General features: G+C 40.4%; 2 protein-coding genes across 6 annotated transcripts; one reads left to right on the top strand and one right to left on the bottom strand.

Moving 5' to 3' along the window:
• Positions 1 to 63,087: 63,087 nt before the first annotated feature.
• On the bottom strand, positions 63,088 to 133,218 carry SLC38A6 (solute carrier family 38 member 6). 3 transcript variants are annotated; one of them, XM_061429059.1, is made up of 16 exons: positions 133,013 to 133,117; positions 131,518 to 131,648; positions 129,729 to 129,802; positions 113,060 to 113,112; positions 108,626 to 108,665; positions 95,341 to 95,419; positions 84,189 to 84,271; positions 83,662 to 83,720; positions 74,041 to 74,106; positions 73,748 to 73,801; positions 71,548 to 71,627; positions 70,977 to 71,077; positions 64,848 to 64,972; positions 63,571 to 63,715; positions 63,371 to 63,465; positions 63,088 to 63,184 (listed from the first exon to the last, which is right to left on the bottom strand). In XM_061429059.1, exons 1-16 carry the CDS (start codon positions 133,115 to 133,117, stop codon positions 63,104 to 63,106), a joined length of 1,371 nt encoding a protein of 456 aa, XP_061285043.1. In that variant the 3' UTR covers positions 63,088 to 63,103. The 3 variants fall into 3 exon arrangements, with proteins under 3 accessions (XP_061285043.1, XP_061285044.1, XP_061285045.1); XM_061429060.1 differs by lacking the exon at positions 131,518 to 131,648 and having other exon boundaries at positions 133,013 to 133,146; XM_061429061.1 differs by lacking the exons at positions 83,662 to 83,720; positions 84,189 to 84,271; positions 95,341 to 95,419; positions 108,626 to 108,665 and having other exon boundaries at positions 133,013 to 133,218.
• A 63-nt stretch (positions 133,219 to 133,281) lies between these two features.
• On the top strand, positions 133,282 to 143,939 carry TRMT5 (tRNA methyltransferase 5). Of its 3 annotated transcripts, none has more exons than XM_061429056.1 (5): positions 133,282 to 133,363; positions 134,592 to 135,247; positions 137,756 to 137,880; positions 142,052 to 142,706; positions 143,074 to 143,939. In XM_061429056.1, exons 1-5 carry the CDS (start codon positions 133,359 to 133,361, stop codon positions 143,124 to 143,126), a joined length of 1,494 nt encoding a protein of 497 aa, XP_061285040.1. In that variant the 5' UTR covers positions 133,282 to 133,358; the 3' UTR covers positions 143,127 to 143,939. The 3 variants fall into 3 exon arrangements, with proteins under 3 accessions (XP_061285040.1, XP_061285042.1, XP_061285041.1); XM_061429058.1 differs by lacking the exon at positions 133,282 to 133,363 and adding an exon at positions 133,370 to 133,621; XM_061429057.1 differs by lacking the exon at positions 133,282 to 133,363 and adding an exon at positions 133,654 to 134,148.
• Positions 143,940 to 144,179: the final 240 nt, after the last annotated feature.

Below are 144,179 nucleotides of genomic sequence, written 5' to 3'. Positions count from 1 at the left end.
GAAAAATAATCAAATATGTATATATGTGCCTATATATATATATATATAAAAAAACCAAACCACTTTGATGTATACCTGAAACACTGTAAAGCAAGTGCACTCCACTTTAATTTTTTAAAAAATAGGCTACAGAAGAGCCATATATCACTTATGGGAAAATATCACTAGAATATAAGAGAGTCAGATCATCTGTGCTCAGATCCTAGCTCTGACACTTCCTGGTTATGTGACTGCTATGAACTGAATACTTGTGTCCAAATATTCTGTCTCAAATCCAGATGTTGGAGCCCTAATCTCCAGGGCAATGCTGTTTGGAGGTGGGGCCTTTGGCAAGTAATTAGGATTAGATGAGGTCATGAGGGTGGGGACCTCCTAGGGAGATTAATGCCCTTACAAAGAGAGAAAGAGACATGAGATCTCTCTCTCTCCCTCTCTCTGCCACGTGAGGATAGGGTAAAAAGGCAGCCATCTGCACACCAGGAAGTAGGCTCTCACCAGATACTGGGTCTACCTGCACCTTAATCTTGGACTTTGCAGCCTCCAGAACTGCAAAAAGTCTTTATTGTTTAAGCCATTCAGTTTACGGTATTTTGTTAGAGCAGCTCAAGCAGACGTGACCTTGGGAAAGTCACATAAACTCTGGAAGCCTCACTTTCCCCATCTGCAAAATGAGTATAATAAGAATATATACTTCATGTGGCTACCACGAGGACTGAATGAGAAAACCTGTACATGGTAGGGAGAAAAATGGTGCCCCCAAGATGTCTGGGTCTTTGGAAGTCTACGCTCAAGGTTTCACCCCAACCAGGTAAGTCCAGGAGGAGCTGAGAGGCGCCCTTCCCCCTGCCATCCCCAGGAGCAGAGGAAACCAAAGCAGCTGGTGGCTGCCTTAGAATCGTCCTGGGAGTCAGAGGGTAGGTGGTATTTCTGCTTTGTCTCAAGTTATATTTTGGAAATTTACTTGCTTTATCTGAATATCCTAGATTTAACTATTGTTTGGAATTTTGACTAATTTACCTAGTGCTTCTTAAATATATGAATTCCTAATAACCCTCATGGAAAGCAGTATAATTTCTTTATTAAGCACATGAGCAGCGGAGTCATGTAGAATTCTTGGCTCTCCCAATTACTAGTTGTGTGATAATTATTTCTCAGGAAGTTCAGTTTCTTCATCTGTGAAAGTTGGGAAAAAAGGGTTTCCTGACAAGTTGTTGAGAGGATTCAGTGAGATGATGTAAAGTACTTAGCATAGTCCCTGAGAGGCAGTGAGTGCTCCAAAGTGGTATCATACATTATAATTCCCCGCAATATGCCTTCAGGCTTCCCAGATGGTGCAGTGGTAAAGAACCTGCCTGCCAATACAGGAGATGCAAGAGATGTGGGTTCAATCTTTGGGTCGGGAAGATTTCCTAGAGGAGGGCATGGCAACCCACTCCAGTATTCTTGGCTGGAGAATTCCATGGAGAGAGGAGCCTGACAGGCTATAGTCCATGGGGTCACAAAAGAATAGGACATGACTGAACACACACACACACACACACACACACACAATATGCCATCATCCTGAGAGCAGGGACTCCTGGATCAAGCACTGTGGGCACCTTCCCCACATCCCAGAGTCTCCAGCCCACAGTTTGTTTGGCTCTGCTGATGAAAGGAATACAGGCAGGCCCCTCAAGGCTGGGGAGGCCACCAGAAACCAGAGGGAAGGCAGCTACATGCAGCAGCCTGGTGCACTTGGAGAAGCAGCCCTGGCACCCCACCCCACCCCCCACCTTGAGACCGGACATGTCCTGCTACTGCCTGCCACCTTTGGAGCTGAAAGCCAACTGGGCTGGCTTACGTCAGCTCTCCTGAGCAGAACACAGAGGCACTGCCACAGGGTGAGCACGAGAGCCATGGTGCTGGACTGTCTACACGTGCTTCCACTCGCCAGTGCACAGCAGAGAGAAAAGGATCTGATCTCACTGAAAGGCTGCTCTTGCTTTTTGCTTGTGATTTCCTGCAGACACCGGCCTCTACCTGGTAAATGCCCAAATACCCCCTGTAGGTTCAAGAAAGTTATGATTCTTTGCCAAGGAACTATGGCCTTCAAGGGCTTCCCAGGTGGCTCAGCAATAAAGAATCCATCTGCAATGCAGAAGACAAAAGATTAATCCCTGGGTCAGGAAGATCCCCTGGAGGAGGGCATGGCAACCCACTCCAGTATTCTTGCCTGGAGAATCCCATGGACAGAGGAACCTGGTGGGCTACAGTCCACAGGGTCCCAAAGAGTCAGACACGACTGAAGGGACTGAGCATGCATGCATGGTCTTCAAAGCTGGCGACACTGCGAGGTACTCCCCCACCTCCCTCCCACTCTGTCTTGACTGTGCCTCTCCATGTTCTGGATCCCAAGGATGCCACTGCCTTGATAGAACCCAAGAGCAATGCAAGAGTGCCATTTTCCCGTTCTCCTGTGACTGCTTGGAATAAAGGCATGATTTGGAAGAAGTTCAAGACCCACTCACTGCACAGCACAAACAGAGCAGGTTCAGGGTATCAGCTGCTCAAGGGCAGCACTGACAGGGAAACTGTTACGACTGCTCAACTCTCATGGAAGGAAATTCAGACACTTTGGTTCTTCATGCCAAGAAATCAAGCTAAGATTTATGGATTCTTATAGATGGAGGGGTTTTCCTGGTGGCTCAGACAGTAAAGGATCTGCCTGCAACGTGGGAGGCCAGGGTTCAATCCCTGGATCAGGAAGATCCCCCAGGAGAAGGAACTGGCACTCCAGTAAGCTTGCCTGGAGAATCCCATGGATAGGGGAGCCTAGTGGGCTACAGTCCATGGGGTCACGAAGAGTTGGACATGACTGAACAACTAACACACACAGATGGGGGAGGGAAAGAGAGAAAGAAGGACAGAAAGAAAACCCAACCTCACAGTCTTGAGCCAGGCCTGCTACAGGTGGGAAGTGGATCCTGGCAACCGACAAAGCCATAGAAAGAACACGATGGCTGGTGCCCGGGCACCACACAAAGAGCTGAAGAAATGCCAGCGAAATGGATGTGGCTGCCGATCAACAGCCATCATCCCCCAACAGCAGGTGCAGAGAGGATATGGGCCAATGGAACCTCTTTTTGTCATCACACGCAATAGGACCACAGGGTATGAAACCTGTTTGTCCTGGGAGGAGGGTGCAGAAAGAGCAGAAGGAAAAAGTGACTGGCGCCCTCGGGATCCATAAATCACTGGAACTGAGAGACCATGCCTGGGGAAGTTGGAGACTCTACTTGGCACAGTGCTGGTGGTGAGCCTGAAGGTCATAAATCACCAGGCTCTGCCAACCACAGCCTCTCCCCGTGGCCCCGTACAAAAGTGGTGGTGGTTTTGCTGGCTCTGGGGCAGGTGTCTGCCAGCCGATGGGATGCAGCCCTTGGGTGTGATGGGGGAGAGAGCTGAGTGGCTAGCTGTCCCTGGGAACTTGGCCTGATGGCCTGGAAGAGTTGGAATGTCCTTGGCCAGCTCTTTGTAAGCAGTCAGAGGCGATCAGGAGATGAGTCTCATGATCAGATGACTTGGGCTTGCCGGGGTATTTTTCCCAGGTTTCGGAATCATCTGAGGTCACTTGAGTGTCCTTGTCGTCCTTGTTGGGTCCCTCAAGTATAGCTCCCCGAGTTCTAATTGTTCAGCTGTGCTGCATTTGTTTAACTCGTGTGCTGAATTCAATGGGCTTGCCAAAGAGGTCGATGTGTCAAAACAGACTTTTAATAGTTTACCTCGCCCCATGCATCAGTTAGTGGCTGTACACAAAAAGGGACAGACTGCCAACAGCGGTCGTGCCCCTCCCTACCCTCCCAGATGGGCTACGTGTATCCCTGCTCGTACACCTGTGACGGTCCTGCCATCTGGCAAACACTTAACAATGCTTCAAGGCCCTGCTCAAATGTCCTGTCTCTGGGAAACCTTACATGACATCTCCCCCATCACACACTAGAGGATTCACAAGAGTCCTTTTTTCCTTCACTTGCTTCATAAATGATTCTTGAGCCCCTACTATGTGCCAGATGCTGTTCACACGAGAGAAAATAGGATGGATGCAGCCTCTGTTGGAGCTTATTCTGTTGTGGATTTAAGAGTTAATAACGTTTAAATAAATGAAATAGTCACACCTGGTAAGTGCTTTAAAGGAAATAAACAAGAAGCCTAAAGCAAATGACAAGGAATAAAATGGAGAAGTTGCCATAGGCTAGGCAATAAAGAAGGTCTCTGTGAGGAATGATAGTGGAAGCTGGAAGATGAAGAGGGACCAGCAGGGGACGAGGTGTGCAGAGAAGGCTGGTGAGCAAGGACAGAGGCCCTGCAACAGAAAAGAGTGAGGCGAAGAGCATACAGGACCAGGAGTCATACGATGGAGGCGGGCAATGCGTGCTCGGGGGCCTTCAATCACGTGGTATTTCACCCTTTCTTGGCAGGTGTTCTGCTCCACAGTTACCCCTGGTTTATTTCCCTGTCTTCCAAGCTGAGTGAGGGCCCTTCAATGGCAGGGCTGTGTCTTGCTCCTGATTATATCTTTGGCACTACCACATTCAAGGTATCATGGATGGATGAGATGGGCAGTTGGGCCTTGACCACCTGAGTAGGTTTCACACCTGTCTACCCTTCCCCCTCCCTCCCCTTCCAAGGGTGAGGAAGAAGCCCGCCAAGTGGCCGAAGTAACTGACCTGGCCTTCGTCCTGAGATGACCTTGGCACCTGAGACAGAGAATCCACAGCCCTGGAACTTCTGCAGGCTCTGAGAGCCTTTCCAGCTGCTGGCGGTGCCAAAGGTTCTCAGCAAGACTCCTTTTATGGACTCATCCCTGCCTTGAATGCGTGCCTGAACTTCGTGATCAGTTTCTGCCTATTGTTTCAGAATTGTTCTATATGATATCTGGTAAAAATGAAGCAAGTAATATATGCACATCAACACACAATCTGATTGTGGCAGCAGGTCTTCCCAGGTGATGCAGCGGTAAAGATGAGGATTTTTGATCACAGGGATGCTTTTCTGTTCCAGTTCAACACATGCTCCCATGCCAAGCATAGGGATGTCAAGAAGAAGAATTTAGCCCCTGCCTTCAGGAATTTACAGGCTAGTTAGGAAAAAAAAGACTCGCAAACAAGTAAATACCTGAAAATGTGTTAATTGCTATGCTTTGAGCATCGGTTCAGTTACAGATAAGGGGATCAGTGTTACCTGGGGTGGAAAGAGATGGTAGGGGGCACTGAAAAGGTTACCATTTGGGAGAAAGTACACATTGACCAGGCTGCCAAGCAAGGACACTGCAGGCAGAAGGAGCAAAATGAGCAAGGAGCAAGGAGGTCAGAAAGGGTACACTGTACTCACTGCGAGTGAATCTGGCTAGGTTTGAGAGCTGGAGGCTGGGGGAAAGAGGAGGGGGGCAGAGGAGGGTTAGAGGGAGATTTGTGTGCTGGGTTGAAGAACTTGGATTTTATCCTGTTGGCACAGAGAGCCCCTGAAGAGCTTTAAGTAGGACAGAAGGTAGAGAGGTCATACTCACACTGGGGAAAAACTGCTGGGGTGGCAGTGTGGAAATTGGATGGGAGGAGATCAAGCCAGGAGACCAGGAAATCAGTTCAGGCACAAGTGAGAGTTCTCACTGGGTTGTAGCCAAGGACCGAAAGAGAAGGAAGATTCTGGAGGAGCTGGAATTCCTAGACCTGAATGCTGCTTCAGAGATGGGGAAGGAGTTGGGATCCCAGAGTTCCCTGGGGGAGGAAGATGGCACTGAGGTGGAATGCAAGGAGAGGAATCGATTTGGCGGGAAATTCATCCTGTTTTGGACAGCTTCAGTTTGATGTACTCAGTATCAGTTAGACTTGAGCAACTGGGGTTCCTGCCTTCAACCCTACCCTTTAAGGGCCCGATTTTCACCTTCCTGGGTCACACCACTTTCATGAAGCAATGAAAAGTCTGTGTGACCACGAGGATGTGTCCACCTAGATCCAGTGACACCCACCCCACAACCCGCCACCTCTAGGCTTGTTCTAGGGAACTGGAGCCTGGAAATTCCAGGTCCAAATGGCCTCAGCCTGTGCGCTCTTCCCAGGTCTGACCTCCAAAGGGTAGCCCATGTGCACACTCCTGGCCCCAGGCAGTGGCCAAGTGGTGGTGTTTTGGTGGGATGGAGAGCCAGAGCTAGGGCTGGGGTGTCTATACAGTGTGTGTATATGGAGGACCCTCATTGTGTGGACAGAGGTGGGTTTGCCAGAGAAGGACTCTCCATTTCTCCCCCATAAATGCCAGGAACAGAGCTGGAGGTGACCTGTGAAGTTGTTTTCCTGTTTGTTTTTTTTAATGTGGATCATTTTTAAAGTCTTTATTGAATCTGTTACAATATTGTTCCTGTTTTAACTTTTGGATTTTTAGGCGTGAGGCATATAGGATCTTAGATCCCCAACCAGGGATCGAACCGGCACTCCCTGCAGTAGAAGGTGAAATCCTAAGAATTAGACCACCTGGGAAGGCCCCTGGGGTTGTTTCCTTACTGTTCTGAAATTTCTTTTCTGCACTTCCCAGGTGGCCCTACAGGTGAAGAACCTGCCTGCCAATACAGGAGATATGAGATGTGGTTTCGATTCCTGAGTTGGGAAGATCTCCTGGAGGAGGAATGGCAACCCACTCCCAGTATCCTTGCCTGGAGAGAGGAGCCTGGTGGGCTACAGCCCATAGTGTTGCAGAGAGTCAAACATGACTAAAGCAACTTAACACGCACAACCCCACCTCTGAACAAAGAACAGTGAAGAGGGGATTGCATGAGTTTGTGCAACTCCTGTGTCTCCAGAGAGACAAAGACACACCTAGATGCCCAACAGGTGGCATAAAAGACAAAGAGAGGGTCCCTGCTCCTTCCAGCCTGTGATCCTAACCCAGGCTTCTCTGCAGAGTCTTTTTTTTGTTTGTTTCTTTAACAGAAACCAGTGGGTCCCTCCCAGCCCTCTGCTCCGATAACAGTCCTGTGTCTTCTCCTGGGGAGCGGCCGTCGGGATGATCTTCTGTGTTTGGCCACTTCATCAACTCATCGTCTTTTTAATAACCACATGGGAAAGCATATTCTTTCACATTTGCCTCTTCATGTCTCCTTCCTCCAGCAATTTCTTCTCTCTCTCTTTCTGTCTCTGAAACCTTATTATTGGTGCTTTACAGAACACACTGAGCTATAGATTGCCTAAAGAGCATGCTCTGTAAACACACATGGCCCTCTCTCTGAATCGTCCAGATCTGGCCCAGCTGTACAACATCACCTGTCCAGCTTTTTACTTGTGCACAGCCCAGAAGCTTTGTGATGTGGGACCCAGCTTCAAAGCTACTCTGTTAGCAGCCAGGAGCTCCGTGGGCACAGTTCACCTTAGATCACCATGAAGAACCGGAGCAGCCCAGGTCAATGGCCCAGGCCCAGGCCCAGGCCCCTGGCAAGGCGAGCAGAGCCCTGCTGCAGCCTAAGGGAGGGGCAGGGGGTGACTTCAGGCCATAAGGAGCTGCCTGACATCTGTGTCCCTAGGGTGTTTCATAAGCCCGGCCAGCTCCTCAGCATTGTTTCAGGGGAAGATGGGCTCCTGTCGCTTTATCACCCCATCACTTTCCCTGGAAATAACTCTTGTCCTGGTGGGAACCTTGTTCCACATGAAGGTGTGGAGATGATGCACTTATCAAAAAAAGTCAACTCTGGCCTAAAAGAAAATGGTGCATGGTCTGCCTTCCACAAGAGCCCTTTGCAGTTCCTTTTAATTAGCTGACGCTGTGCTCCCCTCAGGTGCAGAGAGCCTGGATCCCTCTGTCAACAGCTCTATCTATAGCGGCCCAGGGCCGAGCCCAGCCTTCACCCCAGGCCCCTCTGCCTGCACAGCGCTCACTGACCCCGGGGCTCAGCTGTGAGAATCAATCATCTCCTTCCAGAACTCATCATTCAGCAGCTGCAGGGCCTCAGCTATTTTTATCGCCCCAGGAAGCCGGCAGCCAAGGACGTGCCTAGCTACCTTTGCGGGAGGTGCTGCTGCAGAAAGGAGCTGCGGGTTGTCAGGGCAGCTGAGCCTCTGCCTCAAGGTTAAATCCAAAGGGCCTGACCTGGAACAGAAGAGCACTTGACCCTCCTCTGCTCTGCAACAGCAAGGTGGGGACGGGTCCGGGGACGCTGCCGAAGGACTTGGGGCAGGAGGGGGACAAGGGTATGCCTGGGCTCAACAGGGGTATCAGAGATCACAGCATCTCTGGCAGCTGGCCTCCATGACCTGCATGGTCCTAGACAACAACCAACACTTCTGGGGCACTTTCTGTGTGTCAAGCCCTGTACTGAGCCTGGCAATTCAGGGTCTGCCCCCAGGGCTGTCCAGGGTCTAGAGAGGCTGAATCACTCAGAGCAGCACAAAACCCAGTCTGCCCATTACCCTCATCCCTTTGCCAGCCTGAGTTTACAACTCTCTTCCTGCTTGGCTCCCAGCAGAGGAACCTGTATGGTGGGCGTTAAGAGCAGGGTGACGCAAAGCATTTTATATTTGTAAAGGTTCATCTGATACCCTAAACAAGCCCCTTCAGCACAGTCCTCTGAGGTAAGTCAGTATTTTTAGTCTGTTTAAAAATAGTCTGGATGGCCAGTGTCTCAGCTGCCTGTGTACACGTGTGCTCTGCTAAGTGGGAAAAGTGCAACTTAGCCACTGTCCTAACCGTGAAGGGGGGAAGGGCTCAGATTCCCCGGATCTCTCTCACCTCCAGAAAGGAAAGAAAGGGGTGTGGGAAGGAAAGATGAGCTCCAAGGCTCTGTTTGTTGGCAGCCCTCTGACCTCAGGGGAAGGGAAAGCAGAGCCCTTGAAACACTCTCCGGGAAGGATGGGCAATGAGGGAGCTGATGCTCTTGATCATGTTCAAGCTCCAATGAGGGAGAAAGAAATGAGTTTGGTGGGTCTAGGCTTTGTTCCCCACTGAGCCAGGGAGACAGTGGAGTGCCCAATGCCTTCCTTCTCTGTTCAGGAATGGCTGGAAGACCTGGCCAAAGGCAGCATACCCAAGGTGGACAAGGAGCTGCCCAGGGAATGTTACCTCTCTAAGGGCAGGGGGCAGGGGCAAGGGCCTGCTTGGGTTACCCGAGGCAGTGGGTGTCCTTGCCTGGGTGAGGCAGTGGCACTAGAGGTCCTGAGAGGTTTGTGGACCCACGTCAGGGTCCTGGAGTCCAGCCAGGCCAAGAACTCCCTTCATGCCTCAGGCTCTCTGAGGCGCTGAGTGACCAGACATTTTGCTGCCCTGAAATAGTCTCTAACACAGCCAGTGCCAAATTAGCAAATCATTTAAAGAATCGTGTTACTTGACACTCTTACTTGACACTCTCCTTTATAGCTGGGGAGTATGCAAATTGACCTAACCTTTCTGGAGGACAATCTGGCAATTAGTATTAGACCTTAAGAATATTCACACCCCTTTGAGCTCATTACTTCTGCTTTATAAATTTCCCCAAAGCAAAGACTGCCCAACTATAGCAGACTAGTGAAATGAATGCAACTATTCAATGAAGTACTGTGTCATTAAGGGTTTAGTGACAGAGAAAGTGCTAAAAATGTAATGGTCAATTTTAAAAGGCAGAATAAAGATGTATATAGAGTATGATCTCAAGATTTTTGTTATTCTAACAGTTACTGGAAGAAGAAAGGTCCTTGTTTAAGAAAATTCATTCACAAATCCCTTGTATTAGGAAAGAGAACTTGAGGGTCTGGTGTTGAAAGGTGCAGACCAACAGGAGGTTTGGGGGTCTATGTTGGCTTGTGGGGGAGAAGGGGATTTGGAACCAAAGGTGGAGGAGAGAGCTGAAGATATGAGTCCCAGATCCCCAGAGTCAGACATTCCCCAAGGGGGGCGGGAGGGTGGTGTTGGGCTGCCTGCAGGGCACAAAGATGCCTGGCCCTCCATTTGTAGGTGCTACTATGGCTGCAAGCTAAACTCTAACTCTGCCCCACCTGCCATTTTCAGTAAAGTCCGTTTTAACAATAAACGCTTTGTGTGAGTGGACATTTGGGATGGAAATCCAAAGAAAGACTTAGTATTCATCTAGGTTCATGAAATGCAGAACAACGCAATTAAAATGGCTGTAGAAACAGACGCTTGGAGACTGAGGTGATCCAGAGGACATGAGACTCCTGGAATTTCCAGAACACTAGGAAAGACTTCGGGCTTCTGAAGAACATGCAGCAGGCTTGAGCCTCGTCAGAAACAAGAAGGGCTGGGAAATCCTTGTTGATGTCTGACTGCATGTAGATGTGCATGTACACGCACACACACAGGACTGAAAGAAGCAGGACCAGCATTGCAACAGTGGTTACTCTCGAGTACAGGGATTATGATGACATTTACTTTCTTTTTTATATGGTTTAGAATTTTCCAACTCTGGTATAATAAATGTATATTTTGTAACTAAAAAAATGTAGATACAAAGCACCGCCAGTGCATATGGCATGTGGAGTGTTTATATTTCTCTGTGGGTGCTCTGCCCTTGGGCTGATGAGAAGCCAGGAGGACCCAGACCCAGATCCTGCCACAGACACCAACTCCCCCTGGAACTCCGTGAAGTGCTGGGGCGGGGGGCAGAGCCCACTAAAGCCCCCATGCTGGAGCTCTGGGATGCGCCGGACGTGCTCCAGTCTCGGCCACAGCTCACATCATCAGGTCTGTGAAAGGGAACCTATTTCCCTGCAAATTGAGGCACAGTTACCACTGTTGGAAGGATATAATCAACCATGTCTCCTGGTGTCTCTGCCTTCCTTTGATCTCTGTTTATATGTATCTTCTAAAAGCTTGCGAGTAAAATATTCCACACTGATTTTTGACTTTGAATTTTTCTTCTCCTTATAATAGATGAGAAGCCTAAACTGCTGGATTAGTTCTCTTTTCTCTGTTCTTTTATTAAAGGGAAACTGCAGATAGTAAATGGAGATGAAAAGACAACAACCCATATGCTCACTGTACCTTTGGGTGGACAAGGCAACTATTTCTGTCTCAGATGATAATATGTTTACACCATCACACTTAGAACTTCTCTATCATTTCCTGTGTGGGGATGCAGAAATGCTTCATTGTCCAACCATTAATTCTCAAACCACTCTGAGGAAAAAAGAGAGGAAGCTGGAGGAAATTAATTGCAGTGTCCTTTCTCTGGATGGCACCCTCAAACTTTTTTGACTATGGCCAACTTAGACCTGGCAGAAGTCCCCACAGCCCCTCTGCCTGTTCGCCCTTTTGAAAAGAAAAAATGCAAAACTCAGTAACAATAAAAAAAAATTAGAGGAATAAACAAGAATTTTTCATTCACTTTATAAAAACATTATAAACTTGAACACACGAGTTTATACTATATTTATTATATATAATACCTATTTCTCATGCATCTTTATTTTATAATTTAATATGTAAGTATTTCACATTGCATTATATTTTATACTATGAAGCAATGTAGTTCAGAAGCTTGCTGCTGCTGCTACTGCTAAGTCGCTTCAGTTGTGTCCGACTCTGTGTGACCCCATAGACAGAAGCTCACCAGGCTCCCCCGTCCCTGGGATTCTCTAGGCAAGAACACTGGAGTGGGTTGCCATTTCCTTCTCCAATGCATGAAAGTGAAAAGTGAAAGTGAAGTCGCTCAGTCGTGTCCGACTCTTAGCGACCCCATGGACTGCAGCCTACCAGGCTCCTCCGTCCATGGGATTTTCCAGGCAAGAGTACTGGAATGGGGTGCCATTGCCTTCTCCAGTTCAGAAGCTTAGTAGTGCTTAATTGTTCTTAGTAGGCTTCAAGTAAATAATCTTTGGTAGTCTACAGTAATGCAGGTTTGTAGAACTGGGCACCATTTGCATGAAAGCAGTCACATTTCGGATTTCACGGTCTCTCCCTGGCTCTTCCCTCGAGGAGGCCTTGGACCATCTCTCCCTGAGTAACAGCAGTGTAGGCACTTTGTGCATGAACCATTTTTGTTGGAAAATGACGCCTAAGCATAGCGGTGCTCTCATTGGTAGAAAATAGACACTTATTTCTAACCACAATTTTTCTTTTCACTTCCTCTAAGGGCATGGCAACCCACTCCAGTATTCTTGCCTGGAGAATCCCATGGGTAGAGAAACCTGGTGGGCTACAGTCCACAGGATTGCAAAGAGTTGGACACGACTGAGCAACTAATACTTAAGGCAATGATCTCTTTACAGACCCCAAAGTGCTTTTTTCCCAACCAATGATCTTAGAGTAGTGGAGAGACCTGAGCACCGAGAAGACAGACTTATTTTGCCAACTTCTTCCTCCAAAGCCAAGACACAATCCCTCCCCCCAGGTTGGGGGAGTGCCTTCCAGTTAGGATCTAGAGCGCGGAGTCAGAAGAAAGGCGCAGAGAAACAGAGTTTGAAGAAAGACCAAACCATGTTCACCAGGTTGTGCTGGTGGTAAAGAACACGCCTACCAATGCAGGAGATGTAACAGACGTGGGTTCAATCTCCGGGTCTGGCAGATCCCCTGGAGGAGGGCATGGCAACTCAATCTAGTATTCTTGCCTAGGAAATCCCATGGACAGAGGAGCCTGGTGGGCTACGGTCCATAGGGTCACAAAGAGTTAGACACAACTGAAGTGACTTAGTATGAGGCACAGAGAGAAAAAGACAAGATGAATGAAGGCAATAGATGCAGGCTCAGAGGCCACCTCCCATCATAGTAGAAGCCAGCATCAGGGAACAATCAACCATTATAATCTTTCAATGAGTAAAGCTGATCCCCACGGTCCACAGACACACAGAGCATAGCAAATAGAACTGCATTTAAGCGCTTCCATCCTGAGTGCCTGGCAAACTTCTACTTCCTTTCTGTTCTTTTCCTTCTAGAATTCATTTTGGATGCAGATACATTCTCTTAGATACAACAAAATCTCTAATAAAAAGTTTGGGAGGGCTCCCAACCCTGTTAACTTTAAAAGAAACATCAGTGTAAAGGAATGTTTCTTTTAAATTTTCTCTAAAATTGGGGGTCTTTGGAAGGAAAGTTATGACCAACCTAGATAGCATATTAAAAAGCAGAGATATTACTTTGCCAATAAAGGTCCATCTAGTCAAGGCTAGATTCCAGAGACTGGATGCACTCCTCTGCAGGTGGATGCCCTGAGCTGGTAATCAAGCACAGCTCTTCTTGGGGACATGGAGAGGAGCGTGGGAAAGGTAGATGTGGAGGAGCTAGAGGAAGCATTGGGGTTGGGAGGGCCATGAGCCACCATAAGGGAGTGTGTTCAAGCAGCATGTGAATGGCAGGCACCCTCGATGGCCTTGTCCCCATGCGAAGCCCTGGGGGAGGGCACCAAGAAGCCAGCAGAGGTGGGCCCTGCCCACATTAGTGAGGCCATATGAATGAGGTCAGAGGGCACATGAAGGGCTGGATAGGGGAATCTCAGGACTCAGTCCTGCTGGAGGACATGTGACCTGGTGAGGAAACGCATGAGAATGAGGTTAACAGCGGGCACACTGGTCAGTACAGGTCATAGAGAATATGCTGCCATTCACTTAAACAACTTAGACATCCAGGGACCCTTTGCATCAAGGCTGGGCACAGATTTATTTCCTCAAGTGAAAAACATGACCTGCATGTTGACTTCAGGGGCTAGTTTTCTCTGTACTACCAAAGTATAAATATCAGAAAAAATTTAAGTGAGATCATTAAGACAAAGGAACCCGAACCTCTGGTACCACTCAACATGCAAGCATCTCAAGGCCAGGTCTCCTGGGTCTCTGTCCCAGGCCTCGGTTGGTCCCTGAAACAGCTCAGTCAGTCTACACCTGGCCCCACCTCCCCCCACCCCCACCACTCCACCTTGGCCCCTGCCCCTTGCACACCCCAGGGTTCTCTTTGCTGTATACAGTGCTGCCCATCAGCCTGCTCCCCTTCAGGGGGTCCCATCATACATCCTCCAGAGGCCTGTCCTGGCTCCTCAGGAAGCACCCTGGCAGAGACCACGGTATTTCCTAAGCTGGGCATCATTCTGGTTTTTGCTGTCTTCCATGGTAGCTAAACATCTCTCTGTGTGAAATTAAAAGATCTGATGAATTCTCCCTCACCTTTTATATTCTACAAGGAGTGGACAATGTCCCTGTGCTCTGGAGACCTCGGTGAACTTGGTCTGGTCTTGCCCACACACAAATGGAAATGCCTAGATGGAACCAAGGCCAGTGGAAAGGGTTTGGCCAAGCCCCAAAGAAAATAAGACAATTCGACCCCAAGGAGGCAGACAGTCCTGATTCCGGGCACACAAGGTAAACGCCGAATGGAAATCCAACTGCTGCAGAGAGTGATTGCTCAGATGGAGCAAATGTGCTGTGAAACCAGCCCTTGGAAAGTCATCTGGAGCTCATCTCGGTGAAATCCAAAAACAATAACTGACTCCCCAGCCGCCCCAGAGGGACCTTCAGGAGCTCCCCTCGTCAGAAGCCCGGAAAGCCTCGGCAGGGGCGAAGCCCTGGGTCTCTGACTCTGCCCTTGTTTATTTACAAACCTGCTTTTCTTTCCCACCTCAGTTCAGCCCTCAGCTTTGCCCCCTGGGGAGCCCAGGGCATCTATCATACCTCTCACTGGGCAGGCGCAGACACACGCATTAAAGAGACAGTTAACTCCCTGGCTGCCTCCCCAGCCCCGGCAAAGAGATTCTCATGCGTGCCCCCGAAGTATTTCTGCTCGTGAATGATAGAAGGTGGGCAGACCCAAGACCCTCCTGGGGCCACTGCAACAAAAGTCAGAGGGGAGGAGAACCTGAAGGGAGTTGCTCACATTTCCTAGAGAAGAGAACAACCCTTCAGGTTGGGCTTTGCCCATCAAGAGCATACCCTAAAATATCAGAGAAGTGGCTCTGGTCCCTGATCCCTATTTCATCCTTGTAAAGTGGCCTGAACTCATCTACATTCCTAGAGGCACCAGAAGTCACCCCAGGAAAGTCTGCCACCCCCTCAGCCAGGTCCCCACCAGCCACCCTGCCAGGAGGGCACAGCACAGTGACTGTGACTGCTCCTACAAATGAGGCAGAGCTCTGCGGAATTTAGGGGTTAGTTGCCTTGTGATGGACAGGGTTTTAATATTCACAAAAAGCAGAGCAAAATGGGGGACTTTCCTGAGGACCAATAGCTCCTGCCCCCAAAGCTGGCATCTACCTCTGACACCCTCCTAGAGCTCAGAGCCAGTCCCCTCTGGGTCTGTGATCTCACTTGGAAAATTCAGACAGTTGGGCTGGAGCAAAGAAGTTGGAGGGAGTCATGGGAAGGAGCGGGAGAATGTTTGTAAGCTGCTTAGCAGATGAAAGTGACAATGTGTCAAAATTTCCAAGCTGGTTTCCAAACATTCTGTTAATGGGTCTTCCAGAAGCCGTTCTCCGAACAATCTGAAAGACATTTGGTTCCCAACTTTTTCTGCCACAACATACGAGATGATGACATTCATGTGGGCAATACACTCCCTGGACCAACCCAAGGTTGTGCCCAGTTCCCAGAACCTGGCCATCCCCCACCCTCCCCATCCACCCACAAAAACAAACTGGGATAACAATAAGTGTGAGGGGCATTATTATGGGGCAATCAAGAAGCCACTGTAGCTAAAAAGAAGTTAGTGAACAAATCATTTATATGCTTGATACTGCACCAGAAGGGGCAGATGACAGTTGTCCACACGCAGTCTCACCTGGACCATGACTGGAGAAGGAGACCTGGGACCAGCACCCAGTTTCTTGAGGGTTTGTATTGGACCTTGAGCAGCAGGCCTGGCCACCCTGTTTTCAGCGCCTGGCGTGGGGGACTGGCCATCACTCCATACCAGCACATCCAGCCTTTCAGAAGCAGTTCCTGGGGCTGGTGTGGCCTGACACATGAGCAACTTAGCTTTCTACAGCCCCATGCTGTGGCCTGAGAACTTCCACGTCTGGCAGAAGTTGGGGTGACTAAAGTCTATTTACACCATCACAATGATCATGCTTATGATCTCATGGCCCAAAAGAAGGCACAAGACCTGGCTCCTGGGTCGTTTAAGAGAGTGGGTGAGGCTGAGGGAGATGGGGAAACAACACCCGTGAGAATTCCCAGCAAATGGGGTGGAAGGACTCTCTCAGCATCTAGGATCTGCTTCCTTTGTTGCACATCTTGGGCCTCTAACAAGCTGGTAACTTCTATCCCATTCTGTTCTGCTCCCAACAGAGAATGCAGCTGAAAGTACATGTTTCAGGGCTGTGAACTGAAGCACGAGCTGGTCATACAACACACTACCTGCCTTCACCATCACTCCCCACCAGACGCTGTTCTCAAACAACGGCCAGAGGTTCTGGTGAACTGTCACCTAGAAGGCAGCTGCCCACACCATCAGAAGCCACCACTGGCCTCCAGGCCAGGCCAGCACTCTCTCAAGGACAGAATTGCACATAAGTGCAAGTGAAACTGGAATGGATGTTCCTCAGAAAGTCTAAATATGGGTCCTTCCCTCTCTTTTAAACATTTCCTCAGTTGTGACTGCAGCCATGAAATTAAAAGACACTTGCTCCATGGAAGAAAAACTTTGACATACTAGACAGCATACTAAAAAGCAGAGACATCACTTTGCAGACAAAGCTACGTTTTTTTTCAGTAGTCATGTATGGATGTGAGAGTTGGACCGTAAAGAAGGCTGAGAGTACAAGAATTGATGCTTTCAAATTGTGGCGCTGGAGAAGACTCTTAAGCATCCCTTGGACAACAAGGCGGTCAAACCAGTCAATCCTAATATTGAAGTTAGCCCTGAATATTCATTGGAAGAACTAATGCTGAAGCTGAGTACTCTGACCACCTGATGAAAAAGCCAACTCACTGGAAAAGACCCTGATGCTGGGAAGGATTGAAGGCAGGAGGAGAAGGGGACAACAGAGGATGAGATGGTTGGATGGCATCACTGAATCAATGGACATGAGTTTGAGCAAGCTCAGGAGACACTCAAGGACAGGGAAAATGGGCGTGCTATAGTCCATGGGGTCACAAAGAGTGGGACCTGACTCAGCGACCGAACACAACAAGTCCTCTGAGCAGAAATCCTGGCATTTGTGCACTAAATGAAAACCTACATACCTCAGGCATTAACAAGGGCTTGTAAAGAGTCTCACTCCTTTTTGTGGTATAAGTCCCTTGTCGCTTCAGTTTGAGAGGAATTACTGAGTGGACAATAGTGATCCAAAGGCCCAGCCTGTCTGATTTGCAGCATCTGGTTCCTGGCCCTGTCATGTACTGACCTTGGGCAAGGGCATCATCACTGTCATCTTGGTGTCATTCTCATTTATCCCACATTAACCACATTCAGGTGTCCTTAACTCATAGAGCTATTCTTTGACCAGACGGAAAAGAAACAAATACAGAAACATTGAATGTCGGCTCCAGGACCCTAAGGAATTTTGTCAGTTTTGTCTCCCCAACTCTAGAAGGCAGCTTGGTATATAATATAGGCTCAATAAATAGATATGTTGATAATCATGGAAAACTGTCAGGACTGTAAGTGTTATGTGTGTGTGTGCTTAATTGCTCAGTCGTGTCTGACTCATTGCAACCCCATGGACTGTAGCCTGCGAGGCTTCTCTGTCCATGGGAATTCTCCAGGCAAGAATACTGGAGTGGGTTGCCATGCCCTTCTCCAGGGGTTCTTCCTGACCCAGGGATTGAACCCAGGTCTCCTGCATTGCAAGCGAATTCTACCCTCAGTCACCAGGGAAGCCCAGTTAAAGTGTGCTGAGATAGAGGGGCTGACATGGAAGGACTGTGATATTAATAACTTGTGGTTTGTGCACACAGGACTGCTCACAACAGATCAACACACAATTGCTCCATGGTAAGTGTCATCAGTTTGCTAGGGCTGCTGCAGCAAAGTCCTACAGACTGGGTAGCTTAGGCAGAAGTTGGTTATTTCACAGCTCTGGAGGCTGGAAGATCACAGTGTTGGCAGGGCTACTTCTGTCTGAGGACTCTGAGAGAAGATCTGTCCCAGGCTCACTCCTTGGGTTGCAGACAGCTATGTGCTGCCTGAGTCTCTGCTCACCATCCTCTCTCTATGCATGACTCTGTGTCCAAATTTCTCTGTCTTATAAGCACACCAGTCCTATTGGACTAGGGCCCACTTAAAAGACTTCACTTTGGCTTTATTACCTTTGTAAAGATCCTGTCTCCACATAAACTCATGCTCTGAGGTGCTGCAAGTTAAAACTTTAACATGAATTTGGGGGTGGGCACAATTCAATCCATAAGTATGTGTTTAATAAATATTAGCTGTTATTAATAATGACAGTAAAATCAACAATAGGAAAAAGTAGAAACCAAAACAAAATCATTAATAATAAAATCAAAACTAAGGGACTTCCCTGGTGGGCCAGGGGCTAAGACTCTACACTCCCACTGCAGGGGCCCAGGTTCAATCCCTGGTCAGAGAACTAGATCCCACATGTTGCAGCTGAGAGTTCACATACCACAACTAAAGATCTTGCATGCCGCAATTAAGACCCGGCACAGCCAAATAAATAAATAATTTTTTTTTAAGTCAAAATTGTTGACTCTTCAATTCATAATCTCGACCATGTGGAGATTCCTTAAAAAACTAAGAATAAAACCACCATCAGATCAGATCAGATCAGATCAGTCACTCAGACGTGTCCGACTCTTTGCAACCCCAAGAATCGCAGCACACCAGGCCTCCCTGTCCATCACCAACTCCCAGAGTTCACTCAGACTTACGTCCATCGAGTCAGTGATGCCATCCAGCCATCTCATCCTCTGTTGTCCCCTTCTCCTCTTGCCCCCAATCCCTCCCAGCATCAGAGTCTTTTCCAATGAGTCAACTCTTCACATGAGGTGGCAAAAGTACTGGAGTTTCAGCTTTAGCATCATTCCTTCCAAAGAAATCCCAGGGCTGATCTCCTTCAGAATGGACTGGTTGGATCTCCTTGCAGTCCAAGGGAGTCTCAAGAGTCTTCTCCAACACCACAGTTCAAAGGCATCAATTCTTTGGCACTCAGCCTTCTTCACAGACCAACTCTCACATCCATACATGACCACAGGAAAAACCATAGCCTTGACTAGATGGACCTTTGTTGGCAAAGTAATGTCTCTGCTTTTGAATATGCTATCTAGGTTGGTCATAACTTTCCTTCCAAGGAGTAAGCGTCTTTTAATTTCATGGCTGCAGTCACCATCTGCAGTGATTTTGAAGCCCAGAAAAATAAAGTCTGACACTGTTTCCACTGTTTCTCCATCTATTTCCCATGAAGTGGTGGGACCGGATGCCATGATCTTCGTTTTCTGAATGTTGAGCTTTAAGCCAACTTTTGCACTCTCCACTTTCACTTTCATCAAGAGGCTTTTGAGTTCCTCTTCACTTTCTGCCATAAGGGTGGTGTCATCTGCATATCTGAGCTTATTGATATTTCTCCCGGCAATCTTGATTCCAGCTTGTGTTTCTTCCAGTCCAGCGTTTCTCATGATGTACTCTGCATAGAAGTTAAATAAACAGGGTGACAATATACAGTCTTGACGTACTCCTTTTCCTATTTGGAACCAGTCTGTTGTTCCACGTCCAGTTCTAACTGTTGCTTCCTGACCTGCATACAAATTTCTCAAGAGGCAGATCAGGTAGTCTGGTATTCCCATCTCTTTCAGAATTTTCCACAGTTTATTGTGATCCACACAGTCAAAGGCTTTGGCATAGTCAATAAAGCAGAAATAGATGTTTTTCTGGAACTCTCTTGCTTTTCCCATGATCCAGCGGATGTTGGCAATTTGATTTCCTTTGCCTTTTCTAAAAGCAGCTTGAACATCAGGAAGTTCACGGTTCATGTATTGCTGAAGCCTGGTTTGGAGAATTTTGAGCATTACTTTACTAGCATGTGAGATGCCTGCAATTGTGCGGTAGTTTGAGCATTCTTTGACATTGCCTTTCTTTGGGATTGGAATGAAAACTGACCTTTTCCAGTCCTGTGGCCACTGCTCAGTTTTCCAAATTTGCTGGCATATTGAGTGCAGCACTTTCAAAGCATCATCTTTCAGGATTTAGAATAGCTCAATTGGAATTCTATCACCTCCACTAGCTTTGTTTGTAGTGATGCTTTCTAAGGCCCATTTGACTTCACATTCCAGGATGTCTGGCTCTAGGTCAGTGAAAACCACCATATGACCCAGCAATCCCACTATAGGCATATACCCCGAGGAAACCAAAATTGAAAAAGACGCATGTACCTCAATGTTCACTGCAGCACTATTCACAATAGCTGCAACATGGAAGCAACCTAGATGTCCATCGACAGATGAACGGATAAAGACACTGTGACCCATATATACAATGGTGTCTCACTCAGCCATAAAAAGGACCACATTTGAGTCAGTTCTAATGAGGTGGATGAACCTAGAGCCTATTGTACAGAGTGAAGTAAGTCAGAAAGTGAAAAACAAATATTGCGTATTAATGCATACATATGGAATCTAGAAAGACGGTACTGATGAACCTATTTGCAGGGCAGCAATGGAGACACAGACAGAGAGAACAGACTTATGGACATGGGTGGGCAGGGAGGAGAGGGTTGGATGTATGGAGAGAGTAACGTGGAAACGTACACACTACCATATGTAAAACAGCCAATGAGAATTCACTGTGTGACTCAGGGAACTTAAAATGGGGCTCTGTAACAACCTAAAGGGGTGGAATGGGAAGGAGGCAGGAAGGAGGTTCAAGAGGGAGGGGACATAGGCATACTGATGGCTGATTCATGTTGATATTTGGCAGACACCAACACAATATTGTAGCGCAATTATCTTTCAGTTAAAAATAAATGAATTTAATGATAAAATGAATTTAATGATAAAATTTTAATGATAAAATGATAAAATTTAATGGATTTAATGATAAAAATTTAATGGGCTCTTTATCGGTCTTGGACTTCCCATGCTAATGCTTTATCTGGTTTTCTAGCCTTCACTCCTTTCCAGGCAGTTTCCCCAACTTCCCCCAGGTTATCCCTGGCACCTCAGCTCAGGCTGTGCTCCTCCTGGAAAGCACTTTGTTCTCCTCTCTGTTTACCCGACTTAAACTCATCCTCAGACTCCCAGCTCTAGGCTCTGCTCAAAGGGGGTTTCCTAAGCTGGTTTGTCAGTCAGTGTCCCAGCGCACTGAAGGGAGCTCTGAAGAATAAAACTATTTTCAGAGGTGTGAGGAGGCTGATGGAAACCAAATAGGGACCACAGGGGCCCATGACAGCAGGAAGCCACACCATCCTGCACCTCCCAGAAGCTACGGCTTTAGAAGAATCAGCCAAACCAGAATCAAAGTCGACAAAACAGGGGTACAAGATGGGGAGGAAACAGGGAGACTAGATCCCAGACCTCACTTTCCTTCTGCCCCCGTCTCCTGTCTGTGGTCCCACCAGCCCAAGTGGAAGAGGAGGGCCAAGACCAGGTAATGCAGGCTCTGGCGGTCAGTCCCAAGCACCCAGTAGGGAAGAGAATGCCCCTGGGCATGAGTAGGGGCAGACAGAACTGTCAGCACACATGCTGGCCCTGTCCATCTTACCCTCCTCTGAACCCACATGGCAGTTTTTATCTGGACCACCTATGTGACCTATAGCCAAACAAAGCCTCCCTGGCTGGTGATCTCACTTTCTGAGTGTGTGGCTGTTGCTATGCTTAGAGGACAAGCCCCAAAACAAAGAGCATGTCAGATGCTTCCTCTGTCCCCTCCCTGCTCCCCGCTCCCTTCCTCGCCCACCCCCAACCCACCATGCTGAGTACAGAGCTGGGCTGTAGTACGTGCTTAGTAAATCAAGAGCTGAATACAAGCTGGGGTTTGGGAGACAAGCGTGGGTGGGATCCATACAAATACATATTGAAAAATCACCGGCTCTGGAAGAACAATTGTCAGGCCCATTTCCTGCTGCAGATGGAGCCAGGAGACGCTCAGGGCTTGGCAACCTGACAGCTGAGGAGCAGCCAGGGAATTTAGCAGGAGACAGAGAAAATGAGCCCTGCGGGTCTGGCCCAGCCCCATCAAAAGCAGACTCAAGGCAGACTCTCTCTTCCCAGACTTGGGGGCCAAGGTGGGGTGGGAGCCGGCTCTGTTTGCTCAGGTCTGCTGTTAGCTACAGCACGGGAGTCCGGGAGGCAGCGGCATTGGTTTGGAAGCTGATGGCTCAGCCTCAGGCCAGGCAGAGCTGGAGGGCATAGAAACTGCCACCTGAAGGGAGAGCCTGGATGTGTCAATTGTGCCCCCTGCCATGCCCCAACCCCTCACCCGGTTGAAACTGCCTGCCCTTGACATAGGCTGGTTTGGGGCCAGGAGTAGCCATGGAATGAACCAGCAGTGGGCACCTTTCTCAGTGGCAAACCCGTCCATTGTCTAGTAACTGATGTGTGTCATGGACGTTGTGGTTGTCACCTCCACACATCTTTTCCAGCCCAGAGAACATCCTGGTCATTTCATTTCCAAGGACTCAGCATGAACAATTTTAGCCAGTGAACTTCAAAGGGAAGTCTTACGGGAATCTTGTAGGAAAAGAGAAACTGACAAAGGTAATTTCCCTTATTTCTCTGAACGTGGCGTCTCGACGTTATGCCGTGACACTGTTGCCGTCTTGCTCTTACCACAAGGTTAAGCCAACACTGAGGCTGGAGGACAGACTGATGCAAAAAACTTCAATCTTTGATGAGACGATTGAGCCCCCAAAACAAACAATCTTCACACCTCACTATGCCAGTATCTCAGTTATGTAATAAACGTCCTTATCCTTTCAGTCAGCTTCAGTGCGGTTTCTATTACTCGCAGCCAAGAGCACCCTACTTGTTATAACCAGAGAGATGGTCAGCTAAGTCAGGTAGACTATCTTCCTCCAAGTCCTGAGCAGGGCAGATAGTCCACCAGTGGTTCAGGGAAAGCCTTCATTGTTACACAAACATTTACTGAGAGTTTCTCATTTGTTTTAATATCTACCCATTTCAACATATAAGTAGAATATCAAACCTATGACACAATTTTTAAAATAAATTTCTCCATGTAAAAATGTGACTTATTTCAAAGGAGAACACTAGGTAAATAATAGTATGCATGTCACAAAGCAAAATATGAGACACAGAAAGCAATTCTGCAATATGGGCAAATCAGATCAGAGGCTAATGAAGAACTGGCCAGTAAGGAGTGGGAGGAGAAGAGGTGAATCACCATAAGTGAGACATCTTCAATCAGCAACTACTGATTAAGTTCCTGAAATTGCCAAGTCTGGACCAGGCACTGGGGACCCAGCAAGGAACAAGGCTGCCATCTGCCCAGCTGCCCCGGGGGCTTCCAGAGTAGCAAGATGGATGTTGACCAGGAAACTTTGCCTCCCATTATTTAATTACATCTGGTAAATTCTATAAGGGAGAAGGGGTGTTAGGAGTGTGCATATGAGAAAGACTCAACTTCACCCAGAGGGTCTGAAAAGTCCAGAGAAAGAAAGCGAGAAAGGGAAAACTCTCCAGAGCTGCTTGCACACGGGCCCAGCTCAGCTCAATACCCTTAAAATGAACTTTTATTCTAGGAGGCTGTTGTGGCCTGAACTGTGTCCTTTCAAAAACTCATACACTGAAGTCCTAACCCCCAGTACCTCAGAATGTGACTGTATATGGAGATAGGGTCTTTAAGAGATAATTAAATTAAAATGAGGTCATTAGAATGAGCTGTAATCCAGTATGACCAGTGCTCTTACAGAGTTTCCCTGGTAAAGAATCTGCGTGCAGTGTAGGAGACTCAGGCTTGATCCCTGGGTCAGAAAGATCCCCTGGAGAAGGAAATGGCATCCCACTCCAGTATTCTCATCTGGAGAATCCCACAGATAGAGGAGCCTGGCAGGCTACAGTTCATGGGGTCGCAAAGAGTCGGACACAACTGAGTGACTATAAGAAGGAGAAATTTGGACACAGAGACACACTTGAGAGGGAAGATGGTGTAAAGATACAGGAGAAACTTGTCATCTACTAGCCAGGAGCGAGCCTGGAGCAGAACCTGCTCTCAGGGCCCTCAGAAGGAATCAGCATTCCTGCCACCTTGATTGTAGACTTCCAGACTCCTAAACTGTGAGATAATGAAGTTTTATTGTTGAAGTCACCCTGTCTTTGTTAAGGGAGCCCTTGTAAACAGATACAGAGGCCAAAGTGAGTGTTTGTCCTTTACAAGTGAAAGAGCCCCCACTGCCCTTAGGAGCAAGGAGACTCAAATTCGGGAAGGGAAGATCCTGGTTGGGCTGGGGGACTTCGCAGGACAGCCCCCCTGTGCCCAGTAGGCCCCATGGTCCACCTCCATCCCTCCCACTGCCCCACGTGGGAAGGTGCAGCAGACGCCTGTCTTCCCTCCTGGATGGGGAGTGAACTGCGAAGGAGAGCCCCACTCCTGCCAGGTTATGGGCTCCCTGATGTTCTGACCACAGATCAGTTATAACAGTCCTCAGGGACAGCGGGGTTTACTGCCAGGAAGAGAGACCCCAGGAAGCCAGGCTGTCTGTCCTCAGGACAGTTGGGGTGGAGTGAGATTCTCCAGCCATGACTCACGCAAGGTTTCATGGGGAAGGGAAGTTAAGAGAGTCATAACGACCATACTGCAAAGCAGTTAAGCCCATTTTCACAGCAGTATTACACAGAATTAAAAACTGCACTATTTGCAGCCACAGCCACCAAGAACTAAAGCACAAGCAAACTGGGCAGGGTGGACTTGGTACTCTGACAGTCTAGGCACACGTGGGCACGTGGCCGGTATCCAGGGCAGGGAGCCTCTGCACTTGACAAGAAAAGGCCCTCGCCCTTCAGTCCCACTGCTCTTCCTCAGACCCCTTGAAATCACCTGGGCGGCTGCCCCGGGTGGGGACATGGTTAGAGCTGGCCTGCTGGCCTGCGCAGTGGGAGCCAATGAGACTCACTGTTGTCCTGGTGAGAAGAAAACCCCCCAGGCTGCTGGGAAGGCAAAGACTTTGTAGTCATGCCTAGAGCTGACTCGTTTTTCCTTTCCCTGAGTTTCTGGGCCTGAGCGACACCTCCAGCAGCAGAAAGACTTGGACAGACAGCGCTGAGGAAATCCCGGAGAAGTGGAAGGCCCAGCAGGTTTCGAGAAAAACAGGCTCTTTCATAGAGGACAGGAGATTGACAGGTGCTAAGTAGGGGGGTTGGGGCTTAGCCAGGGGCAGTGCCACACAGCAGCCAAGGCTCAGGGGGTAGGGCAGGTAGTCCTTCCAGGCCAGCTGGTGAGAGCAGTGATTCCGTCTGTCTGCTAGCGTTCATTGAGTGCTGACTGTTTACACTGAGCAATAGCAACAAGAGAAGAGAACTTTAAAAACAGGAGCAGACTATATTCTCTGGCATCCCTGTCTTTGAACCTGGCCTGGATGACAGTGCATCTCATCCTCTCCTTCCCCTCTTCCAATGGAGTAAGCCAAAGGCCACCATGGTCATGGAAAAGGGATTTATGTGTGCAGCTGCTTCAGCTGTCCCCAAGTTCACTCAAGTCCTATTTGCGTTGTGCTAACCTGGTTTCCAGAGTCAACAAACCAGCATGTGCTGTGTGCACTGCCAGGGGGACATACAGAGCGGGCGAGGTTGGAGGACAGGCCTGCAACGATGTTTTCAACCTACCTGAAAGAGACATGTGCATTTGAATCACCACTAAGATCCCAGGTGTTGTGGGTGGAGGTGGTGAGGGCCCCGAACTTTAGAGAGCAAGAGGCAGCTGTTGGCTCACTTACTTCCTCAAGCCACCCTCAAGTGATCCCTGCCCTCGCCCGTCCATCATGAAGAGGAGAAAGCATCCAGAAGCCAGCACAAGGAAACAGGCCATACTCCCCCAGCCCTCTCCCACTCCTTACCGTTGTCCCAGGGTGGTCAGGAAATGCCAAAGGAGCTTTCTTTCCCACTCTAAATAATTCTTGATAATAATGACCCGAACTATTCACTGAGGGTCTGTTATCTGTCCAGCACTGCACAGCTATTCTTTTCAACCTTCACAATGATTCTGCCAAATAAATGGAACCTCCCCATTTTACAGACGTGAAAATACAGTGAAATATTTAAGTTCCTGCCCAAGGCCCACAGCTGAAACCAGGATTTAGTGCAGGAGAGTCTAACGACAAAGGTTTCCTCCCGTCCTGCCTCACAATTGTTCCGTGTTCCCATAATCAGTGATTACAACTAATTCAATTTCAAGAATAATAAATTTGGAGTGCGTCTGAAAGGGAGTTGAGCAGCCATAAATAAATACTCATGTCTATTTCTCTTGAGCAAGATCCAGTAAATTATTAGGAGCCACAGTTCTACCTGGAATGCATTTTTCATTTAGGACACAAGTCAGCCGTGGGCGGATCTTTCTCCAGGCTTCACAATGCAAGAAGAGTGAGGCCGTCAGCACTGTTTCCTTGAATCCCGCTGTGCAGTGGCAATTTATTCTAGGAACCACACTGCAGAACATGACCAAAAATAGAAAGGCAGGTTTTGCATATTTCCATTCCCTAATGCTAGCATCTTGACCCTGTCCATAGCGGTCTGGCTTGGCTACTGGATAAATCAAACTTTATTGACACTTGATGGGTTCTAAGTGGGCTAGAAATGCCAAGTAACTCAAAGGTGACTGTTACCTTCAGAAAAGCACTTACATCAAAGTTATATTTTAAGCATGTCAACCTCACTTGATGCGAAGTTTCTAAACCTCAATAGACATATTGAGGAATAATGTATTCTTCATTAGGACTAATGTATTCTTCCTAACACATTAGGATAATAGGACTAATGTATTCTTCAAGGCTTGGGCCATGATCAAGCACAGGTTTTTAAACAGTGAGCATGGCTGACTGAAGAGATTTGAAATGGCAGGGGCCAACAACAGCCACAGGTCCATTTAGGTCAATTCCTGACCCTGATGGTCTGGGCGTGTGTGCGACCTAAGTTGCTTCAGGTGTGTCCGACTCTTCGTGACCCCATGGACTATAGCCCACCAGGCTCCTCAGTCCAAGGGATTCTCCAGGCAAGACTACTGGAGTAGGTTTCCATGCCCTCCTCCAGGGGATCTTCCCAACCCAGGGATCAAACCCATGTCTCTTATGTCTCCTGCATTGCAGGTAGCACTAGAGCCCCTGGGAAGCCCTGATGGTCTGGGCAGTTGATGCCAAGGAACAGGGCTCAGTTCCCACAATAGTCAGGAGATGGAAGCAGATAAAGCTGAGCTCCTGAAGCAGATAGAAATCCAATGGTGAAACAGAAGGCAGAGGGGCAGAGAAAACCATGAGGTTCTGTCTGTCCCTACTTAGCCCCTACTGGTGGCTGACTTCCCACCCTTAGGTATTCATCCCTTCTAGTCAATGCAGCCCTTCCCAAATGACCATCACAGGTCAGCAGCAAAATAAAGCTAGTGAACTTTCCTAAACCAGTTCTATTTCTTGTAAAAGACTATCCTTTAATCTGAAATTCTACCCTTTCCACTATTTGTTGCTGTTAAAAAAAAACATGCTTTCTTTTAAGAAATACTGGTGATATTCTTGGGTGGGAATTTGTTTTCTTTTTAATGTTCCCACTTAGCAAAGTAAAAAGTTAGCTTTTTGTTGGGGGTTGCCAAAATTTTTGAAAATTTTACTGGCCAAGGAACCTCTGCATTAAAACATTATTCTCGGAAAGCTCGCCTTCAGGATGCAAACAGTGCGTGGTAAGCCCAGAAGAGGCCGTGAGAATGAGCTTGTGGGTTCCTTTTTCTTGTTCAGTGAACATCAAGCAATGCTGAATGGGGACGAGACTTCAAACTGGGAAGGGGTCAGTCAAAAGGACATATTGTTCCTTTGATAATTTTGCCAAGGCTCTTGCTAACTGCCTTTCTGCCAAAACAAAAACAAAAACAAAATATGAGAATAAATCCCCCAAGGAAAAAGGAGAACTGAGCAGATTATGATCTGGAAGGGAAGCTTTATTATGGGTGACTTACCGTCCTTCGGCAAAGACGGGTTATTGTTGGGGCATCTCTAATCAGTGTTCTCTATCTCTCAAAAGTCCTCAACGAAAGGAAATTGCCTCCAAATGAAGCAAGAACGCATCCAGTTAGTACTTGCTGTCACCCCAGACTGGAAAGCTCTTCTCCCACCTTCTCTTTCTTGAGGCCCCAATTCAACTTCTTCCTGATACCCATTCCCACTCCTCCAGGCAGGTCCCATCCTTCCTTTCTCCAGGTTCCCATGGTATTCTGTTCATACTTCTAGTATTACACTTCTCATTGGGTATTTTTAAACAGGCCATTTCCTTCCGATTATAAAAACATAGAAGTTAAAATGTTCAAACTTAAAAATAATAATAGCAAACTTAGGCAAAGCTCACTATGTACCTGGTCTTCTAAGCAGTTCACAGTTATCAGTCCCTTTAATCCTCTCAATAAGCCAATGGCTCAGTATCTCAAGTGTGGCCCTACTCTCACAGCCAGAACAAGGTCCCATCCATCTTCCTGCCTCTGGTGCCTGACATGGTACTAGCCACAGTCAATGCTTAATAAAAGAACTCTGAAATTACAAGAAAGACAATGTTTGATTTGCCTATTTCAAATGTTGCCTAATCTAGGAATACAGGGCTGGTCTAGATGATGCTTGAGAGCTTTTTCCAGCTGTTTAACTATGGGACCCTATCATTAATTTGCATACACTATGCTCATACCAAATGCATGAATATATCAATATACTCATAATTTATCAATTTATTGATCACTAACTGGCAGCTCTGGATATGTAATTCTATCACTACCTTGGATGTTACAAAGTTATGTGAGTGTGTACAAAATTAGTTGTGTGTGTGTGTGTCCCAAAAGGATTAGCAAATTAATACATTGTGCCTGTGTCAACACTTCTATTTTTAAACAAAATGATTTACTTACTTGACTAACTTTTGGCTTTACTGACAGCTATTAGTACAGCAGACTGGTATTTAATGAAGCAGAAAAATAATAAACCATGTTGATATTATTCCTCCAAATAACTGCTTTTTAAAAACATCTCTTTGCTGGGAAGGCAAAATGGAACTGGAGAAGGTCCAGAGAAATGCAATAATATGGTCAAGAAAACGGAATAGTTCCTATAGAGCCAAAAAAACAAGCAGGTCTCTTTCTCCTGGAAAGAAGAGGGATGAAAGAAAATGCAATAAAACACTATAAAAATTGTGAAAGAAACAAAGAAGAAAAAACATAGAGTGTTAGTTCCATAGCCCCAAATTACAGAAGTACGTTTTCTTCCTATCTTGGAGATCAAGGTAAACTTAGGAATGTAAAAGGAAATATGATTGTCTCTGTGTTACGAAAGAGGAAAGTACTATTTGTTGCACAGTGACAACTTGGAGCTGGTAAGTGGTTTAGAGGTGTATGGATTAAGGAATCATAACAAATTATTAACGGAGGTAGGATGTGGGGGGAGAGAGGGGTTTCCTAAACTGACAGCCCTGACGCCGCCGCCTGGAACCATGCCTGCTACCAATCATGCCTCAAACCAGACAGTGTGCTGAGCGATCATGAATATAGCACTTGTTTGAATGTATATATCTACATTTCCTATTGTATTTATGTATCAGTTAGATGATGAATTTGATTTTTCACTAGCATGGGTACCTGAGCAGTTTCACAGCATCACTTTTATATAACAATAATTATCTTCTAATAAGAGGTCTTATTTTCCCAACACATGACAGACCTTCCTGACAGAACTACCAGCAGGACACTAACACATGGGCTCTTTGGCTGGTCTGTTGAACGTTAGCCCAAGTTCTGCCCTCAGCCATAACACATCCGTCTCTCTGTTCTTCCAGTGATTTCAAATCACTGAACTGCTGTGTGTTCCAGATGCAACAGCCACGTAAATGATCCTTCTGTTCATAAACTTGCCTTGGCCTTGGGATGCTGAGTCCTGGCAGCCATGCCATGGAGGTGCCCATGGGGACATGTTCTAATACACGAGAGGGGATGGATGGAAAAGGGTCAGGACGCCTTCCAGGGTTTTGGTTCGGCATGCTGTTGCCACTCCTCTGGCTTCTCCTGACAGAGCCTTCACTTAGCAGATAATCACATTTCACCCTTGAGAACATGTGATTTCTATTAACATTGCAGCATTGCCTGGCAGGGCAGCCAGCTTTTCTGTGGCTGCTGGATGCGTGTGGTGCGTCCACAGAGCAGGGGCAGCGCCAGCCTGCTCAGTTCCAAGTAAAATCTTGGAGATCTTTGCCTTAAATAGTAATTATTCTGGCAAAGGTCCTTTATACCTTGCTCTAAATGTTATCCCTCCAATAGCAGAAAATGACTTTGTGGGAAGTCTTTTTTGTTTCAAAAAGTTTTAGTAAAGGCATAGCAGTGTCAGAAAAGGAATGTGTGTGTTTTTATAGGCCATTATGAAATGGACTTGCAGTAACTAACAATTATTTCACACACCCACTCACCTTTTCCAGAGACCTTCCAGGATTCAAGATCCCAAACCAAGCACAGCCTTGTGTGTTCCCAAACTATTTTTTCTAAGTGCTAAAGAGAAATTCCCATGAAGCCTCATTCTTCCAGGTTGGAGCACCCTATCCATGCCAAAGAAAAAAATACCCGTAAAACTGTTTCTCAGTATTAGGGTACATTATGGATATGATTAGTCCAAATCTCCCTGGTCATATAAAATATGTCACATAATTGTTTCTTTGGTCAGAGAGGAGTGTTACAAAATAAATATTTCCCCATTAGAGCACACTGGGAAATGTTTGCTGACACCTACACTCAAACCCAGCAGGTTTCCTTGGAAGAGTCTGGCAAAGAACAGCCCCCTCCTTAATGAGGTGCTGGAGTTGGTTGAAAATTAAATATTAATTTAAAAAAATTTTTGCATCTTAAAAGTCAAAACTATGGTGTGCCTCTGGGCGTCTATGCCTGTTATGTTCCTCCAGCTTTTGGTCTGTGAAATGACTTGGGTCAACCAAGGATCACCGTCTTTTATTGAATTGCATCATTCTTTCTCTTTCTAAAACAGTCTGTGGAAAACATCAAGAAGTTTGGGTGTTTTGATTTTTTTTTTTTCCTTTCCCAGAATTTTTTTCTTTTTCTATTTCCCCTACTGGAAAATTCTTTCTGAAACCATTGATGGATTGTTTCATTTGATTCCAGGACAGTCACAGTTGTGAGGGCCATGGTAGAACAAATCAATAGGTGTGATAATTACTGGTTCCTCTTGGAGAATTTTTTTTCCCCACCACACCTTCTAGAGAGTTCGTGCCCTCCCCCCACCGCCCCCCAGTCATGCCCAGTTGCTGGGGTCCAGCCCCGGCTGATCCAGGGAGTTCGAAGCGGGGACGGCGTCGGCGAGGATCAGGATACAATAGCTTCAATTAGATATTAATTAGAGATGTAAAGAGTAATAGAATGAGGATAGCTCAGTAGGAAAATTCAGTGGAGAAAAGAGGCTGAGTAGCTTGGTTTATGCGGGAGACCAATAAAACTTCAAGACAAGAAGCTTGCACCACTTATGTAGGCTGCAGGCGTCCTTCCGTTCTCCCGAAGGAGAGGAGACACTGAGGCCTCCCCGGTCGGATCTTAGAAGCCCAGGCAAAATTAGTAAGCTTGGTGGGTTCTGCGCTCCAGATGGAGACTCAGCCAGAGTGAGAGAGAGAGCGACATGGGGAGACCAGTATTTTGAGAAACTGATCCCAATTCTTTATTTTCCATGGTCTACTTTTATATGCTGAGATGTTATGCAAAAGTCATGCGGGGTCAGCAGTCCTGACTTTTATCAAAGTCAGGTGTGCTTCATACAAATGTATACAGAGGTCTTAGGGGTGTTACATCATCTTCTGGCCAGGGGGCCTGCTGACAGTTTATGACCCTCTCCTTGTGACAGCAGTCAGTCAACCAGGACATTTATTTCTCCAGGGGTGATTATTCTTAAAACAGATGCCACCCAAATAAAGTTACATTCCTATAGGGTGAGGGTATAGTGGGTTTTAGTTAAGGAAAGAATTTACTTAGCCTAAGGTCTAACATGATTTATATCAAAGGTTAATACTTATTTCTTCTATATATTCATTAATGTGTGTAAGGGCAGGGGATGTGGAGACTTAGCAACAAACATTGGCTCAACAAATGAAAAACCCTTCATCAATACAATTTCTAATCAGCCCACTATACTTATACTAATGGTTTTCTAACTTTTCTAAGGAACCTGTTTTTAGAAGGTTTAAAGCATCTCGTGCCTCTCACAGCTGGGAGGCTGTGAGCAATCACATGTGGCCGGACAAGCCTGTCAGGCAGGCTAGAGAACCTTCAGAGGAGTTTGTAGGTTAAAACACTCTTGTCACGCCCAGGAGTTTTTATTAACTGGAGCTCTAAGTTAACTCCTTCTCTGAAAGAGGTGGTGGGGGACAGCCCCCTGTAAAGTCAGAGGTGTAGGTGAGAGCACAAAGTAGTAAAGTAGGCAGGCTCTGGTTATGGGGGTAGATGCTTGAGGATTTCCAGGGGGACTCCTGAGGCTCGATCCCGCCTTTGCGTATGTCGAGCCTCCTTCCTCATGACCTTTGCCACGGGCCGAGTGCCTCACTCTGGCCCCAAACACCTAGTGCTCTGAGGAGTCTTGTCTGCCCTGGCTCTGACTGCCAGGTTGAAGCATGATGACCACAGAGCTGCCGGTGGGGCTTTCACTGCTCCTGGCCACCAGGGGGTTTAGTGTCCTCATTTTCAGCTGCTTATGGCTTTCAGGTCCAGATCCAGGAATTTTCCCTCCAGCTCTCATGTTCTTAACAGAATTCCTCTCCTCCTTTCTACACATTCACACACTCAGTCACTCAATTCACACAAAACTTTGTACAGATATGTGGTCTTAATTTGTAAGTGGAGGGATGGTTGCAAATTATACTGATCCTTCCAAGGCAAACTGCACACATTTTAATCCCCTAAGGCTCTGAAAATATTTCTCTTACCTCTAATACTGGAATTTCAAGGCACCAGAGCAGATGAGTAGGATTTAGAGGCAGGCTGGCCTTTGAGGATTCTTCCAATCACAACACTGGCCCTGGCTGTGATCTTTAGATCTTGGGGGTGGGAGTTTCAACACTACCAAGAATGCAAATCAGTCTACATATTTTAACACCCTTTCCCTCTGAAAAGAATTGTTTTTGGGGGGAAAGATGGGAGATGAAGAACTTGACAAAATAATTCTAAAGTGTATTTAAGAGAATAAATACATGAGAATAGCTAAGAAACCCTTTGAAAGGAATAAAGAGAGGGTACATGCTTGATTAGATATGAAAACATATGAGTTCCACTCCTACCTAGAATGTAGAAAGGTTGAAAAAGTACTCTCCCATCCTCCAAACAATCAGCAGAATCACCACTTTTCTTGAATCCATCGGAAAACTAAGGTCATACAGAATCAAAAAGCCCAAAGGCTATGTATGGACAGACAGCCTCTCCAAAAAGAGACGAAACTAAGCAAGGGCTTACTTGTGGTTGAGTATAGGAAGAAGAGACATTGGGTACCATACAAAACTAAGCTAAAATAAAAAGAACTCAGCTAAAAGTTGTAACAAACTGTGAAAGGACAAAAGTGGGCTAGCATGAGAGTACAGCACCCCTGGGAGCTGCAAACACAAGAGGAATTCACACCCACTTGCAGGCCCTTCTCTGCAGACGTCCACTCATTGCTCCAGAAAGGACAGAAAGCAGGCAGGAGACCAAAGAAGACTCCCTTTCCCCAGTGAGTCTGGAGAAGGGGAGCAACATTGCTGAGGGAAAGCCACAAAGTTACACCTAGACTCCTCCCCTGAAGCCACAAGGCAGTAACTGTTCATTCAGGGCACAGGTGAAGACCCACCATAGCTGGGGGAAGGATAAAAGACAAACAAAACTAAACAAAACCCAGAAAACCTCTCTATCCATGGGGAATGAGCAAGAAATAGCCCTGGATCAGGATCCTGTAAGAGGTGTCCTATCAGAGGGAGATCGGCAGGACATTCTCTTTGGCATAAGACAGAAAACAGAGTTCAGCTGTTAGAGAGAGAGATGAGTGGCAGAATTTCTGAGAAGCCCTATATTTGAAACCCACATGCACAGAACCTGCTCAAGCCTGGGATGGAACCAGCAGGAAACACATTTTGTGTTCCCCAGAGCCAAGTAACAAGCAACAGCAGCATACTCCACAGCCTAGAAGCAAGAACCTTTCTCAGACACAGATATAGAGTAAAGATTGCAATCTACAAGTAAAGAAATAACACTGAGAAAAACCCTCTGACATCTTAACCATAAGGTTAACCATCTTAACCATAAGGTAATGCTAAAGGAATTTGAATCTGGTAGTGCACTGAATGTCACTATAGCAACAACAAAACCCAAACCCAGCTCAAACCCCATTATAATTCACTCAATTTAGCAGAAGAAAACGAATGCCCATTTCCATCACAAGTACTATTTACCTCAGCCTTCTCTGTTGTATGTCAGACATACAACATCTGACATGCAATCAGAAGTTAGGAGAAAAACAAAAAAGCAAATAAAAAACAATCCACTGTTAAGAGATAAACTAATCAAAAGAACCAGACTCAGAGATGATACAGATAGAATTATCTAAATAGGGAATTTAAAATAATAATGATTAGAGTATTAATATCCTATTGGGAAAGGCGGACAACATGAACAGATCATGAATTTTATCAGAAAAATGAAAACCATAACAAAAGATTAAGTGGAAGTGTTAGAAATTATAGTAGCAAAGATGAGGAATGCCTTTGATGAGCTCATAATAGATTTGACACAGCTGAGGGGAAAAAATCAGTATACTTGAAGATATGTCAATAGAAATAACCAAACTGAAACACAGAGAGAAACAAACAATAACAACAACGAAAACAGAGAGTCCAAACATTTAATTGGAATGCTAGAAAGAGAAACGAGAATGAGACAGAAGAAATATTTGAAGAGATAGTGGTCAAATTTTTCCAAAAAACAATAAAATACATCATGCCACAGACTCAAGAGTCTCAGAGAAACACAGGCAAGATAAATCAGATCAGATCAGATCAGGTCAGTTGCTCAGTCGTGTCCGACTCTTTGCGATCCCATGAATCGCAGCACGCCAGGCCTCCCTGTCCATCACCAACTCCCAGAGTTCACTCAGACTCATGTCCATCGAGTCAGTGATGCCATCCAGCCATCTCATCCTCTGTCGTCCCCTTCTCCTCCTGCCCCCAATCCCTCCCAGCATCAGAGTCTTTTCCAATGAGTCAACTCTTCGCATGAGGTGGCCAAAGTACTGGAGTTTCAGCTTTAGCATCATTCAGAGAATAAAAAAAGCAAGCATATTAAGACACTTTCAAACTGCTGAAGTCGAATTATACTTACAAACACCTGAAAAATTCAACAAGAAAGAAACAACCTTAAAAAAAAAGACCCATTTGATTCCACTGGAAAATTATATCAAACACTTTAAAAATAAAGTTGCCAATTATACACCATATATTCTAGAAAATAGAAGAGAAAGTAACATACTTTGATTTTATGAGGCCAGGATTACCCTAATATCAAAATCAGACAAAGGTAGTTTAAAAAACTTATCATTTTTACATATGTAGATATCCCTTAAATATTAGCGATATACAAAAAGAATAATATGTGTATAAATACCAAGTAAATGATAAACAGATAATTTAAAATGTTTATGTTGATGTTGAAAAATTGACAGAAAAAAAATACATCATTAACAAATGGTGTTTATCCTGGGAAAACAAATTTGATTCAATTTTTTAAATCAATCAATGTATTCTGCCATACTAATAGCCTAAAGAAGGAAAACCATATGATCATATCAATTGATGCAGAAAAAGCATTTATCAAATGTCAACATCCACTCATGATTAAAACTCTCAGTGGAATAAGAGAAGGAAATTCCTCAAATTGATAAAGGACATCTACAAAATACCTACAGCTAACATCACGACTGATGGTGAAAGACGAATGCTTTGTCCTGGTATCCTCTTACGAGTCCGATTCAACATCTTACTGGAAGTCCTGGCCAGTGCAGTAAAGAATAAAGAGAAATAAAGAACATGGAGTTTGGAAATGAAGTGAAGAGAAAGCTGAAAACTTTGTGGGCCTGGCTTGAGGCCCAACACTGTGAGAGTGCTCAGCACCTAACTCTAAGACTTGCACCTATCTCTAAGTTGGTCATGGAACATGTTAGGTCAACATTAGGTCATGCAGCAACCTTAAGCAAATTTCCATAAACAAGGTGCACTGTAAAATACCACAAAATCTCTGACCCAGTGGCACATCCCTCTTAGGTATTAATTTGGCCCCAAGAGACCCAAGCCTTAGCTAAAAAAAAAATGGGATTCTCAAGTTTCAAAGAATTGAGCATGCCACCTTCCAGCAAAACTTATTTCATAAAAGTCTAAGAACTAGTCCTGGAAGCTGTAAATGTCTACAAAAATGGCAAATCTGGCTAAGACAATCCAGAATCACAGTGACTATTATAGTATGGTGAATGTTCCAATCAGGTGGGATCATTCATTTACGATGTACACATAGGAAGTAAGTGGTCCCAAACCAAACAAATAGAATGGGATCTGTTTTAACTGGAAATATGCAGAAGCCTCCGAGACTTCAAGATTACAAAATAGCTTCACTGAAAGATTCATTGCAAAGGTTGATGAAAAATTAGACACAAGAGGTAACTAAAATGAAAGACTATAAGACTAACATGACTCCTCCCACTCTCCTCTATCCTCCTTTACCTGAGGACTTGGTCTATGAATCCTCTATTGAACTGTCTTTCCACTCCGATGGGACTACAAGACGGTAAGTTGAAGACTACCAAGTTAGTTACCTTATAGCTGCAATAGCTGCAAATAAATAAACCAGAAACCTTAGAACCTCCAGAAACCGTAAATAAATAACACCTGAACCTTCCCTATTGCACCCAACATCAAAACACTGGCCCAGAATTCAATGTCTCATTTGCAGTCAACCAGGGCACTGGAAAAAATTATCCTTGAAGGTTTTGTCAAATCCTTCCATCCAACTTGAATGCTATCATATCTACCCTGGAAGGAGAACCCTCACATGACCACCACCACCCCTCCTCCCCAGGGTTGATGGCACTGTGAGGGACTGTCCAATTAACTGCTATCAGTTTATTCCCTTAAGCAGCCAATAAGTGTTCTAGAAATTGTAGGAAATTCCTAGAAATCTGGTATGTCCTGGTGTAATGCTGTTATTTGGAGGAGGAAATGGCAAGCCACTCCAGTATTCTTGCCTGGAGAATCTAATGGAGGAAGAGCCTGGTGGGATACAGTCCATAGGGTCACAAAGAATCAGACACAACTGAGGTGACTTAGCACAGCCCAATGCTGCCATTACCTTAACACGTTATATGTCAAGAAATAATCAAATTTCCTTGTCAACTCCATTATAATGTACTCTCATCAAAACTTTAACCATGAGAATTTATTTACAATTTTGTTACTTATAGACAAGTTACTGTTTTACTCTGATGCTTTTGCAAAAGTGAGATTCAAGAAAAGGACCCTCCCAGGTACTTGACCCCTGACTCCACTGCCAGATTACAAGGTGTTAAACCTTGGGTGCATATTTCACAACGGAAGAAGGATGCATCTGACATCTGGTTATGTGCAAACACTGACAATGCAGTTGTCAGCTTCCCTGGAAGTATCAATTCATGCGCAGCATGTGGTTTTGCTCATAGTCAATCACACTGACTCAGAAGAGAAGATGCTGACATCAAGGTAGACTGCTTCCTCCTAAGACATCAAATCTACAATGCTTCTTTCTAATCTTCCTTCCCTGTCTGTCTTTTTCCTAGTTCTTGTTCCATGAATGTCTTTATGATTCTTTTGTCTACCTTTTCCCTTGCTCTGGCCTGGAAAGGTAATGCATATCTGAGAATATGTCAAAGGAGGAAGTAATCCAACCTTAGAACAATGGTTGGAGTTGCCATAATGTTGGTGATCCTGTTGTTCTGCCTATCACAGATTTCTCCCTGATTTTCAATGCCTATTTTTTTCTGGAATAAACTCAGCCCTGTCTCTGTCACAGCAGGCTCTGTACAAAGAAAGGGACACAAGCCAAGTGTAAGTGTTACCAGAATAAAATTTCCCATGCAGTCTACAGACCTTTCAATTTTCCTGATTTCCATGGCTGTCACCTCTCCAGTCTTGAGCCACAGATTCAAATGGGAATTACCAGGAGAAATTCATGACGCAGGGGTCTCTTCTGGCAGATCCCTACACCCCTGGCTAGAAGTAATTCCAAATGAAGTTGTGATCAGAAACCTCTCCTTAACTCTCAAAGATATTTCAGAATCTGCTGCTAAAGTGATAGCTGCCCAATAAAAATCTCTAGACTCTCTGGCCAAAGTTGTTCTTGATAACAGGACAGCCCTTGATTATCTTTTAGCTAAGCAAGGAGATATCTGTGCTATGGCCAAAACCACTTGCGGCATGAGAACTGACACTACTAGGGAAGCTGAAACTCAACTGCACAGGATCAACTGAACAAGCCATTGGCTTAAGAAAGTGATTCTTTCAACAGGGTCTTTCTTTGACTTATTTGATTCTGATTGGTCTGGGTCTTGGGGACCCTAGCACCGAAGGACCCTCCAGACACTGGGAATTCCTCTGCTTGTAATAATCACGGCAGTCTCCCTGGTGCACTGTAGTCTCTCAAAAGCTTTAAATACATGTTCACAGCTGCTAACCACCAACCAAATGATCTCCTTATGTACAGAACATCAGAAAAGGAACAAAGAGAATGGCCCACTAAAAAACTGTGAACACGACATCATGACCCATAAATACCACACAGAGATTCATCAAAACTGTAGGAAACCCAGAGTGGTCGCTGGGAGGAGCACTCATGCCTTAAAATTTTCATTGTGTCTCTCAGACAGAAAGTCTAATCGATAGGTGAGAATTGTTAAAAACCAGACAGCAGTCTCCAAATGGAGTCACACTAAGCCCCAAGTCACCAAACCGAGACTCGATTAGGTTTCGGCCTCTCCCAGAAATGGACTCTTAAACCAATCAATCGTGAATCACCTGCTCAGCCCCAGTCAGGTCATCTACCTGATAGACCCCCACCATCCTCTAAAGCAACCTCCGTGATCAATGCCTGATGATCTGAGGTGGAGCTGATATAATAATAATAGAGACAAAGCCCATAATAAATGTAAAGTGCTTGAATCATCCTGAAACCATCTCCCCTGCCCCTGTCTCTGGAAAAACTGCTTTCCACGAAACCAGTCCCTGGTGCCACAAAGGTTGCGGATGGTCCCTGTAAAGGAAAGTGTCCTTGCAATAATCAGCCTGCTTTCTTGCCTGATACAACTTCCTTGTTCCTGCTTCCTCCTGCCCATAGCTCCTCAGAGTCCCTTTTTACCTGCTAGACTGGTTGTTGCCCAATTTATGAATCACTGAATAAAGCCAATAGGACCTTTAAAATTCACTCAGTTGAATTCTGGTTTCTTAACATGTATAACATAAGGACCTCACAACAGGATATTGTGTACTGATCCAACATGTGTACTCTTATTATACATTTTATAATACTTTTACATTTCATACGCACATAATACACTGCTACTAGTTTTTTTTACTCTCGACCATCATTTATCTTTTAGAACAATCAAAAATTTTAAGTGTATTTTACCTGCGTTTACTCAAATTCCAGTGCGCCTCCATCTTGCCTCGCGTTCCTCCTGAAGAAATTCAACTTTTCTTGTAGACAGCATCTGCCAGCAATAGTCTGAGTCTTCCTTTTCTGAATTCTTACCCCTTCGTTAGGGTGGAGGGTTTTTGATTTTGCTTCCCCCAGTTTTGCCAGCACTCTAAGGGAAATAGTGTTTTGCCCTTTCTCCAGCAGATAAGGGTTTTTTGCTCCAGAAAGGGGATGGGGGAGGGTCCAGCAGGACTTTGCAACCCTCCTGCAGAGGATGTTTTCCCCTCCTCCAGACCCTATTGAGGGGGTTCTCAGGACTTTGTCCAGTCTTTTCGGTGAGAGCTCCATGGAAAAAAGCCAGCGAGAAGACGCAAGCCCCCTCTATATCTGTAGTCCCTCGGGGCTCCGTGCTCCCTCTCCAGCCCATGCTCACTCTCCACCAGTTCTTTACCGACTCCAGGTGAATTCTATTGATGGCATCTGCACCTCAGGTCAGCCCAGGCTCGTGTCCCACACAGGCCCGCATCAATCCTTGATTTCAGGAGTGGTGATCCCCACTGTGACCTCAGCTTTTGTGATGGATCCCAAAAAAGTAGTAAACTGGCAGTTTGGAATTTTTAAAATAACAGTGGGGGTGACACCCCTTCTAGATTGCTACTTGGTGAGCTTCTTCATTCTCTTTTCACTTGGCTAAGGCAGTCCTGTCTCTCTGCAGGTAGCAGCCTTCCAGGGGTCAGCTCTATCTCCTGGAGAGCCAGGGATCCAGCCGAGTCCTGCCCCATGCTGGGAGGGAACAGTGGAGAGTCCAGCTTGCAGAGAAGGCAAGGGGGATGCCAAAGGCTACCTGGGGTCCTTGACTTTCCAGGCTGTGCCTCAGTGTCCACAGCCTGTCCTCCCCTCACTGAGACCATCTGGGAGGCGGGCACCTGCCCCCACTCTCACAGCATCCCCCCGTGTGATATCAGGATCTCCCTCTTCAGAGCTTTGGGGAGCAGTGAAGATTGTTTCAGCTTTTGCAGGTGAGGAGAACATGTTTGAGGGGCTTCCCTGGAGGTTCAGTGGTAAAGAAACCGCCTGCAACGCAGGAGACGCAGGTTTGATCCATGGGTTGGGAAGATCCCCTGAAGAAGGAAATGACAACCCACTCCAGTATTCTTGTCTGAAAAATCCAATGAACAGAAGAGCCTGGTGGGCTGCAGTCCATGGGGTTTCAAAGAGTTGGAGATGACTTAGTGACTGCATAACAACAATAACATGGTCAAGGTCCTCATTTACTGGAAAAAGCAAACAAGACTCTGAAGGCACTCTGCTCCTGGTCCATACTGCATACCTGTTTCATTGTGTGAGCTATTCTGGCCTCCGGCTGGTTCATTTGACTTCATTTCCTACAAAGCGCAGGGACACGGTGAAGAGATGCATGCATTGTTCCTGTTGTCCATATGGGGCGTGTATCCATGCGAAACCAAAGTTGATTTCTTTCTTTTTAATGAAGAGCTAATAGGAAACTGCTGAACATACAGCAGAGCCTCCCACTAGACTACACTCAGGGCTGCCTTTCAGAGCAGAATTCATCATTCTCTTGCCTTCAAAGATGGCAATGCTCGTGCACATTCATCAGTGACACTGCTCATGGACATACTATGGAAGAGCACTGCGGTTCTTCGTAGGGTTCTTTCACATTTTCACCCAACGCTCACCTCAAAATACCCCTAGAGTGGTAGCTTTGTCATCTGTTCTTTACAGATAGTAAAACTGAAGCTCTGAGGGAACGACTCACCTGGAGTCATTTAGCCCCAGAGCAGAGGAAACGTCTTGCAGTAGTACTCGTGTATCCCCAGGTGGGGAGAGTGGGGACTTTTAAGTGGTAGCTGCGTTCAGTGGTACACTTTCTTGCCTTTGTCACTAAATCCTCCTGTTGGCCTAAGCTTGTGTGTCACTCAGTCCCAGCAAGAAACAGATGACACACTCAAAAGGAAACTTCAGTAAAGGGGACTCGTACAATGTAATAAGCAAAGCTCAAGGAAATCAGCAAGGGATAGTGAAGCACCCTCAGGGCTGCATACAGTGCATTAGTCTGCTAAGGCCGCTATAACAAAACAACATCCAAGTCCAAGATCAAGGTGTTACAGGCTTGGTTTCTTCTGAGGCCTCTCTCCTGGGCTTGCAGGCTGTCTTCTGACTATGACCTTGCATAGTCTTTCATCTGTACGTGTACCTCCCTGGTGTATCTTTGTGTGTCCACATTTTCTCATAAGGACAGCAGTCAGGTTGTATCAGGGCCCAGTCCAATGGTCCCGTTTTAACTTAATCACCCTCTAAAGGCCCTACCTCCAAATACAGTTGCATTCTGAGGTCCTGGGGGTTAGGACTTCAACATGTGAATCTGATGGGACAAAATTCAGCCTGTGAGAGCTAGTAACAATGGAGGAGGCAGCTATTACTGCCCAGTGACTGAAGGGGCAAGAGGGGAGGTTGACAGAACCCAGACGCTGGCACAGTTGGCTGTGTGGAGAGGCCCCCTGACAGGAGTTGTGTGTTTGGTAGGGAGGTGCAGCCAACAGTCGCCTGGCAGGGAGGGAGTGGCGGAGGGGATAAATACCCTGACGTCACTGTCCTCCCCTTTCTGAGCTCTCGCTGAATCCAATGGGAAGCCAGAGGCAAGGGAACCTACTGACACAGCCCAAGGGGTCAGACTCTGAGGCTTAGAGTGGGGTGGGAAAGGGACAGGGGCAGGCACAAGACACTCAGAATGACTTGCAAACTGCCCACTACATCCTGCTCTGAAGCCATGGTGATTTATGACAGGAGTGTTCAACTGCCTGAGTTTCTACTTAACGTGGGTTATGTTCAAGAACCCTGAAAAACAACTGTAGGTCATTCTGAGGACACATTTCCTAAGAAAACAGTCTTCAGAGACATCTTCCCTGGGGTCAAAGTTAGGAGGTCAGGAGAGTCATTCACACTGCTCAAGTGTCAGCAGAGAAGGGTCAGGTATGACTGGGTTTCCATCTCCAACTCCAAGCCCCTTCCAGTCAGAGTCCAGGTGTGTTCCTGGGCACACACTGTCATGCTTCTAAGCCTTTGTGCATGCTGCCCCCTCTGCCTGGAGTGCCCTTCACACTCCTTCACTCCTTTTCACTGTTCAGTCTCTCAGTCATGTCCGACTCCTTGGGACCCCATAGGCTGCAACATGCCAGGCTTACCTGTCCTTCACTATCTTCCGGAGTTTGCCCAAACTCATGTCCACTGAGTTGATGATGCCATGCAACCATCTCATCCTCTGTCGCCCCCTTTCCTCCTGCCCTCCCTCAATCTTTCCCAGCATTAGGGTCTTTTCTAATGAGTCCTTTTCACTGACTGACCCTTACTTACCCTTCAAGAGCAGAACTAAAGGACGTTCTCTGAGCTTCCTATAAGGTAAGGAGACTCTTACTGGAACTGTAGTAGGCAGATCAGTTTTCTGTTAGAGGACAATAGCAAGTGATAGGGGTGATTATCCAAAGATCGCAACACTTTAATATGTTTTAGGTAGGAAACTATCTCATGTGAGGGTGAAGGAAGGCTGGTATCCATCCACCCCATCTGAGTATATCCCCGGGGAGCTAGGAGGTAAGGGGATTTGGAAAAGCAGAAGTGACAGCTTTTGCCCTGCAGTTACTTCCAGGCAGACAACAGGAACACACACACACACGAGGCCTTCGACCTCACGTGTACCACTGTGTACTCCTCTGCAGCATTTCCCTGAGGCGAAGACTGTGTCTCCCGTGTTACTGCACTAAGTTTTACAGGCAGTGTAGCACTGCTACACCGTACGTGACCTACTCCCGTGCTGCAAAAGCTGGACTTTGGAATCAGTCTTCCATCCGGGCTCTTATCAGCTCTGACATGGGACATGTTATTTAATCTCTCTGAAGCTACTTTATCATCTGAACAATGGAAATAATAGTGTCTTCTGCATAGGATTGATGTGAGGGTGAAATAAGCTAGTAGCACAAATTAAGGACTAATTGTCTTATTAACCAAAGTACTCAGGCCTTCAGGAGAGAGATCACTATGGGCCAGGGGAGCCGGGAAAGGTTTCACAGGACAGAAGAGACTTGAAGCCTGGGAAGGTGGGCCTAGTATTTCTATGGATGATGAACAAAAGGATAGGTAATGTAACAACCCCAAGTAGGGAATTCCCTAGCTAAGACTCCACACTCCCAATGGGGTTCTGGGGGAACTGGGTTCGATCAGGGAAATAAATCCCACACACCACAACAAAGAGTTGGCATGCTGCAACTTAAAAAAAGACCCTGCATGCCGCAACTAAGACCCAGTGGAGCTAAACAAATAAATATTTTTTAAATTATTAAAAAATATATATGGCCAAAGGAGAGGAATTCCTGTTGCCTCTGGGCTTAATTTCTACTCCTCAATCTAGCCTCCTGCCTCAGGCAAACACCCCCTCCCCAGACCCTGCTTGCAGGTCTGGCTCAGTCTCCTTCTGCTCAAAACCTCCATGATTTGCTACATGCCATGTGGCCCTCTAATTCCATCCCAAGGCTCCAGAGGTGCAGACCTGCAAACCAGCATGATTAGCCACCACTGCTAGCTCCCCATTCAGCATATAAATCTAGTGCCTGGGATTACCTCATGCCAGAAAACCGAAATCCAAGTCAGATGGTTAAGGCATTAATAGCAGTGAGTGTTGTAAAGACTCAACAATGTGAACCTTCCCAAAATGAACCATCCTGACCTCCCTCGCGCTGACAATGCGTGTGTGACATCATGTGTAAATGAGCCTTAAATTTGAACCAGGTGCCGAGAGCTGTCTGGCGTCTCCTGGCTGCTGTATTAACCACTAACATGCACTGGGGGATTCCGAGGCTGTAAAATGGAGCGAAACGGATGGCAGTGACCAGCGCCGGGCGCAGCAGCTGTGGCAGTTAACAGTCAAATCCCGCCCACCCTGTTGGGTCCAGGCCCCCCGGGGCCTGTAAGGCTGATTTCCGGAGGGCTGGGAAGCCCAGGGAATTTGGCTGGCTTCACTCAGCAACAAGAGCTCCTCCATGCAAATCAAACCACTTGGACTTACTTCCTAGACTTGATGCTGAGCTCTGTCATGATTTGCATCCATGAAGTGGGACTCTCAAGCTCGGTCTGAAGTGGTGGTTGGTCACAGTCAAAGCCAACGCACGCAGGGTCAAGTGGTCTAAGACATACTTTTGCCAAGGAAGAGAGCCAGCTTCAAATCCTTAAGTGCTATGGTTTTCACCAGGCTGGCATCTGGAGATAAAAATATACCTTTGTCCCTCTGGCAGCACAGATTCCCTCAGCTGGGTCTCTCCCCACAAGAGATCAAATGACAAACAGGCCCTAGAGACACTAAAGAAAATGTGGAGGGATGGAATGAGGGGTGTATGTTGTGGCGGAGGGGGGGGTGTGCCTTAGCACTGCTACTCACAGAGAAAATAGATGAAGGAGAGAAGGAAACGGCAACCCACTCCAGTATTCTTGCCTGGAGAACTCCATCGACAAAGGAGCCTTGCAGGTACAGTCATGGAGTCACAGAGTCAGACATGACTCAGCGACTTTCACACACACACACGAGTTAGGAAGAAATTAAGCCTGAATAAAAATGAGTTTTCCTTTTTTCTCTTTAAATGCTTACTGTTCATGGTGCCCAATCCCGGGTTATTAACAGCATGGCACATTAATAGCCTGTATTCTGATCATCACTAGCAGACCCATAGAAACTGGGGCTAGGATAGGAAGGAGGCAGTGATTCTCTCTTGGTAGGAACTGTTCTAGAAGCTCTACACATGCTGGTGAAAAGGAGTTGGAGCCAGAGAGAGTGGAAAACCCAGAGTTCATGGAGTCCATAGGACTTCAGCTCCAAAGAAACCCTCTGTGGTTCAGGGCAAGCTCTTAATCCACCAGTACTCACCAAGGATACCCACACTGTCCTGTGAAGTTCGGGGCGCTGGGGTAGTCGTGGGAGGCAGGTCCTAGATGAAAGATGTAACGGGGCACGTAGATGGAAGGATCTTTCCTAATGGCTATGACAGTGTGCTTAGACATAAATATACAATAATGTGTATATTTTGTAATTTAAAGAAATTAAATGTGGCATGATGATGTTGGGGATGGATTTTCTGAATAATGAAACAAAGAGAGTCACATAAAGTCATACTCTCAGAAGTCCTTCCAGAGGAGGTTAGGTTTTGAGGAAGAGGACGAGCTTGGGGGACAAAAAAGGATATATAATTTGTGCAAAAATGTGGAGGCGGGAACTCGTGGGGAGTCCCTTGAGATGCCAGAGGTCTTAATAGGATCTGAGGGCATAAGGAACTTGCCAAACTCCAGGACAATTCTTCAGGCTCCCTGGAGCCAAGACTTTGGAACAAATGAAGTGTAGGCTTTTACGTGACTAGCACTTAAAGGGCGAAAGTACCTCTTCTCATAACGTTTTTGGAAGATGATGATGTTGGGAGTCAATGCAGAGACACAATTAATGTTTTTCTATTACCATTTTGGATCACGTCTTGCTCTCTGATGGAAAATCCCACATCAGCCTACCTTTTTGCATTCTCTACAACCAGGCTCCTACTCTTCAGCTTTATTTCTCAAACTGCCATTACCTTTGCTCCCGGCAAAATTCTTACCTATCATTCTCAAAATATTTTTACCTTCTCATTTTCTTGTATGTTTGTTAGCATTTTCTAGTGGGAATGCCTCCATCCCATTCTCCATTCTACTTTGGTTATACTATAATTTTACTCAGCTGTTATTTCCTCCACACAATTTCCCCCACTCACCCAGGGGGCAGTGAGCCCCCATCCCTATGAAGTCCAGCAGAGCTTTTCCTGTTAATATTCCTCACCAAGCTACGTCACTCTTTTAACAAGCACTGCTGATGCTCTAGTGTGCCCATAGCAGGTACTATGGCCAATTCCTGTCCTTCAGGACATTACAATCCTAGCTAGGGGATTATAACCTTCAGAAGTGATTCATCAACTAAAGAACAAATATTATATATCAGTATATACAATGCCATATAGCTATGTGATAGGCAAAATCATTTACTCACAAATTAGGTTGGAAATGGAGTTCAAGGGATTTCTCTCACCAGAATAAAGTTCTAAATGGCTAGAGTATGGCTCTGTGATTTCCTCAAAGCAAGTATTGTTTTTTGTGTTACTATATAGAAATGACAACACTGAAATGTTGGAGTAACTGAACCTAGGAGTGATTAGACATCTTTTGGAGGAATTGATTGAAAAGAATAAAATCTGGGAAAACCATTTGTACATTGACATTAAAATGCATGAATGCAACTTATTTAGTCTGGTTAACTATTCTGGGGATGAATGAAAACAAATAATTTATCTGAATGCAAATAAACCGCAGATCTCTAAACAGAGACATGGCGAGTCTGCAAGTATTTTGCTTCCCTGGGAAATGTAAATATTATCATGGTATAATCATTACTGATTGACTTTCAATATGAAATATAAACCTATGAAGTCTTATAGCAGAAATACTGTTTTTTCCCCTAAATCCTGAAAACATGGCAAAATTTTGTAAATTTGTAAGTTGGGAATCAATTAGATATTTTTCCCTTCCAAAGTTTAGGACCAGCAATTTTGGAAGAGAAAGCCAATTAAGTCATTAATCTATTTTCATAACCAAGATCTTTTATATATATATACACACACATATATATACATATCCTTTTGAATATAAGATAATTGAAGTCAGTAAGCATTAGAGGTACCAAAATCTCTACTGAATTTTTTAATATAGACTTTGATTATCTAGACCAATAGTTTTCAAATATTGAAAAGTGAGGAAGTTTTCATGGTCCTTGATGAAAAAAAAAAGGAATATAATAGCAAGCATTTAAGAAATCTAGATCTATTGAATTTAAAGGACTGTATTTTATTATAACATGACCTTAACTGAGCAAATTCACTTTCACTTTACTTTTTTATATTAAAGGATGGTGATGAATGGTGGCAAGTTTTTTTTAATGACCTTGGCCAATTTGCAAAATAATGTTGGCAATCTTATGAATGTCCCCAAATTTGTTTTGAAGTTCTAAGAAGAAAGAAGAAATTCAGTTTTATTCTTCTTCAGTTCAAAAGAAATTCAGTTTTGAAAACAATGAATTAGAGTGTTGATGGTCTGAGCTATATCTGTATTTTTAAAAATTGTATTTATACAGAGTCATAGAACACAGAAGTGGATTTCTGTTTTTCAAAGGAGCCAAGATTTCTCTAAGTTTGACTGACAAATATTGGAACACATAACTTTTCTTTGCCTAGAATTTCCTCTGAAATATTTCACAACAATGCTTTGGCAACAGACCATGACTCAGAGGACACATAATGGGCCCAAATGCTGTCTGGTTGGTGTGCAAAACAGACTTAGGCTTATATGCAACATTTAAAATGAATAAAGCAGCCTTCAACACAGTCAGTATTGACTATATATCTACTATGAGCAAAACCTTTTTATGGGAAAAAGCCCAACAGTTGCTTATACTTAACTATTAGCATGACATTTATGCCCACAGGTTTTACAGTCAAACTTATTTATATTCTGGATGTGTGACTTTGGACAAGTCACTTAACTTCATAACTTTTCTAAACTTTAATGTTTAACCTATTAAATGGTGGGGGGGGGGGCGCAGATTTAAGTACACCTGTCTCCGATCACATGAGATTTGGCATGGTGCCTGGTCCATACATATAAGGGCTTGCTCATCATTATCATTTTATTTTATGAGACTGACAACCTTCATTTAACACACAAATCTCTCTCAGATTTGAATGGAGAACTAAGAGAACTAGAGAATTCTATCAGAGAACTAGGGAATGCTACAAAACGGTCTTCCCTCTTTCCCCATAGGAGTGCCCTTCCCAAGGGGCTCCACCACTTCCTACTCTCACCATCCAATTAGAAGTCAAGTTAAGGGGTTGGGTTTTTCAAATGAAAAACACCTCAGGTTTCTATAAGGCAGCCTCTGGGAACCCAGCCTCTGAAGCACCAGGCTTGGTTCTAGACAATCTGGGAAGATGACTCCAAGGGGAAGTGTTAGGAAGTGCAGCACTGACACCCGTGAGATCCTTCTTTGAAGGATCTGGTCTTCTGGCTGTTAGAAAGAGCCATTTCCTTACACATATGATGGATGACTAATCAAGAATGAAGATCTTCTTTGAAGGTCTGGTCTTCTGGCTGTTAGAAAGAGCCATTTCCTTACACATATGATGGATGACTAATCAAGAATGAACCCCTAAGTCAATGAAACGATACTTTACTGCCACTGAGATGTCAACCAAAAGTGTCTGCTCTTTGAGAGTCAGGCTAAGTTGGTTCAACCACCTCTTCCTATGAGGACAGTCTCACAGCCCCTCCAACTCCCCAAGGACTCCGGGAGGAAGCAGTGGTGACTTGTTTGTGTTCTTCTCATCTCTGGCTCTGAAGTGCCCCTTTCCAGAGGTTTCTGGACCACCTCGCTGGCACGTGTGCTACACTGTTCTGCCCTGTGTGGCTCCAGAGAAGGGTGTACACACACACGCTCCTGCTCACACAAGGCATTTCTGTGTATCACTGACTTTTATTGGTTTCAGGAGATGGAGGCCAGCAAATTAAAACTGAATATTAGACATTTATGCTCTTAAAATTCTTAGCTGCTTTTCCTCAGTCTCTAGACTCCCACCATGGCTCAGCACCCACTGCAGGTCTCCTTCTGCTCCACCTCAACTTCTTGGTCCACGCTCTTTTCATGTAAATTGTGTTAGCTATATCTCACTTTCACTTCCTCTTCTCCTGTCAACTCATTCTCATAGGGGCTCACTTTTTTTTTTTTTAATTAAGTGAAATTCACATAATATAAAATTAACCATTTTAAAGTACAGTATTCACAGACCTTTAGGACTCTCACACTGTGAAACTGTATAAGGTCTCTCACTTGTCATTCTCAAATGACTTATCAAGATAACAAAGACAGTAAACAAAGACACTAAAGATATTTCCCTTACTAAGAGAAATTCTGGTGTCACCTGGTCACCCCCTACTTCCCTTAAACCTTGTTCTTCCATGGATATAAGTCTTCTGACATTTAAGGAGAAGATATCAGATGCCATCAAACACTTCTTATCCTTTTGGAGAAAGGGATATAATTTGTAAAAAAAAAAAAGGAAAATGTGAAACATTTTTCACAATAGTGTATAGATTTGTTTATAAAAGGTGATTTATAGTACATAAAATGAATTTTCAGCTTTATTTAATACTCAATGGAATATCAGCAACTTACCTGTAAACCATTCAATATATATATATATATATATGTACAAAAAATGAACAAACATTAAATTTTCATGGTGAGTACATGGACATGTTCTAACTTATACATATGTTTGAAATTTTTCATAATAAAAAGTTGAATTGGATAAAACTTGATAGAGTAGAGCTTTTTTTTAAAGATACTTTATAGTATGTGGAATAAAAATTTGTTATCTACTAAGTTCTAGGACATGTTTAATCTGCCTGCAATGTGGGAGACCTGGGTTCAATCTCTGGGTTGGTAAGATCCACTGGAGAAGAGAACGGCTACCCACTCCAGTACTCAGGCCTGGAGAATTCCATGGACTGTACTGTCACTTTGACTTGGTGTCAGCTACAGTCCTTATGCTGAATATTCAAATTAACCAAACCTGTTAACAGATCTAAAGACTGGTTGATCTTTCTGAGATGATTATAGAGAATGCTGGAAAAGCAACAGAAATGGACAGCAATCCTCCCAAAAATATCACACAGGTCACCTCTCTCCTGGGAATGGTACACATGAGAAATTACTACATTGTTGGTGGGGATATCAATCAGTAAAACTTTTAAAGGAGGACAATTTAGTAATATCTATCAAAATTAGAAATGCATACACATACCCTTTGACTCAGAATTCCAGTTAAATGTTTACAAGTTTATCCTACAGACATATTCATATGTGTTCTAAATTATGAAAAAGATGGGAATACCAGACCACCTGACCTGCCTCTTGAGAAACCTGTATGCAGGTCAGGAAGCAACAGTTAGAAATGGACATTGAAAACAGACTGGTTCCAAATAGGAAAAGGAGTATGTCAAGGCTGTATATTGTCACCCTGCTTATTTAACTTCTATGCAGAGTACATCATGAGAAATGCTGGGCTGGAAGAAGCACAAGCTGGAATCAAGATTGCCAGGAGAAATATCAAGAACCTCAGATATGCAGATGACACCACCCTTATGGCAGAAAGTGAAGAGGAACTCAAAAGCCTCTTGATGAAAGTGAAAGTGGAGAGTGAAAAAGTTGGCTTAAAGCTCAACATTCAGAAAACGAAGATCATGGCATCCAATCCCATCACTTCATGGGAAATAGATGGGGAAACAGTGGAAACAGTGTCAGACTTTATTTTTCTGGGCTCCAAAATCACTGCAGATGGTGACTGCAGCCGTGAAATTGAAAGATGCTTACTCCGTGGAAGGAAAGTTATGACCAAACTAGATAGCATATTCAAAAGCAGAGACATTACTTTGCCAACAAAGGTCCGTCTAGTCAAGGCTATGGTTTTACCTGTGGTCATGTATGGATGTGAGAGTTGGACTGTGAAGAAAGCTGAGCGCCGAAGTATTGATGCTTTTGAACTGTGGTGTTGGAGAAGACTGTTGAGAGTCCCTTGGACTGCAAGGAGATCCAACCGGTCCATTCTAAAGGAGATCAGTCCTGGGTGTTCATTGGAAGGATTGATGCTAAAGCTGAAACTCCAATACTCTGGCCACCTCATGCGAAGAGTTGACTCACTGGAAAAGACCCTGATGCTGGGAGGGATTGGGGGCAGGAGGAGAAGGGGACGACAGAGGATGAGATGGCTGGATGGCATCACCGACTCGATGGACATGTGTTTGAGTAAACTCCAGGAGTTGGTGATGGACAGGGAGGCCTGGCGTGCTGTGATTCATGGGGTCGCAAAGAGTTGGACACAAGTGAGCGACTGAACTGAACTGAGAGCCTGAACACTGTCATTTTTTAAAACTCCCCAAGTGATTCTAAAAAGCAAACAACTTGGGTGGAGAATCACTGCAACAAACCAGGCACAAAGAGATGAGGCTCAGATGCAAGTGCTGGCAGGAGGGTGAGGATAGGATAAAAGCAAATCTAGGAGACATTTCCAAGGAAGAACTGATATGATGACAAACTGGAGGTAAAGAGTAAAAAGATATATAGTTAGTAAGAGTCCTTTATGTATTCATTCAACACATTTATTAAGCTACTCCCAATTGCTAGGTACCCTTCAAAGGTCTAAGTGTTTGGTGATAAACAAGACAGATGATTCCCAGTTCTTATGAAACTCGCAGTCCAATGGACACAGGCAACAAAAAAATATGCAGATCTAATAGGGTAAAGTTATAAATCATGACTGTATGCTAGGAGCCACTTGCTTACATTAGATGGTCAGAGAAGACCTCTCTGAGAGGGTGATGTTTGAGCTGAGGCTTGATGATGAGGAGCCAAGCTTGCAAAGGTCTTTGAAGAGAATGGTCTAACAAGGGAAAAGAGTAAGCCCACGGTAACAACCTTGGTGTGTTCAAGAGACAGACAAGCCTGTGTGCTAGAGAAGAGTGAAAGATAGATATTAGGTGAGGTCAGAGAAATGAGTAGGTACCAATGAAACTGAGCCTTGTAGGCCATGGCATTGTGAGATGGGAAACCATGGGAGAAAATCAAGTAGGGTAGTGAAGTGATCTGACTTACATGTTTAAACGATAACTCTGCCTGTACTGTGAACATAGACTGCAGGTGGCAGGGTGGAAACAAGAAAACCAGCTGAGAGGTTAGATTACAACAGTGTGGCCACTGACAGCCATGGGAAAACTGTGGAGGGGGATAGACTTGAACACACTGGGTCTGAGGTCACTGTGTGGCACCCAAGAGCAAATGGCCAAGAACAACTAGAAACACGAAGAGTAGGTGAGAATTTAGGTTGTGCCTACTAACTTGGGAGATTCTTCCAGGGGACCTGAAGAAAAGCAAGTTAGATGACACTATAGGAACATAATAACTGCACCCAGAGATGAGGTTAATGATGACTTGGAAGAAAGGATTCTAGTGGTGGGCTGGGGGTTCGGTAGTTAGTCTTGTGTCACTGAACATTTTCATCTGTGAACATTTTCATCCTCTTTCATGGGATGAAGAAAGGGCAAGACAACGAAGAATGTCAAAAAGCAGGAAACAACCCTAATGCTCTAGAATCAAGATTCATGATCACACACTTTCTAAGTCTAAAGTGTAATGACGTTGTGAAAAAACTGATGTAAAAACAGAGTATGTATTACAAAACTACAAAAATTATTTTTTTCTGGGACAGAATACATCAGTAGTGAAAACAAATTGCATGGGTCAGGATTATTTCTAGACCACTATTTTCTGATCAGGCTGCTGACTATTGGTTGAAAGCAGAGAACGGAGAAGAGATACATGGTTTTGGAAACTATGTGATTTGAGGAAACATCAAGTAACAAAATTGTAGTTATATTCAATTCAGGGCTTAACAGAGAATGTTTCCCTCGTTCAGTTCAGTCACTTAGTCATCTCCAACTCTTTGCGATCCCATGGACTACAGCATGCCAGGCTTCCCTGTCCATCACCAACTCCCGGAGCTTACTCAAACTCATGTCCATCACGTCGGTGATGCCATCCAACCACCTCATCCTCTGTTGTCCCATTTTCCTCCTGCCTTCAATCTCTCCCAGCATCAGGGTCTTTTCTAATGAGTCTATTCTTCATATCAGGTGGCCAAAGTATTGGAATTTCAGCTTTAGCACCACCACTTCCAATGAAAGGTCAGGACTGATTTCCTTTAACATGGACTGACTGGTTGGCTCTCCTTGCACTCCAAGGGAGTCTCAAGAGTCTTCTGCAACACCACAGTTCAAAAGCATCAATTCTTCAGCGATCAGCTTTCTTTATAGTCCAACTCTCACATCCATACATGACTACTGGAAAAATCACAGCTTTGACTCAGTTCAGTTCACTTCAGTCGCTCAGTTGTGTCTGACTCTTTGCGACCCCATGAACTGCAGCATGCCAGGCCTCCCTGTCCATCAAGTACTCCTGGAGTTCACCAAAACCCATGCTCATTGAATCAGTGATGCCATCCAACCATCTCATCCTCTGTTGTCCCCTTCTCCTCCTGCCCTCAATCTTTCCCAGCATCAGGATCTTTTCAAGTGAGTCAGCTCTTCACATCAGGTGGCCAAAGTATTGGAGTTTCAGCTTCAACATCAGTCCTTCCAATGAACACCCAGGACTGATCTCCTTTAGGGTGGACTGACTGGATCTCCTTGCAGTCCAAGGGACTCTCAACAGTCTTCTCCAACACCACAGTTCGAAAGCATCATTACTTCGGTGCTCAGCTTTCTTTATAGTCCAACTCTCACATCCATACATGACCACTGGAAAAACCATAGCCTTGACTAGACGGACCTTTGTTGGCAAACTGATGTCTCTGCTTTTGAATATGCTGTCTAGGTTGGTCATAACTTTCCCTCCAAGGAGTAAGCATCTTTTAATTTCATGGCTGCAGTCACCATCTGCAGTGATTTTGGAGCCCAGAAAAATAAAGTCTGACACTGTTTCCACTGTTTCCCCATCTATTTCCCATGAAGTGATGGGACTGGATGCCATGATCTTCGTTTTCTGAATGTTGAGCTTTAAGCCAACTTTTTCACTCTCCACTTTTACTTTCATCAAGAGGCTTTTGAGTTCCTCTTCACTTTCTGCCATAAGAGTGGTGTCATCTGCATATCTGAGGTTCTTGATATTTCTCCTGGCAATCTTGATTCCAGCTTGTGCTTCTTCCAGCCCAGCGTTTCTCATGATGTACTCTGCATAGAAGTTAAATAAGCAGGGTGACAATATACAGCCTTGACATACTCCTTTTCCTATTTGGAACCAGTCTGTTTTCAATGTCCATTTCTAACTGTTGCTTCCTGACCTGCATACAGGTTTCTCAAGAGGCAGGTAAGGTGGTCTGGTATTCCCATCTCTTTCAGAATTTTCCACAGTTTATTGTGATCCACACAGTCAAAGGCTTCGGCATAGTCAATAAAGCAGAAATAGATGTTTTTCTGGAACTCTCTTGCTTTTTCGATGATCCAGCAGATGTTGGCAATTTGATCTCTGGTTCCTCTGCCTTTTCTAAATCCAGCTTGAACATCTGGAAATTCACGGTTCATGTATTGCTGAAGCCTGGTTTGGAGAATTTTGAGCATTACTTTACTAGCATGTGAGATGAGTGCAATTGTGCGGTAGTTTGAGCATTCCTTGGCATTGCCTTTCTTTGGGATTGGAATGAAAACTGACCTTTTCCAGTCCTGTGGCCACTGCTGAGTTTTCCAAATTAGCTGGCATATTGAGTACAGCACTTTCACAGCATCATCTTTCAGGATTTGAAATAGCTCAACGGGAATTCCATCACCTCCACTAGCTTTGTTCGTAGTGATGTTTCCTAAGGCCCACTTGACTTCACATTCCAGGATGTCTGGCTCTAGGTGAGTGATCACACCATCGTGATTATGTGGGTTGTGAAGATCTCTTTTGTACAGTTCTGTGTATTCTTGCCACCTTTTCTTAGTATCTTCTGCTTCTGTTAGGTGCATACCGTTTCTGTCCTTTATCGAGCCCATCTTTGCATGAAATGGTCCCTTGGTATCTAATTTTCTTGAAGAGATCTCTAGTCTTTCCCATTCTGTTGTTTTCCTCTATTTCTTTGCATTGATCGCTGAGGAAGGTTTTCTTATCTCTCCTTGCTATTCTTTGGAACTCTGCATTCAAATGGGTATATCTTTCCTTTGCTCCTTTGCTTTTTGCTTCTCTTCTTTTCACAGCTATTTGTAAGGCCTCCTCAGACAGCCATTTTGCTTTTTTGCATTTCTTTTTCTTGGGGATGGTCTTGATCCCTGTCTCCTGTACAAATGTCACGAGCCTCCATCCATAGTTCATCAGGCACTCCGTCTGTCAGATCTAGTCCCTTAAATCTATTTCTCACTTCTACTGTATAATCATAAGGGATTTGATTCAGGTCATACCTGAAAGGTCTAGTGGTTTTCTCCACTTTCTTCAATTTACGTCTGAATTTGGCAATAAGGAGTTCATGAACTGAGCCACAGTCAGCTCCCTATCTTGTTTTTGCTGACTGTATAAAGCATCTCCATCTTTGGCTGCAAAGAATATAATCAATTTGATTTCGGTGTTGACCATCTGGTGATGTCCATGTGTAGAGCCTTTTCTTGTGTTGTTGGAAGAGGGTGTTTGCTATGACCAGTGCATTCCCTTGGCAGAACTCTATTACCCTTTGCCCTGCTTCATTCTGTACTCCAAGGCCAAATTTTCCTGCTACTCCAGGTGTTTCTTTATTTCCTACTTTGCATTCCAGTCCCCTATAATGAAAAGGACATCTTTTTTAGGTGTTAGTTCTAATAGGTCTTGTAGGTCTTCATTGAACTATTCACTTTCAGCTTCTTCAGCATTACTGGTTGGGGCATAGGCTTGGATTACTGTGATATTGAATGGTTTGCCTTGGAAACGAACAGAGATCATTCTGTCATTTTTGAGATTGCACCCGAGTACTGCATTTCGAACTCCTTTGTTGACTACAATGGCTACTCCATTTCTTCTAAGGGATTCCTGCCCACAGTAGTAGATATAATGGTCATCTGAGTTAAATTCACCCATTCCAGTCCATCTGAGTTTGCTGATTCCTAGAATGTCAACATTCACTCTTGCCATCTCCTGTTTGACCACTTCCAATTTGCCTTGATTCATGGACCTAATATTCCAGGTTCCTATGCAATATTGCTCTTTACAACATCGGACCTTGTGTCTATCACCAGTCACATCCACAACTGGGTATTGTTTTTACTTTGGCTCCATCCCTTCATTTTTCTGGAGTTATTTCTCCACTGATCACCAGATTCATATTGGACACCTACCGACCTGGGGAGTTCATCCTTCAGGGTCCTGTCTTTTTGCCTCTTCATACTGTTCATGGGGTTCTCAAGGCATGAATACTAAAGTGGTTTGCCATTCCCTTCTCCAGTGGACCACATTCTTTCAGACCTCTCCACCATGACCCGTCCGTCTTGGGTGGCCCCACATGGCATGGCTTAGTTTCATTGAGTTAGACAAGACTGTGGTCCATGTGATCAGATTGGCTAGTTGTCTGTGATTGTGGTTTCCATCTGTCTGCCCTCTGATGCCCTCTGTCAGAACCTACCATCTTACTTGGGTTTCTCTTACCTTGGACGTGAGGTATCTCTTCACGGCTGCTTCAGCAAAGCACAGCACTGCTCCTCACTTTGGACGTGGGGTAGCTCCTCTTGGCCGCTGCCCCTGACCTTGGATGTGGGTCTAGCTTTGACTAGATATACCTTTGTTGGCAAAATAATGTCTCTGCTTTTTAATATGCTGTCTAACTTGGTCATAACTTTTCTTCCATGGAGCAAGCATCTTTTAATTTCATGGCTACAGTCACCATCTGCAGTGATTTTGGAGACCCCCAAAATTAAAGTCTGTCACTGTTTCCATTGTTTCCCCATCTATTTGCCATGAAGTGATGGGACCAGATGCCATGATCTTAGTTTTCTGAATGTTGAGTTTTAAGCCAACTTTTTCACTCTCCTCTTTCACTTTCATCAAGAGGCTCTTTAGTTCTTCTTCACTTTCTGCCACAAGTGTGGTGTCATCGGCATATCTGAGGTTATTGATATTTCTCCCAGCAATCTTGATTCCAGCTTATGCTAGCTCAGTCGGTAAAGTATCTGCCTGCAATGCAGGAGAACTGGGTTTAATTCCTGGTTTGGGAAGATCCCCTGGAGAAGGAAATGGCAACCCACTCTAGTATTCTTGCCTGGAGAATCCCTTGGACAGAGGAGCCTGGCAGACTACTGTCTATGCGGTCGCGAGAGTTGGACATGACTGAGCGACTAAGCACACACACAACAAAAACACAAGGTATATTTCCCCTGGTCAAGAGAAAACTCAGTATCCAAACAGAGAAGGTCTTCAAAGACTTAAAGTAACTTTTCCCAAATTAGACAAAAAGAGGTAAAGCTGGAATTTGGACACAAGTCAGTTTGACTCCAAAATCCTTAATATATATGTATATATGTGTGTGTATATATACATACACACATATATATCTGTGTATTAAAAAAATTAGTCGCCCAGTAGTGTCTGACTCTTTGCAATCCATGGACTATAGCCCACCAGGCTCCTCTGTCCATGGAATTCTTCAGGCAAGAATACTGGAATGGATAGCCATTCCCCTCTCCAGGAGATCTTCCCAACCAAGGGATTGAACCCAGGTCTCCTGCACTGCAGGCAGATTTTTTACCATCATCAGATATGAGCCACCAGGGAAGCCCATATCTGTGTATACAGAGATACAAACATGAAATATATAGAGATATAATTTCTCCTTTGGGTTAAGCAGTTTCACTTAACAAGTCTACCTGAAAATGTCCAGCCAGAAAAATCCGAGTTGTATCTAAGCTTTTTTTTCAGGAAAAAATGTGCTTTATTTACCTTCACACTTTTAGCTCCAGTGAGACTGCCAGTACACAATATGAGCTCTGTAACTGTTTGCTTGGTGGAATTAGCCAGCTCCCTTACTGGTGTTGTGCATCAGTGCACTGATCAACATAAGATAAAACACATATACATTCAAACAAGTGGGAAACATTTCTCTGCAAGTTTTTTTTCTTTATAACATTTCATATTATAATGCCTTTTAATTCATCTGTTTTTCTTTTTTCCCCTGGCAACTCCATTTCCCTCTCCACCATTTACTTTGTCCCATAGGTGAAAAAACCTCTCACTCCAACCTGTCCACCTGGCCATCAGCCAAGATGAGTCTTCCTGCTCCTCATAATTGCTCATCCTGATTGACAGGCTGGCAAGCCAGGACACTGGATCACGATGATAGCAAAACCATACATCAGGTTGTTTAGGAAGGGTGAGAAGCAAAGAATTCTGATGGCACTGGGGGAACCACCTCCACAACAACTTTACTCATCCTTTGTCAAAATTTTGCTTTCCCATTTTGCCTGCTTCATTATAAAAAGACTATATTTGGGAGGATTATGGTAGAAAGATGAATAAATTATGTGTTTAAATTAGAAAAGCTAATTTCTTATTCTATAGAAGGTTCTGAGAAGTTCTTAGATCAAAAATTATGACACCTAAAATGTAGGCAAAGTGGCAGGAAACAAAGTATGTTTCCAATAGGCTTAATTCTAACACAGCCACAGAGTACTGTCAACATGCCAAGAAGGAAACCAGGTTAAAATGGATGGTTTGAGTCCCTTTGTTTCTAGCATCTACTCTGCATCTCCATATACTAAACTGGCAGTGTCAGCACTGAAGATAGCCCAAATGGAAACACTCTCCACACCCAGCTCCCCACAAATTGCCTAGGAACCTGATCCTGCAAATACACAGGGCAGAAAACGCAGAAGAGAAAAATCTGATCTTCCACATTCATTAACATCTTATACAATGCTCTCATCATTTCATTTGTGCTCACATAATCTTATTCCTAAAACAAATAATTTCAGGGTCAAATGGCTATAGCCCTTCCACCAAGGGATCAAATCTGTACCTCCTGCATTGGCAAGCAGATTCTTTACCACTGAGCCACCTGGGAAGCCCCATATACCAGGGTACCAAGCTTAAATTTAAAGGGTGCCATGATAGGAAGAAACATGAGGGTACAGAAGCAAACAAAGCCAGAGAGGTAGAGCTGACCTAGTAACCAGCTACCCATCAAATGCCAGTTAGGAATTTCCAGAGAGTACAGAACCTATGCTATTTTACTTTCAAGACTTCAATTCTAAACCTAAATTGTGCTGTATTTCAGATTCTCTTTCTAGATGGAAAAGAAGAAAACAACAAAGATTTCCAGACCTGGGTGTTTAAAGGGCCTTCACACAGTAAATCAACCTACTGCTGTCTTGCTTGCTCCACAGCCAGACTGAATAATACCGCGCCAGCAGAGGTGTGAACTACCCCCATTCATCTTAATGGAGTGTTAACTTCAAAGGCTTGTTTTAACCATTTAAATGCTAAGCTCATGAGTAAACATTCTCTGAAAAAAAGTACAATTTAAACATTCACCTTCAACATATGAAAGTAATTTATATTCTCAGCACTTCGTCTTTTAATTTAGCAAACAAGTCTCCAAGTGTTAGAAAAATATAGATTTTGTGCTTTACTTAGTTTTATTTTAAATAGTTATTACCTAATAAATTATGAACATTAAGCCCAAAATGAGAAGGCCTATATTTCCCAGGAAAAAAGCTGAGGAGAACTTGAATAAGGTTTTATGTGAAATCCTGATGAAGGGGGCACTGCTTTTTACCAACCATCTTACTAGCTTCCTCCAAACTCAGGGAAAAGTTACAACTCCAAACAGGCAACTAGATAAGGCAGAACAGTAAAGTAAAATAAAAATAAACACCTCTAGAAATAATTTCTCTTGATATTAACTAAGTTTTGGGCAGTGTTAAATAGGTTACTTGTCCCTTGGCCAAACCTCCCATGATCCCATCTTGTGAGCAGGTGACAAATGTATTAATTGATGCCCACCTGTCATCACACTTAACATCTGCCCCTGGGGACATCCTTGCATCTGCTGCAGATTTAGGGTTATTTTGGTATTATTGGAGTTAGATTTATTTTAGCAGCTGAACACCTATTTGTATTTGGATCTATAATTTCCCATAGAAATGTGGGAAAGCACTAAAAGGAAGGCACATGGGGCCAGTTCTCCTGTGAGTGATGGCTAGAAAGATTCTAAACATAATAACTGTGCAAGATGGAAGAGGAAGAAATTCCACGTCCGTGTCCGAAAGCAAATTCATTTTACAGGTCAAGGTGAAGGGATGGAAAAAAAGGGGATAAATATCCAATCTATTAAGAGAGCCTGTTTTGGTCTGCACCTAATTTATACAAGGCCATTTAATCCTCTCAACACAACCCTGTATAATTGGTATTAACTCCATTTAATACCGATGTGAAAGTAGAGGTTTGGAGAGGTTAAGTAGTTTGTCTAAACTCACTGAGATTTTCATCTATGTCTTTCTAACCTCCAAACTTGGAGTTTTTCCATTACACCCTGCCGAAGAGATATTTTACCTCAAAAGAGCAGCTCAGTTATCAATTTTTTAGCCCATTTCCTAAGTGGGAAGCAAGGGGGCACCTGCAAAAGTGTGTGTTTTCATACATGCAAATTGGCAGTTTGCATGTAATTCTCTACTTTACATGTGCTCCGGGGCAGGATTACATTTTACTGATACACCCTGGCTTTGGCAGGCTGCTAACAAGGCGCCTTTACACAGAACACGCCCCGGGGCGGTGGGGGTTGGGGGAACCTAACTGCTGGTTTCCAACCAGGAATAAGCCACAGCAATGGGAAGGTGGGAATGATCTATAACTTCCAAACAAAATATGATATAAATCATCAATATTTGTCTGTTTGTCAAGTAGAAAATCACATGTTTTAGTGACAAATGAGAAGGCTCAGAGAACTTTCAAATCCACAGCCAGTCATCACAGCTCTATCTCATACTGTATACCAGAGGAAAATCATTAAGTTTCTTAGTCAGGATTTGGAGTCAGGGCAAAATACAAAGTGAAATAATCCCACAGTTTTGTTATGAGTGACTGATGTTGATATTAACGCATGAACTAAGATTTAATTTAGTATATCAACAAGTACTAATTTGTTAAAAAAAAAAAAAACAAAGAAACAAAAAATTATCTCAATATATTTAATAACACTAAAAAACTTCTTGGTGAAAGATGCTGCTAAGAGAATGAAAAGACACCCACAGACTGGGAGAAAATCTTTGCAAAAGACATATCTGATAAAGGATTGGTATCTAAAATATATAAAGAATGCTCAAGACTCAACAGTGAAAAACTACCCAATTTTAAAAATCAGAACCTCACCAAAGAAAATATACAGATGGTAAATAAGCATGTTCAACATCATATGTCATTAGGGAAATGCAAATTAAAACAAAAATGAGATATTACTACAACTGCACACCCATTATTAGAATGGTGAAAATCCAAAATACTGACAACACCTGATGCTGGGGAGGATATGCAACAACAGGAACTCTGACACACTGCTGGCAGGACTGCAAACTGTTACAGCCCACTCTGGAAAGCTGTTAGGCAGTTTCTTACAAGACTAAATATTCTACCATACCATGCAGCAACTGCTAAGAAGCAAAGTCTCTGGTAGTGGTATGAACCCAAACAAGCTAAAAATCTCTATCCACACAAAAATTTGCCTACAAATGTTTATAACAGCTGTATTCACAAATGCCAAAATTTGAAAGCAAACAAGAGGCCATTCAACAGGTGAAAGGAAAAACAAACTGGTGCACGTGTGCTAAGTTGCTTCAGTCATGTCCGACTCATTGCGACTCTGTGGACTGTAGCCCACCAGGCTCCTCTGTCCATGGGATTCTTCAGCCAAGAACACTGGCGTGGGTTGCCATGCCCTCCTTCTGGGGATCTTCCTGACCCAGGGATGGAACCTGCAGTCTCTTAGTCTCCTGCATTGGCAGGTGGGTTCTTTACCACTAGCGCCACTTGGGAAGCCCCAAACTGTGGTACATCCATACAATGGAACACTATCAGTGATTCTAAAAAGAAGAGCTATCAAGTTATGAAGAGACATGGAGGAAACTTAAACACATATTGCTAAGTGAAAGAAGCCAGTCTGAAAGGTTAGATACTGCATGATTCCACCAAACAATGTTTTAGGAAAGGCTCATGGTTTTTATGGAGACAGTAAAAAGGTTCGTGGTTGCCAATGCTTGCATCTAAAGTGAGCTCTAATGTAAACCATGAACTTCAGTTAATAATAATACATCAACATTGGCTCATCAAGTATAACAAATGTACCTCACTAATGCACGATGTCAGTAACATGGGAAAGTATGGGGGTGCTAGAATGAGGGAATATATGAGAACTCTCTGTACTTTCTGCTCAGTTATCTCTGTAAACATTAAAACTACCCTATTAATTCAAAAAAATAAACTCACAAAGATGCTCAACACACTTAAGAGCATTTTGAGTTTGTTTCTTATTTTGATTAAAACTGCTACATCTACTTTCTCCTACCCACTCTTGTTTTGTTCTGCTTTTCTGTTATGTTTGCAAAAATGTTAACCCATATAAAGAGGATTCATCCAAGGTGCTTTCCATAATCATTCCTTTTTGCATAAGGATGTAAAATATGCTTCATACAAAGTGGGAAAATAATTTCTTCATTTATTAATCCAATTAAAAATAATGAGTGCTAAACTAAAATTACCAACCAAAATACCAAAGATGAGCAAAACAAATGCCTGTAGAAATAAGGGAAAAGATAAAGAAAAATTAGAATTATTTTTTAAAACCTTCATCCTCTCCAATAATGTATATAGTTCAAAATATATTAACTTTTTTTGATGTAGGTAAAAGACTTAATTAAAAAATGACAAATTATTTCTTAAAATAAGATTCTTAGAAGAAACAAACAAAACCCAACCTACCCCCAACTTTTTCCATGAAAGAAAATCCTCTCTGCTCATTTTAAGATAAAACAGTCCTGGGAACACAAAAATCAAACACGTTGATGTACTGGAACCTTAAAGTGGGGAGAAAAAAAAAAAAGAATGCCAGATTTAGATGTGAGACTAGATGATAATTTTACCTATTTTAGAAAACGGAACTTTTGAAATAGAAAACTTACCAACTATACCAAATACATTCCTAATGTCAGGAACATATATTGCAAGTAAAACAATGACAATATTGAGAGCTAGAGTGATCAAAGAATGGCGAATCCATGAGAACGGAAAATTGGAAAAAAACATCATCATTAAAGCTTTCCTTGCCTGTAAAACAGAAAAAGAAACAGATTTAAGCAAAGAGGAAGTGTCAAAGCCACACTACTTGCTTAGGGAAACCCATGTATGGCACGGGTACTATGATATTCCAAACCATTTAGATGCCCAAAATATAGCCTGGACTGTTACTGTAAAGTATTTGTTGCACATAAACTAAGAAATGTACCTATCTGTGTGACCTTCATAAAAGTTGTCTTGGTTTAATTCTTGAAAAAATCATCACATGCAATTTCTTTAGGTTGCATAATTTTCAAAATTACTAACCATAACACTGTGTGAAGAAATCTCAGGGTATCATTTTCAGGAAATTCAACAGATAAAAGAACAAATGGCTCAAAACAGAAACAGAAGTCATGCCATGGTAAAGAAATTCCATTTACTGTTTTATATTATTGTTTCACGGCATGTAAATAAGAAAAGTAGTCCATGATGTTTCCCACTGCCAAGGCAGGCAACAGGCGGTCACAGCCCACAAACTTCTATCCAGCCCCCACTGCACTCCTGGCACTGCAGTTCACACAGGAAGGGGGCAAACATCGGGAAGGCTCAGGTTTTCAGGAACTCACTGTTTAGGGATTCAAGATATTCATGTAGAAGCATTTGTACCCAAAGTTTATGTTTCTATTTTCCCAGAAATTCCTAAGATTCTTATGTATCACAACTAATGCAGAATGAAGATCCATTCTGTCCCTTAACTATAATTCTAGAGCAAATAAAATTTGTGACTAAGATTAAATAAATTTCCAATAAACCAGAAGGAGCTTACTTTTGCTGACTTGACTTTTTCTTCTTCATACACATTCTTTTGAATACAGAATTAAAGGGGGAAAAAAACCCCAAAAACTTTAGAACAACTATGGTCTCTAAATTGGAAACAATGCTGTGGGAAAGCGAAAATCTAAACTAAATCTGAAAAAGCACAAATTCGTTTAGCGGTTCACTGTTCTTTTTGTGCTTTCATGGGACCATATGCAAGTATGAGGTCTTTGATCAATTCCTTGACAAATGAATAAGATACACAAGACTAGATGTGATTCAAACATTCTAGTCTGTAAAGAATTAGTGTTGCCATATTTAGGGAACTGCAACACCGAGGAACAAAACCTTGAAGAGTACTTACAGGGAAGTGGATTAGAGGGACTGTCAAAAGCACAGAAAATAGTATGCATAACTTCACAGTCATGATGACAACATCATGTGGCAAATATTTACTGTAACCTTGCAGTAATTCTGACGCCACACTGTCTGTAAATTCAAAAAAATAAGGATCACATTATAAACTACTGAGATGTTAATAATAGCAACGCTATTTGCCTTTGCACAAACAGATCTTAGCAGATTTTGGAGTCCCGGTACCAAATCCATCTCTGGCCTTTTTCCTATCCTACGAAACACAGACACATTAGTCAAACATCTTCTTGGAACTTGCTGTCTTTTCTTTTAATGTAACTAGAAATTAGCCCAGGCAGATTCTCTAAAATTATGACAATGAATATATATATATATATATTTTTTTTTTTTAATCTCAAAAAAAAAAAATCTCTTTAGAACTTTTCCATAATCTGAAAGTTTTAAGCAACATCTATGTTATTTTGTAAAGTGCTTTCATGTGTACTGCTGAATTTGGTCCCTGTGATAACAATATAAGATAGTAGCTAATGGCAACCAGTATTCTTGCCTGGAGAATACCATGGACAGAGGAGCCTGGCGAGCTACAGTCCATGGGGTCACAAGAGTCACACATGACTTGGTGACTAAACCACCAGGTTAAAAATATTAACTGACTTGCCCAAGATCATACAAGACAAAGGGGCAGGACTGTACATCCAAATTTTTTGATGCCAAAGCCTTTCCTTAATATCATGATGTTTTCTAGGACCTTATAGTCTCACGCATGTTACCTGCTTCATCAACATTTCATCTATAGATTTGTGTTTCATAAAGGAGAATGCAGTGCTAGGGCAATGGCTCCCTCAGCAAGCTGGTGTGGTAGTCAGCGACAGAATCGGAGCGAGCAGACCATGCTTTGCTCCTTGGTGTTGCTTCTACCCTTATGTCATCCTCACCCCAGGCCAGACGAGGACTGTGAAGAGTGGGTACTCAAGAGAACTTCATATCACTGCCATGCAGGGAAAGATGAGTTTCTACTTAAAATACAGTGGTGGATTTTTTAAATTTAAGACCGAATGCTTTGGGAAAGTCACTTTGGAGAAAATTAAAAAACAAATCAAACACAACTCTGTTTTCAAAGACCTTAAAATTTAAAGGGTGATAAGATGAAAGACACATACATATAATAGAAGGTGTATAAACACAGATACGCACTTAAGTGGCAGAAGGTCTAAACAAAGAACTATGCTGATTTTGAACAGGGAAAGATAACTATGGCTTTGGGATGAACATGAAAGAAATTCAGGAAAACCTGAAGAGAGTCATCCTGAGATAGTGAGCAGCGAGATAGTAGAAGCGGGACTTGAACTCGGGGGTTGAACAGACCAAGATTCAAAATCTACTACTTAGTAGCAACTTAACTTCTTTGAGTCTCTTGGTTTTTACATCTGTAAAATGGGGACAATAATATGTTGACCTATAGGGTTGCTGAGAGCATTACATTAATTAACCTATGTGTGCTCACACTCAAAGATGTTGAGGGAGAAGTTCTGGAACCAAGAACCAGCACAAGCAGAGGCCACCAAGCAACAAAGGGAATTTGCATCTGAGAAAACAAGCAGCCCAGGAGCACTAGAGAGGCTGAAAGACTGCACTATAGAGCCAACAGCGACGGGTGATAAGGCTGGAAATGCATGAATGACCAAGCAACAGAGCTATTTGTACAGTCAGGACTCAATCTGGTAGGCCACAGAGATGCAATGGCTTCTGAAGAACAGCATGTTATGATTTAAACTAAGTAGGAAGACAGACTGTAAGAAAAAGAGATCCAAAACAGGACTAACAGAAGGCTACTGTCATAATCACTGAGAAGTAATGAGAATCTGAACTAGATTAGTAATGATGGAAATGGGATAGAAACCAATTGTGGAAAGTATCAAAGACATACTTGACATAATACGGGACTAATGGACCAGGCAAGAAATTAAGAAGAGCCAGGAAAGCTGAATTCTAGTCCCAAATATGAGAGATACTTGTGAGTCTTTGGAGACACATGGCAAACTATTTTCACTTTCTGAATCATAAAAATGAATTATTAACACATTGCTTAACAACTTTGTAGACTTTTAAAATGGTCTGGTTATTACACAACATTTGGGTATTGGCCTGCTCACCAGAGGAACACTTTATTCCTCATCTTATAATGCTTCAACATCTGTAATCAGAACCAATATCATTAATCTAGGTACATACTTATTGGTCCCTTAAACCTGACAAAATTTAGATATTAACTGAGTCTTAAGAACACTGAATAAAAGGACCCCAAGCAGCTCCAGAAGCCTGAGGAACTAGATTTATTACAAATTCAAAATACCTGTCACATATCTACTTTCCCGAGATAAAAGGCTTTTTCCTGAGCCAGCAGTTCTGTGTTCTTAGCTGAGCCTTAACATGTGTAAGGGATAGAGGACAGCACACTTCTCCGGATTCAGACAAATCTCTACAAATCTCAGGAAGGACCCAACAGTGATTCCTGCAAGATGTATATTCTACTGAAGCCAGGTGGCTGTCCTGTTTAATATACACTGTCAAACAGGGGATGATTTTATAAAGATTCCTGAAGAATAACTGAAAGATCACTGGACTAATATTCAGGAGACGCAGGAGACACACCTCTATTGTTGGACAGGTCACTCCACCCAGGCCTTAATCGGTGACAAGCCCTTCTGATAAGGCCTCAGGTTCAATCAGCAATTTCTTTCTGAAAGACTGAAAGCTACTGCTTTTCCAACAGAAAAATACTGTAAAAGATTTATACTTTTATACTGCAAAAAAGTATATACTTATACCGCAAAAAAGAAAACACTGTGAACAGCAAACCAATTCCTGAATCTTCTTCTGTCTTTGGAGAAGGAACTACTTTTATATCATTCTTTCTTTCCTTCTCTCTGTCACCTACCTACCAACCTACCATGTGATTTTTCTTAGATGCACAGTTCTCTATTACATAAAATGTGGATATTCTGAAGAATTTGAATCAGTGGAGAAGGGTTAAGTTAGAGACAACAACTCTTACTTGATAACCAAGAAAATCCCTGTGTGGAAACATTTCACGTACATGATGAAAATATTTAGTCTCCATGTTCAAGCAAAGACAGATACGTAGATAGGTAGGTAGGCAGAGATATACCTGGAACTTAAGTAAGCCAGGTTTTTCCAAAAGTTCACTCTGAGAATGACGGGAAAATGGATTCTATGGCATAATTCCTGAGGAGGTAGGTAGCACAGAAATACAGGCATTGATTCTGGAGAGAGTCAGAACTGGATTCAAACCTCAACTCATTCTTCATTAACTGCAGGTACTAGCCAAGGTGGCCAATCTATCTGAACCTGTATCTTGCAGAGTTGTAAGGTATGAGTTAGGCAATGTATATAAAACACCTTGCATCTTACATAATAAATGTTACTTCAACAGATGTATTAAAATCCATCCTTCCTCCACTTCCCCTTTAATATAAACTTTCGTACAATTTAACACGGCTCCTAACATCTCATAGGAATTTTTACATAACTACTTTTTGGCTATCCTGGAAATTGGCAGGCATTTAAGGTTTCCTACAGATAGTTCTGTTTATCCATAGGGAATAAAAGGAGGCATGTTTTTTGGACCTTTTCTCAATTTTGAAGATCCCTAACTAGAATATTCAGAAATCTAAGATCATGGCATCTGGTCCCATCACTTCACGGCAAATAGATGGGGAAACAGTGGAAACAGCATCAGACTTTATTTTTTTGGACTCCAAAATCACTGCAGATGGTGATTGCAGCCATGAAATTAAAAGACGCTTACTGCTTGGAAGGAAAGTTATGACCAACCTAGATAGCATATTCAAAAGCAGAGACATTACTTTGCCGACAAAGGTCCTTCTAGTCAAAGCTATGGTTTTTCCAGTTGTCATGTATGGATGTGAAAGTTGGACTATAAAGAAAGCTGAGCACCAAAGTATTGATGTTTTTGAACTGTGGTGTTGGAGAAGACTCTTGAGAGTCCCTTGGACTGCAAGGAGATCCAACCAGTCCAGCCTAAAGGAGATCAGTTCTGGGTGTTCATTGGAAGGACTGATGTTGAAGCTGAAACTCCAATACTTTGGCCACCTCATGCGCAGAGCTAATTCATTTGAAAAGATCCTGATGCTGGGAAAGATTGAGGGCAGTACGAGAAGGGGATGACAGAGGATGAGATGGTTGGATGGCATCACCGACTCAATGGACATGGGTTTGGGTGGACTCTGGCAGTTGGTGATGGACAGGGAGGCCTGGTGTGCTGTGGTTCATGGGGTCACAAAGAGTCGGACATGACTGAGTGACTGAACCGAACTGAACAGTATTTGTGCCAGGTGACAATTTCAATTTATAAAAACATACAGCTATTCTACAAAGTTTTTGCTGAATTCCTAACAAAGACCCTGTTGGAGTATCTCATTGCTACAGAAAGGTCTTACTGTGCTCAACTCTGTACAAAAACAAACCTAACAACCAAAAATAGTTCATGTATTTCAAAAATGCTGTTTCCCTAATAATGATCAAAAAACATTAAACCATCTATCTTAGCTTTCCTTGTAGTATATCCAGGATCATGTTGGAAGTAGGAAGTATGCTCTTCCTGGTGGTGTGCAGAGCTCTACCTCTTTTAGCTGACACAGCACTAAAATGCAAGAGCAGATTTTGGTTCATCAGTTGCTTTTATTACTGTTGAAATGATGTAGAGTTAGCCAGAAAAGCACTATAGAGAGCAATTATAACTTTCTCACACATTGAAAACTCCAAGATAATACACTAATAATAATATACAGAAGCTACCATATTTAAATTAGACTTTATTAATGAGAGTAAGGAGAGAAGTATAGTGCTGAAAAAAGAGCACCTGAAATTATGAAATTATTGCAATAATGCTGTGTGCCAGATACTGTAATAGGCATTTTACATACAACTTGTTTCCTCTTCAATACAACGCTATACAATTATCTCTGTGTTACACATGAGGAGATGAAGGTGGTGTAAGGTGAAGTACCCTGTTCAAGATCACATAGCTAGTTAGAGCAGAGTGGTTTTTTCAACCATATTTGTTGGGTTTCAAAATCCAGACCCTTTCTACTGGGCTTAGGAAAGGTGGCTATGCAAGTAAATGTCCAAAAACTTGTCAGAGCTGAAAAATATCTGAGAGGCAGGCAAAACCATTACATCTCATTGTGAATGTCTAACACCTAAAACATATACACAAGGCCACTCACCATGAATTCAGTGTCAAAACAGCTAAATATCACAAGAACAATAATAGCCATCTATCTGGAGTGTTGTTATAAGAACATTCATAGACTGAAAAGTGCATTCAAGAATTTGACAAATTGAGTGTAATTTATTATGTGTTTGTTTACAAATTAAACAAGTGTGTCTGCAAATTAAACAAGAGAGCTTACAAGTTTTTCTCTTGTAGACTTTTAAGTTTTTCTTGAGGTTCTTATCAGAAGACAGAAAAACACACTAAGCATGTAACCTTTCAAAAATAAAAGAAAATTTCACTTTTATGAATTTAAAAGTGTCTTTTAAGAATTTAGGGAGAAAGGTCATGCCAAAGCACAGAATACACACCGCAGAGCTGTGTGAATTAAGTCTGAAGGCAGAGGTCTCTGACCCAAGTGTGCAACTACAGTCTAGCACGAAACTCTTTCCTTCCTTGACTTGCTCTTTTGCCATTAAGATGACTGATGCTCTTAATCTCCCAAACTGCTGAACTAGAGTCTAATATATTGAAATCTCAACGTAAAAAATAAAATCATTATTGTACTTTTTTTTCCTTCACAGAAAGACTTCAATGTTTCTCAGCCCAATATTTTATTTTTAGGTGTTTATTTTAAGAAAATTTTCATATAAAGTTATCAATCTTGAACTTGATCCACTCTTTTAAAAGAAAGAAAATTAGTTCTTTAAGACCTGTAGAGCTACCACAGGAGTGCACTGAATTCTGTCAGCCTGAACAGATTAACTTGCTAATGAAAGGCAGAAACAAAGTCCATATTCAGGTGTGAGATCAACTACAGAACAACTTATATTGTCATCCATAATGAAATAATATGCTTACCATAAAAAGTGAGGTACCCAAAGAGTGCAGATATAAAATAAATGAGAAAACTTAGAGCAATTGCTGTATTGGTTACATTCTGCATCCTTTTCTTAGAAGGGCTAAAAGACAAAAATGGCAAAATTAGAATCAGAGAGAGACACGGGTTTGATCCCTAGGTTGGGAAGACCCCCTGGAGGAGGGCATGGCAACCCACTTGAGTATTCTTGCCTAGAGAATCCCATGGACAGAGGAGCCTGGCAGGCTACAGTCAGTCCATAGGGTCACAAAGAGTTGGACACGACTGAAGTGACTTAGCACCATCTGAATTAATCTAAATAAATAGATATAAGGATTCCTTAATCACTCAAGCCCTGATTCATTAATAACTACACAACAGAATTCCTGATTTTAAATTACTGTGCAAAGGATTATGCTTCCAAGAAATATTCTCAACTTAGACAGAACTAACACCTAGAATCAAGTGATAGGAGGGAAGGGATTCATGGAGGCGAATATTATTCAATCTGAAAGTCCTAGAAGTCAAAAGAAGCAATGAATACATTTAATATATTCCAGGATTCTATAGTACCTTTGAAGTTCACAGTATATGGGCAGTATTGAGGTGTGGCATAGAAATGAAAAAGCCATGGTTGGTATGGCATAAGCACTCTGAAAAAAAAAATTTAAGATTAAATTACTAAATTGTACTCTGTTGAAACTACTATTTCATTTGAAAATAAACTCAGTTTTTTAAAAAATAAATTTAGCTATATTTCATTTTTCATAAATCATCTGTTTATAAAACACGTTGTTGTTATTAGTGTTAAATGAGACACACAGTTATGGTCACTAGCAAGTATTTTACTTGATAGGTGGATTGTCTGTACTAGCTGAAATATTTCTTGGCTGCTTCTATCCATGTTGTTTTTACTACAGTCACTACTGCTTCTATATTATTTTGGTAAGATAAAAATAATTTAGGTAAGATAAATAACATTTAGATAAAATCAAATATAATAAAATTTTAGAAATGATCTTATTATAATTCTCAGTCTTTCCTAATGTAAGTATTAGGAAATCTTAAATATATCTTACTACCCTAAGCAGCGTTAATACTTATGCTTTTGAACCAGCTTTCACCAAGTCAACCTAAGTACCCACTTATTCTAAGAGAATACTGAATGTATTAATACATTTTAGCATTTTTGGAGAAGGAAATGGCAACCCACTCCAGTGTTCTTGCCTGGAGAATCCCAGGGATGGGGAGCCTGGTGGTCTGCTGTCTATGGGGTTGCACAGAGTTGGACACGACTGAAGTGACTTAGCAGCAGCATCTTTAGGGTCTCTTTCAATGGGATTGAACATGATTTAGTCTAGACCAACAAATTCTTGGTGATCCACTGGAATATACGATCACAAGTTGTTGCTGTTTTTAAATTTAGAATAATTAAGAACCAGAGAAAGTTACAAAGCAAACAAAAGTTACCATCTAAGTGAAAATACTGTCTTTACAAGTGGATGGTAATGATTTACTTTCTCTTTTCTACTCCAAAAAATTTCTTCTTAACTAATTTAAGGCTCTTTAGCACAAGAAGTTCCAAATGACTGAAGACCTGTCTTCAGACACAAGACCTCCTCCTAAAATATCTGAAGAGAGCTGGGAGGAAGGAAAGCTGGAATATTTCCCAAGGCTAAATTAGGGGAAAGAGTGTTCAATTCACAAACTTTCTTTCATATATTTCTCAGTTTCCTGACTTATTAATTACCCTACCTAAATCTTTAAGACACGCGGAAGCCATTACTATGCAAAAGATGTGGTAATCTCCCTTGTGGGGCCAGACAGACATTTCTCATTTTAAAACTGGGGAGTAAGGGAGTTCCCTGATGGCCTAGTGGTTAGGATTCTGGGCTTTCACAGCCATGGCCTGGGTTCAATCCATGGTCAGGGAACTGAGATCCCGCAAGCCATGAAGCACAGCCCCCCAAAAAAACAAAAACAAAAAACCTGGGGAATAAAAAGGAGAATTTTGCATGGAGGAGTTATCACACTAAAATGCTATACTAATAGAGTTGCACATGAGTGGAGGGTATTCTAGCGTCTAGGACCTCCACTTTAGAGAATCAAAAACTGTACATGAAGAAGCCTACAGCAACAAGGAAGACATGGAGCTCTTCTAGAACGGTTAAAGTAGAGATCATCCAGATCACAGTTTCCTGTCTCCTCTGCTGATGCTTAGGGGCTCCTGCAGGCATTTCCAGTATCTTAGGGCTCTCGGAGAAGGCAAGGGGACTTGGTCTTTCAGCTTCTGCTATAGGCATCACAAATTTTAACTTTGGAATGTCAGCCAGGAGACACATTGTCAGTGCTCAATTGCTGGTCCAATCATGAGGCTGTTTAGCCACAGACCAAGGTTCTACTCACAGGGGAGGAGTTTTTGATATAATTGGCTATTTAGCTTTACAAGTCCAGAGGGCAACAGGAAGTCTGTATCCACAGAGGACCTTATTGGCCAGACCAGACATTCGGTAAATCTGTTCTTTTAGGCAGTGGCCCATTTAAAACAGGCTCCATTTAAAGGCATGCCAAAAAAAAAAAAAAGGTGGCTGTTTCATAATGGGCCACCCTGTGTTAAATAATATTATTCTTCTGGTAAGCAACCCTATACTTAGCACTTTCATGAAAATTAATTAGTTACAGGTACAAAGACCTAAGAGACTCTGTTACACAAATCTCTTAAAACTTGAAATGTGAAAAATCAACCGAAAGTATCTGTTAATAACTTACACACCTCTTTGGAGAAATGAAAGAGCTTTGGTTTACAATCATCTGTAGCACTTGAAATCTGTTTAAGAGGATTGAGGGGAAAGAGAGAAACCAACAGTTATTAAAAGTTAGAACACTTAGGGAAAAAAAAAGAGAGAGAGAGACGAATTTATTATTACTGGGCTCTCAAATAAAAATATTTCAAAACAAAGTTCCAAAATGCAATATAGCCATACTTTTTTATTAATTAGGCAAAAACCATTATAGTCAAAAAATTTTAGCTTAAAATAAAACAAAAAGCTAGAAACAAACTGTTACCTGGAAATACTGTTCTACATAATTTAATGTCAGAGGACAAGGGATGGACCATTTTTTAATTATTACCTGTAAAAATAAGTAGAATCAGATTATTTCTTACAAATCTCATGACAAGAAATTGATTTCAAATAGGTCAGCATTTTTTCAATTAATCTTAACACTATAACAAATAATATGCAAACAGAACTATAACAAATAATATGCAAACAGAAGATATTTTATTTATGGGATTTTCCCTGGTTAGAATAGGGTCATCATTTGACATGTGCCCTATAGTGGGGGAGGGTGGGGGTGCTGTGTATCTATTCAGTGGAGATCTCCCCCACTGAACATTGAGAATACTCTCCTGACAGCTTTCAAAACTCCAATAGTATCAAGGCATTAAAAGAAAATGCAGCTCAGAATGGGAACATGATGTTCCCCTATACGGCTATTTGTGGACCTAGCATCAGTAGCAGATAGAGAAATATTAATAGCAGTTTTAGAAATGACCACAGGCAGATGCAAAGGGGGAGGGATGGCTGATGCATGAGACTGTTTTTCCTCGTTGTTCTAAGACTTATATTATTTTGTTGTATGTGGATGAATGTGGCAAAGAATAAGAGCACAAAGCTAAGGAACTAGAGATGATAAAATGAATTTTTTAAAAAATTGAAAGAAATCCAGGAGAATGCTACTTCCCAGAAACAGTCAGTGAAAATGGTTAGGCTTTTACTCTTAACTGTGGGCATCCTGTTCCTAGACCTACAGTGGAGTTGTGCCAGCATCACCATTGTTGTGGTTGTTTCAGGGCACATAATTATTCCGTAAATCCTTGCTCTGGGCTGAAACCCAGCAAACAAAGGGGCAAGGGGGAATAAAGGAAGCATCTGTCCTTTGTAGCAGACAAGTAAGTAAACACTACTCCTATTTGCTATCTATCTAGTTTTGTTAACTAATTCAATCAAAATTTTATATAGTGATAAACTGAAAAAAATATACTTTCAGGATTAAGTTAATGAGTGAACTGAAAAATTACTCTTATTTAAAACTCACCAAGGGAAAAAAAAAAGAACTATAATGATAATTGAGCAAGTTGCTTTGACATTTCTAGGTAAGTTTTTCATATGAAATAAAACTAAATAGACAACTGATTAGGAGGAAAAAAATCAAAAGCAATAATTTCACGATTTTTTTCTGATATGTTTCCCCAAAGCGGGTGAGGATGGGGTGGGGTAGAAGGTTGTTGCTGGTCTCTCTCTTCAGCCCTGCTCCAAACCCAGCATCTCACATTTCCTCCCCACTACTAGTGGAGGCAGTAGCAAGAACCATTTACTGATCATGTACCAGAGACATTGATAAAGGTCGGTATGTGAGCCACTTCATTTTATCAGCTGTTGTCACCAGACTTGCAAATCCAAATACTTCAAAACAATGCTCCAAAATGCAATGTAATTATTATTTTTTGTTAATAAGAAAACACCACTTCTCAGCCTTCTGGCTAAGATTAAGTGTAGAAAATATCATTAGCAGCCTGAATTTATATTAACATAAAATTCAGTTACTAGAGCTTATTTCTCTGCAGAGACCCACCTCAAGCCCAAGCCCGGGGGGAGACAGAAGTGATGTCCTAGAAAGCAGAAGTACAGGACAGGCATGGAAGATACCCCATAACAAAGGGTAACAGGAGGTCCTTGCTCAGGCTGAAGGCAGAGCACAGTAAGAAGATCCACCCAGGGGTTAGAAAGAAAAAGAAAGAAAAAAAAGATTAAGCATCAGAAACACTTGCTCACTTGCACAGAAGGCTTTTCCTTCTTCTCTCTGCTCCAAGACCTTCCCATCTTTCAAGGCTCAGCTCAAATTTTATTTCCCTCCACATCCTTCTTTATTCTAGCTGTTGGTGATCATTCTCTCTTCTCAACTCTTATAACTCCTATTCTGAAGCAGATATATCAACATTTAACTATGTATTAACTATGCTATTCTCTATTTTTTTTTCTAATAAATTTACCTTATTTTCCCAACGAGATGGACAGATCCTTACAAGTAGTATCTTAGTTAAACTACCACAACTCTGACGACTAACATAGTGCACAGAAGAAGGAAAGCCAAATCTAACCAAAATCAATTCAGATGGCTCTCTATTCTCATTATTGACTTATTAAAATGTTAGTTCTAATATTAGGATTAGAATACCAATCTGTTATTATTCTGTCTCAAGACAGAACTTTTATTTATTTATTTCCATTTTCTATTCTTTGTGCTTTTTATTTATTTTTTTTTAATTTAATTTTATTTTTTAACTTTTTTTTTTACAATATTGTAAGAACTTTTAGAAACACTGTAAATTTGTGTTCAAAAACAAAGCAAAAAAGATACCATCATGCTGAGCCACTGTTACAACAAACTTTATTTTTAAATTTTTAGATATTTCAGCTGGAGCAAAAATTTATGTCAAAAAATTTTAAGCAAAATAAATATCTGGGCTTCCCTGGTGGCTCAGACAGTAAAGAATTTGCCTGCAATGCAGGAGACCTGGGTTTGATCCTTGGGTTGGGAAGATGAACAGCTACTCCTTCCAATATTCTTGCCTGGAGAATTTCATGGACCGAGGGGTCCGGCAGGCTATAGTCCACAGGGTAGTAAAAAGTTGGACCCCACTGAGTGACTAAAACTTTCAATTTTTTTTCAAGGATGTGGGACAATAGATGAGAGTGTAGGTTTTGATTTGCATTGTTGGAGAGCATAATTTAAGCAAATAATACTTTTATGGGCCAATTTTTTAAAATTTAATAATAAATGCTACATAGATTTACAAACACATATTGATACTTTCTTGGGCTCCAAAATCACTGCAGATGGTGACTGCAGCCATGAAATTAAAAGATGCTTGCTTCTTGGAAGAAAAGCTATGATGAACCTAGGCAGCATATTAAAAAGCAGAGACATTACTGACAAAGGTCGATATAGTCAAAGTTACGGTTTTCCCAGTAGTCATGTATGGATGTGAGAGTTGGACCATAAACAAAGCTGAGTGCTGAAGAATTGATGCTTTTGAACTGTGGTGTTGGCAAAGACTCTTGGAGTCCCTTGGACTGCAAGGAGATCAAACCAGTCAATCCTAAAGGAAATCAGTCCTGAATATTCATTGGAAGGACTGATGCTGAAGCTCCAATAGTTTGGCCCCCTGATGCAAAGAAGTGACTCACTGGAAAAGACCTTGATGCTGGAAAAGATTGAAGGCAGGAGGAGAAGGGGACGACAGAGGATGAGATGGTTGGATGGCATCACTGACTCAATGGACATGAGTTTGAGCAAGCTGTGGGAGTTGGTGATGGACAGGGAAGCCTGGCGTGCTGCAGTCCATGGGGTCGCAAAGAGTCAGACATGACTGAGTGACTAATCTGAATTGATTGATAAAAATGGGGCTTCCCTGGTAGCTCAGGTGGTAAGAATCTGCCTGTAATACAGGAAACCCTGGTTCGATTTCTGGGTCAGGAAGATCTCCTAGAGAAGGGATAGGCTACCCACTCCAGTATTCTTGGGCTTCCTTGGTGGCTCAGATGGTAAAGAATCTGCCTGAAAAGCAGGAAACCTGGGTTCAATCTCTGGGTTGGGAAGATCCCCTGGAGGAAGGCATGGAAATCCACTCTAGTATTCTTGCCTGGAGAATCCTCATGGACAGAGAAGCCCAGCAGGCTTCTCTGGGACTGAGCAACTAAGCACAGCATAGCAATAAAAATAATTAATGAAAACAAGTACAATGGAAAAAAAATCCTAATATTATCAGGATTAATATTATTATTAAACATTAATAACATTTAATGTTTATTAATGTTTAATATTAATAATATTAAAATAATAATAAAAATTGGAATCCTTCAAAAAAATTGAGGTTAATATATACGTGTTTCCTTTCCTTAATCACTTTGTATTTTAAAACTAACAAAAGAGTCTATAATAAATTCAAGCATACGTCATTTGATTGTGCTTTAGTTTACTGAACTTCACAGATACTGTGAAGTTCTTTCTTTATGGATTAAATGTTCATGGCAACCGGGTGTCAAACAAGGCCATTGGCACCATTTTTCCAAGAGCATTTGCTCACATCATGTTTCTGTGTCACATTTTGGTAATTCTCACAATATTTCAAACTTTTTCATTACAATCATATTTGTGATAGTGATCAATCAGCTGTGCTCCGTGATCTTTGATGTAACTATGGTAACTGTTTTGGGGTTCCATGAACTGTGCCCATGTAAGATGGCAAACAATCCATAACTGTTGTGTATGTCCTGACTGCCCCATTGACTGGCAGTTCCCATCTCTCTCCCTCTCCTTGGGTCTCCCTATTCTGTGAGACACAAAAATACCAAAATTAGGCCAATTTATAAGCCTACAATGGCCTCTGTTTAAGTGAAAGGAAGGGTTGCACATCCCTCACTTTAAATCAAAAGCTGGAAATGATTACGCGCAGTGAGGAAGGCATGTGCAAAACTGAGATAGGCCGAAAGCACTCTTGTACCAAACTGTTAGCCAAGTGGTGGATGCAAAGAAAAAGTTTCTGAAGGAAATGAAAAGTGTTACTCCAGTGACTACACGAATGATTAAAAAAAAAAAAAGTGAAACAGTCTTATTGCTGATATGGAGAAAGTTTTAATAATCTGGATAGAGATCAAAACAGCCACAACATTTCCTTAAGTCAAAGCCAAATCCAGAGCAAGGGCCCCAACTCTCTTCAATTCTATGAAGGGAGAGAAGTGAGGAAGCTGCAGAAGAAAAGTCTGAAGCCAGTGGAGGCTGGTTCATGAAGTTTAAGGAAAGAAGCCATCTCCATGACATCGAAGTGCAAAGTGAAGCAGCAAGTGCTGATGTAGAAGCTGCAGCAAGTTATCCAGAAGTTCTAGCTAAGATCACTGACAAAGGTGATTACTAAACAATAGATTTTCAGTGTAGAGCAAAGAGCCTTCTATTGGAAGATGTGATCTAGGACTTTCATAGTTGGAGAGAAGTCAATGCTTGGTTTCAAAGCTTCAAAGGACAGGCTGACTCTCTTGTTAGGGGTTAATGCAGCTGGTGATTTTAAGTAGAATAGCACAATGCTATTTTACCATTTCACAAAACCTAGGGCCCTTAAGAATTATGCTAAATCTATACTCTGCCTGTGCTCTATGGATGGAACAACAAAACCTGGATGACAATACATCTGTTTATTATTTTAAGCCCATTGTTGAGACCTACTGCTCAGGAAAAAAGCCCCCTTTCAAAATACTACTGCTCATTGACAATGCACCTGGTCATCCAAGGGCTCTGATGGAGATGTGCAACAGGATTCATGTTGTTTTCATGCCAGCTAACATAATATCCATTTTGTAGTCCATGATTTCAGGAGGAATACTGACTTTCAAGTCTCATTCTTTAAGAAACAATTACATGAGGCTGTAGGTGCCAGAGATGTGATTCCTCTGACATATATGAGCAAAATAAATTGAAAATCTTCTGGAAAGGATTCACCATTCTAGATGAAATCAAAATATTTGTGATTCATAGGAAGAGGTCAAAATATCAACATTAACAGAAGTTTGGAAGAAGCTGATTCCAACCTTCATGGATGACTCTGATTTCGGCAGAGGAAGTCACTACAGACATGGTGGAAAGAGCAAAAGAACTAGAATTAGAAGTGGAGACTGAAGAAGTGACTGAATTGCCGCAATCTCACAACACAACTGAATGGATTCAGAGTGCTTTTTATGGAGGAGAAAAGAAAGTGGTTTCTTGAGATGGAATCTACTCCTGGTGAAGAGGCTATGAAGATTGCTGAAATGAATACAAAGGATTTAGAATATTACATAAACTTAATTGATAAAGCTATGGCAGAATTTGAAAGGACTGACTACAACTTTGAAAGAAGTCCTACTGCGGGTAAAATGCTATCAAACAGAAAAATCATCGCATGCTACAGAGAAATCATTTATGAAAACAAGAGTCAGTGTATGCACCAAACTTCATTGTTATCTTAAGTAATCGCCACAGCCACTCCAACCTTCAGCAACCACCACCCTGATCAAGGGACGACTTTTCACTAGCTAAAACAGATTACAACTTGCTGAAGACTCAGGTGATAGTGTTTTTTAGTAATATTTTTTTCTTTTCCATCAGGTTATTGCAAGATATTGAATATAGTTCCCTGTGCTATATAGTAGGTCCTTGTCATTTATCCATTTTATATATAGCAGTGTGTATATGCTAATCCCAAACTCATAATTTGTCCCCACCTTCTCTCCCTTTCGGTAATTCTAAATTTGCTTTCTGTATCTGTGAGTCTGTTTCTGTTTTATAAATAAGTTCATGTGTATCATTTTTTTAAGATTTCACAGTAAGTGACAGCATATGATCTTTGCCTTTTTCTTTCTGTCTTACTTCACTTAGTGTGATAATCTCTAGATTCATCCATGTTGGGGTAAATGGCATTATTTCATTCCTTTTTAAGGCTGAGTACTTAGAACATCTACTTCTGCTTTATTGACTACACCAAAGTCTTTGACTGTGTGGATCACAACAAAATGTGGAAAAGTCTGAAAGAGATACCAGACCACCGTACCTGCCTCCTGAGAAATCTGTATGCAGGCCAAGAAGCAACAGTTAGAACTGGACATGGAACAACAGACTGGTTCTAAATCGGAAAAGGAGTACATCAAGGCTGTAAATTGTCACCCTGCTTATTTAACTTATATGCAGAGTGCAACATGAGAAATCCCAGGCTGGATGAAGCACAAGCTGGAATCAAGATTGCCGGGAGAAATATCAATAAGCTCAGATATACAGATGACACCACCCTTACGGCAGAAAGAGAAGAAGAACTAAAGAGCCTCTTGATGAAAGTGAAAGAGGAGAGTGAAAAAGTTGGCTTAAAGCTCAACATTCAGAAAACTAAGATCATGGCATCCAATCCCATTACTTCATGGCAAATAGATGGGGAAACAATGGAACAGCGAGAGACTTTATTTTCTTGGGCTCTAAAATCACTGCAGATGGTGACTGCAGCCATGAAATTAAAAGACGCTTACTCCTTGGAAGAAAAGCTATGACCAACCTAGACAGCATATTAAAAAGCAGAGACATTACTTTGCTAACAAAGGTCCATCGAGTAAAAGCTATGGTTTTCCAGTAGTCATGTATGGATGTGAGAGTTGGAATATAAAAGAAAGCTGAGTGCCAAAGAAATGATGCTTTTAAACTGTGGTGTTGGAGAAAACTCTTGAGTCCCTTGGACTGCAAAGAGATCCAACCAGTCCATCCTAAAGGAAATCAGTCCTGAATATTCATTGGAAGGACTGATGTTGAAGCTGAAACTCCAATACTTTGGCCCCCTGATGCGAAGAATGGACTCACTGGAAAAGACTCTGATGCTGAGAAAGATTGAAGGCAGGAGAAGGGGACAACAAAGATGAGATGGTTGGATGGCATCACTAACTCAATGGACATGAGTGTGAGTAAGCTCCAGAAGTTGGTGATGGACAGGGAAGCCTGACAGACTGCAGTCCGTGGGGTTGCAAAGAGTCAGACACAAAAGAGCGACTTCACTGACTGACTAAGGCTGAATAAGCAATAAAGTATTTTTAAATTAATGTATGTACATTGTTTTCTTAGACATAATGATACTGTACATTTAATAGACTACAGTACAGTGTAAACATAACTTCTGTACATACTCAGAAATGATGTGTGTGACTCGGTTTATTGCAATGGTCCAGAACTGAACCTGCAATATCTCTGAGGTATGCCTACATGCCAATTAAAAGAGAAGTAAGAAGGAAGGACATAGTGTGTCTTCACTGCCTCATAGTAGACCAAATTTAAACTGTGCTCAAAGGTAAAAATCTGAGCACATGGTTTGTAAAGTAGGATAATAAATGCAGAATAAGGGTATTATTTCCATATGACAGCTACTGGAGAAATCTGCATCAAATTAAAGAGTATCTGCCATGACAGAAATGAATACTGTGAAAACTACGATAGACGTGTGGTATCAATATATTTTACCTGCTTCAAACTGTTGGCTATAAAAACCAAATTACTCCTACCTATGCAGCACTTGTGTGGTCAATTATCTGTGAAGAAAATATTCAATGTTATGTATACTGATTCTCTTTAATATCTGTAGGTTCATTTGCAAATACAGGCCACTCTTAACCACGTAGATGCTTTTCAACAATCAAATTATGATGGAAATATTTTTTGTTCCCCTCTTAATGTGACACCTAAGAAGTGTGCTTATCATTTCACAATATATGTAAGTTAAGTCATCATGCTGCACACCTTAAACTTACACAGCACTGTATGTCAATTATATCTCAATAAGACAGAAAGAAAAAGGTCTTTTAAATAAGTGTATGTTCAACTCACTTATAAGATACAAGTCAGACAGTTTGTGGAGGGAGGGCAATGATTCTAATGTTGGTAAGTTCAACAAATGGTTAAATGGAAACACTGTCAAGTATTTTTAGTTTTAAGAGCATTCATTAAATAAATATTCCTGTACACTGGAACCAGGGTCACTTTCACTTCATTTAAATAATCTAAAGTTATTTTATCCTTGTATTCCAGAAGATAGTTTGGCCTAAGTTGTATGCATCCTAAATTGTTTTGACAGCTTGGAAATCTGGTTCTATCCTATGGTTTAACTAATGATGTGTTGTCTTGCTCTTTTGGATGGCATGTTTCTTTCATTCATTTCTCAATAACCCAGGAGAGTTTAAATAAGCTTATGATTTTAAGAGTTTAATCAACCCATTTAGGCACGTATTTTGGAAAGTTTAAAATGTTTAATCCTACTTAAAGTTGGACAGATACTGACTGTGGAATAAGCTGCTAAGCAAAAAGAAAAGGATCTTTCCCCCCAGAATTTCACAGAAAGATAGTCTTTGGAATATTACAATCTGTTTTAGAAGAATTAAAAGGAAATCAGAAATTTAAATTCTCTTTTATCTTCATATTAAATTATTTTATAAAAAGTTTACCATCTGAGAGATATTTTTCCTATAATTAAAATGAGCTAATTTAAAAAAATATTCCACATGTGAAAAACAGTATTTCTGTGCAGTAAACTTTATGACAGCTTAACCAATGCTTAATAAATCAGATGGGAGAGAATTCAGGCACTCCAATTCTTACTAGATCTCTTCAGTGGGTAAACCCCTGAAGCTCTGGTTTCATTAATGGAACTAAGTTTTAAAATTAAGATGATTAGGATTCAAATTGATTTTACAGCTTAGAACCAGCCTGATTCTTATGCTTGAGAACCCCCAAAACATAAACATACATACACAATCTTGTACAGAAATAAGTGAATACTTAGACTTACTCAAAGAATTATACTCCAAGGTTTTAACAAAACTGGTGTGCTCTTCTCTCTAGTTAAGCACAGAGAAACTGAACCTGAAATGCTATTCTTGCTAAGCTTCTTCAAAATAGATACTATGAAGGAAACAGTTTTGCAGAATAAAAGTGCTTTTAATAACACACTGAAATAAAATGGGATACCTTTTCAATAAAAAAACAGAGTAAAGAGAAAAAAAGACATTAACACAATGATTTCGATTTTAGTGAGGAGATAAGTAATATAGTATATTTTAAACTTACCACAAGAGCAAAGAACACCATAAAGAAAAATGATAAACTACTTGTGTAGCCAAGAAAGCCTGTAAAATAACAGTAAAATAAAAAGCAATTTATAAGGAAAGTGATCCTAACATGCAGCTAGAGCTATACATCTCGGGCATGTTTTTTATTACACTGCTTGGTATCTGGGGCTTAGGGCTGAGAATAACAACATTCCGACTATCTGTCACAGATCATTTATGTAGCTCTGTACGGCAGAATTGGAACTGGCTTACCACTAATGGCACACTGTAAGGAAAGGCTGCTCTTTAATGTTCCGCTGTAAAGATTTTATTTTAGTGGGGCAGACAAAATACTACTGCAAACCAAGTAATAGGTTAACTAGGCAGGGCTGAAGGCTGAACAACCTAAAATAAATCCAAGTTCAAAATTATTCACAATCACCTTCTGATAAAACTGTGGAACTGTGAAATTTAAAAGCCCCTTAACGTTATTTCTTTTTTCTCTTTTCTTATAAACAAATAACATCCTCTTCTCTAGAGACTTACCTATTTTAGGAAGAAGTGCAAGAGGGAACACAATGCCAACACAAATGATTATTAGTAGTGTGTCTCCATCAAGATACCAAGACCTATTAGGGGAAAAAGTTCTACTTGAGGTACAGAGCAACTAAAACCACCTTGACATATTTTGTAATAAAATAATATATTGAATATATCATAAATATATTTAATATGATAACAAGTTTGAGGGAATATAAAGATTTATTAAAAATGGAAAGGAGCTATATTTATAGCCATTATACCTGCATGGTAGAAAGATGGATAATTTTTCTTCTTATACAGTGGTTTTACATATTTTTAAAATTTTCAGGAAAGGGTATGAATTACTAGGAGAAAACATATTACATTTTTCATATAAAGGTAATAGAATACTGAATGAGAAAAGGTAGGTAAATGTGTGATTTGATTATTTTTTTTAAAAAATGGATGCAGAGTTATAAAAAAGTTAGAAAGATATACTTAAAATACCAAAAGCAGATATTTCTATGTAGCAGCACTGAGAAATCTTTGTGTACTGGTGGCATATATAAGGTTTTAAAGTTTCAATATAAAAATACATGTGTTGAAGTTTTTAAAAATCAGACTTAATTCCCTAAGAATTTAATAGTAAAGACTTCTCTTTGGTATATAATAATTAAGCAATTCATAAAAGAAGTGCAACTAGTAAATACACATGAGGAAAAATCCAATCTCTGATGTTAAAGAAATAACTAATAAGGCTATTGAGTACAAATATTTAAAAAATAATATTCAAGGATGTGAATAATTGGTCCTTCACACAACGTTAGTGATCTTGTCAATTAGCACTATCTTCTGGAAAAATACTGATAATGTGCGGTAATCTCTGAGAGAATAATCTAAGATATAAAGAATTCTATGTGCATGAAGCTGTGAGTATAACATTATCATAATATTAAAAAGTTGAGGAAAATCTTATATAACCAACAATAAAAAATGTTTGTCAAAAACAGCATACTCAATGGAATGTTAAACAGCTTTTATTTTTTTTTTAAAAAGACAGTTTACTAAAACAGAAAATACTAATGATAAAAATACAAAATAATGATTATTAACTATGTTTTTAAAATGTTTTGGTGGAAAAATTCAAAGGAAATAAAATGATAGCAGGGATTGGGTAAGAGATGGTATTATGTATAATTTTTATTTGCTTTGTCTTCTAAATTGTCTGTAAAGTAGCTATCATTTTTACTCTGAAATATATGCATGTGCACATCAAAATGGTAACAAAGTAAAATTCATGCTGATATGAGAGCTGGGAGCATCAAAGATAACAGGTATTACTCTTTCAAGTCGTTTGTTAGATGTTCTCTGAATTTCCAGTTGACTATAATGTATCCTTTCACTACCAGCCAAAGTCTCCCACTGCCACGTTCAATTAAGAAAATGGACAAACTCCTAGAAACATACAGTGTACCAAGACTGAATCATGAAGAACTAAAAAAATATAAACAGACCAATAATGAATAAAGTCACTGCACCAGTAATAAAAAACTACCAACAAAGAAAAGCCCAGGACCAGATGGTTTCACTGGTGAATTCCGCCAAACATTTAAAGAAAAGCTAACGCCAGTGCTTCTCAAACTCTTCCCAAACACTGGACCATAGAGAACAGTTCCAAACTCACTTTATAAGGTGAGCATGCCCTACCATCAAAGCCACATAAGAACATTACAAAAAATATCCCTGGTGAATATATTATAAAAATTCTCAACAAAATATTAGTAAACCAAATCCAACAGCACATTAAATGCATCATATATTATGATCAAGTGGGATTTATCCATAGGATGCAAGGATGGATCAACAAATGAAAATCAGTCAACATGAAATAGCACATTAACAGAATGTAAGATAAAAAACACATGGTCAAAAACATTAAAACATATAATAAAAATGTTTAAAAATAGGTTTTATAAAAATGTTAAAAACATATGATTAAAAAATAGATGCCAAAAAAGCATGTGACAAAACACAATATTCATTTATGATTTAAAAAAAGAAAACTTCAACAAATTTAGTACAGAGGGAAGAAATCTCAACATAAGGGCCATATATAACAAGCTCACAGCTAATATCATACTCAACAGAGAAAGGCTTAGTTTTTCCTCTAAGGTCAGGAATGAGACCAGGATGCCTACCCTCACCACTCTTATTAAACATAGTACTGGAAGTCCTAGCTAAAACAATCAGGCAAGATAAAGAAATAAATGGCATCCAAATTGGATAAGAAGTAAATCTGTCTTTATTTGCAGATATGATCTTATATATAGGAAATTCTAAAGACTTCAACCAAAAAAACTGTTAGAGCTAATCAAAAAATACTATAAAGCTGAATGATACATAAACAACGCACAGAAATCAGTTGTATGTTTATAAACTAAGAAGTATCTGAAAAAGAAATAAACAATTAGTTCGGTCGTGTCCAACTCTTTGCGATCCTGTGGACTGCAGCATGCCAGGCTTCCCTGTCCATCACCAACTTCCGGAGCTTACTTAAACTCATGTCCATCGAGTTGGTGATGCCATCCAACCATCTTGTATTCTGTTGTCCCCTTCTCCTCCTGCTTTCAATCTTTCCCAGCATCAAGGTCTTTTCCAATGAGTCAGTTCTTCGCATCAGGTGGCCAGAGTACTGGAGTTTCAGCTTCAGCATCAATCCTTCCAATAAATAATCAGGACTGATTTCCTTTAGGATAGACTGGTTTGATCTCCTTGCAGTCCAAGGGACTCCCAAGAGTCTTCTCCAACACCACAGTTCAGAAACACCAATTCTTCAGCACTCAGCTTTCTTTACAGTCCAGCTCTCAGATCCATACATGACTACTGGAAAAACCATAGCCTTGACTTGATGGACCTTTGTTGGCAAAGGAATGTCTCTGCTTTTTAATATGCTGTCTAGCTTGGTCATAACTTTTCTTCCAAGGAGCAAGCGACTTTTACTTTCATGACTGCAATCACCATCTGCAGTGATTTTGGAGCCCAAGAAAATAAAGGCTCTTGCTGTTTCCATCTATTTGCCATGAAGTGATGGGATTGGATGCCATGATCTTAGTTTTCTGAATGTTGAGCTTTAAGCCAACTTTTTCACTCTCCTCTTTCACTTTCATCAAGAGGCTCTTTAGTTCTTCTTCTCTTTCTGCCGTAAGGATGGTGTCATCTGCATATCTGAGCTTATTGATATTTCTCCTGGCAATCTTGATTCCAGCTTGTGCTTCCTCCAGCCCAGTGTTTCTCATGATGTACTACTCTGCATAGAAGTTAAATAAGCAAAAAAAAAAAAAAAAAGAAGTTAAATAAGCAGGGTGACAATATACAGCCTTGATGTACTCCTTTCCCAATTTGGAACCAGTCTGTTGTTCCATGTCCAGTTCTAACTGTTGCTTCTTGGTTTGCATACAAAGTTCTCAGGAGGTAGGTCAGGTGGTCTGGAATTCCCGTCTCTTTCAGAATTTTCCACAGTTTGTTGTGATCCACACAGTCAAAGGTTTGGCATAGTCAATAAAGCAGAAATAGATGTGTTTCTAGAACTCTCTTGCTTTTTCAATGATCCAGCAAATGTTGGCAATTTGATCTCTGGTTCCTCTGCCTTTTCTAAATCCAGCTTGAACATCTGGAATTTCATGGTTCATGTACTGTTGAAGCCTGACTTGGAGAATTTTGAGCATTACTTTGCTTGTGTGTGAGATAACTGCAATTGTGTGGTAGTTTGAACATTCTCTGAGATTGCCTTTCTTTGGGATTGGAATGAAAACTGACCTTTTTCAGTCCTGTGGCCACTGCTCAATTTTCCACATTTGCTGTCATATTGAGTGCAGCACTTTCACAGCATCATCTTCCAGGATTTGAAATAGCTCCACTGAATTCCATTACCTCCACTAGCTTTGTTTGTAGTGATGCTTCCTAAGGCCCACATGACTTCAGACTCCAGAATGTCTGGTTCTAGGTGAGTGATCACACCATCGTGGTTATCTGGGTCATGAAGATTTTTTGGATAGTTCTTCTGTATATTCTTGCCACCTCTTCTTAATATCTTCTACTTCTGTTAGGTCCATACCATTTCTGTCCTTTATTGAGCCCATCTTTGCATGAATGTTCCCATGGTATGTCTAATTTTCTTGAAGAGATCTCTGGTCTTTCCCATTCTATTATTTTCCTCTATTTCTTTGTATTGATCACTGAGGAAGGCCTTCTTATCTCTCCTTGCTATTCTTTGGAACTCTACATTTAGATGTGTGTATCTTTCCTTTTCTCCTTTGCTTTTCACTCCTCTTCTTTTCACAGCTATTTGTAAGGCCTCCTCAGACAGCCATTTTGCTTTTTTGCATTTCTTTTTCTTGGGGATGGTCTTGATTCCTGTCTCCTGCAAAATGTCACAAACCTCCGTCCATAGTTCTCAGGCACTCTATCAGATCTAGTCCCTTAAATCTATTTCTCACTTCCACTGTATAATCATAAGGGATTTCACTCAGGTCATACCTGAATGGTCTAGTGGTTTTCCATACTTTCTTCAATTTCAGTCTGAATTTGGCAATAAGGAGTTCATGATCTGAGCCACAGTCAGCTCCTGGTCTGTATCCCACTCACAATAGCATGAAAGCAATAAAATACTTATAAATATTTAACCAAAGAAGTGAAAGACAGTCAAACTTAAATGAAAGAAATTGAAGACACAAACAACTGTGTTCATGGATCAAAATAATCAATATTGTTAAAATGTCCAAACTATCCAAAGCTATCTATAGTCAGTGCAATCCCTATCAAGTCCTAATGACAGTTTTTTTCTCAAAATGGAACAAAAATTCTAAAATTTGTATGGAACTACAAAAGGCTCCAAATAGCCAAAGCAATCCTGAGAAAGAAAACCAAGTTGACTTCAAAGTATACTGCAAAGCTTTAGTAATCAAAACAATACAGTACTGGCATAAAACAGACACATAGTTCAAAGGAACAGACTATGGAGCCTCGGCATACTCTCCCACCCCATATACTGTCAACGAATATTTGAGAAAGGACTCAAGAATATTCAGTGGGAGTCTTTTCAAAAAATTAGACTGAGGAAATTGGATAGCCATATACAGAAAAATGAAATCTATCTTATACCATTCACAAAAATTAACTTGAAATAAATACTCAAATGTAAAACCTGAAACTATATAATTTATAGAAGAAAACACAAAGAAAATGCTCCTTGACATCGGTCTTGGCAATAATTTTTTTTTTAATATGACACCAAAAGCACAAGCAGCAAAAGCAAAAATAAATGGAACTATATCAAAATGAAAAGTTCTGTACAATAAAAGAAACAATTACCAGAATGAAAAGGCAGTCTACAGAACGAGAGAAAATATTTCCAAATCATATATCTGATGAAGGGCTAATATTCAAAATATATAGAGAACTCTTACAATTCAATAGCAAAAAATCAAACAAATCCAATTTCTAAATGGGCAATGTAAATAAATAGATATTTTTTCCCAAAGAAGATATATGAATGGTTAACAGGTACATGAAAAGATGACCAACATCACTAATCAGGGAAATACAAATCAAAATCGCAAGGAAATATCATCTCACACCTGTTAGTATGTATATCATCAAAAAGACAAGAGACAACAAGTATTGGCAGGGATGTGGAGAAAAAGAAAGATTTGTGCACTTTTGGTGGGAATGTGAATTGGTTCAACCACTATGGAAAACAGTTCCTCAAAAAAGTAAATGCAGAACTACCACATGATTGATCCAACAATCCCATATCTGGGCATATATTTAAAGACAATGAAAACAGGATATCAAAAAGATATCTGCACTCCCATGTTTATAGGCTATTATTCACAGTAGCCAAGATACGGAAACAATTTAAGTGTCTGTCAATGGATGAAGGGATAAAGAAAATGTGGGATAAAACACACACACACACACACACACACACAGGAATATTATTCAGCCATGAGAAAGATATTTTGCCATTTGTGACAACACTGATGGACACTGAGGACATTATGCTAAGAGATCAGTCAGACAGAAAAAGACAAATACTGTATATCATGTACATGTGGAATTTAAGAAACAATAGAATGGTGGTTAGCAGGGGCTGGTAGGTAAGGGAATGGAGGAGATGTTGGTCAAACGGTACAAATTTGCAGTTAGAGGATGAATAAGTTTCTGGGACTCGAATGCAAAACAATGTGATTATAATTAACAGAATTATTTTATATACTTGGAAGTTGCTAAGAGACAGAATCTTAAATATTCTCACCACAAAAAAGAAATGATAATTATGTGAGGTAATGGAGGTATCAGCTAAACACCACAGTGGTAATCATACCACAATATATGTGTATCAAATTTATACATTGGATACCTGAAACTCACACAATATATAGTTGACAATGTTATATGTTAACTTCAGTGACTCAGCAGTAAAGAATCCGCCTGCAATGTAGGAGACATGGGTTCAATCCCTGGGTCAGGAAGATCCCCTGGAGGAGGGCACGGCCACCCACTCCAGTATTCTTGTCAGGAGAATCCCCATGGACAGAGGGGCCTGGCAGGCTGTGGTCCATGGGGTCGCAAAGAGTTGGACACGACTGAAGCAACTAAGCACCAACACAAGCATCAATATCTCAATTTTTAAAAAAAAGAAAGAAAAGGTTTTCCTTTAAATCGGCTTCAACCCATGGGTTTTAACACAAACGTTATGACTCACTGTGTCTCTTTCACACCTTAGTTTATGAAGAAGTCCTCTCTAATGTATCTCGAAAAGGTACTGCTGGGTGCTGACAACTTCCTCTTTAACAGAACAAGAGAAGGAGCAGCAGCTGAAGAAACACCATGATCACAGCTTACCCTTCTCCACCCTAACTCATGTCTTTAGGAAATGCACATGCCAGACACTAAATCCTGCACACAAGTATTTCTAGCTAATGGGCCTGAAGCTGTGCTCTCTACATCTGCACATGCCCCTCAAGTCCTGGTATGCAGGAGGTTCTAAGAGAGCATGGAGATTACAAATACAACATGACACTTCCTGGCATATTCGTCTTCTACTCACTCTTGAATACGCATGGAAATGAGAACTTCAAAATATCCCTCACCGAGGAACACCTGGCAACTAAATTTCTAAAGCTGGCAAAAAGCCCAGGGCTCCATGCCTGAAATCTCTTTCCTTCTGTGACCCAAAACAGACTCAGACAGTTGCAGCGCCAGGAGAAAAAAAGGCCCAGAGGCACACCAAAGAAGATTCCATCTGTTAGTTCTGCTGTCCCTCCTGTCACAAAGCAAGAATTGGGCACATTAATCCTATGGACCAAAGATTCTTTTCTCCTGCATTAAGATTCTTAGGAACACTTGGAAACCCTGCACTCTATAACATTTACTATTATGTATTATACTTTATAACTTTACATTATTTCAGATCATAATTCACTCATGTCCACGGAAGTTACACGATTGCCCAAAGCTTTGGGTCTGAAGATAAGTTTACCTCCTCCCAGTGGTAACTCGGAATCTCAGAGTTATGGAATGTTAGAACTAGAAGGGACCTCAGAGATCATCTGCTTCAACAACTTCATTGTATATGTCTACAAAATCAGCAAAAGGACAGTGACAATCTTAGTAACAGAAGCAATGGAAATACTCTCTATTCTTGAATAGTCACTCTGAATTTATGGCCTCATTTTTCTCAAGACTGTGATTTCTTTACGCTCTCCTCTTCACAAGACTACACTTTTAATTTCTGATATTAAAAAGAACTTTAAAAAAAATTTTCTCTATCCCTAGTTTGGCTATTGATTAATATTAGTCATTTCTTATCTTTATTAAGTTATGTTAACACAGCCAATTATAAATACAATGCTTTTCTTTACTATTTGTCAACAATCAAGGCAATACAGTAATGCACAGTAAAATTAGCTCAAATTTCATGTGCATGTCACAGTCAACTGAATTGTATTTGGCAATGGATATTTTCCAAGGAGCAGAAATGACTAAACTTTACAAAATAAAACTCCAGCTTGAGAAATACAAGCCAGTACAAAGAAATTGCAGAAGCACAATTGAAAAATCAAGATTTTAGAAGAATATGCTAACCTTAAAATTTTTCCTAAGTAGGGGAAGAAAAGAGTTATCTAACAGAACCCCTGTTTCCTACTGTGATCTAAATATACATTCTCTTCAAGCCAAAAGATTTAGAGTAAAAAGTTTTACACTTCCTAGAAAACTCGTGTGATCTATGGACTAATCCTATATGATAAAATTGTTCCAAGTATGAAATATATGGTATAGATCCCTAGCTGCATTGCAAATGCTTTGGCATGCAGATTTTTCCCCATATTTTAATGAAAACCAGATTTATTTATAAGTTGCTTTAATTTCATTCTTGAACGGAATGGAACAAGAGTATCATATGTTCTGAATTAGGATCTTACTCACATCCCATATCAATTATGTAACTCAAATGCAAGACAACTTAATTGTGTCAATCATATTCTGCTGACAAGATCATTAAATGTTAACATAGAGCTTCCAAGTTATAACAGCCATAGATTTTTTTAAATGTTACTCTATGAAAAATATAGATGCCTCATAAAAGTTTGGTATAAGTATTAAATAGCTTCTAACTTCTAATAATAATTTTTGAAATTAGAATATTATAAAAGTAGTTTCTTTTTGATAACATCTTTATAAAGGTTTATTTTTCACAAAGGTACATCAAATCTCACATATAACACAGAACATAAGCACAACTGAAAATTCTTAACTGCAATTTATTGTAACTCGAAACCTAAAAGTACACCAATATTATATTGATCTCACAGAAGAAATACTGCTCTGTAACTCTACCTGGAAATAAACTGTGCTAGGTAGTCAAATCAATTACCATAACATTTATTTCTTAATTATTTCATAGTATTAAACTTTTTTCATAGTATTAAAATTTAAAGACATGATTTATCTGCATTCTAACCAATTAATATAATTAGTCACTTTCTAATGCTTTTCAAAACTTTGAAATCCAAAATAAGTGAATATATATTACATTTAAAACAAGATGAGCAATTTTAAAACATCGTAACAGATGTTGCAAACTGTTCACAGAATTTTGAAGTATATACAGTTTTAAAAATTCATTTCTGATGCAAAAATAACTGATCAATTTTCTTCTAATATGAATAAGATGGGAGTTACTTTTTATTTCCTTCTTTAAACAAATTAGAGAAAATAAGAAAATGACAACTAACTTAAAATGACACTATGGTAAAAGTATCACTTTTAAAGAAAGAAGACCTAAGTTTTAATAGCAATTCTGTCACATACTACCTTAATTATTTCCAAAACTTTATATGTATTTTTGTCCCTCTTCTTTCCGCAAAGACATATGACATAAAAAAAGTAAATAGAAGTAACCAAATTCAGGATCAAGAAAAAGGAGAACACATGTGACAACTATTAAGATTAACACAGTTAATGCAATACATTCAAATTTGACTTTGACCTTTCTGGCAGTTAGAGCAAATAGGGAAAAGCCACCTTTATACAGTCATTATTATTGCAATTTCTTTTTAAAAATTGAGTTGTAACTGACATACAACATTATGGAGTTGCTTGATTTCCCACACTTACATTATGCTATCAGCTTACAAAAGCATGTATATGTATCATATCTTACTCGGTCATCCCAACAATTTTGTGAAGAAGGCAATACCAGTACCACCATTACACCAGATAAAGAAACCTCAGGCTCAAAATTAAGTTATACGGCCAAAGAAGTTAAATTAATTTCCTGAGATTACTGAATATGAAATGAATAGAACACATGTTTCCTTACTCTTAGCCTAACATTCTTCATTTTACCTCTTACTGCCTTGAGTTTCTTAGCCCTAAATTATAATGGAAATTTATGGCATAGAATTTTTTGAGTAATAGAAGTTGTCCTCATTATTTTTTACAGCACATGTAAAAGCAAATTTTACATAGGTGTGTCATTTAGCAATTGTATCAAAATAAGAGCATAAAACTTAAAACTAGATAAAGCTACAGATAAAACAAGGTAGCTCGAAGTATCAAATGTGACAATGAATATGGAAACTTTGTCAACTGTAAAGTACTACACAAAAGCACATCTTCCAATGATGAAAAATCGGTAAGGACTTCTCCTTACCTTTTTATCAATCACAGTTCCTATTCAGACCTAAACTATATCATATTTTTCTTATAAATATGTATTTGTAGTTGTCTAAGTAGAATTCTTTCATGGAAGCCAACTTGTAAAAGCTAAAACTCAATTTTGAAAACTTGCCCTGCAATCCAGAAGAAGTTGGAACAAAATATTGGAGCAAAACAACCAAATATTTAAATCAAAAAGTCTGATGGGTTTTGGTGTTGTGATTTAGAAATTATATGAATTAATTTGATGACAATTAAAAGGATTCATTTAGCCCTTTCAAGTTTGTTTTTCTCAAAATTTCATGTTATATATAGTAAGAGGAAAAGTATAATTAATTTGGACTTTTTCCTCATAAAAAAGATGAATTAATAGTCTTTAGAACCCAGTGTTTTTATTAAAAAAAAAAAAAAGGGCAGTATAACATGGTTTAGTATTATATATAATATTGTTAAAAACAGGAAATGAAACAATTTTTTTTCCAATAATGCTTTATAACAGGATTTTACATAAGTCCGCTGTAACTTTATCACTCTGATTTCTCTTTATCACTGTGGTTTGCTGAAAAGTGACAGCAGGATTATCTGCTCCCTCCTTTAAGACCTTTACCGTCAGTGCTTTCAGCCTCCCTGCTCCTCCAGCCAACATTTCATATCCAGAAATTTCTCCTCCACTCTTCTCTAAGAGCTGGCTCATACTTGTCCTGCTGTTTCGTACCCCCATGGAAAGCAGGGATTGCCATTGGCCTGTCAGAGGATTCACAGACCATTGTTCTGAACATAATGGTTACCACCAGCGGTCTGCAGGGGTTCCTTCTCTAGGACCACTGTTTCCACATAACTTTGTAAGTGTCTTGAGGGCAGGAACTACATTTACCTTATTTCCCACAAGGGCTTAATAGATATTTATTGAATTAATAAATAAATGAATACAATGTGAAATACTTTTTCTTACCCACTGTAGTCTCCAGATAAAAATTCTGATATAGTAGCAGGAAGTTCTGTTTTAATGATTAAAAGATAAGACGACATAGCTGCAGACAGAATAAAAAGAGTTCCTATTAGAATCCTATAACTTTTAACCATTTACAGAATAATCTTATTTAGAAACACGGATACCGATTTGGGATATGACAGCATGTGGAAGATTAATTCATACTGCACTGTCCTCAAAGAAAGATACATACCAGGAACGGAGATAAAAAAAGATAAATAATTAATATTCTTTGTAGAGAAGAATAATTGGTAAGCTCATTAGGTATCTTTTGTTTACATTTCAAGTTCAAGGCAAAAGATTTAGGTAAGAGAAAGGTTCTTGATTACAACCCACTTAGAAACAAAATTTTGCTTGTGTGTGTGCATGTGTACATGTGTGCTCAGTCATATCTGACTCTTTGGGACCCCATGGACTTTGTAGCCCACCAAACTCTTCTGTCCATGGAAACTTTCCAGGCAAGAATACTGGAGTGGGTTGTTATTTCCTAGTCCAGGGGATCTTCCCGTGAAGCTAGACAAAAACTCTTAATGCTATCTCCCAGTACAAGGCATTAGAGTTTAGTTTAGCAACAACTGATAGAGAAATAAGAGATAAATAAGTATAGCTAATAAATCTGATTATTTGTTTTTATTAGAGAGAGACCTCCCCCCAGTAGTCTCACTTCTCCTCTTTCTCTGCTACTGTCCTTCCACACACACTGTGGACTCATGCTATTATAAAACAAAAGCAAAATGCAAAATGAGTTACATTTTAAATTGCTCTCCAAAACAGATTAGAAAAGATCCAATTGAAATTATTAAGCACATTAAAGGGACAAAACTTACAATTATTATTCTGTTTTATTAACAGGGCTCCTTTATATTATGTAAACAAAACCCAAAGTTAGCATTACTTCTCACACTCTATCAGACAGGATCCAAGAAATAACCTGCTTTTACAGCATTTTAATAATGATCCTATTTCTGGTGTAGCTATTAAAAAACAAAAAACCTCACATCTTATAAACCTTCCATCCCACACTGGGAAATGTTTTCATATGGTTACAGAATAGAGAACTCATTTATATGTAAATACTTGAGCTTAAACTTAAATGCTTAAGTAACTACAGAAACCCAGATGATTTGGAGTCAGTTTAACAGAGTAATAATCTCTGTTTCCCCTAGAGATTAAGTATATATTTAAAAAGAGCCAACAAGTATATGTCCATGAAGAATAGAGAGCACTCTGTGTGCATGTTAATTTTATTACTTATTTATATTTCAGGAAACATTTCACTTTCTCCTTGGACCTACAAAAACCAAGAACATAAATGAATGCCAAGTCTGAATGGCAAAAATCTGAGGAAAAACTGATTGAAAAGCTCAAAGAGTTTTAAAAAAAGAATGTATGTTTTTCAACCAACAAATTTAAAAGTAGCTGAGCTTCACAATTATTACAGTGCTGCGTGACTGCTCAACCCTGGGGGAAAAAGGTTATATACTAGTTTGTGTATAAGTTTATATGAAGATAGGCAATACTTACACATATAAACACATACACTCTTTCTCATTTTTTTAAAAAAAATAAAACAACATGTACCTATGGCAAAGTAAAATTTAGAACACTTAATGGTCACTTCTCTTCAGTGAAAATACACATATTCACACTTTCCAGTTTATGACTATTTCTTTTTTTCCCAGCGGAAGTACAGCTGTTGAAATAAAGTCTTTTAGTCAGCAGAAGTACAGCACGTTTCTTCAAATGCTTTGTTAGTTATGGGACATCACAATTAATTGTATGTGGAAAGATATTCTAAGTCATTCATATTCTCATATGGAAAAATGCTACCAGTTTGGTACAGAACGGAAGGAAGGTTTAGATTAACCTTCTCCACTCAAGAATTTGGGGGTCTTTGTTTGTAATACTTTATCTATTCCAAAGAATCATACACATATGGTGTGATGATGAAAATCATGAACTGAATTTTCTGAAACTGGCCTAGGGCTACTTAAATATATCTTGCAAGGAAAAAAAAAAAAAAGACAAAAGTACCTTTAAAACAAGGAATGCAGACTTCCTACACAATGTAATTTATTATCTGTCCATCAGTCTTTCTTGCTTGGATTAATCCAATACCACATGCTTTACTAAGGTTTCAGACATTCATCTCTTTCAGTAATTTTCTATTATTTCTTTTAGATCTTTAGTTGTAAAAAGCTGCAATGAATATGAGATCCTATTTCTTCCTAATATACAATCTGTCATTCTTCCCAGAATTTCTATTAGCCCCTGGCTAATCATTTGATCACGTTTATCCTCTGTTGTAGCCTTAACTCTTTCATTTTCAAACGAGAGTCCTATTTCATTAGATTCCAGTCTGGAGAATCATGTATATTTTAAGAAATATGAACTCATAAAACATATGTTTCTCTCTCAAAAAGAGTCTCAGCATACAAGATACAAATATAACAAAACATGTAAAATATTGCTCCTTTCTTAGAGAATGCGGGTGTTTGTTTTAAGAGCTACAAAACCACTCATGTAGGGGGGAAACTCCACTGACAAAACAAAGAAAGATACCACTCTTTCTACTGTATATATTATTTTTCCCTAACCACAAGTAAACTTTCATGCAAGGATTGGCACCTTAACATATTATAAATATACGTTAAGTTAGGAATACATCTTAATTAGATTTACATAAAAAGAATAATCAGCTCAATAAAATAAAGTGGAAAAGCTTCAAAAATATAAAATCAATAGGAATGCTTATGTATCCATTGTTTTTTCCAGTGGCTTCCCTGATAGCTCAGTTGGTAAAGAATCCGCCTGCAATGCTCCAAAAGTTGCCTGTCATACCTTTCATCTCATGTGTTCTATTAATAGCATAAGGAAGTGTTTAAGGACTTATCTTACAGGCAGGTCATACGCAAGAATTTGTAAATGATTTTTGCTGACATAGATACACAGCATGGACTCCTAATACGACACACACCATGTTGTCCTCTAAATAATAGCTGGAGCAGGGTCATCCACAAAAGCCATGGTTGTAGTTAAGTGGTTCTGGCCTCCATACCACCAAAGCCAGAATTAGGGCTAGAAGACATACCTTAGTGACAGGTATTCAGCCATTATAAATCATTTAGTTTCACCACATTAACTAAATAGCTATTCTTTTCTCCCTCATTTTAAACCTAACTAATAGAACTCATTTAATAGAAACTGCCCTAGGAAGGAAATAAAAAATCTGTCAACTTAATCAAAACACAGGAGTTGAAAGTATTTTATACAAACCATGAGGAGAAGCAACTGTACATTAAGAAAAGACTAAAATAGGGTAAAATTTGATTAGGCAATAGCAAGTGGTAAGGTATTAATATTGTTTGATCTAATCATAAAGAGAAACACATGAGTTGGGAGCATAGAGGCTGAGGGGAGAGAGGTAAAAAACACAAAAGGGGAAGTGGTTCGGAAGAGGAGAATTAACAAGAAGAGCAACATTGGGGCGGGGGCTTAGGATGCCTATTCCAAGTGATTTACAGGTTACTTTCTCCTTTACATTTATTTCTTCACCACAAACCTATGAGGCAGATATTCTTTATTTCACAAATGAGGAAATGGAGACTCAGAGAGTTAACTTGCCCAGTGGAAACAGCCCGTCTGGCTTGAGAAATCTACTCTATTAACTGTTACACTATGAGAAAGTGCAGAGAAGAAAAGTGAAGAAGAAATCCACCACAGCAAAGAAAAATAAGAAAGGTCTACCAAAAGGAGCACTCCCCAGAATTATTCTTTTTTCATCACCATTTAAACAATAAATTGTTTCTGAAAGCTGAGTTTCACAGTTGCATTCAAAGAAAACAAAAGAATTTCTGTAACAATAAGTTAGAAGCGCTAAAAACACTTAAAATGTTCGTTTCACTTTGACCTGTATTTTCATTTCAGTTTTAAAGCTGGTTTGGTAAAGTGATTAGTCAACATGCCTCAGACAAGCTAAAGGATCTCATGATAGGACTCTACTGGATTTACCATGATGATTCTATTTTATCTACAGCTATTATTGTAGTTCAGAAGAGAAAGTTTCCTATTCTTACATATCTGAGATATTAACACTACCCTGCAATTGAAAAAAATATATAACGAAAATCAATCCCTCTTCCCACAAATCCTTGTTCTCTCATAGGCTACTCTTCCCAGCACTCCTCAAAAAAAGCAAAAGAGAAGACAAATTGGAGTTTGGAGACTTCAACTGGAGTTTGGACCTAAGAAACCATAAGTTTACAAAAATAATTATCCTTTTTGTTAAACATTTAAAATACATGTATGAAGGTTTAGATTGCACAGCTCTATTTTTAAGACAGAATTCGGTTTTTCAGCACTTGGGAAAAGTTCAGCAACTTCTTCAAGGATTAGTCAGCCAGTTCTACACAGATGAACTGCGGGAGGAAATAACAAGTTTGCCTTTCCTTCTAAAAGAGATTCAATTTTACTTCAAACATGTTTTCAGTCATGGATAGCAACTGGTTTATTCTATTCAATGTGTCTTATTAACCTGGCATTCCTACTAAATGTCCAAATACCACTGAAAGGCTATTCCCGCTCAACACAGGGTACAACAGAACCTCTCGTTTTTAAAAAGGATTTAAAAAAAAAATTTGAAAACAGGGTCATTTTCCTACTTTGTGTACAAATGGAAATAAAAAATATATGGAGGAACTTTTCCCTTCAATAACCCTAGGAAAATATACATATTTGTTTTATCATCTATCAAGATCTTAAACTTGAATAAAAACTGACCAGAATATTTACTGTTCTGAAAACCCTATAATTAAACTTCAATAAAACTTTTTATTAAGAAATCCATTATTTTCAAAAACATTTTTAAAATTACATGTATGGAGAAGGAAATGGCAACCCACTCCAGTGTTCTTGCCTGGAGAATCCCAGGGACGGGGGAGCCTAGTGGGCTTCCATCTATGGGGTCTCACAGAGTCGGACACGACTGAAGCGACTTAGCAGCAGCAGCAGCAGCATTTTGTTCCATCTGTGGCTCCTACTTTGTCTTCCCTATTCTGAGTATGGGCAGTGAGTGTTTCTCTCTTCCTAATAGTAGCCTTGTAACAATTTGTGGCAGTATCTTTGTATCCTTATGAGCTTTGTACCAACTAGATTCTTCATATATACTTGTGATTAACAGGTCAAATTGAAAAGCACAGTATTGTAAGTCTAACTTGAAGAGACAGAACATACATTACAAGTATGTTAGGTAACCTAAATCTCATTGATCCCTTTTTTTCATGTCCTAGTCAGGTAGAGTTGCTTCAGTTACTCTAGCCAGTTTGGGTTAGTAAACTTGTTAATTTAGCTGCTAGCAAGTTCAGAAAATGTATTCTGTATCTTAGAAGAACCAAAAGGTTACTTTTCTGTTCTGTCCCCTCTCCTTCACAATTTAAGTTCCTCAAGAGCTGTGATCACTTGATACATTTTATCAGTGTCTTTTTACTACTTACAATAGCCCAGTCTTCAGGAAACATCTTTAGGAATACATAATGCTCCTTGGTCTTTATCAACTTACTGAATGTGTTCTATAATCTGTCATCAGAAAGAACCTATGGATAGGCTTCAGGGGTCTGTAACTAGGTCTCTTAACAGAACCACTGACCTGGATCATCTGTCAGGCTTCATTTTCACCTTTAAAGGCTTTGCTTAAAATGCAAATTTCCTCTCTGACTCCATCAAAAAAATAAATAAATAAAATAAAATGACATGTAACCAGTAAATTTTGTCAAAGGAAGGACTTTTGAGAAAGATTCCCCCTCCAAATTTCCTCTATTTCTCCTACTCTCAGACAGAGCTTTCCAGAATTTCCGGACAATACTATTCAGGCCTCAAAAAAGACTACAGATGAGCTGACCAGCAGATGGCATCGTAACAGCATGCCCAACCCCTGTTTCCCGGGTGACAGTACAAACTAGTACTTCTAAGGCTTCCCTGTCTTACCAAAACAAAATAGCAACAACAACTTTTTTTTCAGGAATAAAGTAAAGCCAAAAAGTTTCTAATTTAATATTACGTCCCAATTTTGAAAAACACTGAGAATTTGGCATTTTTATAATTCTCAACTAAGAATGATCTAATTTATCCCTTTCTGTTTATGAGACTTAGGAACTGTGCAACTTGACCACATAAAAGGGCTCTGAATTTCTCTTAAAGTTTAGATTCCCAAACTGAGGTGTGGATCAAGGCTGCCAGAGTAGATCTGTGGGTTCTCTGTCAGTCCAGAAAATCTGGGTCATTTTAGGAGGTTTCAGTAAATCTAATATTTAGGGTTCTCCTTTCACAATATGCAGCAGTGATTCAGTCTTTATTCTCTTTTAAAGAACTAAGGAAAAAATATGCTATCAACAGTGGACCTTCATATTTCAGAAGAGCAAAATAAGAATTTAACATACTCCTAGAAGCCACTCTCCTTGCATTTTGAGTTGGGCAAGAGACGAGATCAGAAACACCAATTACCTTCACTTTTACCACGTACTCATCAGAGTTAATAGGACTTTCTCTTAGCTTAAGTAAAGATGATTTGAGTTTCCTGCTTGATTTCTAGGATATTTTAGCTAACTGAGTGGTCTATCGCAAACCTAATGCAAATGCAAACACATATGGCACTAACTACTTCCCTTGGTTTTTAGGAAAGGACTTTCATAATCCAGCAAATTAGAGGAACTATATGGAAACCTGTACTTATTTGCTATTACAGTTCTTAATCCTTTTGCTTATAGTCCACTAAATTCAAGCCCTCAGCCAGAGTTCTCTTCCCTATAACAGCATTAAATATTTAAACTTCCAGATGCTTCTTTTCTGACTTTGTGTCTAAGCAACGACTCTCAGCAAATGTCCCTCTGGTGCCTGAGGCACTAAGCAGCTGGGGGCTCTCTCTGGCTCTGGTCTGTTTTGGGACCCCAATTCATCAGTGTTGGGAATCTATCAGGAATTGCTTCTAAGAAGTATTTTACCATGTGGTTCTCCATTTTCTAAAGGTAACAGTTTCCATAATCCTAAGAATAAGAGTACTAAATTTAATGAGTCATATTTTTTTTTCTATGATAAAGTTCACAGATTTTTCAAAGACAGTAGACTTTTCCAATCTATTTGTTAGACCACACTAGTTCCCTGTGACTAATACTTGGTATGTGACTGATATTGGGGAAAAAAAGATTTTCTGTGAAGTTCTGACAGTAGATTCTTCCCTAAAGAAACCATATGCTCACTTATGCATTCTGTGTGGTCTTCTCTTCCCAGTTGATCTTCCTTTTAAAGGAGTTCCAAGCCAGGTTGCTGGCTTTTCCTTCTCTTCCTCCTTCTCTTATTCCTTACTTTCTTCCTATAATAAATAAGACTTCAGCTCAGTTCAGTTCAGTCACCCAGTCGTGTCCGACTCTTTGCGACCCCATGAATTGCAGAACACCAGGCCTCCTTGTCCATCACCAACTCCCGGACTTCACTCAGACTCATGTCCATTGAGTCAGTGACACCATCCAGCCATCCCATCCTCTGTCGTCCCCTTCTCCTCCTGCCCCCAATCCCTCCATCAAGTCTTTTCCAATGAGTCAACTCTTCACATCAGGTGGCCAAAGTATTGGAGTTTCAGCTTTAGCATCAGTCTTTCCAAAGAACACCCAGGACTGATCTCCTTTAGAATGGACTGGTTGGATCTCCTTGCAGTCCAAGGGACTCAAGAGTCTTCTCCAACACCACAGTTCAAAAGCATCAGTTCTTCGGTACTCAGCTTTCTTCACAGTCCAACTCTCACATCCATACGTGACCACTGGAAAAACCATAGCCTTGACTAGATGGACCTTTGTTGGCAAAGTAATGTCTCTGCTTTTGAATATGCTATCTAGGTTGGTCATAACTTTCCTTCCAAGGAGTAAGCATCTTTAAATTTCATGGCTGCAATCACCATCTACAGTGATTTTGGAGCTCAGAAAAATAAAGTCTGACACTGTTTCCACTGTTTCCCCATCTATTTGCCATGAAGTGATGGGACCAGATGGCATGATCTTAGTTTTCTGAATGTTGAGCTTTAAGCCAACTTTTTCACTCTCCTCTTTCACTTTCATCAAGAGGCTTTTTAGTTCCTCTTCACTTTCTGCTATAAGGGTGGTGTCATCTGCGTATCTGAAGTTATTGATATTTCTCCCAGCAATCTTGATTCCAGCTTGTGCTTCTTCCAGCACATAAGACTTACACACAAATAAGACTTACTAAATACCAAGTGCTAGGTACTTAAAAACCTAAATGAATGAACAAGTTACTTATAGACATGGAATACAAAGAAGTAGGGAATAAACTGAGTCTTACTGAAAGATTCATGGAACAAATATTGATTAAGGAAAATTTTGCTTGATCCATGATCATCTTGCTTCTAAAGGCCCTGTTTCCTTTTCTCATAGATTCATCAGGGACATAGAATCTCAAGAAAACTGAGAAATGTTTAAATGTTACAAAGAATAAAAGAGCCAGAAAGCATTAATCTGAGATATGATTACCTAACGCAAAAGTAGAAGATTTTAAAATACTTTATTTTCTATTTTACATAAATAAGATCTAACTTTCCTCAATATTTTCAACCTTTTATTTTTCATATAATTCTAAACACTATGGACATTCAGTTTCTCTGTATCATTTATATGCTATATAAAATTGTCTCATTAAGGCAAAATCTTAGTTCTTTAAATAGAATTTTTTTTTGATATTTTAATTTTATTTTATTTTTAAACTTTACAATATTGTATTAGTTCTGGTGCACTGGGACGACCCAGAGGGATGGTATGGGGAGGGAGGAGGGAGGAGGGTTCAGGACGGGGAACACATGTATACCTGTGGCGGATTCATTTCGGTATTTGGCAAAACTAAATAGAATTTTTTTAATTGTCTCATTCATTCAACAAATATTATTTATTGAGTTCCTCTACCAGAAACTAGGTCAAGTTATGAAAACAAATGAAAACACATAGTTCCTGTCCCCAAGGAGCTTTTAAAATCCTCATCATTTAATCTTTTCATAGCTTTTCAACATTTACTAAATCAGAGCAGAAAAAACAAAGCCTTTAGAAGTAGACAAAGTGAGATTTGAATCCTGGCTTTATTAAGGGGTAAAGGTAAGCAAGTCACTTATCCCCTCTGAGCACTGATCTCATCCTCTGTAAAATGAGGATAATATCATCCACCCTGAAGTGTTGCTGTTAAGTATAAAGTGTCAAGTATAGGCCTGGCCTAAAGATAATTTATTATATTATTTCTCATTTCTAAACAATCACTGAAAAACTCTGACCACTTATACGAATAATGAATATCCCATCTTTCCAAAAATGCTATCTGAACTACATTACATATGCAGGTAGGCATGCAAGATATGCAAACATTTAATCTGATTCTATATACTTCGTATCATCTTATAAATATCTAATGTATCTCCAATTAATAAAAAGTCAAAATCCATTTGGAAGAAATAACATCAAATAAGTTATATGTATAACATTAAAGAGCCTCCCAAATAAATATGCCGTTTCTTCTCAAGCATACATGGCTTAGTAACTGCTAAGGGCTTCCACAGACCCAACTTAGGTTAATCAAGAAACTACTTAAGGCTGGAGTTCCTAGACTTTAACCTCAGAGGCTCAGCAGCTTCCCTAAAGGGTAGTTCTAAGAACTGAGACTCCCCTTTCTGAAAAAGAACAGCATCCATGAAAGTTTTTACAGCAATAGTGGCTGACTTGTTAAAAATACCTAAGAAAAGAGCAAATCATCTTTTGAACCAAGTATAACCCTTCCATGAAACTTTCCTGTAATAAATAGGCACCTGACTTCCAACCCAGTGTTGTGTTCACAACAGCAAGCTTCCATTTCTATTCTAATAAAGGAATGGTTTATGCATGCTAAGACAAAAGAAAAATAGCTTTGAAAATATGTTTCAGGTATTACTTAGTAGGCTCTCAATAAATAAAATTTTAGAAAATGTGAAGAAAATCACAAGGGTATTATTCTAAAAACTAAACAAGCATTACCAGCTTTTCTGAATTGGAGGAACATTAAAAATTTTTGTGACTGCTTTTAAGTGACTTAAAAAAAAAGTTTCTAAAACAAAGCAAGCAAATCAACAAACTTAGAGCTGAAAGAACTGATGATTTACCTGCCACCAAATGTCGGAATCCAATCCCACTCCCAATCTAATCCCAAAGAAAGGCAATGCCAAAGAATGTTCAAACTACCGCACAATTGCACTCATCTCACATGCTAGCTAAGTAATGCTCAAAATCCTCCAAGCCAGGCTTCAGCAATACATGAACCGTGAACTTTCAGATGTTCAAGCTGGATTTAGAAAAGGCAGAAGAACCAGAGATCAAATTGCCAACATCCGTTGGATCATCGAAAAAGCAAGAGTTACAGAAAAATATCTACTTCTGTTTTATTGACTATGCCAAAGCCTTTAACTGTGTGGATCACAACAAAATGTGGAAAAGTCTTAAAGAGATGGGAATACCAGACCACCTGACCTGCCTCCTGAGAAGGAACAGTTAGAAATGGACATGGAACAACAGACTGGTTCCGAATCAGGAAAGGAGAACGTCAAGGCTGTATGTTGTCACCCTGTTTATTTAACTTCTATACAGAGTACATTATGCAAAATGCCGGGCTGGCTTAAGCACAAGCTGAAATCAAGATTGCCAGGAGAAATACCAATAACCTCAGATATGCAGATGACACCACCCTTATGGCAGAAGGTGAAGAAGAACTAAAAAGCCTCTTGATGAAAGTGAAGAGGAGAGTGAAAAAGTTGGCTTAAAACTCAAGTCAGAAAACTAGGATCATGGCATCCGGTCCCATCACTTCATGGCAAATAGATGGGGAAACAATGGAAACAGCAAGAGATTTTATTTTGCGGGGCTCCAAAATCACTGCAGATGGTGATTGCAGCCATGAAATTAAAAGACACTTGCTCCTCGGAAGACAAGCTATGACGAACCTGCTGCTGCTGCTGCTAAGTCCCATCAGGCGTGTCTGACTCTGTGCGACCCCATAGACAGCAGCCCACCAGGCTCCCCTGTCCCTGGGATTCTCCAGGCAAGAACACTGAAGTGGGTTGCCATTTCCTTCTCCAATGCATGAAAGTGAAAAGTGAAAGTGAAGTCGCTCAGTCGTGTCCGACTCTTAGCGACCCCATGGACTGCAGCCTACCAGGCTCCTCCATCCATGGGATTTTCCAGGCAAGAGTACTGGAGTGGGGTGCCATTGCCTTCTCTGATGACCAACCTAGACAGCTTATTAAAAAGCAGAGACATTACTTTACCAACAAAGGTCCATCTAGTCAAAGCTATGGCTTTTCCAGTAGTCATGTATGGATGTGAGAGTTGGACTATAAAGAAAGCTGAACACTGAAGAATTGATGCTTTTGAACTGTGGTGTTAGAGAAGACTCTTGGACTGCAAGGAGATCCAACCAGTCAATCCTAAAAGAAATCAGTCTTGAATATTCATTGTAAGGACTGATGCTGAAGCTGAAACTCCAATACTTTGACCACCTGATGTGAAGAACTGACTCATTGGAAAAGAGCTGGATGCTGGGAAAGATTGAAGGTGGGAGGAGAAGGGGACAACAGAGGATGAGATGGTTGGATGGCATCACTGACGTGAAGGACATGAGTTTGAGTAGGCTCCAGTGTAGGCAAGCCTGGTGTGCTGCAGTCCATGGGGTCACAAAGAATCAGACACGACTGAGTGACTAAACTGAATTGAAATGCAGAAATTCTTTCTAGAACATTCTGACAACTGACCAACCACCTCTGTTTGAATTTTTTCAGGAATATCAGAGCTTTTTCAAAGGACTGTAGGACATCTCCCATTATCACAAAGCTTAGTATTTCAAATGAAACCAAACCAGCATTACTGTAGATTTCTACCCATTAGAGCCAGTTCTGCCCTTCAGAATAATACTAAATTACTGTAATATCTTTCCATGTTTCACGTTCAGCTTTTCAAATATTTAAAGCTAATGATCAGTCTAGAAGTCCCCTTTGGTCTTCTTGATAAATACAGCTAGAATATTACAAAGTACTTGCAAATAGCACATACAAATTATATTCAGCTAATATTTAGTTGAAAAAAAGGTTTATCAAGTCCCAAATATTGTGCTAGGTTTTGGGAATACAAAAAAAAAAAAAAATGAGACTAATACTTGACTTGGAGGAGCTGATAATAATAGTGGGGGAAGAATGCATATACAGAGGTAACTTCGACCTAACAGCAAGTGCTAAAAGAGTCAGGAACAATAACAGTTGCAAACCAGCTCAGAGGACAAGGAAGTGATCTGGGTGAAGGATACTGAGAATACAGCAGCAGGCATTTGCCATAGCCACAAATTCAGATCGAAATTCCTGAGTTGAAAATTCTACATAAAATACAGACTGTGATTGATGGTTCTTAGTAATCATATTAACTCTGTGTATTTAACTTTACATTAAAAACATTTATTTAGCACTCAAGTAAATGGTAAAAGAAAATTAAGACATTGTTCAGCATGGTAACTTCTTTACAACATATACAAATATGATTCCCATAGGATTTTGGATTTAAATGTTTAATACATTTAGTCAATAATGATCAATAATTAACTTAACAGTACTTTTTGTTTCTGTAGTTCTTGATACCAGATCATTTTTTTTTTTAAATGGGAAAATAGGGAATTCCAAAAAATGTGAGAATACTTATTTGTCTCAAGCATATTTATTTTGTACACCACATGGTCATTTTCGATTTCGTGCTTACAAAAGGAGATTGCCTTTCTACACATGACTGTTCACAGCCATGGAACATCCCTCCTTCTAAAGCAGTATACATCACAGCAGGTGATCAGGACAAAAATAGAGGGGAACTACCCCAGAATCACCTGGAGAGTTTTTCCAAGCTGTACTTCACCACTACCACAACTACAGAAAACCAGCGCTTCAGAGGTGTGCTACAGACCTAATAACAAGATTGAAAGCAAGGGTTTGGCTGCAGCTGAATTTAGAAGCTATTGTCCTACAAGGGCTGCTAAAAAGGATCTTTTAAAAAAGAAAGACTAATAGGTCAACACACAGGGCTTCTGAGATACCTATGTCTATAGAGGTTTAGGTTCCCTGCTGGACCCGTAGCAAGCAAGAAACCAAAGGAGGAAATCGTTTCCACCACGTCTAGGCATAAGCTGTGCACTTGCAATTGCTTACCTCCAATGTTCTGAATTATTATGGTGCTCGCCACCATCACCTATAAAAGAACAAATGTATTCAGAAGATGAAAGGGGAAACAATATAAAAGGATTGGTATTTTATTAAAATTCAATAACTATTACTTGAAAACAGATGCAGAAATTGAGTGAAGAGAAACTGAAAAGAACACACTCTGCCAGCTATTTGTAATATATAAAACTAATAATCATCACATAAAAAGCCTTTCTTTAATAGTTCCATGGTTACTATAAAGCACACTTTTGTAAGTTTCCTTGGCAGCTATTTTTAAAACAGTTAAAAGTGTTAAAAAGCTAGGGAATCAATGGTTATCAAAGTACCAAAGAATTGAAGTTGAATTTATTTGGTCTCATTTTTTTTAATTTGGTCTTTTTTTTTTTTTTTTAATTGGTTATATCACATTGCTTTGCTAGGCATACTGAAACAGCTTGAGGTGTGTTGTGCCAATGCTGTATTGTATAAAGGGAAATATAATCTTCAGAGTGTATCAGCTTGGCAAACACCAAGCCTTGAACATGGGAGCCTTGTTGCAGGGATAAATTAATTCTAGAGCAGAAAACTCTAGAGCCCACGTATCTGAAAACCGAAGCATTTTAAACTCAGTAACACACAGTGGGCTGAGTATAAGACAATAGGAGGTAGTGAAGACCTTAATACATTGGAGAATTTCTCCTCTTTCAAAATGTGGCAGCTGTTATACAGCTCTGGCCAGTTGCCGACATGTGAGAATGTGAATCCAATGTAGCTAGATCTTCTGATTGTTCAAGGAAAGTCAGAAACGGAATTCTTTCAAAATGTCATAACTCTTAGTTGGCAATCAGCTAAAAATAAAAAAAAGATTTGAGCCAAACAAAATATGCCTGAGCCTTGCTAACTTGTGATCTTTGATGAGATTCCTGGGAAATACAAGACGGCACTTTATCCATTCTTGGTCATCAGATGTACTCAGAAGAAATGATTAAATATTCTGCTTCCACTCGGGCCTTTCAATCACTTAAATCTTGGTGAATCTATACTTCCAATGTATGTCTGGAGCTGACTAGCTATCTAAGATCATTCAGTCGTGCATGGACTGGAAAGAGATCACCCTTCTTCTCCTAGGAATTCCATTTGCCTTCCTGATGTTCAAGCTAGTTTTAGAAAAGGCAGAGGAACCAGAGATCAAATTGCCAACATCCCCTGGATCATGGAAAAAGCAAGAGAGTTCCAGAAAAACATCTATTTCTGCTTTATTGACTATGCCAAAGCCTTTGACTGTGTGGATCACAATAAACTGTGGAAAATTCTGAAAGAGATGGGAATACCAGACTACTTGATCTGCCTCTTGAGAAATTTGAATGCAGGTCAGGAAGCAACAGTTAGAACTGGACATGGAACAACAGACTGGTTCCAAATAGGAAAAGGAGTTCGTCAAGGCTGTATATTGTCACCCTGCTTATTTAACTTATATGCAGAGTACATCATGAGAAATCCTGGACTGGAAGAAACACAAACTGGAATCAAGATTGCCAGGAGAAATATTAATAACCTCAGATATGCAGATGACACCACCCTTATGGCAGAAAGTGAAGAGGAACTCAAAAGCCTCTTGATGAAAGTAAAAGTGGAGAGTGAAAAAGTTGGCTTAAAGCTCAACGTTCAGAAAACGAAGATCATGGCATCCGGTCCCACCACTTCATGGGAAATAGATGGGGAAACAGTGGAAACAGTGTCAGACTTTATTTTTCTGGGCTCCAAAATCACTGCAGATGGTGACTGCAGCCATGAAATTAAAAGACGCTTAGATAGCATATTCAAAAGCAGAGACATTACTTTGCCAACAAAGGTTCGTCTAGTCAAGGCTATGGTTTTTCCTGTGGTCATGTATGGATGTGAGAGTTGGACTGTGAAGAAGGCTGAGCACCGAAGAATTGATGCTTTTGTACTGTGGTGTTGGAGAAGACTCTTGAGAGTCCCTTGGACTGCAAAGAGACCCAACCAGTCCATTCTGAAGGACATCAGCCCTGGGATTTCTTTGGAAGGAATGATGCTAAAGCTGAAACTCCAGTACTTTGGCCACCTCATGCGAAGAGTTGACTCCTTGGAAAAGACTCTGATGCTGGGAGGGATTGGGGGCAGGAGGAAAAGGGGACGACAGAGAATGAGATGGCTGGATGGCATCACTAACTCGATGTAGGTGAGTCTGAGTGAACTCCAGGAGTTGGTGATGGACAGGGAGGCCTGGCATGCTGCGATTCATGGTGTCGCAAAGAGTCGGACACGACTGAGCGACTGATCTGATCTGATCCTGGGAACAAACTAAGTCATCAAGACATGGAGGTCTTGGAAAGCAAGGCTAATGATAGAAACATCTGGGAAGATGTCTTTGAAGATATGATAATTATCATTCTAATATTCTCCAGAAAAACCTTTACATGCCATCCCATTTAAAAATTAGTTCCAAAATGTCACAGTTATTTGTGAAAAGACTTTTGTGAAATTTCTGTACACCGTCTTTCATATGCAATTAATATCTGTTGTCAGTCACACACGAAATTTGGATTTTTCTATGAATATACTGCAAAAAGCAATAATATCAATGTGTTGATGAGTATTTTCCCATTTTCTGGCTCAGTTGAAGCATTTTTGATCTAGACAGTCAATATACCTACCCATCTACCTGTCTTTCTCATGCCTGGTGCAGTGCATGGCCACATGGTATTTGCTCAATAAATGTTTGCCAAGCACATAAACCATGTATAGACAATTAAAACAGTTTTCCTAAAAGGTTCAAATCACTTCAAAAATATTTAACTTCAGAATAATGTGACCCTATCATATGTCATATCTATACTCATGTAACATCTGGGAAGAAGGAAATAGGAAAGTTTCAACCCAACTATACTCATGTAACATCTGGGAAGAAGGAAATAGGAAAGTTTCAACCCAACTATACTCATGTAACATCTGGGAAGAAGGAAATAGGAAAGTTTCAACCCAACTCTGGAAGTTGAGAGAAAATATTAAACAAACAAATAGCTCTTCATTTATAGTATTCTCTGTCTGTGTATCTGCCTACTAAAAACTGTGTGCATATACTAAGATGATAATGCAGCTACTCTAGAGTGTAGGAAAAGGGCACTCTCAATAATCCATGTTCTTCTTGTAGACTCTGGTGCTATCCAAGGAACAAAGGAAATACTAATGTGAAATAACAGTGATGATGCTCAGTCATGTTCATAGATTGTATTAAATTAATTAGTTTTCTTATATAAGTAATATTTTCTTCTTCTCCCTTGATTAAACTGGATGCAGGAAATTGATCTTAATTATAACAAACATCCTGATCTTCAAGAAAAATTGTTACCAAGGATGATTAACAAAAATCTTTACCCTCAAAAGTGACATAGTCTCCATTTAGTTCAAATTTCAGGCTATAAGGATCCAAACCATGAGACTATATAACATGATTTAAATATTCTCTTTTGTACTTTAAATACAAAGTTAATTTGAATGCAAATACACATCTCCCGCCCCTCATTACATAGCTGTATCTTTTTCCTCTCAGACTTAATTCTTAAAGGTTAGTTCAGCCGACAACAAAATAGCATCCTTTTAGATTAAAAACAAACAAAAAACACAAACAACAGATTTACAAAATGCAAAGAAAAAGCTCTGTTTGGAATAAACATATAAATGGGTTTTAGAAGTATGATAGCTCTTCAGAAACAAAAATAATTATTAAAACACTAACAATAATATTTAACTCCAGATTATCTGTGGAAGAAGACAGGTAATTAGTTTAACTAAACTAGTTTAGCATGCCTACCACAAATGAATGCCCCATAAATACTGTTGTTATTCCTCTTATTCTGGGGAGGAAAAGTAATAGATTTTGAGTCTGGAGTCCTATGGTTCCATACTGGCTTGAGTAATTATAGACAAATAGGCCCTTTCCCTTCTCTAGGCCTTAATTTCCTCACTTATAAATGAAGGATCATCTTTTAGCACTATTCAGCTCTTAAATGACATGATCTTCTAATTATCAATTTTATAAACATGCTATAAGGTTAATTCCATGCATCTGTCTTGTTCAGTCTTCATGAGAATTCAAATATAATCTAATCAACATTAATCACAAAATGTTAAAACAGGCCATTGTATTGATTTAAAATTATAAGTCACTGCTCCCCTTCATTAGAATAAAAAACACTAAAAAATTTAAGTGTTGAATTATATTTATCAATGCATTTTTAGGAAGGTCATAGAGATTTCTTCTTTCTCTTCCTGCTCCCATCATTCCTTTTCTTCACTTTAGTTTCCTTTTATTCCCTTAATTTCTTCCTCCTATATATACTTGTCTTTTCTAACTGGAAATGGAAGGGAAAAACTGCCTTTCAGGATTTTGAATACAGCAAGGAGAAAAAAAATTACCTTTCCAGGTAATCCAAATGCAAAGAGTCCAAGATCCTCATAAGATGTCACAGCTGTTGAGAGAAATCATAATTGTTATTTTTACACAATTCCGTCTGTGTACCAAGTCTTACATGGAAGAAAGCTATTCCACTGCTACCTACAGCTATTCGATGTGCTGTGTGCTAAGCTTAGTCACTCAGAAATGTTCGACTCTTTGCGACCCCACGGACTGTAGCCCGCCATGGGGATTCTCCAGGGAAGAATACCACGGTAGGTTGCCCTGCCCTCCTCCAGGGGATCTTCCCAACCCAGGGATCGAACCCAGGTGTCCTGCACTGCAAGGGGATTCTTTACCGTCAGAGCCACTAGGGAAGCCCAGCTATTCGACAATCACATTAAATTTAAAGCTGAAGTACTGACTTGGGGGAAAGTTGAAAACTTATGATCCATAAAGACAATGTCCTCTTATAGAGTTAAGCAATTCCTAAGGTTGTCTAACTACCCAGGTTGCAATAATTCAAATAATAATTACTCAAGAACAATCCACTTCTCACTAAACAGTACTCACAGACTACATTGTCCAATATTAATTTTCATTGACAACAGTTTCTAAAAACTGTCTATGTAAATAAATCTTACTAAAGTATAAAAGCTAAATCATACTTTCAGAGACATTCACTTTTACAGGCTACCTAGGATATAATATATTCAGATGGAAACAATACCTTCATCCTGCAATAAGGGAATATATTTTCTTTCTCATCATAGAGAGTATGAAATTACATTTTCATTCCACATGTTCTAGAGGTGTGATCACAGAAAGATGAAAATTAACAGGCTCATAAAAGAACCAAATTTGTCCTTAAATGGGAGTTTCATGTTAAAATTAATGATACCATAGGTAAAAATAAGAGAATTAAAAATGTTTATATAATCCTAAATCAAAGCTATGGTTTTTCCAGTAGTCATGTATGGATGTGAGGTGGACCATCAAGAAGGCTGAGTGCCAAAAATTGATGCGTCCGAATTGCAGTGCTGGAGAAGACTCTAGAGAGTCCCTTGGACTGCAAGGAGATCAAACCAGTGAATCCCAAAGGAAATCAACCCTGAATATTCATTGGAAGGACTGAAGCTGAAGCTCCAATACTTTGGCCACCTGATGCAAAGAGCCGACTTATTGGAAAAGACCCTGATGCTGAGACAGATTGAGGGCAAGAGAAGAAGCGAGTGGCAGAGGATGAGATGATTGGATAGCATCGCCAACTCAATGCACATGAATGTGAGCAAACTCTGTGAGATAGTGACGGACAGGGAAGCCTGGCGCGCTAAGGTTAGTTCATGGGGTTGAGGGAGTCAGACACAACTTACTGGCTGAACAACAACAAATTCTGAGAAGTCCTTAACTTTTCAGTGCTTATGCCAAAAAAAGGCAGGTTAGTAGATACTAAGACTTAATAATAACATCACACATTTCCTATTGAATCAAAGATATGGATCATCATTTCTTAAACCAAGTTTTTAACATATCCTCTCAAGATATACATGGGTTTCTTTAAGCTATCACTATATTAACAAAAAACTGTATACTTTCATCTTTTAGCACTGTTTAGCTCTTAAGTGACATGATCTTCTAATTATCAGTTTTTTAAACATGCTATAAGGTGAACAAAGTTCATCAAGTATGCAAACATAAGCATTTTGAAAACCATATGTGGTCTTTTCATGTTATAACTACAAAGTTAGAAAGAACACAGTGAAATGCTTAAAAAAATAAGTTTTACTTAAGAACAAAAATTTTTTTAACATTTTAAAATTATAATCTATTATCAGGGTTGATCAAAGAATTTAGAACTTTTTGCATGACATACTTATTTTTAATTTTTATTTAATATTTTAATTTTTTTTAGCTGGGTCATGTGGCATAAAGGATCTTAGCTCCCTGACCAGGGATCAAAGCTGTGCCCCCTGCATTGGGAGCATGGAGTATTAAGCACTGGACCGCAGGGGAAGTCCCAGACACAGCTATTTTTTAAAATGTATTTACACACTGCTCAACAGTGGGCAAGGACAATTTAATTTGGGATTTGGAATATATAATTTAATTACAAGTAGGAACCTTCATGCTTTAACAGTGAAAGATTTCCTAGAATAATTTCCTAGAATAATCCTAGAGGGGCAGATTGTAGACATATTTTAAACATAAAAATTTTTTAAAAAGTTAAAAAACTGAGATCTGGAATTTTTTCCTCTACTTGAAATGCCCAAATTCTATTTTTCCAAATACATATGTTCTAAAGTGAATGTCATCACAAAAATTATTAATTATTTCAACCAATAAATCTTTACAAGTTTGTTTCAAAGTTCCTAAACATAATTAAGTAATAATGTTATTTATAGGGACACAATTTTTTATATTTAACATTCCAAAGGCTTGGTTTTATATATTCAACCAGAACAAGCTCTAAATATTAGCTTCTGATTTGACATTGGGAAGGGAATTTTGTTACATACTATGTGTATGTGAACCAAGTCTTCAGAAGGTCTCTGATTTGTCACTATGAAGCATGAGATTAAAGGAACATCAGTGTTCATTTTCAGCATCCCTCTTTCATATTAGAGTTGAAAGTGTTGTTTAAAGAAAAACTTTCCTTCCAAGGGCTTAAAGCAAGGAGGCTTTCAGTGTTATGCATGGAAATATATCACATAACTTGCTTTAAAAATTACCTATTTTGCACTAGTTTCTTTGTCAGGGAGCAAGTTATCAAGATAATAATCTTCAAAAAATGTAGCTAGGATTTGTTTCACTTTTAAATAGGAGAAAACAAGTATGGCAAGAATACTGAAACAGGTTGTCATTTGCTACTCCAGGGGATCTTCTCAACTCAGGGATAGAACCCACTTCTCTTTGCATCTATTGCATTGGCAGGTGGCTTCTTTACCACTGCACCACCTAGAGAGCCCCATAAATTGTATATTAGTAAATATGAAAAGCAAGTAACTTTTCATGAAAAGAAAAGGAGGAGAGGATGGGAGGTATGGAGAGAGTAATATGGAAACATCCATTACCATATGTAAAATAGATAGCCAGTGGGAATTTGCTGTGTGACTCAGGAAACTCAAACGGGGGCTGGATAACAAGAGGGGTGGGATGGGGCGGGAGGTGGGAGGGATGTTCAAGTGGAAGGGGACATGGGTAAACCTATGGCTGATTCACATTGATGTTTGGTAGAAACCAGTGCAATACAGTAAAGCAATTATCTTTCTATTAAAAATAAATAAATAAATAAAAATTTTTTAAAGCAAGTAACTTTGCTTTAGGCAAAAATAATACTGAAATAATCCCCAAAGAATTGATATTTCAATTACCTAAATTTAAATAAATTAAACACTTAGCACTTAGTCTTAATCTTTAAATTAGAACATTACTCCAGAAAATATAACCACACTAACAGCTTAATGAAGATACTGTAACTGCAACTTCAGACAACAGTGGCATACATCTTAGCAACCTCAAATTAATTCTCTATTATTTTCTAGTTTTTTAAAAATATCTCTCAATATAGCAGAGCCCCAAATTCAGAGTGAAAAAAGGTTTAGACTTTTAAATAGAGACTGACTATTATGTTCAAATCCTAATTCTATTTTTCAAGTCAGCAGATCTGGCTAGTCATTCAGTTCCGTAACTGTCATCTTACTTCTTTTATGTTGCAAAAATCAGAAGTACTTTTCCATGTTTGAGACATCATGAGTATGAATAATGGCTTCTGGCCTAATATTGAGGCATTGCTAAAATAAAATATGTACATAGTCAGCCAAATGCTTTATCTCCACATATTTACTTTTTAACAGTTTTTTGGATCATTTTGACACATAAACCAAAACAATTGTGAAATACTTTTAAAATTCTTTTCTATCATTTGGACAATTATGTGTAAATTGGAACTGACTTCAGAATGTAATCTCAAAAACGAACCTTGAAAACATTTATAATATTTGACCCCTGGGAGTGTGCATCTTAGGAAATAAGGCTAATATCAGAGAAATCACTGTATGCAAAAATACTCATTACGTATGAGCATGCATACATGTATACAGATGTAACTCATTATGCATTATTACATTGAAAACAAAGAATACCTAAATGCTCAATGATGGTAAACTGGTTAAGTAAATTATGGTAGGTATATCTAGTAGAATAATATGTAGCCATTAAAAGCTATGTTTAGAATAAAATGAAAAATGTCAATATTAAGTGAAAAACAAAAGGTTTTATCAAATATGATCTATAAAGCAAAATATACGATCAGTGTTGTAATACCTTATTTATAATGTTAAAAATGCTTTGAGAGCTATCAAAACAAGATATGGTAATGACCAGTCACACTAATAGCAAATTCTTACAGAAGAGGAATAACATTAATTATGAAAATTATGAAATTAATTCAGCCTTTTACAGGAATTCAAACAAGCAATACTTGGCACAATCCTCTCTAAATAAATAACTGAAAGCAGTTACTAGCAATCTATTTTAGGAAATTAGTTTTTTATATTAAAGAAATCAATGCTATGTCTTTGAGGGGGCAGAAAGGCTGTAAATCTGAATCAAGTAAATTGGGGAAAATTTTCTTCTTTAATGTACCATCAAGGCACACTTTAGTGCTATTTTGGCTAGACCGAGAGTTTGGCCTCCACAGGAATCATTTGGAAAGCTGCTTCCCATGTAGCAGTGGAATATTTCCAGCTAGTTACTCCAGTGTTCTGTCTGCTTTGCATTTTTTCCTCAATGAAATAGGACAATTAATAAACTCTGGTTACAGTACAAAGCCCAAGTTTCAGCAGCAGCAATATTATCTTTGGAACTGGAGTGAGGGACGTGAGTTATTCAAATACAGTTCAACCCTCAGAAAACAGGCCATTTGGAATGCACTCTTATTTTGAAATTCTTTTCTTTCTTGTGCTTTCCTTCATTTTCCTCTTGTCTTTTTTCTCCCTAATAGTGTCACACAGGCCATTCATTTATTGAATATCCCCTATGCAACTGTGCCACCACTTCTGATCTTTCTTAATGTGTACTTAAATGTCAGTTTACCAACTAAATGTGGCATGATTTTAGAGCACTTGTAGTAAAAGAAAATAGAATGCGAGAGTACAAAGAACATACTCCTTTCAGTGTCACAGAAGTGAGATACCTGCAGGCATAGAGAAAGTTCTAGGGTCCCAACATACCACATGGTTCTTCAGTGAACTGGATTTACATGGTTATATCCTATAAATGCTATTCATTGGTTTTCCAACTTTAGACTCAACTTATTCATAAAACATTAATGACTTAAGATAGATTATAAAACAGAAAGTAAATATTGTCAACCTTGACAATATCAGAGTACAGTAGAAGGACGACGGGAAATAGACAACAGGGGAAAGCAAGCACAGTATATATACAAGTATATATATATGCAGCGCAGCAGAGTAAAACACCATCTAAGAAACAAAAACAAAACTTTAAATGTATTGTTTAGAGTCACAAATAATCAGAAAAAGAATTATTGAATATAAACTAACAACAATTAGAAGAAGGACTAGTGTACTCAAGCTAAATCCTCACCTTACATAACGAGGTGTCAACAAATAATATCTTAAATCAATAAATAACAGTAGAAGAATATGATTTACACTTAGAGAGGTAACTCCCCAACAGAAGTCAAAGCAAAACTCTAAATGCTGTGAACTCTGGAAAATGGAACTAGAGGTGGGGAAGAATGGGCAGGAAAGTGTTCCAAGTCCTCCTGCATAAGTGCACACACACATATACACATGGCATGTACATCCACATGTGTGTGACTGTTATTACCTTGATAAAATTAAAAGAGGAGGTTCATTTAAAAATATGTTTAATCCTGCAAAGACTTATACCCATCCTTCCCTGCAGCCCACTAACAAAAGTTCAGTTCTGCTACAGGAAACATTCTGCCATCAAGTAAGACAATACAAAGGGGTCATGACAAAAGCAGAGTACACATACAGTCTAGCTCAGGTTTTCTCATCCTGCCCTGCTGATACTTTGGACCTGGATAAGTGTTTGCAGAGGGGGCTGTTGTGTGCACTGCGGCAGGTTTAGTAGCGTCCCTGGCCTCACGAGATGCCAGCAGCACCTCACCCTGCCCACCAATTCTCGGCCTTGACAACCAGAAATGTCTTGGTGCTTAGTTGTTCAGTCATGTCTGATTCTTTGCGACCCCATGGACTGTAGCCCACCAGGCTCCTCTGTCCATGGGGATTCTCCAGGCTAGAATACTAGAGTGGTTTGCCATGCCCTTCTCCAGGGGATCTTCCCAACCCAGGGATCAAACCCAGGTCTCCTGCCTTGCATGCGGATTCTTTACTGTGTGAGCCACCAGGGTCTTTAGACACTGCCACATGCCCCTGGGGGAGAAAAATCTAGGCAAGATGAGTACTTACCAGAAGAAAGGATGAGACAAGACCACCATTCACTGAAAATGGAGTCCCATAATCAGCCCACTTAATTAATTGTGGGAATACTGAACTATGCTCATTAATCCCAAGAAAAAGATACAAAATTATAAGTAGTGTGGGCAGCTATCATACCAAACAATAAATAAATACTATGAGCACTGAGATAGGAAATAGGAATCTACTGTCTTTCAATCAGTTTCAGTTTCATTTGCTCTCACAATGAGAACATCTCAGTGCTGAATGGGACCCTAAAGAGATCCAAAGCCTTCACACAGTACCCAGACTAATGTGGGGGGAAAATAAAAGGCTCTCAGCTTTATTGAGAAATGGTATCTTGGTGTCCACCATGTAAATTTGTACACTTTATTTTATAAACTATACAATAAATTTTCAAAGATACTTCTGACATATGTAATTTCTGCCTGTGTGTTAAATTTGGAACTTTTAAAATAGAATCCCTCTGTAGCTCTAATCCATCCATCCATCATCACCCACATACCCAGCTTTTATTAAACACCCTCTGTTTGGTAGAGGCTGAGGAAACAATGGCTAATGCTTTCAATACACACTAAAATTTCCAGGAACATAATTACTACGTTTGGTTTTGTTTGGAACTTTGCCAAAAACTGTTTCCCATTTAGAAAAATCATATCACTTACAGCGTTTATTTTGTTTTTGCCTCTCCTTTACTTTGCTATACGGCATTATATTAATTTTAAGTACTGTATTGGTTTCCTATGGCTGCGTAACAAAGTATCACAAATTTGGTGACTTAAAAGAGCAGAAATTTATTCTCTCGTAATTCTGGAGGTCAGAAGGCCAGAATCAGTCTCACTGGGTCAGCATCAAGGTAGCAGCAAGGCTACAGTTTCTGTAGAGGCCCTAGAGGAAAGCTATTCCTTGCCTCTTCCAGCTTCCAGTGACAGCTGGCCTGACTTGATTTGTGGCCAGATCACTCCCATCTCTGCCTCTGTGGTTATAATTGCCTTCTCTGCTGCTGTCTGAGCTCTCTCTCTGTGACCAGGTAACTGCACTGAGTCCACAGAATAGTCGCCCTCGCAAAGTCCCTTTTTTGCCATCAGTGGTAACATTCACAGGGATTAGAATCTGGATATGTTTTGGGGGCACCTTTACTTAGCGATGGACATTAGTTTGAGTAGGCTCTGGGAGTTAGTGATGGACAGGGAAGCCTGGCACGCTGCAGTCCATGGGGTCTCAAGGAGTCGGACACGACTGAGCAACTGAACCGAACTGAACTAACTTAGCCCACCACAAGTAGGTTATAATACCTATAGGAATTCACTTTAGGTAATAAAAGAAGCATTTTGATTTTTTTTTTAAAAAAGAGGGTGCTGTGATGGATTTCAAATCACCACTCTACCATGTTTCATTAAAAAAAGAATGGGGAGGGCAAGGGGGTCATTTTACTCTTTATTTCCTCATTATTGCTAAAAAATAAAATCCTCGTAAAAGAATTGTAACCGTTAGAAAGAAGAAGATAGGAGACTATGTTCTCTTTCTCAGTGGGCTCTCAGAAGGATCAAAATTCTCTTTGGAAACAACAATTGGTGAATCCTAGTATCTACTTTGACTCTTTTCCAACCACCTCAGTGACTTCTCACGGCCTCAGCAAAAGCTCCAAATTCCTTAAGATCTGACACTTGTCTATTTATTCAGTTTCATTTTCTTCTTTGTGTCTTATGCATAAATAATAGTGAACTAGTTTTAGTATGGTGGGTAAAATATTCAGTATGTACCTTTGTATGTGCGGGAATATTCTCTCTTGCCTTGTCTATTGGTCAAATTCCTTTTTAGCTCGGTCCTCCCAATACTGGCTGACCCTCACCACCCCCCTCACCCCCCACTGAGACAAAGCAAAACATTCTCTCCTCCGAGCTATCATTATACCTTGCTCATATTTAAATGCTCACACTACATTATAAATCATTTGCTTATGTATGTCTCCCCTTCTAGATTATGAGCTTTTTTAAGGGAAGGAAGGAAGTCATTTATCTCTGTAATCCTCACAGATAAATGAGTATAGGATGAATGAATGAGCCTCTATCCTGGGCTTCACTTCTAGGACTGGTCCATCTAATTTTACTTCAGAGTGCACATATCCAAAACTGAACTCATTTTTATTTTGAACTAGCATCTCCTGCTGTGTTCTTATGACCATTAATGACACTATCATTAATCCAGTGGCCTGTGTCAGAAATCTGGGAGATATCCTCAGACAGGCCCTCCTCCACATTCAGTCTAACTTCGCCAAGTTTCTTAACTTGCTTTTTTTCCCCTTTTATTCTCTTTGTTAATACCTTGCTTCAATCTTCCACTATTTGATTCTTAGACTTCTGTAACAGCCAGGTCTGACTGCTAATCTACTGCTAATCTAACAGGTACTGTTAGTACAAATCAGAGCTAGACAGACAAATGAGAAAGGCACTCCCTTCAGGAAGAAGAAAAAGAAAATGATTTCCATCCTGAACAAAATCCTGAAGGCAAGCATGACCTGGAAAGCTGACTGCGCCTTTGTAAAAAGAACTACTTCAACCTGCAGGGAGCTCTCAGACCTGCTGTTTGGCTGTTGTCCTGGGAATTCCCTCCACTTCTCCCCTGTGCTGTGTGTGTAAGTTGCTCAGTCGTGTCCAACTCTTTGCAACCCCATGGACTGCAGCCCACCAGGCTCCTCGGTTCATGGGATTCTCCAAGCAAGAATACTGGAGTGGGTCACCATTCCCTTCTCCGGGGGATCTTCCCAACCCAGGGATTGAACAGGTGGGTTTTTTACTGTCTGAGCCACCAAGGAGCCTCTCCCTTGTGCTGGATCCCTAATTTTTTTGGTACCACCTAATTGTGGTAAGCTGAGCACTGAATTGATGCTTTTGAACTGTGGTGTTAGAGAGGACTCCTGAGAGTCCTTTGGACAGCAAGGAGATCCAACCAGTGAATCCTAAAGGAAATCAGTCCTGAATATTCATTGGAAGGACTGACACTGAAGCTGAAACTCCAATACTTTGGCCACCTGATGCAAAGAACTGACGCATTGGAAAAGACCCTGATGCTGGGAAAGATTGAAGGCAGGAGGAAAGGTGACATGGTTGAGAGGATGAGATGGTTGGATGGCATCACCAACCTAATAGACATGAGTTTGAGCAGGCTCTGGAAGTTGGTGATGGACAGGGAAGCCTGGCATGCCGCAGTCCATGGGGTTTCAAAGAGTTGGACACAAGGGAGTGATTGAACTGAACTGAACTTTTTGGTAAGTGGCATCCTCCATTGCTCATTACATAAGAGTGTATAGGAGATAATTTTTTGAGTCTTTTATGTCATTATCCTACCTGTAAATAATAGTTTGGCAGGATGTAGCATTCTATACTGAGATCATTTGCCTCAAGAATTCTGCAGGTATTGCTCTATAGTCTTATTTATAGTTCTTCCTGGGAAGTCTTTTGTCATTATAGTTTTCGACTCTTTGCATGAGAATTGTTTGTTTCTCCTCTCTGAAGCTTTCAGTATAGTCTCTTTATAACTGTATTCTAATTTTTCATAAAGATACATCTTGATATGAATTCTTTTATAATTATTACACTGGTTACCAGGAAAAATTCTCTCAATCTGGAAACTAATTTCTTTCAGTTACAAACTTTGCTTGTATTGTTTTGTTGATAATTTTCTATCATCTAATTTTTCTGTTTTCATGGAATTCTTATTATTTGCATGCTGAACCTCCTGGACCGATCCTCTCATTTTCTTATATTTTTTCTCCCATTTTCAAGCTCCTTGTCTTTTTATTTCCCCTCAGGAAATTTCCTTAACTCTTTTCAACCCAGCTACTAAATTAATTTTAAATTTCATTTCTAACATCTGGGACTCTTATACTCTTACTATATGTTTGAAATAATTTCTTGTCCTTATTTCAATGATGTAATATCTTCTTTTGGTTCTCTGAAGCTATTAAATATAGTTTTTAAAGTTTTCATCTGGTCTGTGAATTATCTCTGTTTCCTCTTTCCCTCTGAGTTTGTTTAAGTTTTTTAAAAACAGATTTTATTTTCACAGCAGTTTTAGGTTCAGAGCAAAATTGAGTGGAAAGTATAGTTTTCACATTCTATCCCCACACATGCACAGCCCCACTCACTATCAAAACCCCCCACCAGAGGGGTATATTTGTCACATCAGTGAATCTACACTGACACATCATTATCACCACAAATCCATAGACTAGAGTTCCTCCTTGGTGCTGCACATTCTATGGTTTTGATAAATGAATAATGACGTGTATTTACCAGTATAGTATCATACAGAACAGTCTCAACTGCCTTAAATTGCATCTATGCTTCCATCTAGTCATTCCTCCTTCCTTCTTAAGCCCTGGAAACTACTGATCTTCTCATTGTCTCCATAGTTTTGTCCTTCCTAGAGTGTCATATAGTTGGAACCATACAGAATGCAGCCTTTTTACACTGGCTTTTTCAGTTAGCAAGATGCCTTTATAAGATTCCTCCATGTCTTTCAAGGCTTGACAGTTCATTTCTCTGAAGTGCTGTTAATATATTCTATTAACTGAATGGACCACAGTTTATCCATTCACTCACTGAAGGGCATCTTCGTTGCTTCTAAATTCTAACAATTATAAATAAAGCTGCTATAAACATCCATGCTCATAAATTTTCAGCTCATGTAGGTAAATACTAATACAAATGTTGGATTGAGGGTTAGCCTCTATACCTTTTCATCACGGTCTTCACACTTGTTTTGTCAGTATTTTACTTTCACAATTATAGGACAGATACTTCCTCACATTTTGAAATTGCATTTGGAGTATGAGAAGAAGAGTCCAGAATAATTCTAAGGTCTTTGGCCTGAGCAACTAGAAGGAAGGTTTATCATTTACTTAGATAGGAAAACAGTGGAAAGTGTAGACTGGTAGTATAAAGAGGCAAATTTGACATTAGCATATTAAATATCCAAGTGGCAATATCATGGAGGAAGTTGGATATGAGTCTGAAATTCAAGGGAAGAGATCCAGGCTAGGGGTATCAATTTTAGGGCTGGCTGTAATGAGCCCAAGAGTGTAAAAGAAACGAGATCAGGGGAACAGTACCAGGGATACTCCAATGTTTAGAAGACGGGGAGATAAAAAGGATTTAGCAGAGGAAAAGCATATTCTGTGAAACAGGAAGGAAACCAGGAGAGTGTGAATAAGCGTTTTACAGAGGAAGGTGTGACCAACTGTGTCCAGTGGTGCTGACCAGTCAACTAAGACGAAGACAGAACTGACCACTGGATCAGCAATGTGTAAGATGCTGGTCCAATAATTTCTGTGTAGTAATGGGGAAAGGCTGACTGAAGAATGTTCAAGAGAGAATAAGAGGAAGGGGAGGTATCTGGTATAGATAACTATTTTCACAAGAGCTTTACTACGACAGTGTGCATGTGTGCTAAGTTGCTTTAGTTGTGTCTGACTTTTCACGGCCCTGTGGACTGGGGCCCTCCAGGCTCCTCTGTCCATGGGATTCTCCAGGCAAACATACTAGAGTGGGTTGCCATGAATTCTTCGAGGGGATCATCTTCCTGACCCAGGGATTGAATTTGAGTCTCTTGCACTGGCAGGCAGGTTCTTTACCACTAGCGCCACCTGATAATCATCCCCTATGAAGGCATGGAGCATAGTGAATGCATGCAGCGTCATTTTTTAAGTGGAAGAAATTATGATCTATTTGTAAACTCATAGAAAGAAAAGTACAAAGATGATGAAAAAGAAGAGAGAAGGGAGAAAGTGGCTGAATACTGTAGGTGAGAGCAGACGGGGTCACAGCAGAAGTGGAGGGGCTAGCCTCAGACAGGAACACAGAGAGTTCATCCAAAGTAAGAGAATATAAGGTACAGGTGAAGACAGGTGGGTGGAAGTGGTAGTAAGAGCTTATAAAGTTCTTTTACGATGGTTTCTGTTTCGTCAGTGAAAAAGAAAGTGAAGCTATCAGCTAAGAATGAAATCAAGGAGAATGTGTTGAAGGTCTGAGAGAAAGAAGACATCTCCTAGACAGCACAGTAAGCAAGTGAATGAACTGAAGAAGTTAATAAGGATTAGATGATAGCATCACAGATCCACTAGACACTGAATTACAGTGACATTAATCTGCATGGCTTTATGTTCTTCTTCAGGAATAGTCAACTGCACAGGTGCATGTGTGAGGTAGGCTGTTACATTTAACTATGATTGGAGTTTTGCCAGGAAAGTAGCATGGTGAAAGGGAGGAGCAAGGGTATGATTGTAACAACAAGAAACTTCAACTGGATGCAGAGAAGAAATATGGACAAGAGAGTCAAGGAGAGAGCAAAAAGTAGTATATCAATGACCTCAAATCCAGGTGGGGGGCGAAGAATTGCCAGAGTTGGAGTACTTGAGGGAATGAATTTTTAACAAATTAAAAAGATGGTAGTTTTTGGAGGGTGGATTCTTGAAAATGAGATTTTGGAGGGGATGAAATTTTGGTAAAGACAAGATCAATAGTATGACCAGGGAAATAAGTAGCTGAGGTAGGAAGAGAATATAATCATTAGAAGAGAAAAAATTACAGAAATGAAAGTGTTAGACTATCTACATGGGTACTGAAATCGTCCAGTACCCATCCAGATGGGGTGATACTGATGAAACTGAAAGGAAAGCAAAAGCTAAAATGACAGAACATGGCTGAGGAGTCTGTATATGATATCCATAAGGTAGACTTTATGAGATTCAAAGCTGGGGTTTAGGGAGAGGAAGTAGAAATGAGATGTCAGTAGGACATCTATCCTATCTTTAGACCAGTATGAGGGACATGGAAGAGAAAAGAGAGGCCACTTGAGAGAACTGTAGGGAAAGCAGTGTTCACAGAGAAGTCTTAGGTTCTAGAGTAAGAAAGGTAAGGAAATATTCAGAAGAGTTAAGAGGAACTATATTCAATACCCTGTGATAAACCATAATGGAATAGAATATGAAAAAATGCACATATGTGTATAGCTGAATCCCTCTGTTGTATAGCAGAAATTAATACAACATTGTAAATCAACTATATTTCAATAAAATTAAAAAAAGAAAATGACAGAACTATATTGGGTGAGTCTGGGAAATGAAGGATAACATAGGATTCTTGAACTGATTGACATAAACTGAGTGACATAAATTAAGTGGTATAAGATTATTAATCCAAATGATCTCAAGGCAAATAATGATGACAATGCAGTGAGTGGTAGGGAGCAAGGACTAGGAAGTAGGGACCTGACCAGATACAGGCTGAGTTCTAAGACTCTGATTCTCTTCTGTTGACACTGATGTGGAAACCAGAGGAGGGGAGCTCTTCCTTGATTCCCAGAGCATAAACATTTCCCCAGAGAATCATAATGAGCCAACTGTTTCTGGGACAGCAGTACAGTATGTACAGCACCTTGGGGGAACTCCCTGGTGGTCCAGTGGTTAAGACTCTGCTACTGCAGGGAGCATGGGTTCAATTTCTGGTTGGGGAACTAAGATCCTACATGCCATGCAGCCAAAAAAAAAAAAAAAAAAATATATATATATATATATATATATATATATATACATACATACTTTGCAATCCTTATGCGTTCTGGCCCAATGAGAACTCATGATAATAAAAGCTACTAGCATTTTACCAAGGACTTGACATTTTACGTATGTCATTGTATTTCATTCTCACAATAATCCCAAGAGAAAAGTATTATCACTATCATTTGAGAACTGGCAAACTAAGGTTTCCTGGATCCGGAAGATCCTCTGGAGACGGGAATGGATCCCCAGTCCAGTATTCTTGCCTGGAGAATTCCATGGACAAAGGAGCTTGGCAGGCTACAGTCCATGGGGATTCAGAGTTGGACATGACTGAATGACTAAGCACAAACTAAGGCTAGAGAGATTAAGGTACCTTATATGCCTCAGCCCTCAAGAAAAGTCCAGACATATCCCAAATCCTATATAAAATCAAAAATACCAGAATTTCATTAGAAGAAATCCTGTTCTTTGGAAGGAATGATGCTAAAGCTGAAACTCCAGTACTTTGGCCACCTCATGCGAAGAGTTGACTCATTGGAAAAAACTCTGATGCTGGGAGGGATTGGGGACAGGAGGAGAAGGGGACTGCAGAGGATGAGATGGCTGGATGGCATCACCGACTGGATGCATGTAAGTTTGAGTGAACTCCGGGAGTTGGTGATGGACAGGGAGGCCTGGCACGCTGCAATTCATGGGGTCGCAAAGAGTTAGACACAACTGAGCGACTGAACTGAACTGAACTGAACTTTTATAAAGGTAGAATTTCTCTTGTGCTCTAGGCAAATAATGAAGCTAATCTGTAAAGACTTGTGATAATCCTTTCTCCAACCAGTGAATCCAGTCTGAATACTCTTTTATGACAGTCCAACAAACTAGAGAGAAATTTAGCTGTGTATTATTCTCTAGCATATATGTATAGCATATGCAATATATATATACATATATATATATATATGATTTGTTATTATTTTTAAAGCCTACCTGCACAGAGAACTTTACAGTGACTGAAGGAATTCAATCAACAGCAGACAGGTGCAGCAGTGTGTATGAAGAATCATGAAGAAGTTAGTTCATGGACCAAGTAAGCTACAAAAAATCAAAGAAAAAGAAAAAAGAAAGAGAAACAGAGCTTTTCACTTTAGATGCCCCAAAGTTATAGAAAAGAATAACAGATGTCAGAATTTTAAAGTTAAATACATATGATCCGAAGGAAAGCAAAAAAAAAAAAAACAGCATTATCTGGAAATCTTCATAAATTGAATACTACTTCCAAATAATTTAAATTAATAAAGCAAAACACTTCAGGTAATGAAGATATAATTGCCACATGACTTACTACCATATTAATCGTTTAGTAGAAACCATGATAAAATAACCTATGAAGATGTTAGATAGACTATCACAATTAAGTAAAAATAACTTTTTTAAACAAAGAAGCAAAATTTCAAAACATGCATTAAAATTCAGTCCCCTTTCAGCAGGATTTACAAATATACTTCTTTAATGCTCTTACTCCTGAATTTGGGATGTTGTATGAACAACTTGTTACTTTGCGATTAATATTGCATCATTTCCTGGTATTTCTATCTGTCTACACAGTCACCCAAGCCCCCTGCAAGCAAAGGAATGTATTCGTTGGTTGAATGACCAAAAGCAATGACACAACTTACAGCTGTGAACTACAGATCCTAAGTCCATGTTGTGTAAGAGTCCCCTGGAGGACTTTTAAAAAGAGATTCCTGAATCCTACCTCAGATTCTTGGAATTAGAATCCCTGAGGCTTAGAAACCTCTGTTTACAGAACAATCTGCAGATGCGTCTGATGCATAGACAGATTAAACAGCCTAGAGCTGTGGATTTAGAACTCTGTTCTGAAGAGTCTTAAAATCCTCAAGAAACACCTGTTTCAACCAGAACAATCCCATTTTTATCTATTTTATGTATCTGTTCTGTTTCTTAAAAACCTGAAAACAACAGGGCAAAGTGAACCCATCCACATAAGACTTAAACTCATGATTCTGGCATCATAACTGTCGCAATCCAAAGGGAGATCAGCCTAGGCAGATAGAAAGACCAGGATTGGTGGGCACAGAGTATTTATTAATGCCAAAAGAAAAACTTTAAGAAAGCAGTTCCACGATTCATACGCTTTTATTTATTGCAACTTGAAAGAACTTATTCAATCCATGACTGAACTGCATAAGTGGAAAAAACATATATATATATGTATATATATGCACACACATCTATATATGGGGGGCAGAGACAGCAGTAGTAGATCTGGGAAGGTGTTCTCCAGAAAGTGATCACCCTAGGAGAAAGACGATCAGCATGAACACCTGGGTACTGCTCCCTAACACAAGGTCTGGATCCTTTAAACATCTTTCAGGTGCTTTCCCTAATCTACTCTAACCTAGAAATCTATGTCACATGTTGTGGAGAAAGGCAAGGGAAGAATGCCAGTTTCCTCCTCCTCGTCTGCCCTCAGATATTCCCCTGAAGGACTGGGTCCATATATTCTGACCTTCTGAAATTCTCCATTTCAACCACCCTACCTAATACTCCCACTGGAAATTAGATTTGAGACACCCAACCTGGCTGACATGATCTCAATAGGCTATTTTATCAAATGAATAAGCAAGCACACATTTTACTTACCTGTCTGAATACACAAGCTAAGCAGGAGATGAACTGAGTAAGAAGCCAGGAGAGCGACTATCAGCAGCAAGAAACTAAAACATAAAAGAGTACATGGTCAAATTTGTCCCCTAAAAGTTTCCTTTTTATGGTATTTCATTCAAAAAACATTTTTTTTTCACATTCAAATGGTCACGTGTATGAGTGCTAAGTTGCTTCAGTCATGTTTGATTCTTTGTGACCCTGTGGACTGTAGCCCTCTAGGCTCCTCTGTCTTCTCTCCAACTTAAGAGAAGTAAGTTTCAGTTTTGAAATCCCATTGTCTTTTTTCTTTACTCTATCGCTCCCCTTTTAATGATGCGTTGCTGTTGTTTAGTCATTTAAGTCGTGTCCAACTCTTGCAACCCTAGGACTGTAGCCCTCCAGGCTCCTCTGAGGAGGGTTCTTTACTGCTGAGCCATCTGGGAAGCCCCCAATGATGAGTACCTCCCTATAATTTTGAATAAACACTGCATTTCAGCATCTATTAAACATACTCAACAAAGCAAACCAAAAAAATACAGTTAAAACACTTTTAATGATATGATTTGAAAAATGTGTTATGTAATAATTGGGGTCCTCTCACCAAAAGTATGAAAAGAAACAGCATACATAATCCTTTATTTATTCTCAGGAAGATACTGGCAAGACAAGTTTCCAGGGGAGTGCTCCTGAAGTTGAAGAAATTCTATCTTTGCAGTCCACTTAATACTTGTTAATAAGTAGCAAAATGGAGAGGTGAAAGTACACTTGTCAATTGATGTCAGAGACCTCACAAAATAAGGTTGGCATCACCAGATGGAAACTGTGATATGATTCAGCAAGCCCCCATTCGGTGGTATATACCTGTATGTAAGATCCTGCAGTAAAAAATGTGATTTTTCAAATGGAACTAAGAAATAAGTCCTATGATTATGTCTCGCCTGAGGTGTCATACATAGCTTTTAAGTTTTAAAACTATGAAAGTTTGCAAATACATCCCATAATAAAAGCAAGTTCAGTTACTTAAAAGTTGGTTAGCTGACCAAGAAATTCAAAGTAAAAGCAGAAATGATCCTACATGAGACTGTATTTTAAATTTCATAGAAAAAATAGGTCTGCTTGTACTGACAAAACAAACTTGTTCATTCATTCTATTAAGCATGATGCTCCATGCTAAGGATAAGATCTAGTCCTAAAGGATTTCAGAGTTCAGTGGGGAAAATAACTTGCAAACAGATAATTACATTATAATAAAAGAATGAATATAAAAGTACTATGGAAACACAGAAAAGACAGCAATGTCTTCTGTCTTGGGCAAACTGGCCATGAGCTGTCTTAAAAGATGTAAAGGAATAAATACAGGGTACATGTCTAGCCTCAGAAAGTGAAACAAGTCTACTTTACAGGAGGAGAGAAAGAGATGGAGAGAAACCAAAGGATTATATGTTTTATTTACAGTCACAAAATCACTATTTATAAATAATCTGCATGACTGATAAACTCTGATTTACTTTGGCCCACTGAACACAACAAATAAGCCACTTGTTAAGGTTATTAAGGAATGTGGATCAAGTTTCTCTTTTTTTTTAAATTAGCCACACTTTGGATAAAAAACCAAATTATATAGCATCCTTCCAAGCTACAGACTAGCAACAATATAAGAATAAGAGGAACCCCAGAAATAACTAGAAATTGTATAATACCAAGTTCTACAACCTATCTCTTTGCTTCTCAATGTACTATCAAAATGAAAAAAAAGAAAAAATTGTAAAATAAGAAAAAAACTCACCTAAATCCAAGGATACCAGTATGAGCCATAACATAAGCTAAGCCAAGGATGCCACTTCCCATGATGGCATTCATCAAATTAAACACTGAGAAACCAAATGAAGCACCTCGGGATCTCTGTGTGTGAACTTCCTGTAAGCACACGAATTAAGAGAGTTAAGTGTTTGAATGGTGAAGTCCAACTTTGGTCAAGAAATGACTGACAGGTTATGGAGAGTCTCCTAAAACCACAGACATACTGTGACATACTAGTTGCTCAACAAGCCACCAGGACCTCGTTTCCTTTCCTTTCCTTCTCACTTCCCACTAGTGCAGCTCCAGGAAGCCAGTTTCCTAGGAAAATCGTCTCCACCTGCGCAGAGACCCAGTAGGCTTCAGGAAGAAGGCATGACTAACCTTGTGACTGCAAAAGATGAAAATAGGGTAAAATGGGGTGGGGACAGGGAGCAGGCAGATGGCCTGAAGCTCACGTGATAACTGAAGAATCCCTGAGTCAGCTTGAGGTTGCTGTAGACAACTGTTGCTCCCTAATTACTAGGACTACAAAACTAATCTCTATTTATACACTTAATGAATTAAGTCTGCCCAATGAAAGGATGGGCAGGAATGCCATGCAATGACGATATTGTAAATAGAAGCAATTCACGTTGCTCTGGCGAGGATAAGCCTTGAAAACACTCTCCTCTAAAACAGCATTTGGGAATAAAGTCCTAGAAACTGTTACTGCCCTGGGACTTGAGTTAAAGGGCCGAAGTGCCCACTGCACAGGTTTTAGGGTCAGGGAAGTGCTATGTATTTATTACCAGGCCTCTCACGCTCCTTCACGGTTAAGTATCTCTGTATTAAGACGTTTACAGGTCCCCAATGGCAACCCACTCCAGTACTCTTGCCTGGAAAATCCCATGGATGGAGGAGCCTGGTAGGCTGCAATCCCTGGGGTCGCTAAGAGTCGGACACGACTGAGCGACTTCACTTTCCATTTTCACTTTCATGCATTGGAGAAGGAAATGGCAACCCCCTCCAGTGTTCTTGCCTGGAGAATCCCAGGGACGGGGGAGCCTGGTGGGCTGCCGCCTATGGGGTCGCACAGAGTCGGACACGACTGAAATGACTTGGCGGCAGCAGCAATGACTAAGCTGAGAAAAGCCAAATCTTGTGACTCTTGCAAAAAGCTCACAAGACTGGTGAAAAAAACGAGAAGCCGACAAGTATACCGAGAGCAGTGAGTTACATAACCGTGGGGCTGCTCCCCTAGTAGGGTCCCCTGCCTCCACCTGCTGCTGCGTCTCTTCCACCTGAGCCTGCAGCTTCAACTTTTCTTTCTAGGACAGGTTAGGCTTCTATCTCATTGATGAACTCCGCCAGATCTCGAAATCTCGGCCGCTGCCTTTGGGCCCCAGGTCCTAAGCTTCTCCCCGCTCCCCTTGCCATCCCTTTTCTTTCCCGGTCTTATTTGGCAGTCACTTCAGAACGGGGAGCCAGCGGAGCAAACTTACGTTGCTAAGCAACGGGCTAGACTCTTCCGCCTCCGCCTCTTCAGGCTCCTGAGTAGAGACAAACCAGCCGGGCTCGGCGTTGATGACCCCCGCTGGGACCTCCATGCGGCTCGCTGGTCGACTACCCAGTCCATCCACTAGCTGCTACCCCTGCCCTCCCGCCTGTAGTCGCGCTGGAGGCGGGCCTACGTTCCCGGCCCTTCCGGGTTTCCGTACTTCACCAGGGCCGGGACGAAAAGAGGGATCGACGTGATCTGGTGACGCTCGCCTCTCGGCGGCGAACCTTGATGGTGTCATCGAGGGCCCGCCTACCCGCCGAAGACACGCTTCCGAGTTGTACCAGAGCATGAGGTGAGGGTCTGGTCTTGGAGCCAGCGACGGGGCGACGCCGGGAAATGGGATGGTGACGTTGGTGAAGTGGCGGCCGTGGTGCCCTTGATAGATAGTTCGAAGGGGCTGAGGGTCCGGTGGCGGAACCGGTCGGCTCGGCGGCTCTCCGCCTCGCGCTGTCTGGGCGCTAAAACGTCGGGAAGTCGCCCACCGCCCGGTGCAGAGCCTAGGCCTGAGGACGGGGAAGTGAGGGGTGTTTCATCGCTTCAGAACTTTCCGGTAGAACCTTTAGCCACATCTTACTTGTGGAAAGCAGAGATTCACGTTAAGTAATTTACCCAAGATCACACATCTGGTTAACTGCTAAACCCAGTTTGAACCCTGTCAACTTTTTGACAGTTGCTTTACAGGGTTCCTAGGCCTGGTGGGCTGCCGTCTATGGGGTCGCACAGGGTCGGACACGACTGAAGCGACGCAGCAGCAGCAGGCAGGGCCATTTCTTAACAGTTACTTCCTCGGTATTCCGGAAGGCAAAATGAAAAACTGATACTAATGGGATGTGCATGTAACACTCAGCAAATTTCCCATCCTAGAAATACTGAAACCTCTACTTATAGGTAGGACTTGTGGCAGTAAAACATCAAAGACAGCATAGAAATAGATTAAGAACGCAGGCCCTGGATTTTAATCCTTGCTCAACGATTTACAGCAACAAGATTTTGGGTCAATTAACCTATTTCTGAGCTTTAGTTTACACCTTTGCAGAAATGAGAATGCAACACCACACACCTCCCAAGATTATTACTGTGAGTAAAGCGTTCAGCACAATATCTGACCCAATAAGCTTCCATAAGAATATCCTTTTAAATATTGACATTGGTAAAATTATCAATATAGTGACCCTGTCGTTTAGAGATGATCCTTTATTTCGGCCTTCCAGTCCCAAAATGTTCTGTAGAAAACTGTGGGTGGGGAGGTTTGTTGACTATAGCGAGAGTGATGATCACTAAACCCTAGTCCAGGCCGCAGGTGGGCTGGAAGTATACAGATTTATTATTTACTACTAATAAAACTCATCCTATCCTGGAAAAATTATTAATATTACACTTCTCACATACCACTAAAAGTTTTCATCTTTGGCATTTAGCAGGTTATTTGAAACAATTAAAATTTTTATTAAGACTTGTGAATATGTTAAGCTAGTTTGTAGCTTTATGGTAGTTCTTTTAATTGAATGCTTTATTTTTAGGAGCTTATTGAAACAATTTGCATTCTCAAGAAGACTTCTCAAAGTGGAAAGCTGTAGAATAACTGAGTCAGCATCACTGATTCTACTACCTTGGGCATCGTTGATACAGAAGCTTAACAGAGTACCTGTTATTTTCTTGCTGGATCAAAGAAAAAGATTCTCAACCATGCCTGAAATAGAAACAAATCACAGAGACTCTGAATTGTTTTCCCCACCCTCTGAAGTTCGAGGAATGACAGAACTTGATAGAACAGCTTTTAAAAAGACAGTCACCATCCCAGTGCTTAAAGTGAGGAAAGAAGTAGTCAATAAACTGATGCGATCCCTTAAAAGAGCAGCACTGCAGCGCCCAGGCATAAAACGTGTGATTGAAGATCCAGAAGATGGAGAAGGTAGACTAATTATGTTGGATCCCTATAAAATGTTTACTGTTGACTCCTTTGAGAAAGAAGAACTCAGTATTTTAAAGCAGCTGAATGTCAATCCACAGATATCGAAATATAATTTGGACCTAACTTATGAAAACTTTAAGTCAGAAGAAATCTTGAGAGCTGTGCTTCCTGAAGGTCAAGATGTGACCTCAGGGTTTAGCAGAGTTGGACACATTGCTCACCTGAACCTTCGAGATCATCAACTACCTTACAAGCATTTAATTGGTAGGTGTGTCTTAGTAATAGTCACATATTAGAAACCAATTAGCAAGTTCTAATTTTAGTTTAAAAAAAATGTAAATGCCTAATTATAGAAACGGGACATTTTATCATTATAATTTTAAGCAGGATCTTGAGCTCCATACCCTCCTTTAAGGGCCACTTTGGAATAGCCTTCCCAGAGTCATTTGTTGTTGCTGTTTAGTTGCTAAGTCGTGTTCCACTCTTAGAGACACCATTGACTGTAGCCCACCAGGCTCCCCAGTCCATGGGGTTTCCCAGGCAAAAGTACTGGAATGGATTGCCATTTCCTTCTCCAGGGGATCTTCCTCACCCAGGGATCAAACCCACATTTCCTGCATTGGCAGGTGAACTCTTTACCACTGAGCCACCAGGGAAGCCCTCCCAGAGTCAAGCAAGCTCTAAATATCAGTTCAGGCTTTTGTGTTTACAATACATAAGCATTAACTTCAATCGTTTGCTTTGGCACAATTCTTTGGCAACTTATCATTTTGGTATCCAGAACATATTAGTCCTTCAGGACTATGTTGAATGCTAGGTTTCATAAATGTGTGTTTCATAGTCAAAAGGGAAAGACTGTGTTTATGCAGGCTTTCATCAATTCAGGTAATTGAGCCTCTTCTATATGGCAGGCACCATACTTTGTTTTTTAGTACTCCTAGCTTTTTAGAACCAACTCTGTAGCCCAGAGTTGAAGCATGGGTCTTTTATTCTTTGGGCTAAGAAAGAAGTAGAAGACTAATCAAAATCGCTCTTGTCCTTATATGAATATTTAATGTCCATGCATTCTCCAGATTAATATTTTTGATACAGAGTAATTGTCAGAACTTCCTGGGAATTATTTTCAGCTTTAAAATGTAGTGCTCAGTGTTTTGCATGGGCAGAATTTCAGAGATGTGCTGTTATGCGTTTACTTTGTTTTTATTGATGAAAGGGACTAATAATGCATAGTGATAACATAATAAATACTAAAGCAGAGCCTTATAATTATGATCTGGTACAAATGTCAAGTCTAGGCTTTCCGTTGAATCATTGCCTGTCCTAACTCAACATTCTTTTAGCACTCTTATAAACTCACTCTCATAAAAGGGTACTCACAGATTGAAAATGAAACGTTTTCATACAGAAGTAATTTTAAAGCTTTTACTATAGACCTTTAGAATGTTTTTTTAAATTCTTCATTTCAAACTAACTTCTGTACCTTAAAAATTGAGTTCTGATACCTAAAGCAGAACAAGATAAAACAATGATTGACAATAGTTTGACATTATCATATTCAAAATCAGGTATCTAATTAATCAGAGAGAAATTAGACAAATTCCAGTTGGTATTTAAGCATGTTTGTATTATCAGTTCAGTTCAGTCGCTCAGTCATGTCCAACTCTTTGCAACCCCATGGACTGCAGCACACCAGGCTTCCCTGTCCATCACCAGCTCCTGGAGCTTGCTCAAACTCATTTCCATTGAATCCGTGATGCCTTCCAACCGTTATCTCACCCTCTGTCGTCGTCTGTTGTATCTGTATTAAGGAGTACTTTATACTTAGTTACAAATCAACATATCTTTCTTTATACAATGAGATAGCATATAGATTCTTGTAAATTTTTTTAAGTGCTGACAAAAATGCAGACTTTGATTATAGGGCATCAATATACCATTGCCAGTGTCTTTTAACCTTTGTAGCTTTTTGTGCTCTGGAAACTATTTGACATAAAGAACAATTTAAGTAAATAAACATTTTATTTAGAGAAAAGTAAATAATCTATGTTTCTTTTATTTGAAAACATTATTTTGCTAGTATGCATTCCAAAGTGGAAGTATCTATTTTAAATACACAATAAAGCAAACATTTGGTTTGAGGCCAGTGGGGACAGGCTAGTGTTTTCTGAAACCATTTGTTTCCATAGTCCTTAACATCTCTTCTATTTTTTAACCAGTTCCCTGGGCCTACATGTTTGCTTACTGTTGTACTGATACATTTGAAAAGACTAAGTAAAAGACATGGAAAAATATTAGACAGAACAAGCTCTTCAAAATTTTTTCTTTATAAATGTACCCACACATTTTCTGTGTGTTTGCTTAGGGGCTGTCAGACATTAACTTTAGTAATCTGCTGAATTTTTAGAATTGCATTCCTCTACACACATCAGTTTCCCAGTGGTGCTAGTGAAGAACCCATCTGTCAATGCAGAAGACATAAGAGACCTGGGTTCTATCCCTGGGTCGGAAAAGATCCCCTGGAGGAGGGCATGGCAACCCACTCCAATATTCTTGCCTGGAGAATCCCATGGACAGAGGAGCCTGGTGGTCTACATTCCATACAGCTGCCAAGAGTCGGACATGACAGAAGCCACTTAGAATGCATGCACACAAAATAGGTGCAATTTTTGACTATAAACCAGAAAATATAGTTCACATCCATTTCATATTTGCAATTTTAGCTTTTATTTTGCAACCAGAAGGCAGTATTTATCATGATTTCTATGCTTTTAGGCCAAGTTATGATTGACAAAAATCCAGGAATCACCTCAGCAGTAAATAAAATCAATAATATTGATAATACCTACCGAAATTTTGAAATGGAAGTACTATCTGGAGAGGAGAATATGATGACAAAGGTATGGAATATTTTATTGTCTCCTAATACAGTATATATCAAGATTAACTTTTGAAATCAGGATAACAGATTAAGAAAATATAATAGCCAGTATTGATGAGTATGTGAGAATGTAAGCATTTACATATATGTATTATTGATGGGAGAGCGAATTTGATATAGTCAGGAAGAGTGGAAGAGTGTATTGTAATATATTGCAATTTTGAATAGATACATCCTTTGACCCAGCACTCCATGTATAGGAAGTTATCTCAAGAATATAACTGGACAAGATTGTAATGAGGTACCCAACCAGGGATTGAACCCATGTCCCCCCAGCAGTGGAAGTATGGAATTTTAACCACTAGACCCCTACATCATTTTTATAATAATAAATAAACATGATGGAATGAAAACAATCTAAATATCATCAGTAGATAACTGGTTAAATTTTAGGATAATAATACAATGGAATACTCCATCATTGAAGATTATTAGCTCCATCAGTTCAGTTGCTCAGTCATGTCCGACTCTGTGACCCCACGGACTGCAGTATACCAGGCTTCCCTGTCCATCACAAACTCCCAGAGCTTACTCAAACTCATGTCCATTGAGTCGGTAATGCCATCCAACCACCTCATCCTCTGTTGTCCCCTTCTCCTACTGCCTTCAATCATTTCCAGCATCAGGGTCTTTTCAAATGAGTCAGTTCTTTGCATGTGGCTCTAGGTGAGAGATCACACCATCGTGGTTATCTGGGTCATGCAGATCTTTTTTGTATAGTTCTTCTGTGTATTCTTGCCACCTCTTCTTAATATCTCCTGCTTCTGTTAGGTCCATACCACTTCTGTCCTTTATTGTGCCCATCTTTGCATGAAATGTTCCCTTGGTATCTCTAATTTTCTTGATGAGATCTCTAGTCTTTCCCATTCTATTGTTTTCCTCTATTTCTCTGCATTGATCACTGAGGAAGGCTTTCTTATCTCTCCTTGCTATTCTTTGGAACTCTGCATTCAGATGGGTATATCTTTCCTTTTTTCCTTTGCCTTTTGCTTCTGTTCTTTGCACAGCTATTTGTAAGGCCTCCTCAGACAGCCATTTTGCATTTCTTTTTTGGGGGGATGGTCTTGATCACTGCCTCCTGTACAATGTCACGAACCTCCATCCATAGTTCTTTAGGCACTCTTATCTATCAGATCTAAACCCTTGAATCTATTTGTCACTTTAATTGTATAATTGTAAGGAATTTGATTTAGGTCATACCTGAATGGTCTAGTGGTTTTCCCTACTTTCTTCAATTTAAATCTGAATTTGGCAATAAGGAGTTCATGATCTGAGCCACAGTTAGCTCCTGGTCTTGGTTTTGCTGACTGTATAGAGCTTCTCCATCTTTGGCTGCAAAGAATATAATGAGTCTGATTTTGGTGTTGACCATCTGGTGATGTCCACGTGTACAGTCTTCTCTTGGGTTGTTGGAAGAGGGTGTTTGGAAGAGGTGCTATGACCAGTGCATTCTCTTGGCAGAACTCTATTAGCCTTTGCCCTGCTTCATTCTGTACTCCAAAGCCAAACTTTACCAAGCAGGTATCTCTTGACTTCCTGCTTTTGCATTCCAGTCCCCTATAATGGAAAGGACATCTCTTTTTGGTGTTAGTCCTAGAAGGTCTTGTAGGGCTTCATAGAACTGTTCAACTTCTTCAGCATTACTGGTCAGGACATAGACTTGGATTACCATGGTATTGAATGGTTTGCCTTGGAAATGAACAGAGATCATTGTGTCATTTTTGAGATTGCATCCAAGTACTGCATTTCAGACTTTTGTTGACTATGATGGCTACTCCAATTCTTCTAAGGGATTCTTGCCCACAGTAGTAGATATAATAGTCATCTGAGTTAAATTCACCCATTCCAGTCCATTTTAGTTCACTGATTCCTAAAATGTTGACGTTCACTCTTGGCATCTCCTGTTTGACCACTTCCATTTGCCTTGATTCATGGACCTAACATTCAAGGTTCCTATGCAGTATTGCTCCATACTGAAAGTAAATTGTCCACTGACAAGCCAAGTGACAAAAAATAAACTGTAGAACAGTATACATAACTGAGTTCCATTTTAGGTGTGATGATTTTAAATGTGTAAATATGCATAATATCAGAATGTTAACAGTGAGCATATTTTCACTTGGTATAGTTTCTGGTGACCTTTGTTATCTTTATACTTTTCTAAAGTGTGAGCACATACTTCTTCTATAAGAAAAACAAAACCTATTTCAAAGAAAAAATAACTTAAAATATATAGGAATAGATTCCTGATATAAACCATTTTCTCATCTTCCACCCCAAGACCCTCTGTAGTGTTGGATATAATAAACTGTTTTTAAGTTAAAGCCTTAGATAATTACATGTTAACATTATGTGAAATTTGGTACCCAAGCTAAGAAACAGGCTAGACAAATCCTGAGAGACCCCCAAGTTAATGGCTGTTGTTATTCTCTCTATGCACATGAACTATGAAGGACTGACTGAGCAGAGGGTTTTTGAGTCAGGCTTCTGACTCGAGTCCATGCTTAGTCCTGCCTTGTATACCAGACCTCCACTACCTACTGCCTGTGTACAGTGAGTAAGGTCTGTTATGGCAAGCAAGATTCGGATGTGAATCCTTTGATAATAACTGTGCTCAGCTCAGCTGACACTAAGACATACTCAACTTTAGGCACACCCAGACTGAACATTGTCATGTTCTTTACTTGGTAGTGACCCTTAGGGTGTCAGGTAGTATCATTCTTCTTAGAAAGAAGATGTAAACTTCTATAAACTGAGAAACTTCTGTAATTTTATAAATGCCTTGTGATTGACTTCCCAAGTCAACTAAAGTTTGTTCTTAGGACATACTTTATGCCTAGTATATATACTATCAAATAAATATGAAAACTCAATATAATTTCTTTGCTCCAAACACAATCACATTTAAATTTAAGAGCTCATGCAACATTTAAGTAGTATTTAAAAACATTGCTAAAGTGGATCTCCTGAAAGCAACGCTTAACTAAGGGAACAAGATATCAAAGACAGCATGAGTAAAACCAGAGGGATACTTAGCATCATTTAATCTAGATCTAGATCTGTGACTCACACTAAAGAGCTTAAAGACAAGTACAAAGGAGATTTCAGGAAAAGCATCCCAAGACACATTTAAGCCTTCCAGGTTATATTATACACCTAGATTGACTCTTAGTTGGCAGAATCATGAAGAAATATTTCAAACTCTTGAAACTTAATAATATGATTAGAGCATTTGATGTGGTCAGGAGGAAAAAATAAGTACAAATTTGGAATTAAGGTCCATGAAGAGAGAGTATAGAAGATGTCTCTATTAGATTTATAGAACTTAGGAACTTTCTGGCCTTTGATTCTTCATCTGTTAAAATAAGGGGCTTAAGATGATAGGTGAGGTCACATTTCACAATTGTAGTTTTAATTTTGTTTTCTATTTTCTATCATGTTTATAATAGTCCCCAAAGAAATGCTATCAAGTTTTAATTTTGTTCAAGACTTAGCTTCACTGTATATTTAGTTTATCCATGAAAACTCAGATTTGGGAAAGGCAAAAACACAGGAATGATTTATTCTATACACTGGCTCTATTTATAGACATGAAACCTGCAGAGTCCAAGTAACTGTCTAAAAACATAACGAAGTACCTTGAAATTCACTGACACATGACGCATCTATCTTGCCAAACTGAAAACTAAGGAAGCAAAGCATGTTTGCTGCGTGGAAGACTGTCTGCAATTTAGCTACCCACCATGAAGACAGATGTGGTGTGTTGTTTCACCCTAAAGGCTTTCTTCCTATCAGGTGACAGGAGATAATATAATTAAGCCAGTCAGTTGGCCTATCTGAAAAATTCCTAGTGTGATCGGGGAGCCACTTTATGGTCCTTTAGGATGAGATGGAGAGCTGTTTGGTTTTGAAGAGATGACTCCTCTCATGAAAACATCTAATGCAAGATAGTAACTACCCTCAAGTTTAGCATAAACACCAGATTTCTAATTTAAATGCCTTTAAACTCACTGTAATTTGCTCTTAATAGTAGTAAATTTTAATGTGTGTATGTGTGAATGCATCTATCCAATATCAGTGGCTGGAATTTAAGACTAAACAGTTTAACCAAAAGCATAATACTTTTTCAGGTTCGAGAAAACAATTACACCTATGAATTTGATTTTTCAAAAGTCTACTGGAATCCTCGTCTCTCCACAGAACACAGCCGTATCACAGAACTTCTCAAACCTGGGGATGTCCTATTTGATGTCTTTGCTGGGGTTGGGCCCTTTGCCATTCCAGCAGCAAAGAAAAAGTGCACTGTGTTTGCTAATGATCTCAATCCTGAATCCCATAAATGGCTACTGCACAACTGTAAATTAAATAAAGTGGACCAAAAGGTAAAAGTCTTTAACTTGGATGGGAGAGACTTCCTGCAAGGACCAGTCAGAGAAGAGTTAATGCAGCAGCTAGGACCACTGTCTAAAGAAAGAAAACACTCTGTGCACATTGTCATGAATTTGCCAGCAAAGGCTATTGAGTTTCTCAGTGCTTTCAAAGCACTCTTAGAGGGACAGCCATGTGGCAGTGAACTCCTTCCCATTGTGCACTGTTACAGCTTTTCCAAAGATGCTAATCCAGCTAAGGATGTTCAGCAACGAGCTGCAACTGTGTTAGGCATCTCCTTGGAGGCATATAGTTCAGTTCACCTAGTAAGAAATGTGGCCCCTAACAAGGAAATGTTATGCATCACTTTTCGGATTCCTGCTGCTATACTTTACAAGAACCAGACCGTGAATCGAGGTGAGCGATTTCTGGGAAATTAAATGTAAGCTGTAATACAAAATTTAACATAACTTTCTTGGGCAACATACATATTTTATATTCTTTTTTAAACTTAGAAATAGATTAAACTGATTCTAGTTAGATATTTCAGTTCAAGACCCCTTGCCATTCAACAGTGACTAATTTCTCACAATTTTACAGATTTTATTATGATACACTATTCAGTCTAGTAGAAGGCTATTTCATTAAATCCATAGCAATGTTACTATTTCATGCATAAGTTGAGTACATTAAAATGTTTAAAATGCCTATATTATTTGCTTTTTAAAAGTTATTTTAAATGTTAAGTATCTTACATAATATAGGTTTTCTGGATTTGTTACAGACAATCATGAAGGTCCACCTCTTAAACGCCAGAGGACAGATAAAGACTTTTAAGAAGAAAATACACAAATTGCTTCAGCCACTTAACTGGAAATATTTTCTCCATCTCCCCACTAGACCTTTGTGATAGTGAACTATCATTTGTATGATTTTATTTTAGCATTCAGTTACTTTAGTATTGAACCCTTTTATTTTACCCTCGAGGCTTCCCTGGTGGCTCAGATGGTAAAGAATCTGCCTGCAATGCAGGAGACCTAGGTTTGATCCCTGCATCTGGAAGAGCCCCTGGAGAAGGGAATGGCAACCCACTCCAGTATTCTTGCCTGAAGAATCCCATGGGCAGAGGTGCCTAGCGGGCTGTAATCCACAGGTTCGCAAAGAGTCAGATATGACTGAGAGACTAACACAGTCCTATAAATTGGGAATTATCAAATTAAAATTTAAGCCTACTAAATATATGTTGTTTTATAATTTTATCATCATATATATCTAGTCTTTTATTAGATAAATATGTTTAAATATTGTCCGGAAAATAGTTTTTAGAAGTATGATAATTGCATAATAACTAGGAAAGCACTCATCATTTTACAGTTATCCTTAGTTGAAGAGTGTAGCTAAGTTATATGTAAGTACTCCTATACTTACTGTTAATATAGAAGTATTAGTAATAACAAATGAGATTATTTAGATCAGAGACGGGCAAACTACGTCCAGCAGGCCAAATCTGGCCCACCACCTGTTGTATGGCAAGTAAGCTGAGAATGGTTTTTACACTTTTAAATGATTGGGGAAAAAAAAAATTTGTGACATGAAAATTATATGAAATTTGAATTTCAGTGTCCATAAATAAAGTTTTATTGGAACTTATTTTTTATGCTCATTTGTTTACATACTGGCTATGGCTGCCCTCATTGTATAACACCAGAGCTGAGTAGTTAGCTGCAACACAGATGGGATATGATTTGCATCACTTCACATTGCTGCTCAGCACACTACAAATCAGTGACACGGTTATAACGCAACAGCATTTAAGTGCAACATATATTGCCAAGCTATAACATTTTATTTTACTATTATGAGTGTATATCCATCATTCCAAAACAACAA

This window comes from Bos javanicus, chromosome 10, assembly GCF_032452875.1.
Source record: "Bos javanicus breed banteng chromosome 10, ARS-OSU_banteng_1.0, whole genome shotgun sequence".
NCBI lineage: Eukaryota > Metazoa > Chordata > Mammalia > Artiodactyla > Bovidae > Bos > Bos javanicus.
Note: the sequence above shows the minus strand (reverse complement) of the source record. Positions and strands in the feature narration are given on the sequence as shown.

What these genes read in the sequence shown, in the direction of transcription:
- SLC38A6 (XM_061429059.1), bottom strand. Translation starts at nt 133,117, where the DNA reads ATGGAGGTCCCAGCGGGGGTCATCAACGCCGAGCCCGGCTGGTTTGTC. An exon ending in ACTGGTATCCTTGGATTTAG is followed by an intron (nt 129,803 to 131,517) that starts GTGAGTTTTTTT and finishes TTTATGTTTTAG; the next exon opens with TTTCTTGCTGCTGATAGTCG. An exon ending in TTATCTGGAGACTACAGTGG is followed by an intron (nt 84,272 to 95,340) that starts GTAAGAAAAAGT and finishes TTCCCCTAATAG; the next exon opens with GTCTTGGTATCTTGATGGAG.
- TRMT5 (XM_061429056.1), top strand. An exon ending in ACCTTACAAGCATTTAATTG is followed by an intron (nt 135,248 to 137,755) that starts GTAGGTGTGTCT and finishes CTATGCTTTTAG; the next exon opens with GCCAAGTTATGATTGACAAA. An exon ending in AGGAGAATATGATGACAAAG is followed by an intron (nt 137,881 to 142,051) that starts GTATGGAATATT and finishes ATACTTTTTCAG; the next exon opens with GTTCGAGAAAACAATTACAC.